This window comes from Patiria miniata, unplaced genomic scaffold (assembly GCF_015706575.1).
Source record: "Patiria miniata isolate m_02_andy unplaced genomic scaffold, ASM1570657v1 HiC_scaffold_22, whole genome shotgun sequence".
In the NCBI taxonomy this organism is placed as follows: Eukaryota; Metazoa; Echinodermata; class Asteroidea; order Valvatida; family Asterinidae; genus Patiria; species Patiria miniata.
The window spans coordinates 506,998-626,459 of NW_024037061.1; the positions used below are offsets into that span (position 1 = coordinate 506,998).

The following is a 119,462-nucleotide window of genomic DNA, read 5'->3' on the forward strand; positions in this document are numbered from 1 at the left end:
TATTTCCTTTAAAAGGCACAGCAGTCCAGTACAGGAGTGGAAACGTGCTCTACGGACCGCGAGGCAACATCTCAACAAGTTTCAAGATAATTCATATTTCAGCCAAAATTGGTAAAAAAACAAGGGGTTGCCTTACTTTTTTTTCGATTTTGGCCAAAAAATGAATTTTCTCCAAATTACTCATTATTGGGTAACATTTCATATACATGTATATGACCTATTTTACCTCAAATTGTGGACGCAATATTTCCTTTTAAAAGGCCTATCTGTCCGATGTAGAAGTGGAAACGTGTTCTAGGGACCCTGAGGTATCTTCCTAGCAAGTTTCAAGAAATTTCATTTTTTGGCCAAAATTGAAAAAAAATGTAAGGGGTTAGCCTTACTTTTTTTTCGATTTTGGCCAAAAAATGAATTTTCTCCAAATTACTCAGAAATGCTTAAGGATGCTTTGGGGGTATGATTTAATATTCAGACCAGCAAAATTCGCTAAATTTTGGCCAAATTGTGACATTATTGGGTAAAATTTCATATACATGTATTTGACCTATTTTACCTCAAATTGTGGACGCAATATTTCCTTTTTAAAGGCCTATCTGTCCGATGTAGGAGTGGAAACGTGTTCTAGGGACCCTGAGGTATCTTCCAAGCAAGTTTCAAGAAATTTCATTTTTTGGCCAAAATTGAAAAAAAATGTAAGGGGTTAGCCTTACTTTTTTTTCGATTTTGGCCAAAAAATGAATTTTCTCCAAATTACTCAGAAATGCTTAAGGATGCTTTGGGGGCATGATTTAATATTCAGACCGGCAAAATTCGCTAAATTTTGGCCAAAATTGTGACATTATTGGGTAAAATTTCATATACATGTATTTGACCTATTTTACCTCAAATTGTGGACGCAATATTTCCTTTTTAAAGGCCTATCTGTCCGATGTAGGAGTGGAAACGGGTTCTAGGGACCCTGAGGTATCTTCCTAGCAAGTTTCAGTAATTTCATTTTTTGGCCTAAATTGAAAAAAATGTAAGGGGTTAGCCTTACTTTTTTTTCGATTTTGGCCAAAAAATGAATTTTCTCCAAATTACACAGAAACGCTTAAGGATGCTTTGGGGGTATGATTTAATATTCAGACCGGCAAAATTCGCTAAATTTTGGCCAAAATTGTGACATTATTGGGTGACATTTCATATACATGTATATGACCTATTTTACCTCAAATTGTGGACGCAATATTTCCTTTTAAAAGGCCTATCTGTCTGATGTAGGAGTGGAAACGTGTTCTAGGGACCCTGAGGTATCTTCCTAGCAAGTTTCAAGAAATTTCATTTTTTGGCCTAAATTGAAACAAATGTAAGGGGTTAGCCTTACTTTTTTTTCGATTTTGGCCAAAAAATGAATTTTCTCCAAATTACTCAGAAATGCTTAAGGATGCTTTGGGGGCATGATTTAATATTCAGACCGGCAAAATTCGCTAAATTTTGGCCAAAATTGTGACATTATTGGGTAAAATTTCATATACATGTATTTGACCTATTTTACCTCAAATTGTGGACGCAATATTTCCTTTTTAAAGGCCTATCTGTCAGATGTAGGAGTGGAAACGTGTTCTAGGGACCCTGAGGTATCTTCCTAGCAAGTTTCAAGAAATTTCATTTTTTGGCCAAAATTGAAAAAAAATGTAAGGGGTTAGCCTTACTTTTTTTTCGATTTTGGCCAAAAAATGAATTTTCTCCAAATTACTCAGAAATGCTTAAGGATGCTTTGGGGGTATGATTTAATATTCAGACCGGCAAAATTCGCTAAATTTTGGCCAAAATTGTGACATTATTGGGTAAAATTTCATATACTTGTATTTGACCTATTTTACCTCAAATTGTGGACGCAATATTTCCTTTTAAAAGGCCTATCTGTCAGATGTAGGAGTGGAAACGTGTTCTAGGGACCCTGAGGTATCTTCCTAGCAAGTTTCAAGAAATTTCATTTTTTGGCCAAAGTTGAAAAAAAATGTAAGGGGTTAGCCTTACTTTTTTTTCGATTTTGCCCAAAAAATGAATTTTCTCCAAATTACTCAGAAATGCTAAAGGATGCTTTGGGGGCATGATTTAAAATTCAGACCAGCAAAATTCGCTAAATTTTGGCCAAATTGTGACATTATTGGGTAAAATTTCATATACATGTATTTGACCTATTTTACCTCAAATTGTGGACGCAATATTTCCTTTTTAAAGGCCTATCTGTCCGATGTAGGAGTGGAAACGTGTTCTAGGGACCCTGAGGTATCTTCCAAGCAAGTTTCAAGAAATTTCATTTTTTGGCCAAAATTGAAAAAAAATGTAAGGGGTTAGCCTTACTTTTTTTTCGATTTTGGCCAAAAAATGAATTTTCTCCAAATTACTCAGAAATGCTTAAGGATGCTTTGGGGGTATGATTTAATATTCAGACCGGCAAAATTCGCTAAATTTTGGCCAAAATTGTGACATTATTGGGTAAAATTTCATATACATGTATTTGACCTATTTTACCTCAAATTGTGGACGCAATATTTCCTTTTAAAAGGCCTATCTGTCAGATGTAGGAGTGGAAACGTGTTCTAGGGACCCTGAGGTATCTTCCTAGCAAGTTTCAAGAAATTTCATTTTTTGGCCAAAGTTGAAAAAAAATGTAAGGGGTTAGCCTTACTTTTTTTTTCGATTTTGGCCAAAAAATGAATTTTCTCCAAATTACTCAGAAATGCTTAAGGATGCTTTGGGGGCATGATTTAATATTCAGACCAGCAAAATTCGCTAAATTTTGGCCAAATTGTGACATTATTGGGTAAAATTTCATATACATGTATTTGACCTATTTTACCTCAAATTGTGGACGCAATATTTCCTTTTTAAAGGCCTATCTGTCCGATGTAGGAGTGGAAACGGGTTCTAGGGACCCTGAGGTATCTTCCTAGCAAGTTTCAGTAATTTCATTTTTTGGCCTAAATTGAAAAAAATGTAAGGGGTTAGCCTTACTTTTTTTTCGATTTTGGCCAAACAATGAATTTTCTCCAAATTACACAGAAACGCTTAAGGATGCTTTGGGGGTATGATTTAATATTCAGACCGGCAAAATTCGCTAAAATTTGACCAAAATTGTGACATTATTGGGTAAAATTTCATATACATGTATATGACCTATTTTACCTCAAATTGTGGACGCAATATTTCCTTTTAAAAGGCCTATCTGTCTGATGTAGGAGTGGAAACGTGTTCTAGGGACCCTGAGGTATCTTCCTAGCAAGTTTCAAGAAATTTCATTTTTTGGCCAAAATTGAAAAAAATGTAAGGGGTTAGCCTTACTTTTTTTTCGATTTTGGCCAAAAAATGAATTTTCTCCAAATTACTCAGAAATGCTTAAGGATGCTTTGGGGGTATGATTTAATATTCAGACCGGCAAAATTCGCTAAAATTTGACCAAAATTGTGACATTATTGGGTAAAATTTCATATACATGTATATGACCTATTTTACCTCAAATTGTGGACGCAATATTTCCTTTTAAAAGGCCTATCTGTCTGATGTAGGAGTGGAAACGTGTTCTAGGGACCCTGAGGTATCTTCCTAGCAAGTTTCAAGAAATTTCATTTTTTGGCCAAAATTGAAAAAAATGTAAGGGGTTAGCCTTACTTTTTTTTCGATTTTGGCCAAAAAATGAATTTTCTCCAAATTACTCAGAAATGCGTAAGGATGCTTTGGGGGCATGATTTAATATTCAGACCGGCAAAATTCGCTAAATTTTGGCCAAAATTGTGACATTATTGGGTAAAATTTCATATACATGTATTTGACCTATTTTACCTCAAATTGTGGACGCAATATTTCCTTTATAAAGGCCTATCTGTCCGATGTAGGAGTGGAAACGGGTTCTAGGGACCCTGAGGTATCTTCCTAGCAAGTTTCAAGAAATTTCATTTTTTGGCCTAAATTGAAAAAAATGTAAGGGGTTAGCCTTACTTTTTTTTCGATTTTGGCCAAAAAATGAATTTTCTCCAAATTACTCAGAAATGCTTAAGGATGCTTTGGGGGCATGATTTAATATTCAGACCGGCAAAATTCGCTAAATTTTGGCCAAAATTGTGACATTATTGGGTAAAATTTCATATACATGTATTTGACCTATTTTACCTCAAATTGTGGACGCAATATTTCCTTTTTAAAGGCCAATCTGTCAGATGTAGGAGTGGAAACGTGTTCTAGGGACCCTGAGGTATCTTCCTAGCAAGTTTCAAGAAATTTCATTTTTTGGCCAAAATTGAAAAAAAATGTAAGGGGTTAGCCTTACTTTTTTTTCGATTTTGGCCAAAAAATGAATTTTCTCCAAATTACTCAGAAATGCTTAAGGATGCTTTGGGGGTATGATTTAATATTCAGACCGGCAAAATTCGCTAAATTTTGGCCAAAATTGTGACATTATTGGGTAAAATTTCATATACATGTATTTGACCTATTTTACCTCAAATTGTGGACGCAATATTTCCTTTTAAAAGGCCTATCTGTCAGATGTAGGAGTGGAAACGTGTTCTAGGGACCCTGAGGTATCTTCCTAGCAAGTTTCAAGAAATTTCATTTTTTGGCCAAAGTTGAAAAAAAATGTAAGGGGTTAGCCTTACTTTTTTTTCGATTTTGCCCAAAAATGAATTTTCTCCAAATTACTCAGAAATGCTTAAGGATGCTTTGGGGGCATGATTTAAAATTCAGACCAGCAAAATTCGCTAAATTTTGGCCAAATTGTGACATTATTGGGTAAAATTTCATATACATGTATTTGACCTATTTTACCTCAAATTGTGGACGCAATATTTCCTTTTTAAAGGCCTATCTGTCCGATGTAGGAGTGGAAACGTGTTCTAGGGACCCTGAGGTATCTTCCAAGCAAGTTTCAAGAAATTTCATTTTTTGGCCAAAATTGAAAAAAAATGTAAGGGGTTAGCCTTACTTTTTTTTCGATTTTGGCCAAAAAATGAATTTTCTCCAAATTACTCAGGAATGCTTAAGGATGCTTTGGGGGTATGATTTAATATTCAGACCGGCAAAATTCGCTAAATTTTGGCCAAAATTGTGACATTATTGGGTAAAATTTCATATACATGTATTTGACCTATTTTACCTCAAATTGTGGACGCAATATTTCCTTTTAAAAGGCCTATCTGTCAGATGTAGGAGTGGAAACGTGTTCTAGGGACCCTGAGGTATCTTCCTAGCAAGTTTCAAGAAATTTCATTTTTTGGCCAAAATTGAAAAAAAATGTAAGGGGTTAGCCTTACTTTTTTTTCGATTTTGGCCAAAAAATGAATTTTCTCCAAATTACTCAGAAATGCTTAAGGATGCTTTGGGGGCATGATTTAATATTCAGACCGGCAAAATTCGCTAAATTTTGGCCAAATTGTGACATTATTGGGTAAAATTTCATATACATGTATTTGACCTATTTTACCTCAAATTGTGGACGCAATATTTCCTTTTTAAAGGCCTATCTGTCCGATGTAGGAGTGGAAACGGGTTCTAGGGACCCTGATGTATCTTCCTAGCAAGTTTCAGTAATTTCATTTTTTGGCCTAAATTGAAAAAAATGTAAGGGGTTAGCCTTACTTTTTTTTCGATTTTGGCCAAAAAATGAATTTTCTCCAAATTACTCAGAAATGCTTAAGGATGGTTTGGGAGCATGATTTAATATTCAGAGCGGCTAAATTCGCTAAATTTTGGCCAAATTGTGACATTATTGGGTAAAATTTCATATACATGTATTTGACCTATTTTACCTCAAATTGTGGACGCAATATTTCCTTTTTAAAGGCCTATCTGTCCGATGTAGGAGTGGAAACGGGTTCTAGGGACCCTGAGGTATCTTCCTAGCAAGTTTCAAGAAATTTCATTTTTTGGCCAAAATTGAAAAAAATGTAAGGGGTTAGCCTTACTTTTTTTTCGATTTTGGCCAAAAAATGAATTTTCTCCAAATTACTCAGAAATGCGTAAGGATGCTTTGGGGGCATGATTTAATATTCAGACCGGCAAAATTCGCTAAATTTTGGCCAAAATTGTGACATTATTGGGTAAAATTTCATATACATGTATATGACCTATTTTACCTCAAATTGTGGACGCAATATTTCCTTTTAAAAGGCCTATCTGTCAGATGTAGGAGTGGAAACGTGTTCTAGGGACCCTGAGGTATCTTCCTAGCAAGTTTCAAGAAATTTCATTTTTTGGCCAAAGTTGAAAAAAAATGTAAGGGGTTAGCCTTACTTTTTTTTCGATTTTGGCCAAAAAATGAATTTTCTCCAAATTACTCAGAAATGCTTAAGGATGCTTTGGGGGCATGATTTAATATTCAGACCGGCAAAATTCGCTAAATTTTGGCTAAATTGTGACATTATTGGGTACAATTTCATATACATGTATTTGACCTATTTTACCTCAAATTGTGGACGCAATATTTCCTTTTTAAAGGCCTATGTGTCCGATGTAGGAGTGGAAACGTGTTCTAGGGACCCTGAGGTATCTTCCAAGCAAGTTTCAAGAAATTTCATTTTTTGGCCAAAATTGAAAAAAAAGGCCTTACTTTTTTTTCGATTTTGGCCAAAAAATGAATTTTCTCCAAATTACTCAGAAATGCTTAAGGATGCTTTGGGGGCATGATTTAATATTCAGACCGGCAAAATTCGCTAAATTTTGGCCAAAATTGTGACATTATTGGGTAAAATTTCATATACATGTATTTGACCTATTTTACCTCAAATTGTGGACGCAATATTTCCTTTTAAAAGGCCTATCTGTCAGATGTAGGAGTGGAAACGTGTTCTAGGGACCCTGAGGTATCTTCCTAGCAAGTTTCAAGAAATTTCATTTTTTGGCCAAAATCGAAAAAAAATGTAAGGGGTTAGCCTTACTTTTTTTTCGATTTTGGCCAAAAAATGAATTTTCTCCAAATTACTCAGAAATGCTTAAGGATGCTTTGGGGGCATGACTTAATATTCAGACCAGCAAAATTCGCTAAATTTTGGCCAAAATTGTGACATTATTGGGTAAAATTTCATATACATGTATTTGACCTATTTTACCTCAAATTGTGGACGCAATATTTCCTTTTTAAAGGCCTATCTGTCAGATGTAGGAGTGGAAACGTGTTCTAGGGACCCTGATGTATCTTCCTAGCAAGTTTCAAGAAATTTCATTTTTTGGCCAAAATTGAAAAAAAATGTAAGGGGTTAGCCTTACTTTTTTTTCGATTTTGGCCAAAAAATGAATTTTCTCCAAATTACTCAGAAATGCTTAAGGATGCTTTGGGGGCATGATTTAATATTCAGACCAGCAAAATTCGCTAAATTTTGGCCAAAATTGTGACATTATTGGGTAAAATTTCATATACATGTATTTGACCTATTTTACCTCAAATTGTGGGCAATATTTCCTTTTTAAAGGCCTATCTGTCAGATGTAGGAGTGGAAACGTGTTCTAGGGACCCTGAGGTATCTTCCTAGCAAGTTTTAAGAAATTTCATTTTTTGGCCAAAATCGAAAAAAAATGTAAGGGGTTAGCCTTACTTTTTTTTCGATTTTGGCCAAAAAATGAATTTTCTCCAAATTACTCAGAAATGCTTAAGGATGCTTTGGGGGCATGATTTAATATTCAGACCGGCAAAATTCGCTAAGTTTTGGCCAAAATTGTGACATTATTGGGTAAAATTTCATATACATGTATTTGACCTATTTTACCTCAAATTGTGGACGCAATATTTCCTTTTTAAAGGCCTATCTGTCCGATGTAGGAGTGGAAACGTGTTCTAGGGACCCTGAGGTATCTTCCTAGCAAGTTTCAAGAAATTTAATTTTTTGGCCAAAATTGAAAAAAAGTGTAAGGAGTTTAATAGCCTTACATTTTTGATGATTTTCGGCCCAAAAATTCGGTCCAAAATGCTTTGAAATGCCTTTGGATGCATCAGAACCATAATTCAATACTCAAAGAAGCATATTTCGTAAGATTTGGGTCAAAAATTTGAAATTTTTGAGTGAAAAAAAAGAGAATATTTTGGACCAATTTTCCCCCAAATTTTCGATGAAATATTTCCCTTAAAAGGCACAGCAGTCCAGTGCAGGAGTGGAAACGTGCTCTACGGACCGCGAGGCAACATGTCAACAAGTTTCAAGAAAATTCATTTTTTAGCCAAAATTGGAAAAAGAAACAAGGGGTTTAATAACATTTTTGATGTCTTTTAGCCCAAAATTGAATTTTCTCCACATTGCTCATCAATGCCTTTGCTTCATTGTTTGACGGTTTCTTATGAAATTAAATCTCGTAATGTTTAACATAATGACAAATCACTAGACGAAAATTCAATTTAAAACATCTTGTATTTCTGGAGTTGTTGCCACCCAAACAAGTTTTGTGGTGGATAATTATCGAGACCACTATTTTGGCGCGCCCGCTATTTTTTATTGGTGCGGACGCTGCACTATTGAATAAAAATAACAACTCAGTTTCCGATCAATTACTCAAGAAATACAAGATGTATTAAACTGAAATTTTGAGCAATTAATTTCCACGATGTGTAACAGAGGCCTATTGAATATCATGAGAAACAGCCGACCGATAAAAATAATATGATCGTAACAATGTAGTGTTGTACACGCGAAAAATACACATTGATTTGCATTCGGATTGCATTTGTCGCGCTTAAAACACTGTATTGTTACGGTCATTATTGCTTCATTGTTTGACGGTTTCTTATGAAATTAAATCTCGTAATGTTTAACATCATGACAAATCACTAGACGAAAATTCAATTTAAAACATCTTGTATTTTTGGAGTTGTTGCCACCCAAACAAGTTTTGTGGTGGATCGAGACCACTATTTATGTGGCGCGCCCTCTATTTTGTATTGGTGCGGACGCTGCACTATTGAATAAAAATAACAACTCAGTTTCCGATCAATAATTCAAGAAATACAAGATGTATTAAACTGAAATTTTGAGCAATTAATTTCCACGATGTGTAACAGAGGCCTATTGAATATCATGAGAAACAGCCCAACTATAAAAATAATATGATCGTAACAATGTAGTGTTGTACACGCGAAAAATACACATTGATTTGCATTCGGATTGCATTTGTCGCGCTTAAAACACTGTATTGTTACGGTCATTATTGCTTCATTGTTTGACGGTGTCTTATGAAATTAAATCTCGTAATGTTTAACATCATGACAAATCACTAGACGAAAATTCAATTTAAAACATCTTGTATTTCTGGAGTTGTTGCCCCCCAAACGAGTTTGGTGGTGGATAATTATCGAGACCACTATTTATGTGGCGCGCCCTCTATTAAATAAAAGAATATTGGTGCGGATGCTGCACTATTAAACAAAAATAACAACTCGTTTACCGAAGAACAACTCAAGAAATACAAGATGTATTAAACTGGAATTTCGTGCAATTAATTGAGAAACAGTCCAACGATAAAAATAATATGATCGTAACAATGTAGTGTTTCACACGCGAAAAATACACATTGATTTTCATTCGGATTGCATTTGTCGCGCTTAAAACACTGTATTGTTACGGTCAATATTGCTTCATTGTTTGACGGTTTCTTATGAATCTGGCAATGTTAAACATGATGACAAATCACTAAACGAAAATTCAATTTAAAATATTTTTTATTGCTGGAGTTGTCCCCCCCCCCCCCCAAACGAGTTTGGTGGTGGATAATTATCGAGACCACTATTTATGTGGCGCTACATCTATTGAAAGAATATTGGTGCGGATGCTGCACTATTAAACAAAAATAACAACTCACTTCCCGAACAACAACTCAAGAAATACAAGATGTATTAAACTAAAATTTCGTGCACTTAATTTCCACGATGTGTAACAGAGGCGTATTGAATATCATGAGAAACAGTCCAACAATAAAAATACTATGATCGTAACAATGTAATGTTTCACACGCGTAAAATACACATTGATTTTCATTCGGATTGCACATTACACGTTGTCGTAAAAGTTGGTACATGTACCTTCATCCGGTCTTAACTTTTTCTTTCAAATGGGGCTTGCAGTCGCTGCCAAAGTTAATGGAACGTGATGGCCCAAATTCTCTTTTCTCCAAAATGCTCAGAAATGCCTTGGGATGCATCAGAACAATAATTTAATACTCAAAGAAGCATATTTCGTAAGATTGTGGCCAAAAGTCTGAAATTATTGGGTGAAAAATGAATATTTTTTGTCCAATCTTCCCCCAAATTATCGAAGAAATTTTTCCTTTAAAAGGTACAGCAGCCCAATACAGGAGTGTGAACGTGCTCTGCGGGGGAAAAAAAATAGTTCTGAGTATCATCACTTTTTTAAGGGAAAAAGACTTACACAAAAACAAATTCTCAGTGAACACAATTTCTATTTCAAAGTTAAAATAATTGTTTTATTTCATCTAAACTGAGGTGACAATATAAATAAATAGTACTATGCGAGAAATTATTCTGTGCATTAAAATAGTAATTTTGTTCATTTAGAAATATGAAATCAGTTTCAAATCACCGAGGCACCACTTAAAAGGCAAATATTTTTGGCACCAAATTTGCTAGTTAGTACAAACAATGGGCATAATAGCTATGCAGGAACAGCCAGTAACAGACAGTGAAGAGTTTATTTTGACAGCTTCTTAAACACAAACTTCAGAATACAATAAAGCGATCGCGATGAAGTTTAGAAACAGTTTTTGTACTGTTTTCTTATCCATTAACCCTGCTGAATCCAACAGAATCCAACTATATCATATACCGGTTGGAGCCTGTTGGATTGAGCAGTAAACCCCTTGTACTAATGTTTCATGAACATATTCAGAGTCGGATTCTGTTGGGCACTGATAAATAACGCCAAGTTGGACTCTGTTGGATCCAGCAGGAATTAACCAGCGGACTTTGTATGATTTAGCAAGGTATTCCTGAGGAACCCCTAGGGGTCAGGGATAAAGTTTCAGAACTGTGCACAATGTTCACCTTTTTATCAAATGGATATGGCGCGTTTTGAAAATGAACTCTTCAATTGTTGAGCAGAAAAAAATACTGTGAATTGTAAAATATATGTAAAAGGCATTGTATACCATTTGCCACTATTCAAAAACGAAACCGAAAAAATATTAAAAAATAGTCTTCTTGATTGTAAGTAAATAGTAGCATCAAGTACCGTATCCTGTAAAATTGTTGCGCTTGTTATGCCATCAATTTAAAGTGGAATGGACCGATCCAGTAAGCACCGCCCCATGGTATTCTGACCAATCACAGCCGTGATTTATGTCCGACGTGCGTGCACAAAAGTCTGACATGCGTGCATGCGCGTATGATGCGCGCGGCAGGAAAGTGCAGTGTGGCATTGGAGAGGAGCACGTGTTAATTTGCCCAGTGCGCAGTGGGAGGGGCTTACTGGATCGGTCCAATCCATCATGAAGAAAAATGGATTGAAAAATACTGCAATTCCATTTTACCTCTCATAAATTTCTTCACAAAAGCTTTTTGGATCTAAAATGTATATACATTGAAGCGTGAACTAGCTTTCACAGTGCAGCTTATCATTGGGACGTAATACTGAAATGTTCAAGGATTTGTGACAAAACTGTCGGGTCTTTGAGACTTAGATTCATTTTGCCGCAGTCACCGATAGAAAGAGTATTTGCACGTGCATTAGTGCCAAAAGATCACATCATTTTTCAAAGTTTATGCACAATCAGAATTCACAATTATTCATAAAACAACGAAATCAATATTTCAAAATTGATCAGGACAATTTTTCTAGCTGTGGGATTTATGCTTCAAGTTTCTGAGTTCAGAGTAGAAAATAATACAATTGCTGCAACAGAAATGCCACAATCTCCAACTCAATTTAAACCAAAATTGATGAATTATTAAAACAAAAGTTCATTAAAGCCATTTTAGCTACCTCTTAACTCCCTAGGCATTTGTGCTAGGATGCAACCTCAATTCTGCAAAATCCTCCAACTACCTCCATGTAAAAGTTGCATACAGCCTCAATCCTGCAAAATCCTCCATTATTTCTTGAGTGTGGTCCTTAAAGGGGTGACCGCTGCCTCAATCTGGCAAAATCCCCCAGCAATCACTGTCAATATGTTGAGGCGGAGCCAGTGACATCCTGGAGCAGTGTGGAGGATTTCAAGTTCAATCTAGGCCTAAATTTATACACAGCTGAGCATTAACAACACAAGGTCCAGCCTAAAACCTTGAGACAGTGCACACATTTTTTGCCCAATAGCCTGAATCCTGCAAAAATCCTCCGTTTTGCAAAGAGGATTTTGGAAGACTTGCCAAGGTTAGGGTTTTAATGCTGAACATAACTTACCCAGCATTAACAAAAACCGTTTAACTTTTCTGCAAATTCTATGTACAATAAACCATGGATTTCTGTACATATTGCAACTAGCAACATCAGAATGACAGTCAATTGAAAAAAAAAAATCTAATAACAACTATCTTCAGTGATAAGATCCCAAATAGGCAATTCCGTACATTCGGAGGTACCGTACACTTCATTGTCAGCCACTATAATGAGGTGCTGTTAAATATAGTGAATGCGAGACTACATCACTATATCTTTTGAGTAGAAAACAATTCCAGACAAAACTAAGGTAACCCATCACAACCGTGTACAGTCGAGTCTCATTATCACAAACCCCACCAGATCTAGCCAAAATGTTTGTTATATCAGAATTTTGTATTCAGAGAAGTGTCGGTCCCTTTCATTGTGCACATCGAACACAGTCGGGACCAAGGCTTTATGTTTGCTATAACCAGCATTTGTATTAACAGTGTTTGTATTGACGAGAGTCAACTTTACATATGTACATGAACATCATGTGGTTGGATGTCCGTTGGATTTTACGGAATAGCCCGTGTGCGAGTTTGATTAAAGTTAAGAACACAGCCATAATGAAAATGAAACGTCATCAAAGTTTTGTACCGACCTTTTCAAGAATTCAAATCAAGGCTTAATCTCCAACACCTGCTTGACAGAACACTATCCTACGACTTTTTCAACATGCATCTGGGTCAATTTAGGGTCCAAGGAGAGACACTGTTCCTGTCCCTGTTACCCTTTCACTACCCCTGCACCCCAAGGGCGGATCCAGAACACAATTTTAGGGGGGCCCAAAAAAATTTGGTCCCCCAAAAAGTGGGTCAAAAAATTACGGCGTGGGGTTCGGGGCCCGCTTAAGGGCCCCGAAATTTTTTTGGATTCTAGATGCTCTGTGGTGCGATCTGAGGCAATTTCTGACCACTTTATCCAATGTTTTTTTGAGGAAAAGATGGTGGTGTACTCATTGCCTGCCTTTATTGCGATGTCACATAAAAATAAAAAAAAATTGGTTTCGTTTTGGGGGGGGGGGGCCATGGCCCCCTTTGGCCCCCCCCCCCCCCCCCCTGGATCCGCCCTTGCTGCACCCCCTTTATAGCTAACCCCCCTGGAGTATGGTCCTAATGTAAGGCATTATGGTCTCTATTCCAACCTCCAATGACCAATTTAGCAATTGAGGCACCCCTGGAAGCATTTTGTGACAGCGTCCCGTGCGTAGGGGATATACGACAGCGAGTACCTGCAATAAAAGCAAACAAATGCTAATACATTGCTGAATAAATAAAAATGAGACGTGTCAAGCCTGATAAGGCTTATCCCTGAGAACACAAAATGTTTCAAACGTGTCAAAGGATTAGATTTAGCCCATTCGTTAGCCTTATATGGGGTAATCCTATACAATAGTACTGCCCGACTCACTTCTTCTAAATCACAAAATACTCATTCTAAATCACAAATAACTTTCGGTCAGTCAGATTGGTACAAACAGGACACTGGGCCGGCTACTTGGGACCAGCGAAATCTACGGGAGTGGGATTCGAATGTGGATCAGAATATGAGCACTCTGCAGACTGAGCTATCTAACCTCATACAACGGCCTCCTAATCTGATATCTTTGCTATGGGGAAGCTAGGCAGAAATTATAACTTGTAAAGAAGGGTAGACTGTGATATGGATTGGATAATATATCTAGCTGCCTGAATCTATCAAACTCCACCAATGTCCAGTAACAAAATGGAATACTCTTCTTATTTCAAATTGAGACACTAAGCCCCTTGTTATGTAACAGTGATTGGGTTCTGAAGTACTGAGTCTCCGACATAATCAAAGCCTGCAGCAAATTCTGTGAAGGACTACAGTTAACCATAGGTCGACTAACTTCACTCGCATGCTGGATGGTTGGCTTAAGCTACATACAAACATGTACGTCACAAATTAACCAGTAGTCGACTAATGGTCCCCGCCTAATCTTGCCCCTGGATGTCGATCTTCATGGATTTCAAACCGTTAGGGTTTAGAAGTAAAAATATAGAACTATAGAATATAGAAATATAGAACTCACCAAATCAGAGCAAGGAACTGACAGATACAGAAGATGATGGCAAGTATTGCAATGTTCCACTGTAAAGGACAACAATTATGACATTATGATTGATTTGTCCAACCCATGAGGACTGGGTGTGAAAAGGGTGCTGGATGGCAAGCCAAGTAACACTGGCTCCAGACCAGTCAGAGTGCAGACAATTATATTCAATTGATTCAAAATATCTATTCACTGGGTCCCATTTTATTGAAAGACTCTGGGTAATCCTATATGACAGCACTGCCCAGCTCTTTTAACCAGCCCAAGTCACAACTGACAGTCAGTCAGTGAGATAAGTACAAAGAAAACACAGTGCATGCCCTTTGAGACCAGCAAAACATGTATAGATATTTATTTACTTCAAGAAACCTTACATTGATGCTGTTTTGTACTCCCAAAATTGCATTGTTACTAGTGGTGTGCATTTACGGGTAGAACGGAAACCAGATACCCTATTGAAGTAGAAGACGGGTATCCGGATAACCGCAAAAGAAACCCAACCCCAAAATTCAAATCCAAGAAGTTGTCTGAAGAACTTTATAGCTTTGCAGGGTTAACTGCAACTTTCGGGAGTGTCATCTATTGCACATTAAAATGCAAACGAACGTGAAATCTGTTTTGGTTTCTCATGTAGTCAGGTTTTCATTTTGAAAATTCCCAACAAATGATATTCAAAACCTTTCTTTTTCATTGTCTGAGAAATTAGTACGCAATTTGTCAAGTTGGTCAAAGGAACCTGATCCCATAATCCAGAACCGGTTCTTGGCATCACGTTCAGGTTCTCGGTACCCAGTTCCGATGAACACCCCTAATGTTCCAGCAACAGCGCCCTCAAGCGTAGTGAACTTACCCAGAGTGCAGCACAGAGAGTTAATGCAAGGAACAAGAAAACAAGGCCGGTTGCAATCAGACGCTTCTCCTTAAACATGTTCTTGAGTTGTTTGACTGGGCCCATCAGGAACATGGTGCTGTAAGATTCAATGGGATCCCATGGAGATATTGTCATTTCACTGGCTCAAGGCAGCTAGGGGGTATGCAAAATCGTATTGAAATTGGAGGATTCAGGACAGTTAGGGATGGAACCTCACCCTGCTGTACAGACATTAAGCGTAGCAGCCATTTTAGAGGGCAGTGCCTTTGTTTTACTGGGATATGCACACGTGAACCTTCTGTGCATTCACCGTTACTGAATTCGAATAACAAAAGATGCTCACTAAAATGGCCGCTATGTATAAGATCTACAGATCTAAGGCATAATGAGATGGTGCTTTGTTTACATATTCAGTTGACTACCTCCAGGGCAATTCTGTAAAATAGAATGTACATGTACGTCCGATCAAATGATGCACATGTACACATTCGTTTAAGGTGGTGGTACCTTACTTTTGTCTGTATATGTGTAATTTTTTTCCACTCACTAGATGTCACATATTAGTGGTGTATCACAACTAACAAAAGCTCATTCAAGTGTCTGACATGTATAACCGCATTTATGGAATCGCCCTTCAGCAGAGCATTGAGACAAATCTGAAAGGTGTTAGCCTGTTAGAATAGGTGCAGATTTTAGCAAGCTATTTTTTTTTGCTGGTGGGCAATCAAATTATATTGGGGTAATTTGGGGTGGACAGTCAATATTATTAGCTCCCGAGGTATTGGAAGTTGATAAACTAGTTCCAAGGCTGCTCTAAGTGAACTAGTTTCTCAACTTCCAATACAAGGAGAGTAAGTGTGGTAGTGGTAAAGTTGTAGGCTGCGCCCGGCATTTTTGTTTGTTCAGCCATGCGTACCTGAGGCCTATATTATGCTCAGTATCATCCACACTGCTTCTGGACATCATCCACAATGCCTCAATGTTTTTGAAGGAAGATTTTGAAGGATTGAGGCATTGGTCAACCCTCCACTGAATGAATTTAAGAATGATTTTGGAAGATTTGAGGCTAAATAATTTTTTTTTTTACAAGGTGACAATTGGAGGACTTAGAATGGTCGTAGTTTAACCCTAAGCCTCCTGGGTATGTTTGCTAGAACCCTGCCAAACATAGCAACATGCAACACTTGACTTAGTGACAAGCCTGCCAAACGTAGCAAGATCCATCAGGGGAAAAGTCTCAAGGCCACACTGCCTCAGAGTCCGTGGTCAATGCACGCAGCAGGATACAACTGTGGCATTGTTCAATGGGACTTAGCTCTCATTGTTTCAGAGCTGGCCATTCATGCACTGGTGTTGGTAGCTGAATGCATCAAAGTGTACCAGTTCTTTTCCACCCGATGGACTGTGTTACGTCTGGCAGGGTTAGGGGTAAAGGGCCCAGGCAGTTGGGGTTATTGTACCTCATCAAGCCACAGATAGAACCCAACGTGTAGAAGATAGCGAATAGACTGAGGGCGGTGCCAAACGTGAAGAATAAAAAGAAGCTTCCCTGCATGCATGCAAAGGGTTAAGAGAAGAACACAACACAACAGCATTGGGTTAACACAAACTAGATATCGCTACTACAATACTCCAATGCAAGATTTATTTTTAAAAAAGAGAGAGATATTAAAGGGTACAGTCCATCATTTGTAATTTGTGCATTTTGTTCGTTTGAAGCAACAGCGAGCTCAAAATTTAAAGAAGGGTTCTGAACAACTAACCTGATGAAGTTTCAGCTCAGCTTCAGCTGTATGTTTCGAGAAAAACAACTTTCTATGATCTCGATTTCAAAACAAAAGGGCCTGAATTCATGTCTGAGCCGATTGCAGCAACGCGATGTCGCTCACCGATCCGAGGAATTATAGCAACCACACGCGTGTGTGCGTTGTGCCAACGCTTGCGGGCACTTCACCGAAAAAAAAAAATGAAATACTAACGGAAATTTCTTAAGGCCTTCTATGGTTGATTTCTTCAAAATGACAGCTTGCCAGAAAGAATAATTTCACAGGGAGTTTAGCCCCCTTAATCTTTCAACCAAGTATGTTTTTCAACAATAATTACGTCAGTTACTTTTCGGATAGTTGCAAATGATGGACTGTAGCTTTAAAGGATTGAAAATTGTAACTTAAAAAAATGTGTATGGCTTTATTGTCAAACCAAAAAAAGGGTGTCACTTCAAAGTTAAGCACCTTGAAATCACTATGTATTTTATCCATTAGAAATATCAGATCCTACTGTTTTCAAAGTTACTCTTATTTTTGTTTTAAGCTGAATTTTGTGACAAATTGTGAGCAAAAAAAACAACAGAAAAACTATTCCGTACATTTGTGTACGTGACTTTTGTGCAATGTGAAGAATTTCCCAGATAGCGTCAGAAAATGTCGAAAACATAAGTAGAGAGTTAAAACAGAAATGTCAGTGATTAGGAAATGCGACAAGTAGTTTGGTAGCAGTGCTGCTTTAATTCTTTCGCTCTGCAAAGAAATAAACATTGTTAAAATAAACATAGAACATGCTTCGTATTAATTTAACCCTCACCCTTTTATGTACAAAAAAAATGTAAATGCAACAAAATTTAAATGTAGTAAAATTTTGCAGTCAAAGCAAGTGTCAAAGAAGTTTTGTTACAACATGGGACAAGCTGGTGTTCACCCAATCACTAAATGTAGTTTTTGCACAATGCAACAAAATCCACCTATATATTTTGTTGCACTTTGTTACATTTTGTTGCATTTTGTTGCACTTCGTTGCATTTTGTTACATTTTGTTGCATTATGTTGCACTTGTGTGGCATTTCGTAACATTTCGTTGCATTTTGATGCATATTGTTGCAAGGGTTATCATTCAACAAGCAGATGATGAATTTATCATCTTTGCATTTTTTGTTGTTGCACATTGTTGCACTTTGTTACACTTCACTGCATTTTGTAATTTTTTTCTTTACATGTTGTTGCATTTTGTTGCACATTGCATATATTGCTGCAAGGGTTACCCTTCAACAAGCAGACATTGAATTTGTCAGTAGCTAGATGTTAATTGCAACAAACCAGTAACTCATAAAATGTGAGCCTCCGTGATTGATGAGGGCTCTTACGTACCTTGCCATGGCCGTGATGTTACCAAGAGTGTAGAGAACAGCAAAAAGCTTGAGGTTTGCGGCCGTGGGGAATATCAGGGCAAACGTGGACTAAAGAAAGATTCAATTTACGTCTTCTTTACATCCTCCCATCAACACGAAGATAAGTCATTTAAAAATGGATTCGTTTTCTTAAGTACAGCGTATTTCCAAGCTGAAAACTGTATCATCTTTGATCAACATGACACAATTAACAAATTACAAATTGATATCAATCTTCAAGAAAAATTGAATCCTCGAGCCTGATTGGTCGATCCCAGGCAACAACAGTATGATTTTATCCCATGACACCGGTCCAAATCTATTTTAAAGATGCGCATGCGATTCTGTAATACATGTAGGATAACTGTTGAAAATGTTGTGTATACAAATGTAGCCTGCGTACTCCATCTTGAATTTGCGCCAAGTTTGCTTGAAGATTAATTTGTTATCCCACTCGAACTCGTGGAACATTCAGCCTTCAGCTCGTGGCATATGGCATACTGGGACACAGACGAACATTATTCCTTGTTCCACACGTGCTCGTTGGATATCTAAAAATATTGTGATCTTTATTAAGTACATGAAATACATGTACATGAATGAATACATGTACATGAGTGTAGCTACAAGCATGTCAAACTATCATACATACCAATACTGAGAGGAGACAACCAATCACAAAGCAGGCAATGAATCCCTTGAGTCTTGTGGACCAGCTCAATGTTGACCCATCGTAAATCTGCCAGGAGAAATGTTTATATCAATTCTAAGGTTTTACTTCTGAACTAATGTTCACGTTGTCTCGTGATTGGCCAGTCTGACGCCGCCCGCGATATGAACTACAACAAAGTCAGTGTCTGTGGTCGGTTCCCAGACCAAAAGGCTCTGACGTCACGCCAACAATGCTTCGCATGCACGTTAAAATGTTAAAACTCAAGCTGTAGCTTCGGTACGGAAAGGGGACAGCATGTGTCAACATGTTCTGGACCAGTTGAAACCAGTTGAAGAAACCAGTTGCAGAAACCAGTTATCAATGGCAATGTCAACACCATGCACAATTGAAACCAGTTGATGGAACCATATAAATGGAAAAAGTTATTACCAGCTGTTAATTATTTCTTTTGTGGTCAACAGGAAGCACTATTTGCCAATTGCTCATGTTATATATATTGTTTTGCTTTGTAGATGGTCGATCATTATAATTGTTTTTCAGTTTTTGCATGGAGCTTATAATTGAGAACTGAAGAGAAGAATTTCAATGGGAAATTGACTTAAGATTTTAAGTAGAAAACCAGCCAACATGATTCAAGACTGCAAATCATGTTTGTCGCGGTTGCGGTTCAATAATATGATGGACTCCCCCCCCCCCCCCCCCCCCCGGAAAGGGACAGTTTCATCATTTTTTTGCACCATCGGGATCGATTCAACCCTTATACTTATTGAACATGAGTATGTAAGAACGTGATGAGTATGTCAAGAAGTACTGGGCATAGTCTTGGGGTACATATATATAGCGGCCGCTCCAAACTCACTTCCATATTATTCGTGGAGTATACAGCATGTTCGCGTTGATATGCCATGGGTATTACGTGCCATAGTTCTAGGGGTAACTCAAGCTAACAACTAACATGAATTGATATGAAGAAACAAGACTGCTTTAGCCTGCAAAAGTCACTTTGGTACTGGTTAGTCATCTGCAAAAGTAAGTTTTGAACAGAACTAAAAATAGGGCGATCGTGAAGTGTAGGGCCCCTGTTTTGTTTTGATCAAATAAGAGTCAAAAATATTTTTTTATTGCTCAAAAATCACCTTTACAATCAAAAGCAGACTTTTCTCAATTCTAATGACACCCAGTTTGCAATTTTGAACAGATTCTTGGGGCAGAAATCACAATTTTCCTGCGCGGTTTGTGCCTTGCGATTCAGCGCGCCGTGCGTGCTCACGGCACATCGCGCGGTGATCGCCATCTTTATTTTCGGGTCGCATGTTGTCGCCGCGCTGTCATCGTCATTTTACCCCCAAATTTCCCTCAAAAATTCCAAACCCTGACCTCTATCTATGAGTATGACATACCTGTTTATTGAGAATGTCGCCAACTAGTTTGGTAGGTCCAATAATTTTGAAGTGGATTTTGTTCCCTTATAGGAACCGGGCCCTACACTTCACGATCGCCAAAAATAGAGGTGTCCTAAAGATTATTGATAAGGACATGAAGGATTAGGCGGCACAATTGCGAAATACCACACCACTCAATCTATTCACCTCGTAGCCGGCTACGGAGTCACGGTTGATTGCCCTCAATAAACCTTCTCAGCGCTACTTCTATGTACTAAGCGTCATGCTCCACTGCACTCCCACTCCGTATCCGCGTAGCCGCCAACAGGGTAGTTGGTTTGGACTTACAATTTTTTCAGCAACTCTCATTCCTTTTGTGTTGCTTCGTTCTCAAATAATGGACCCCCACTCAGTATCCGCGTAGCTGGCATGGACTTGAATTGTTTCTTTTCCAGTGATTCCAACCTCGTAGCCAGATAATTTAGGGGTGTATTTCTGAGTGGCGGGGTATTCTGCAATTACGCTGCCATGCTGTTCGTGAGCGAGACGACGTGGTTGGTGGATTTACAAATGCGATAACCCAACCCTGATAACTGATAACGAAATCGACATGATCGAGATTCCTCCTAGTTTCGGCGCATCAAGTAGCTGAGCATGCTGAGGCCCCGTCAGGACCGCCGTAAAGTACGCCAATTGAAATACCATCGCCAAAAAAAGAGAAAAACAAGTTTAAACCTGAGTGACGATTCCTTGCTGGTCATCTTCTTCCTCTTTTCCATTCAACACCCTCTTCAATTTATCCATTTTTGTTACCTTCGGCTTCAAATGATTGTAATTTATTATTTTGGGTAGCCTACGATTGTTTTGCACGTCGCATTGGAATACACGTACACTAATTCCATAGTCAGGTTGCTAACACTACATCGTGTGTATGTCATTATAAGAGTGTGGGTACCTGACATAGATTGTCTCTTCCGTAATGACGTACAGTTGAGTGCTAAAAATTTGAACTAGTTTATTGTATTTACATTATTCTCCGTCTTTTTTACGTTTCCCAGTGGAATTTCACATCACTGCTGTTACTATTTTGGCTTGAACAAACGCTTTTGATGGTCACAATTTATAGCAGTCGCTGTAATGAATTTACCAGGAACTGCACGTTTATTAATATAAAATATGCAAAGTATGGCCCCTTGAGGGCGCCAGACTTACATGAAGTGTTTATTTTTGGAAGGGTAGAGTCACTGCAACCTCGTCCCCAGTGCTTACTTTATTTCCAACCGCTTTTCCAAGAGCAGGTAGTGATGGGCGCGTACTGTTCGACACCCTGGGTACGAGGTTGGAGTCACTGCGTCACCGTCACAAGAACGTGACTCATTGAATCAACGAAAACCTCATTGTTGGACGTCTTTTTCAAACACAAATCACTGACGTACAACAAGAAGAGGTCTTAAGGTAGCAGACCAGTAAATAAACTTCCATAGACCCCAATGGTAAATGCTCCTATACTTCAAATATTCGGGAAAAATACTCACAACTCTCCAAGGTGTTCGAGACACACATCAAATTAAAGCTTATTTCATCATCTTTCATTTTCTTTTCAATTTTTGGGGGGTCAACTAATGACTTTTAGGAGAAATTTCCATCTGAGGATGATCACCCCTGAAAAAAGTCCTGAAGCGAATCACCATTTTGAAAAACGATGCCTACACTCCATTGCAAAATAGAGCACTTTTAGCCACTGACTAGGGTCCAAATTACATCCAAATTACACGGAACTGCAAGCTCCCAGTCCTGTGCACGGCTTCCACCCATATTTTTTACAAACCCTCAAGTTCATGGCCCACAGCATGCTCAAATACTGAAGATTTTGAGGGCATGCAAATCGTGATTTGGCCGGCGTAGGCAATTTCGGACCGATTTACTGGTCTGCACCCTTAAACATGACTCATAAATTCTCACTTTTTTGCAGAAACCAAAATGAGTTTCCATTCTGGCCTATACTGTCACTTCCGTTAGATTTTGTAAAGTTTTACTTCACCGTTTTTACCAAGATATTGGGTAAATTTACATAGTTATTTTCAAAGTAAAAGTTTACCAAACAGTTGTGATAAACCTTACCCAACACCTGTTATGTAAAATTTTACCTAACTATAGCATATTCGTATAGCACATTGCAAATATGTAAAATTTTACACAACTTGTGTATTTTTTTTCTGTGTGTGATGCACGTGATTGCAATTTCTCGTCAAGTACGCCTGATAAGCGAGGCTCAGGAGAAAGTGCACCGACCGGGCCTAATTCCTCTATGATGCAACTATATATAGTTGCAACTTATCAGGCGTACTTGACCGTGAGAAATTGCAATCACGTGCATCGACTTAATTCTTCCTTTAGAAAAAAAGACAGATGCTGTCTAGGGCTAAGCAATCGATAGTAATTTACCAGATAGACACCGCATACAAAAACAAAGTAACACCGATTTAAAGCACAACCGGGCACCAGACTATTCCGCACCTAACCCAATTTGCACACGTGTGCCAGATTCGTGAACATGCAAAATGATCCAATACCACTGAATGTGACTAATTTAGATGCTAATTCGTCTGTGCTTTCATGGGGAATTTTTGTTAATGTGTAGATGAATGTAAGAGCGGTAAAATATTCCAGGCATTTTGGAATGAATAAAACAAAAAGAATTTAGGCTTAAATTAAAACGTTGCATGATTTTTTGGGCATCCGTCCTCTTTTGGGGCAGTGTCACATTTCATCGTGGCGTTTTATGAGCAAAAAAGAATGAAAACCTACTAGGCCAGATTCACTGTCATCTTATATTCCCTTTAAATCCCACAAACGCCCCTCGTCAGAAAATCAGAGCCTGCCGAATACCAGGCACCGTGTCTCTTTGGTTCGTCCAGTTGCATCATGTGAGGAAGCTATATGTCAGTCCGAAGCAATGATTTTCACCGGAGCCGGAGCCCAGTCTAATAATGTGGCTTTCTCAGATGCCAGCATTAGACAAAATCAGGCGTACTGATTTCAAAACAACTCCTGCTCGTAATTTGCAATCAAAAACTAATTTACCCGTTTGGTACGCGTTGCTAGGCCAACTATACAGAGGAAGGTTAGTCGAAGCAATAATAGTCACCGGCCGGGCCTCGCATATTACGTGTATTGTGAACAGAAATTGCAACACGTGTATCCTACTTCTTCAGGAAAAACACTGCAGTTATTGTCTGGGGCGGAGCAACCGATAATATGAGAAAAGTCATCTTCGCCAGTACAGACTGATTTCAAAACAACGCCTGCTCCAACCTCGTCCCCATGAGTTACTTTGTTGCAGCATCGTTTCCAATGGTAACCCCTGGGTGAAAAACTTGCTTCCTGCATCCTGATTCGATATAGCAATAGCAAGTAATGAATTTATATAATGTACCCTGTACTTGGGTATTTTGTATTTCCAACGTGTAGTTACACAATTTTTAACGTTCACTGTTATTTAAGCCAACTCCACCCAAAAAACAACCACCCTCCCTTCTCCATATGTAATGTGACACTGCATATTGGATGGATATAAAAGACTGTAACGTTTAAATATGAAAAGAAAATAGTGTTTTCGGATCGACATCACAACGAATACCCATCAGACACCGCATACAAAAACAAAATAATACCGATGTAAAGCACAGCCGGGCACCAGACTATTCCGCACCTAACCCAATTTGCACACGTGTGCCAGATTCGTGAACAGTCAAAATGATCCAATACCACTGAATGTGAAAGCAGGTAGTGGTGGGAGTGCACTGCTCGACACCATGGGAACGAGGTTGCTCCTGCTCGTGATTTGTAATAAATATGCATCATAGAGGATCGGAAGGCCGGTCGGTGCAATTATATTCTCCTGAGCCTGGCTTATCAGGCGTACTTGACGAGAAATTGCAATCACGTGCATCAAGTTTATTCTTCCTTTAGGAAAAAGACTGATGCTGTCTAGGGCTAAGCAATCGATAGTAATTTACCAGATATAATGCTTGTGGACAAAAACAAAATGAGTTTTCATTCTGGCATACTGTCACTTCAGTGGAGCTCCAGCGATAGCGAGCAGGCGATTGTTCCACTGTTTTACGATTTGATCAGTATCACCACTTTGGTTGACGTTTGGCTGAGACTGTCACAGTTTTCACACAAGACAGAAATTTGAAGAAAGCATCTTACTAGCAAAAATGGCTACGTTTGCTCCACAACTGCAAGTCCCTTGCTTTCTTCAGTGTGTGATTCTTGCCTTTGCTGCTGTAGCGGTCACTACCATATCTGCAATTGGGACATTGTCTTCAAGTTGTAGTCATCAGGTGAAAAGAGAATTCCTACCAGCGGTTAGCAGACGCCTGCAGGTAGCTCCATACCGACAAACTCTTGCAAAATCTCACGTGTTGTGTGTGAGAGATTGCCATGCTGATTCTGGCTGCTTGTCTGTCAATTATCTCCCTATCCGTCACATCTGTCACCTCAATAACAGCTCTAGAGAGGAGCATCCAGGAAGCTTTGGCATCTCGTGCGACAGCGTGTACTTCGATGCGGATGCACTTACACCTTCCTTCTCTGTGTGGAGGTGTTACTGTAGCTGCAAGGAGTTTCTGCAAGCGGGCCATGATGCGAGCGGTATCTACACCATATTCCCGGCTAGTGTCCGCAATGATGGCTTACAGGTCTACTGTGACATGGAGACTGACGCTGGAGGATGGATCGTCATCCAGAGGCGTCAAGATGGCAGCGTTAACTTCTACCGCGGCTGGGCTGACTACCAGGTAGGCTTTGGCAACTTCTCTGGTGAGTTCTGGATCGGAAACGACATCTTACGCAATTTGACGGCCTTGGGAACATGGCAGCTTCGGGTTGATCTGGTGGACTGGGACAATGTAATGGTGTACGCGGAATATGGAGAGTTTGGAGTTTCTGGAACCAACTATCAGCTCACGGTCGGCTCTTATAATGACATCAGCACGGCAGGAGACGCACTGACAAGCAAGCACAATGGCATGTTGTTCTCAACCTGGGATAAGGACAATGACAATTATCAAGCCGGTAGCTGTGCCCAAGACAACAACGGGGCGTGGTGGTATAACTGGTGCTACGGGTCAAATCTTAGTGGTAAGTTTTATGTTGTGCGTGGTCCGTTCAATGGTCTCCCATGGAATGGCCAGGGGGAGCCAGACAAATATTTCAAAAAAGCGAGCATGAAAATTCGTCAATATCCATAAAGGCAAAACAAAATTGAAATCGAACCATACGCCATTTATTATAGTCTGCATCAGTTATTGAATCATTTCGAATTATGTAATTAATTCTTCAACTGGATCATTTTGATGCTCGAAAGTACTTGGCGAAGATAGTTCACATTGTTCGTACATAATCACGTTGCAGTCATAATGCGCACTGCACGAACAACTTATTTCATTCCTAAAAATTATCAAATTTGCATTTCAGTATTTTTGAAGTAAACAGGGTGTAGCGAAAAAAAAAGATTAATCCCGAAATATTTGGTTTGTATGCGAAATTTATGTAATGGAATCCTGTCGAGGTGATCTCATCTTAAATGGTGGTGTTTATTCAAATTTCATTTATATGTATTTCCCAGGCTATTAATTTCTAGTTTTGGTCCCCCAAAAGTGGGACCCAACATGACGGCATGGGGTTCGGGGCCCGCCTACGTTTTTTTTATTCTAGATGCTCTGTGGTGCGTTCTGAGGCAGAAAAAGATTTTTTGGAGAAAAAGATTGTGGTGAACACAATCATTGCAACGTCACACAAAAAATGGGTTCGTTTTTAAATAAATCGTTTTACAGATTTTGTTTATTCATTGAAACAGCAACCCCATGCCAAAATGCACTCAATGCACACCTTGGACGTCTGCTGCCCATAAATTGGCGACATTAGGCTGTTCTCATTCCAATGAATTAAACTATGCTCAGCATTTTTTTTTGGGGGGGGGGCGGAATGCCCCCGTTGCCCCTCCCCCTGGATCCGCCCTTGGTGCATGATATGGTTCATCATAGTAAATCATTAGTAAATCGATCTAACTATCAAACCATTCCAAAGATTTCTTGTTCATGAGTTACAAATTAGCTATCCCATGTCAAAATTTATGAACATAGTTTAATTCATTGGAATGAGGACAGCCTAATGTCGCCGCCAATTTATGGGCAGCAGACGTCCAAGGTGTGCTTTGAGTGCATTTTGGCATGGGATTGCTGTTTTGATGAATAAACAAAATCTTTAAAACGACTTATTTAAGTCATGAAACATACTATTCCATTTTATTAAGAGTAGTTACATGGTTTGTCCGACCAAAAACGAAATGCTGGCGGTGGTGACACCCCACACGCCCTCTAGCGGCACCCAGATTTTTTTTGATAATAAGTTATTTCCACAATGTCTATATAATAGGACAATTTATCAATAACCTTTTACAAACGAATGCATAGAGTTGCCGTTCTGTCTTATATTTTGCACAATATTAAAGTTGTTTTTTAATAAAGAGTTTAAAAAGTCATGTGTTGTGTATAATTGATAATATCCACCATTGTAGTATATCTCAAATTCAATGATATCATAGACTGAAACACAATTGTTAGAAATAAACCTTATATGCCGTTACTTTTAAAGGCACGTAGGTACATTTGTATTACTCTGAAACGTACCTACCGAGTTAACGAGAAAAAGCACTTGCTCCAATTGAATATAGGGCTGGTACCAAATACCATGTGTAATTATTTAACTGGTTTAAGTAGATGTGCTCGCGGGCACCGTTTTTTTTTTACATGCATTTGCAACGGAATTTAGTTGCAATACCCCAATAATTGTGCATACTTTTTCTCTGATTTCTCAAATTGTTTAGTATATCCACTAACAAGTTAGTTGCAATGCACCCGTCTTAAGATTTTGAGAGATTTTGTTGCTTCAAATGAAACAAAAAATTCCACCAAAAGCAAATGTACTATATTTTTAAATCTTTAATTTTGTTGGAGTAATCGCTGATGGATGAATGTTATAGTTGAAATTGTATCGCGTACTGAAACGTACAAAAATGCTGAATTTCAGCACTAAGGGTTCGGACCAATGTGAGAATATTTAAGATTAATTTATACTATAATTAACTGTTAAATAAGAGATTTACTGGAGCGGGGTTTGAACCTGCGACCTCCGGATTGCCGTTCCGGTGCTCTACCAACTGAGCTATCCATGCTATCCATGCGGCTCCTAATTATGTCATATGTCTTTGTTCAATATTTATTAGGTTGAACAAATAAACTTAGCGCGGAGTTGGATTTGAACCTCTACCAGTTAATCGACCGGTCGAAAGTTCTAATTCCGCTACAGTCAATGTATTTGGTCAGCTTTATAATTACTCTATGATGGCTTCTTACGCACCTAGTTAGTGTCCCTTTTTTCTTTTTTCTTTTTAAATTTTAACTAACCTAATTGTTTGATTTTGGTACACTTTTTTGAGACCGCAAAATTAGCGTTGATTTTGCCGGTGTGAAATTGTGTCAGTTGTTTTTTTAAATTTCATAATCTTATTATTATTTAAACACTTTATGCACTTTGTGTGAAATAATTAAGCTCACCATTTGTCGAGATCAGTGATAGATTAATGCCATACAATTGTTGAAATTATAACGCGCACTGAAAGTTAGAAAAATAATGCTAAATATCTTTTACCAACAGAGTTTATGGAACGATAGCAACAAAGACACTAACTTAGTTAATATTATAGCTATTATTGAACGATTAGGGCGACACACCTTTTGCTCTAATAGGGCGACACACCTTATTAGGGCAACACATAATGTGTCGCCCTATAAACCGCAAAACTTATTTGTGACCGCAAAACTAGCGTTGATTTGACCGGTGTGAAATGTGTGAGCTGTAATTTTTCATAATCTTTATTATTATTAAAACACTTTATGCACTTTGTGTGAAATCATTAAGCTCACCTTTTGTCGAAATCAGTGATATATTAATGTCATATATAGTTAAAGTTGTAACGCGCACTAAAAGTCAAGAAAATAATGCTAAAAATCTTTTATCAACAGAGTGTAGAGAACGATATCAACAAGGACACTATAAATCTAGTTATTATTATAGTTATTATTGAACGAAGAAACTGATAGGAGCGTGAATCGAACCTGTAACCGCCGGAATAGTGCTCCGAATTACCGGTAAGGTAATGTGTAGGTTGCGGATTCAACTCCCTCTCATGTCAATCTTTTCGCCCCACTTTATAGCTATATTATGCATGCACCTAGTCGGACGCCCTTTATGGCATATCTGATTATCACTTTGAAACTTTCTATTAGCGTTTATATGTTCGGTGTAAAGAGCTTGCATGTCAGCTTTAATTCAATTTTGCAGTCATTTTCAATATTTACGTTATGCACCTATGTGCTACCAAAAGAGGCACTTATCTATTTAAGCGTTAATTTGTTGATGCGACAGCTCTAATTTTATTCTCATTATCGTATTAATGAAACCCTTCGTGTGTTGTTTTGTAAACAATTCAGCTTACCTTTCAGTTACAGAGAAAACCAAGTGTGATGTAGCCTTCACCAAGGCTGTCAAGCTTGTTCTCCAAGTAAGCTTGTTCCCAATACTGTTCAGCTTAGGCTGATTAATTTTGTCCGGTATCCCTGTACATGTAGTTGTACTATTGGCACACCGCCACGCACACTACCGGTACTAGCGCCAGCCTTAACGATCCCCTTGGTTGTGCTTCTGCACGTACATGTACTTGTGCAGGCAAAGCACAAGCAGAAGAATTTCAGGGGACCGTTGTGGCTAGTGTGCGCTGCGTTGAGCTTTGGACTAAAGCTGTACAGGTACGGTGTGCGGTAGCGGGAACAAGCTCGTCCGGGGAACAAGCTTGACAGCCTTGGTCAAGGCTACGTGTGGTGTCACGATTATTCGGTTTTTGTTAGATTTACAAAAGGGCGTGTCCGAACTACCGGGCTGCGGCTTGAAATTACACCTGTCCATGGTTGTGATTTGCGGCCGCAGCCACGTATAATTCGGCACGACCTATTTATCATATCATGCACATTATCTGTCTACATTTATCTTTTTTTTTAATATATATGATAAGCCTATTGCTTCATCTGGAAAGATGAAGTGAACGATGAAAATGTCATTTGGTGTGTTGACGAAAATGATACATACTTGCTCGCTGCTTGACGTAATGCGCCTGTCAAATGTCCCCCCCCCCCCACACACACACACACACACTGCCCCACGGTCCTATGTTGGGACTTGGTCACGTTTTTCAAGACCCAGGGTGAGGATTTTGGTCACTCAAAATACATTGTTACCATTGGCGTACAACATGGTAAGGCAGTCACTACTGCTCCCCACGTATGTATGTCGGAGCACGGTCGGAGATTGTCACATACATTTTGCCCGAGGCCGGTGTTGATTTTGTAACTTCAAAAGTGACAGTCCCCACGTCTTGGGTGTGGCAGTCCCTGGTGGGGGAGCAGTGGGGTAAACAACGTCACCGTCACCACGAAGCGACTTTAATCCCCGCAAAGTGGAAAATATGTGTTTTTCGAGATACTAGTGATTTCAGTTGACGATGTTTTGAAACGGTGGTCTGAATATCGTTTTAGCCGCAAAAGTCATATTTTGTTGCATTGTCTGAAAGCTGGGATCTTGAATGGCACGTTTATATATGATTTTTATTGAACAAAATAGTTATTAATGAGTAATCAAACTAATTCACCATAAGTACACTTCGTGAAAACTCAAAAATCAGATAAGAACGCTATGTTCGAGTTTTCGCGAAGTGACGTTTAGCATATGTGTATTATCTATGGGCTTAGCGTTACTTAGCGAAAACGCCAAAAATGGGTTGGGCATATCACGTGGCATTTGTGTTACTTCGTGAAAACGCAAAACCCGTTTTTGACACGTAGTGTGCAGGCAGTTTGCACGCGAAAGAATGGTACTATAGTACACTTCGTAAAAACGCATTTTCTGGTTTTTACCCATTAAGTTACAAACGTTAATTAATGTCAATTAATATTTTGACAAAACTAATTAACTCTGTGTAGGCCTATAGTAACTTCTTAAAAGGTGATAGATTATGTGTCAGTAATCACAAATTAGGAAAAATATCAAAATCGCAAAATATCGATTTTTCGATGTGAAGCGCGGTTCATACTTCATGCAAAAGCGAATGCGAAGCGAAGTTGACGTCATGAAACATTCGCTGCGAAATTCGTCCGAGTTGAAATGTGTTCAACTTTTGCGAATTCGCAACGCGAATACTTGCCATGTCGTCACAAATTCGCGTTCGCTTTCGCTTTCGCGCCGAGTATGAACCGTGCTTTAGTGTCACTTCGTGGTGACGGTGACCAATTGACAGGCGCATAATTGTATGGTTTTTTTTTTTCGGAAACAGATTTACGAAAAATTAAAGGAACTGGATGGAAACACTATTCGCTTTTAATTGCTAATAAAACAGTTTAGTTGATGTCACATAGTGAAGCAGTCTCAGTAATTAACTTTGAATCCCCTTTAAAAGGTGTAGCCCCACTGATCTTCATATGTAAAAACGTGGATAGCTCATCGACCATTGCGCGCTGTACATGCATTTGAAGCTACGCGCTGGTTTCAAATCTCTCCATTTGGATATGCTACGGGAACCAGTATGAACCACTCCCATCGAACATTGATGAAAAAATAAATGTATAGTCAAACATTAGTTTTAACTTTTTAAAATATGACTGCATTACCCGACTTAAAAAAAAAACATTTTCATTCATATTCAATAAAATTTACATTCAATTTCGTCCGAGAAAAATTCCACACGCTTTTAACAAACCCAATTTATTCATTTACCATTCAATTTCAAAATGTGGTCACCCTCTTTAAAATAAGTCACAGGGTCGCGAATATTCGTCATTACAGATCTAATTCAGTAAGCTGTTGACAAATGGCAGCATTCCGGGATTGAACTCGTCTTATATAAATCAATTAGACGAATTTGATTTCTGAATAACAAGTTTTGGCATAGACGAGACGAAATCGAATACCCAAGTATAGGAAAACGTGTATTCATTGTTTGAATTTGCTTGAAATGAATTTGAAATTGTCTGACAAAAGATGAAATTAAACATCTGAAGTGGACTAAATCAATGTTCATGGACGAATTTGAATAAAAGAAACGGTGAATTCGAATGATAAACGTTTTAAAATAGCCGGGAAAGCCTAACAAAAAAAGATGAAGAGTTTAAGATGTTAAATTATAATAGATTTCTTTGCACGTTTATTGTTATGAGAGTTGTAATATGGTGGCCTGTGACTGCCCTTCTAGCAGCTAATAGATTATCCAGAGTTATAGGTTGGCGCGGACATCAAGGAACTTCTAAGACCTCCTGATCGCGTTCCTAGACCCATTTTCGTAAAACTGAATGGTTCTTGAGTCGAGTCTGGTCTGGAGTGCTGAATGGTAACACATTAGCTACCGACGAAAACTCACGTGCTAATGCAACGATGTTTTCATTGGCTCGACTGAATGCCGCACCGCCCTGTGGGCGTGGGAGGTATTACGTCATGGTCAGCTGAACTGAGGCTAAAACCTCTTTTCATTAGCACGTGCTTTTTCGTCGGTTTCTGTGTGTTACAATCAGTACTGGTTACAATCCAGCACTCCTGACTTAAGAATCATTCAGTTTTAAGTAAATACGTCTGGGAACTAGACTAAGGCAATGTAAAAAATTCTCCCGACGACGGGCAGAGCATACTGTTCGAAACGTTGAGTCCCTCCAGTTCTTTTCAGAACCAAACATACTCACAAAAGAGATTTATTCACATGGTGTCACCGCAAACTTATCTTGTCTTAGTATTTTTCCACCATGCAAACCTTCAAATCTTAAAAAATATCCCCCATTAATGTCTGGTCTCTCACAGCATGTACGGTTTGATTGATAATTTCCAAAAATAGCCTTTACAAAAAGCTAGTCTTCGAATTCTACCTATATATTTCCAATATTTAAGTATAACGCATCAGTCACGTAGCTGATTTCAAACGTGAATAAAACGGTGCCGTGCTTGCGATTGGCATTTGTGCTTCAAAACACTCCAAATCAATAGGACTTGGAGATTGGCACGAAGCGATATAACAGAAAGAGCCTCTCTTTTATGAATCCCAAGCGTACAATTAACAACTGATATGAAGAAGCTTCAATAGAGCCCATTCATCGAATCAAACGGCATTTGGCTTCAAAATTCACCACTACAGGTCGCTATTTCCAGCTTTTTAGGAATAAATCTTCAGTGTTTGTCTCGGAATCCCTCTTAAAATGTAGGCCGGTCCATGACGTCTGCTCAAGTAACAGGTTGCGTAAAGTACATTGTATACGTTCTTTAAAGGGGAATACAGAGGTGACGTGGATGTTCATGGCATAATTTTATGGTTAATCTGTTGTCCCAACGTTGTCCTGACAACAGCGTTGTAATCAGCTGGCCTCGGCAATTGACACGACGCGATGTAATTAACAAAACGAGTCACTCTTTTGTGATAGTACTCCCAAGCGTACAATCGTTACTGAAGAAGCTTCCTTTGTATTTTAAAGCTTTGAGGGAGCTTGGTAGTCAGCGGCATCCTGCAAAACTGTGTTCACACTTCCTTTGCGATATTTTGACATTTGTGAAAACTGAAACAGCGCAAGCTATAAACTACAGACAATTTAATTTTTCATGTTTCAAATAACTGCATAAGTGTACAATAAATTATGTTATATGTTAATAAGTTATGCTATCTAGTCGAATAAAAATATGATTAACTTTATTTATTGGTCGACAGTGGTGATAGTTATGATGATTCCAGATGCTTCATATGGTACACACCTTATGTAGATTGTTACACAAATAAATACTGACGTAGCAGCGATATAAACACACAATTACTTGTATATTAAAGAAATCGTGATTAGACAAAAGTACTGCACAGGCCCTTTAAAAAGCGATTGCGTGGTTTTCATTGTGAACAAAGTACTGTGCAAAGCAAGTTTCAAATCACAAGTGCATGTTAATGATGTGTCGACTTTAAATATAAAAATAAAAACACTTCAGTTTTTCCAATGTGGTCTTTTGCGCTAGCTCTGCTTCTTTATGGTGTATCATACAGGCGAACCAAGCTCCATGTGGTTTGTCAACCACAAATGATTATTAATTGTTTCACCTGGGCCTGATGTAGTCCTTCGGCCGTTGGTCTTCCGGACAGCCTCTTATCTCTGCGGTACCACCAAACCTGGTCATGCTACATAACATATTTGCGCGAGCCCCGACTTTGTTTCTACAGCCAAGTGCCTTCTTGAGCGTTCCACGATATTGCTTGCTCTTAAATCCATAAATGATCGGGTTCATGCACGAGTTACAGAACGCAAGCAGTACGCTGGCGTGGTAATACCAGGCAGAGAAGTCTAGGTTCCAGCCGCACATGTAGGCGAAGAACATGAACTGGTTTGGGGCCCAGCAGACGGCGAAAGTCACCACGACCGTGAGCAGCATCTTGACGACTTTCTTGCGCGCGGTGAGGAGATCCCTCGACAGCTGGTTCTCTGTACCATTTGACGACGTTGATTGGCGCATATTCATGGCGCTCTTATGCAAATTATGCATGATCCGCCAGTAGGAGAAGCCCATCAGGCTCAGCGGGAAGATGTAAATGACCGAGAAGTTGGCCACGCCCACAAACGTCCGCCAGGCCGTGCTCTGCCACTGGATGATGCATCGGCCGCTGTCGCTGTAAAATATGTAGAAGAAATAACTATTCATGAGCACGGCCATGGCCCATATGCAAATGATCATGCCGATGGCTTTCCGGGGGGTGAAGAGCGCCTCGTAGCGGAAGGGGTGCACGATGCTTGAGTACCTCTCTAAGGTGACGCAAGTCAGAGTGAGCACTGAGGCGATGAAGCTGGTCCAGAGGGGGAACTTGGACAGCAGTAGACGGCACAGCAGGTCGCCTGCAACACCTGGTGGCACGGAAATTGCGAATCCTATGGGGGATAAAAAGAAAAGCAAGTTATGAATCTGATATTAATTTTTAGAATAATCGAATCGCAAAAAAAACCAAGGAGGTTAATACATTGAGCTCAAATAGAACAGAATTCCTGACTACACTGCAAAAACTGTAGTGTTAATTTAACACCATTCGGTATCTATATAGGACGTCCAACTCCAGTAAAATTTAACACCAGATGGTCCTATATAGGTACTAATGGTTTAAATTTAACACTCCAGTTCTTGCAGTGTAAGTTTCAGGGAGAAGTGGTCAGTCTGCACATTGAACGTGAATCGGTGTCTGAACGTGAATCGGTGATTCCCACGCCGCTTGGTGGCAGCAAAGTCACCGGCATTCGTTTTACATGTCACCGAAGAGGGCGCTATTACTCAAACATAAAACGTAGGGATAGCCAGAAGTGAAGAATAATAAAACAAAGAAGCCCGTTCGGCCAAGACTAGTCGCTTTAACAAAATAAAGGTGAACATGTTGCAGTAAGGTGCTTTCATTTTTGGTGCTAGGCCTGTGACAATCCTTCAGCCTTGTATTTTTTTTATTATCATAACAAATACATTACCATATAATGCGACCCCCCCCCCCCCGCTCTGACACCAAAACAATTCTACTGGTATGTCTGCCTGTGCAGAAAATACGGACCGAGTCTGCTTTTGAAGAGGGTATTTGTTCAATACTCTGTAATACATGTTTAGTGTTAATTATCCTCTGATTTGAACAGCGCCCCATTAAAAGTGCGCAGTTTTGGGGTTCGCAATTTGAACAGAAACCCCTTAAGTTAACAATGTCTTCCTATAATGGTATCACAGGAACAGCGCCCTCAGGAACAGCGCCCTCAGGTAAAGCATTGAAATTTGTAAAAATCAAAAAAAAGTGCACTTTTCGGTACAATTAACCAAAAACGGATGTCAAGTAGATTTCGTATATTTAACTAGGGGCCGGGTTATTTTGACCGTCTCACAGCCGGGGGAGGCAGATTACGCCCCCCCCCCTTAGATCTCGGCCATCGAGTGACGAAAAATTATGAAACTCGGTGTATGCACAGAACACCTTAGTTTAAACGTACCCAAGATATTTCATGTCTATATAGGTTTAAGGGTTTTGGAATTATGGCTAATTAATTATTCATATGCACCAATGGTAAATCTGCTTTGTGTACACTACATATATAGGAAATTTAGTTTTATGGTTTGGTATCAAAAGATGCGCAAGACTCAAGGCTAAAAAGTCAGGAAAGCTCGGGTCGGGAAAAAACATTTTTGCAAAGGTAACGCGGAAAACAAATTGAAAGGGGCCCCTTTCAAATGATGTAATGGGCTAACGGGACGTGTATTGAAACGAAAGACACGGCTTCACCTTTTTCTATATTCAAAGTGGCTGCACTGTTAGGGCCTATACTAAAAAAGAGTGAACGATTTCGTTTAAGGGCACGAAAACAAGAAGCGCCTTTTAGCTCGTCCTATCTATACGATCAATTGTGTAAACGTGCACACTGCCTTGTAAAATTCATCGACCCTATAATTTGGTGCAATTTCCCTGTAGACGTAAAGAGAAACTCGCCAGTTTCGCACCGATTACAAAATAGCGATCCTTATTTTTTCTCTCTCTCAGGCAAGAGAAGGAGGTTTGAACTGTGGATGATATTTCATAAATTAATCAAATTTTCCATTCTCTTTTTAGATATGAAATATAATTGCCTTGCGCTGAGTGTTTTCGCTCCATTACTTTTGTTTTTCTTTTCCCAATCCATATAAACGCTAAAAGAGCAGGGTTATTTTGACCATTTCACAGCCAGGGAGGGGGACGGATTCCACCCCCCCCCCCTAAGATGTCGCCGGTCGGGTGACGAAAAATGATAAAACTCGGTACATACATAGTACAACTTAACATAAACATATCCTCAAAATTTCACGATTATAGTTAAAAGGGATCTGAAATTATGGCCAATTAATTATTCATATTAATTGATTATTCATATAAATTATTCAATTAATTATTCATATTCATATGAATGGTAGTTCTGCTTCGTGTACACCACGTAGGCCTAAGTTTTCACGGCGTGCAGCGCCGGATAATTTTTCGCTGCGCGGCAACCCGTTTTCCGAATTTTATGTTTTTGGTATCAAAAGATGCGCAAGACTCGAGACTAAAAAGTCACAACAGATCGGGGCGCAAAAAAACCCAAACATTTAGCCAGTGTTGTAGTCGAGACCGGATAGTCCGAGACCGAGACCAAGACCGAGACCTGAAGTTGCGAGACCGAGACCGAGACCGAGACCAGCCCCTTCAAGGCGGACCGAGACCGAGACCGAAATGGTCCGAGACCGAGACCGAGACCGCGGATAATAAATAACAATAATCTAAATAAACAACAAGACACTAATTACAGCTGAACAGTCTGTCCTAAAGATGTTGATGTTCATGGGGATGTAAAGGAAGTGATTGAAAGTTAGGAATCACTTGTACCTGCTTAAATTATTGTGTCATGCGAGTGCTCTTCGTGTTTGCATCATGCCATAAATTACAACATGGCAACAGAATTTGTTATTGTCACAATCAATTTAAAAAATTGGAAACAACCTAATTTAAAGAAGGGGAAAACCTTATTTGATGAACTCCATATATTTTTGCCACTTTTTTAAAGATATTGTTTTTTTTTATATTGTTTAACTACTATAAAGTGTAAATCTGACGAAGAAACTCTAACTTAGGAGTACGACAATTTGTACTGGTTTTTGCAAAACTTGAATATTTTGAAACTTGACAAAAGTAAAAAGTTAAAGGTGGATGTTTCATCTGTTATAGGAACTCGGACCCTAAACTCCACAGCCAGCCCTTGGTTTCAGCAATGACCACCAACGGATATTTAAATGCAACTTAAAACCTGATTCGACTAAAATTTGGAGCAAGAAAATATTGATTTATTTTTTTAAATTTCAGTCATGTACATGTAGTCCAAAAAAATTGAGAGATGGTAGCCATATATGGATTGGTCTGCCCCCCCATCCCTCTTTGTGATTCTCCTTCCAACCCTGCATGTTTGTGTGTCCCCTACATGTTTGTTTCTTGTTCCTCTGTCATTTACCTCTGAAGAAGGCCTGGCTAAGGCTGAAATGTAATGCCATTTTATTTTTGTTTAATGTCAATAACGTTACATATACTATAGAAGATTGATGAACCATATTTGCCTGATCCATCTTCTGTTAATCTGCCCGCCGTCATCATCGCCATTAGCCTATTGGAGAATATGGCCGACACAATAGAAGGGCGCTGTCACAAACTGAATGTGGTGGGCGAGATGTACTTTAGGATTCATGGCTCAGTGCGCAGGCCTCTGTGTTTTGTACCTAGCCATCGTACGACATATTGCCAATATATTAATAGTTTATTGTGATGGCCGTAAACAGCATATAGCGATTAATGGAACACAATTCTTCTCGACTCATGCAAATGCAAGTGACATTTAGGAAGGAGACGAGGCAGGCAATTAGACTCTATTTTTGTGTGACCATGGCAGTAGCTCAATTTGTGTTTATCACAGATGAAAAAATGAATACATGGCGGGTCAAAAAGAAAGTGACCGTATGAAAAAAAATAAAATGGCACGCTCCATTTTGTAAAAATATAATTGGGATAAAGAACATGTTAATGAGTAGTAACTGTGAACATTTCACGTAATTTGCATACTCTATTCCCAAGTCGTGTCTATTTTAATAATGAGATCACAAAATTCAGCTGTCCACCACTAATACCAATTTAACGGTCTACGAGTTGATGAATATCCATTAAAAAATATAATTAAAAAAAACACGTTTTCCCGCCTCCACGAATAAAGGAAAAATTGAAAATGAAAATAGAAAAAAACCACAAATTTTTCTAGGGAAAAAGAGTTGAATTGTTCCCCATATTCAAAATACAAAATCTGACGGTAAAAATAATGTTTCAGTCTTAATTCATAAGATTTAAATCTCAGTTGTATTTGGAATCAATGAGGATGGCTATAAAGTGCTTGTTTCAACAGATCATCCCACAATAAAAACAAGAAATAAGAAGAGGAGCAATGGTTATTGGACTATGCCTCACTCACTAGAAAGTGAAGAGAGACATGTCCATTAGCATCACACTGCAGTCACATTTGCCCTAAACTGATTCTTTACTTAAATCAAGGTTTCTTCGTTTGATTGTAAATGGCTGAATTCACCGCAGCAGCTCAGCTGCCGACCCTTCACTTGTCAAGACTCCCTGCTTTCATCCCAACACAGAGTTATCGTGATGTCCATATTTTTTAATTGTTGAGGGACTGGACTGAGTAGATTCGACCCGTTCGACCTCTCCGAACGCCTCACCAATTTCCACCATCAGTCGAAGAGGATATTTCTTATCCATCTGTACCCATTATTTCTATAAATTATCGGGCTCAAATGAAGCACCTCCTATGTACTTGATTGTTGATAACTCGCAGGTTGGGCACTTCAATTTCGCGACGGTTAATATCTGCGCTTCATTGAGGGGTCAGCTGTCGTTGTCCGACCTTTGTTTATGGCCAAATTGTTTCGACCTGACTTTCAGCAGACATTGTTAACAAGTCTGGAGCATGTGTGTCCTTGTTTCATCCATTCACTTTGAAGTTTCTCCCCACGAGTGTCTTAATTGTTACCTGATTTTATTCATGTTGATTGACTTTTCGAGGTTTATTGAAAACAAGCCACTCTGGCGATGGTTTCTTAACTCGATTTCCAAATCTTGGATGGGGCTATCGAGCAGTCTACAAAATGCAAAGAAAACAATCTCGCAGTGTTCCGTTCACTGTATTTTTTTTAAAACAGTATCAAATAGATTGGGGTCGGCTGACAATTTTCACGAAGTATAACTTAAACTGAAATGTAAATCCATAAAAATATGAAAAATTTGAATTATAAAGTTGTTAACGAAAATGAAAAACAGCGAAAGTAAAACGAATGTTGACAATACTTAATTTCGTTAATTATCAGAAATTATGTGCTTGAATTATCAGATCTAGGTCAGGCGTCTTGCTTCATCGCGATATGCGAACGCATGTAAAAAAAAAAAACCCAAAGTACTCGCAGGCACATTTTCTCAAACGACCGTCAAGATTGTTTTCTTGCAAATGACACCATTTCATGCGGAATAATTTCAAAGGGTAGGTCTATTTATCAGTCCCATCTTAAGTTTGAGCAAGACTTTTTTTTCGTTAAATCAGAAGATATTGAGGTACATTTGCAGGTATATGTAAATGTCCCTATACGCGTTCTTAATTACTGTCATCGAACGTCCACACCACATTATTCGGATGCTTCATATTTGTGCACGTTTATTTCCCGTTCAGTAGGAAGGCAATGCCTTATTCCGAACATTTCGTCTCATTTCTGTTCTGAAAAGCTTGATTTTAGTGATAATTGTTTAATAAAAAAAACAAGTGCAAGTTTTTGGACCTTACACTGTAACATAATGCTACACTCAAACGGTTATTCTAAATAGCACCTATACAAAATCACTGGCGTATCAACAAGGGTATAATGGAAAACTGAAGCAATTAGGGCCCCATTTTCAGGTTTCAACACAGTAAAAGCTCGTTGTGTAATCTTGAATTTCTGAGCGATTTTAGGGCCAAGACCACAAACGGAACGTGGTGTGCCCACCCCTCACCGCTAGCTTGCTCCTAATTCCACGCTAACAGACAAAGAGAAAATGTGAAAAATAAATTAGGTTTGAAACTGACTCACCGAGATGAAGCGGGATAAGAAACACCGAGGTGATGAGATCGCAGACGGCCAAGCTCACGATGAACATGTTGGTCAAGGAGCGTAGCGAGGGCACCCTGGCCACCGTGAACATGACCAAGGCGTTGCCGGTGATGCCAAGCACGGCTATGACACCGTAGACGGCCCTCAGCCATACCTGGTCCTCGAAGGATCCCTCGGCAGACCAGTCTCGGTCCCGTTCCGGGCTACTATCCCCGTACCCCTTCGTGATCATCCTGCTTGCCGTTGCAAACTGTTGCTGTTGATGACTGAAGATGTTACTCTCGATGTCTCACAGACCGATCGGCAATTGTTGCCTTGTCTGCCCACGCCACTCTTAAATCTCACCACTTCGATTAAAGGTGTCCCCGCGAGACACACGTCTCAGGTTTCCCTGATTCGAAAGTACAACTGATTGATTTTTTTCACAAATGTGAGTGCTACAAAGGTCTTTACACTTTCATGTATAAAGCTCTGCCTGGAGCTTCCACGTGTCACTTGGCGGTAGGTCGATCGCTCGCTCGCTCGGTCGGTCGGTCTGTCTGTCTGTCTGCTGTTCCTCAAAAATTGTCCAAAATACATTTCACCAAAAATAATTGACTTATTGAAAAAATACGGTATCGAAAAGGAGGAAATGTTCCTAGAAAGGATTTTGGGGGTCAAGACCTCCCCAGCTCTGTCCCAATTTTTTTTGTTCATAGAAATTCCTTAAAAATAATGCTCCCGAATGTCCGCGCTCGCCTATAGACATTTATATTTCACGCGACACTGTGTTTGTTAAAAAAACACACATTTTATTCGAAGCGACTTTACCGCAGGGCTGAAAGGGAGTGCAGTGAGTGGGAAACGTGCATTTTATTTGCGTCAAATTGATATTGATCTTATGATGTCAGTGTTTGTTTTTTCCGCACGAGAGGACAGCAGGCAACCACCCCGAGACCGTTTAAAGTGCAATCAGTAACGTATGCACCAGGGTGACCGTACGGTCATGGCCATATTCTGCTAAATGCGCTTCAAAAATCTATCAGATTTATTAAAAATATGCCAAATTCCCCAAAATTACTCGGAATACACTATAAACACTGCAGATGTGTAGTACTGCCGTAATAAAGGTTAAAATTACATTATAAACAATCTATAGTCACATAAAGATTTCAGGCAAAACGCGGTTGCGTCAAGACGAAGTCCTGTTCCAAGGCAACTAGACCAACCAACCTGCCCCATTAGGCCTATGCAAGGGTTTGTTTGGAAAGATTGGAGCTTTTTTAACATTTAGTTTTTTTTTCAATTTGGCTATGTTTTCTGTCAAATAAACATTTTTGCAAAATTCTGCCAAAAAAACTGCCAAAAAAAATCTATTCTGTCAAATTTTCTGTCAAACTCGTTTTGTAACAAAAAATCCATCAAAGTTAGCCGAAAATCGGCTACAACGGTCACCACTGGCAGTGGACGTAATGGCGTGCGGAGTGATCAAAACATATTTGCCTTCTCCCGGGAAAATGTCAATTTCTGGGGGGGGGGGGGGGGGTTGGCGGAGGCATTCGTGACGTTCGGACCGTGGACACACAGTGCTTGTGCTCTTGAGCTCACCATTATTGGCTCGTCCTTCGGATGGGACGTGAAGCCGTAGAACTCAGTAGCACTTATCGCTAAGAGAAGGAGTTTGCCCAGCTGTTTCTGGCAGTGGCTACAATATGCGCCGCTGCAAACCATTTTGAGTTGCTACATTATAATGGGTGTCATATTTCTCATAAATTTTATTTACTTTTCTTTAATAAATAATAGACATAATATCCAGCGCCTTGAGTACATAATTGTTGGTATAGATACGTGCGCTATATAAGACTCCGGTATTATAATAATAATAATAATTATCATTATTATTAATTTGATATTGCAAAACTCTCATTGTTTTTAAGAAAAAGACACAAATTCAATACTGATTTTGTTGGTTTGAATTAAAGGTATTTTTGGAAGTTTAGATATTTGGTTTTCATTGCAGGAATTTGATGAAAGTTGTTAAGAAGAATTGGAACATGTTTATTCATTTAAAGTAAAAGTTGGAGGAATAGGTGAAGTACTACGTAAACGAGAGACGTTGAAACTCAAAGACCGTTTGGGTGGATAGAGTCAGAAATTGCCACTGAAATCACCAAATATTTCGTAAAATCTTTAATTGTCCACACGTTCTTGATTGGAAATGTGAAACTAACAATATGTTTATGTATATATATTGACGACCAATCATTATTCCCGTCCGCATTATGGCATTGTACAATGTACGCCACGCAAATACTTTATGTGTTTATTTCGTTTTTAAGAAAGATCCGGGCACCGTTAGGTAAATTTGTCCCCTTTGCGTTCGTGTTGATTTAATATCAACTGTAAAGCCTCAGAGGCGCCCCACATCATGTCTACGTGATGTGTATACGTGATGTACCTATGACGTTTAGTGATGACGTACAATTCATGAAAAGAAAAACACCCGTGCAAAATGGCTAGGCTTTCTTTACTTCGTTTTAAACTCACGTTAATATTAATTTGCGTTCACCGGTTTTGTTTAATGTTTTCAAATGCAATGATTCATTCCTCAAGACAAAATAGGATCATTTGCTTAACATGCCATGCCATTTTGTTCACTTCCAGTAATAGCATCACTCAAAACCAAAGGAGGAATGTTCAAAAGCTGATCTTGGATTGTCAGCTCAGATATACACTTTTCGAGAAAACAGTGAAAAACCATACACAACCTTTTGATCACGAAACACGATTTCGTCCACTGTATTTCCAAAAAACAATCTACTGATCGCGGAAATTTCCAATATTTCTTGATTTCATGTAAGTGACTGCAAGCCAGATGGAATAATTTCACGGGGTGTCAGTTTGTACCTGTACGACCTATATCCAGGTACGTTTTTATAATAGTAATTCGGTAGTGATGTATTCAACAGCTGAGTAGAGGTCAAGCTGTGGCCTGTGATGTCATCATATACACATGTATGGAGTGCATATGATACAATGTTACACAGTGTTTTACATCACCGTGAAAAACAACAGTTTGATGGTACTATTAATAATGAAAACTAGAGCTTGGAATCTAATGGGAAAACTGGACAATAAAAACTCAAGATGTTACAGTTGTATTGCAATCTGAACGGCCCTCCTTCATACAAGCGTAGAACAAGCAGTAGATGTGAGAAATATCCATTCCTGAAAATATCGACAATTAATTTTTGTTTGGGTTTGTGAACTTCAAAAAGACTTTTCAGTCCTCTCCAGCAAAAAGGCTGCAAATATTTTGAGGATTGAAGGATTGCATCCTTAAGATGTTTAGAGGAAACTCCTACCGAGTATACCATGTAATCGGGGGTATGATAAGAAGATTTCTGTCGGCTGAGTAGGTTTATAGACGTCTGATGGGTCACATTTTATTCCTCAATATCAATGCCGATTGCATTGAATTCGCGGCAGTTGATCATTCACGCCTCAGCTTTATGTTACATTATCAGGGGCTCCTCTCTTCTGTGTGAAACAACAATGTTTTTTGTCATAATGTAGTTCCGGAACCTGTTGCTGAGAGAGAAGTCTCGAAGAGGGACGAAATTTAATCTTTCATGAAATATGACTTAAGACTCGTCGATCCTTCGGACAATCTTGTCAGCAATGCCATTATAGTCAGTGCATCGAACCTCTGTACAGTACGAGTCTATTGTTTGTTTCCCATTTCCAAAAGTATTCCTTCTATATATGTGTCCCTTGCGGTTCACACAGTTCCGGCATTGGACGGCAGTCAGCCTTAAGAGTAATCCGTCTATGGTATAGCAACGCCATGATGAGGTACTCTACAAATGCTATGATTAAAGGGTTCAACGCCCGCAGCCCGGAAGCCACTTCGTCATTGAGACTTACCATCCAGAGACGACTGCAAAACAAAGAAGTATCATTTCCCAAGGCTATAGTAGGCCCTCTGTTGATTAGGGAAATAACGATTGTCAGCAAATAACGGGAAATTCAATGCAGTTTTGACAATATCCTCAGCATTTCGGCAGTCAGCTAGCAATTGGGAAGGGTTTTTATCGTTCATGGCCGAGGGCGGAGATTTCAGGAAGAGATGAAAGGAGATTGTCAAGATTTTTGATGCTGGTTCGTGGAGTCATTGAAGATCGAGTCCTCAGGTCATCACGCCCTCTAAGGTCGGAATTTGGTCGGAAGATGGTGGCGGCGACAATCCTTAGATTTTTCAGAAGTCGGAAATTCGAAAAAAAAGTCTCACTCCATGCGGCGCGTTTCCGAACAGAAATCGTTTTGTTCCCGATCCAGTCATGTTGCCAAGTGGATATGCTAGAGTCAACTACGACATCGTTTTTTTTTCATGAGCAGCACAAATATATGTGCAAGAAAATTAACCTTATCTGATTTAATCAGATGCAGTTGTCTACTTTTTGCAGATAAAGCGCATCAATCTCAAGCAATAGTTGTCATTCCATGTGGTCGAGGCGTATTTTTCGGCGCAGTCTTCTTGGGGTCTATCATTATTGGGTTCACCCGGAGTCCAACTTGTGTAGGATGCGTTGGACCCGTCCGTCCACGTAAAATCACCCTCACTCACGTGGTCGTTGAAACCGATCCAGTGTCGATTAGTTTGAGAGTACTCGCCGATGAATTCATCTTCCTCTTTGCTGTGGATGGACACAAGGTGGGCCATCTTCCCTGGGTGGGATAGCATCTGGCAGTGGCGCTCAGCATCCATCCAAGACATTAGTTTGTCCACCCATAGGTAGCAGTGCCCCTGGAAAGCACGCCAGGGTGGCGGGCAGTAAGGTGAGCTGCAGAGAGCAGCTACACCACCGTCAGACGACAAACTGACAGATGCCAGTATCAGTACCAGAAGACTGATGATCGCCATTTCTTTATGTTTCCGACTTAGTTAAGTTTTGCTTTTTCAATGAAACATTAATCGTTTCCTTTTGCACAACAGCTCGCCGATGATCAGTATGGACAAATATTACAACACGACGCCGTTATACAGCGCTTTACTTGTCATCTACTTGCGTTTAATTGGATGGCAACAATATACGACCGTGCCCAAATTAAAACAGCTTGCTTATAATACGTGCCTTTTATGTATTTCATAATAATTCAGTGCGTGACAAGTACATGTTTGACGTTGGAGAAACCATCAGTTCAATCGCTTTAGAGTACACACAGCTTATTTATCAAATGTAAAAGGAAATTGCAATATTGCTCGCCTTCGACTAAATCCGTATGAAACAAATATGTAATGTGTACACAGATAAAGTCAACATGTGTTGAACTGTAATATTCGGTCTTGCCTTTCACAGAGGGTTTTTTTCAGGGTATTCCCAAACATTTTCAAACTGGTTTCCATTAGGGCCCTGCATGCATCTTATATTTTAAATTCCGTTAAGCAATGTAAAATTCTCAAGGAAAAGTGCTGTGGTGAAATAGACTATGAACATTAATACTTTTACAACTACACGTATTTTTTTTTTTTACAGAAAGAGAGCTATATAGACACGTTAATTTTTAACAAACAATATACGATGACCCAACGGGTACACGAATATTTTTTATATATTTAGTCTATATTTAGTCGAGGTTTGGCAAATCTCTCTTTGATAACGTTGACCATGTTGATAATTGTATTGGCGACTAAAACAGGTCACTTTTTTTCTGAATGTCATTTTTAAATAAATTAAATGAACTGTTCTTGTTAACGTTATAACAAGAAATCAAAATGTGTCAAAATGCCAAACAGCCTAAAATGTTATCAAGGTAGTCCAACGAAAGCTTTCGCTCGATTATAAGTTGTATAAGCATAGAGCAAGGACCCAAGGAGTCAGAACACTTGGGTGATTTACATTTTGACCATTAACATACCAATCCCTCGGGAATGTCTATAGCTACAGCACTGTGACCACAAGCCTCGACCATTCAAAGCGTGAACGCCAGCGGCGTTTGAACACGATGATCGTCGCCGCCTTTTTAGTTGGTAACCAACAACCTCCCTATATGCTGCATAATAAGTCATGTCACGTCGCTGCTCTTTTTTGAAAAATATATTTTACGACAAGATAGGTTTTTACAATTGCGCAGTTGTTAGATGTGAGTTATGAACTCAAGTTAGCAATGTGCAGTTGTTGGTGCTTAAAAGCGTTATCTGTCCCTGTAATTTGGAGATAAATTGGATTTCTTTCAGATAAGTTTTTATGTATTTTCAGACATTTTAATTGGCAATATATCATTGATGAAATGTGTTTTTTTGGAAAATTTAACAAGTTTTCACACTAAAGGTACAGAGCATTTTGTTCTTCATGAAATGATTGTTTCAGTGATGTTGACCACATTGTTAGCCAGTATTAGCCAACTCCGAACAAACACTTCAAAATCATTCATTTTTAGCGATGTATGACAACTGCGCATGCGTATTTACCATGGTACTGTCTACGAAGCCATGCAAACTCCTTTTTTGGCATTAGTGAGCGCGGACCTCTATTGTGTCGAGATTAGTGTAGTGAGCAACTGAGCAAGCTGGCGCCATGTGCTTTCTATTGTAGCTTTCGAGCGCGGCGACGATCATTTTACTTTTGAAGTCTTGGAGTACGAACTCCTTGGGTCCTTGCTCTATGGTATAAGTGTAATTAAGTGCGCCAATATGCGATGTATGTTTGCATTCTGTGTCCAGTATGTTACACATGTTCTCCAGTCACTTTATCTTTCAGTTGTGGTAACAAAGCAAAAGACAACTCATTAAATCTAGAGTTTACAAACACAAGGATTGTTTTTAGTGCACCGCACGTCATTCCACAGACCGGCATACTCGGACCGACATTCTACGCAGTCTTCGCCTCCAATGTCGCGTGGTTCTCTTGGATCCCACCCATCGTAAGATGCATAAGATCCGTCACTGCACTGGAAACGATCCTCCTGCTCGATGTCATTGTAGCCAATCCAGTAGCCAGAAACGGGCGGATCGACAGAGGATTTTTCAACATACGTTTTGATGAATTCATCCTCTTCTTTGCTGTGGATGGACGCAAGGTGGGCCATCTTCCCCGGGTGGGATAGCTTCCGGCAGTAGTGTTCAGCATCCATCCAAGACATTGGTTGGTCCACCCACAGATAGCAGCGCCCCTCGAAAGCAAGCCAGGGTGGCGGGCAGTAGGCTGGGCTGCAGAGAGCAGCTAGGCCGCCATCAGATGACAAACTGACGGATGTCAAAATCAGTACCAGAAGACAGATGAAGCCCATTTCCTTTGCACTATACAGACTCAAATTATCAGTAAGAGATGTCAACAACAAATTGGTTTCTGCAACTCATCAACAACATTTATCTTTTGAATGCCGATTGTACGAAAATATACAATTTTCAGAGGATTGGTAATGTCATTGACAAGTACACCTGCAGTGCACAGTTTCGTACGGCCACTTCGTTGATAATTCAAAGCTGAAACTAAAGCCGTCTTTCAAGGAACGCTGTTTCACTCCGTTTTTATTTTGTCATACAGATAGATTTAGGCTGACAAAATACAAAAGAACAGGAAAAAAAAAGTAAGTACTCATATTTTGAGAGGCGGTCAAGTTGCAGTTGCTAAAGCAACGTACGGACAATATTGATTGAATCTACGTTAGTAAACCACAAACAATAACTGCGGATTTTGTTTTGTAATTTTTAAGCCGTAACCTTGTATTTCGGACGGTGCGATTCGAGGCCAGCACGCTTCTAAATTACTGAACTAAATCTGTCGGCAAGCACGAACAAAAACCGCGGCAGCTTCTTCGCCGATGTCTTTGTATTTTGATCCATCAATTATAAGAAATACTGCTACAAAACGACGTCTATTATTTGCAATGCTTTTCTTAACGGCCAATTCGTAATATTCTTATTAATAGCTTTGAAGAAACTGCTCACAAATGAATGTCGAAAGTGAAAAAAGTAGCTTCATTAGCATGGAATCAAACGAAGTGTTACATTTTACGCGTCAGTTACGTTTGTCATAATAACTGAATGCTACACAAGTATATGCTTGACATGCTAAATACCATTTTATTCACTCAGACACCAAACAAAATAATAGAATGACTTTCTTGGTCAAGAAACAAAAACGAAGTGTACGCTTTCAAGCGTTAAACGTGGAACAAAATTAAAACCGTGAGTTGTGTGAAATCATGATTATATACCATAGTCGTCTATGATCGCGCACCGGGCTTCACATTTCAGGTTTTTTTTTTTTTTAAATATCACATCACTTTAATGCACTATTTAATGGACCACTATGGTGATTGTAGCTTGATTCTTTAAATGGAAAATTGGTGCTCATCCTCCTCTATTGCAGTTCAATTATTCATATTAAACGAAACAGTTATGTCATTTGTGGGCCAATTGTGTTAGTTTTTTTGTGTTTGTTTGTTCACAATTGAATACATTGTAAAAAAAATTTTTACAATGAATATCTTAAAAACAAACTGATACCACCAATAACTCAATTATAAGTTCACAATTTTTCAATAGAATCACCGAACTACAACGCGAGTGCCAAAAAGGTGCATCACTGCAACAAACTATTTCTTGCTTATTGTTCTTTAAACTATCTACTTGAGCATCGGTGTGTAGCCACCACAACAAGAGCCACTGAGTACAATGTTTAACATTTTAAAGTATCTTCATGGTCTACTCTCAATTGGTGATTTAGGTCATTTCCCCTCATTTCAGGTTACCTGTACGAGATCACGATAGAACAAACAAGCTGACGTACCTCAGAGTAGACGCAATTTCCAGTTTAATCTCAGATATTGAATTCACAAGAGCTTCGTCCTTTTTTTATCCGAGTTTTGTTATTTGTTCATGATCAGAATGTAGCCATTAATTTAAGTTAAGAAGCATTTAGGCTGACTGAAATGTCGCATGAATGGGATCTACAGTTTGCAGACAGAATGTCTTTCACGAATGCAACATATGTCATTCCATCCGCTGGCGTGGCGGCATTCGGCACAGCTTTCGTGTGTCCCGCCATGGGAGTTTGGCTCTCTTGGCTCCCATCCCTTATAAGACACATCAGATCCATCACTCCACTGGAACTGATCCTCCCGTTCGATGTCACTGTAGCCAATCCAGTAGCTAGAAGAATCCGCGTGGCCAGAGGCGCTCCTCGCGTAATCTTTGATGAATTCATCCTCCTCTTGGCTGTGGATGGACGCAAGGTGGGCCATCTTCCCCGGGTGGGATAACATCTGGCAGTGGCGCTCAGCATCCATCCAGGACATTCGCTTGTGCACCCACAGGTAGCAGTGCCCCTGGAAAGCACGCCAGGGTGGCAGGCAGTAAGGTGAGCTACAGAGTGTAGCTACACCGCCGTCAGACGACAAACTGACGGATACAAACATCAGTACCAGAAAACAGGTCAACGCCATTACTGTGTACTGTCCTCACACTCAATTTATCATTGTCAGCTTCTTTACTGAGCCGTTTTTGAAGCAAAGGGAATCTTCAACTTTAGGTGATGTGTTTAAGCGGACAGTTTGCTCAAACTCCAAACAGCCTCAGACAACGCCGTAGTTACATATACTGGCAGAATTGTCATGCTCCCGACATAGCCTTCTCCCGGCTAAGGTACAGTAAAGGAGTGACAGGCTCGTAAAATTATTTATCATCCATCCACTTAATATTTAATATTCATTAAATAATCTCAATACGACCCTCTTCGAGCAGACCCTTTCAAGAGTAATAAATATTACATTGCGCATGGTATTTTACCCGCATACGACCCTTTCCGAACAGATCCTTTTAAGAGTAATAAATATTACATTGCGAATGGTATTTTACCCGCATACGACCCTTTCCGAACAGATCCTTTCAAGAGCAATAAATATTACATTGCGGATGGTATTTTACCCGCATACGACCCTCTCTGAACAGATCCTTTTAAGAGTAATAAATATTACATTGCGAATGGTATTTTACCCGCATACGACCCTTTCCGAACAGATCCTTTTAAGAGTAATAAATATTACATTGCGGATGGTATTTTACCCGCATACGACCCTCTCTGAACAGATCCTTTTAAGAGTAATAAATATTACATTGCGAATGGTATTTTACCCGCATACGACCCTTTCCGAACAGATCCTTTCAAGAGCAATAAATATTACATTGCGGATGGTATTTTACCCGCATACGACCCTTTCCGAACAGATCATTTTAAGAGTAATAAATATTACATTGCGGATGGTATCTTACCCGCATACGATCCTTTCCGAACAGATCCTTTCAAGAGCAATAAATATTACATTGCGGATGGTATTTTACCCGCATACGACCCTTTCCGAACAGATCCTTTTAAGAGTAATAAATATTACATTGCGGATGTATATTACCCGCAATTACCATTATCATTAGCCCGGTTCTCAACAACCACGTCATCTGCGTGCCTTGTAATACAAAATGCATCATTCTTAGAAATTGCGAAGAAAACAACAAGATGTACCCTCAAGGGCATGATGTATACACAATAAAGAGTTCAATTTGTTTTGTCTATTTCAAGAGGCGTTTTAGTGTTCGTTAATTCCATAACTATTAACAATTACAGACGTTTAGATAGTGTTATCAAACCGGTGTTTTAACTTGAGCGATAAATCATAATCCACTCGCTTTGTCTAGAATGAAAAGACTGATTAAATCGTCACCGTTTTCACGAAGAGTCACATATGTGGATTTTGAAGAAAAGGCGTTTTCGAGATAATCGCAAAAGAAGTTTCTCATTTTTTAAAACGGCAAAAATACCATTTTGCAACAACTTTGTGCAGCAAGAAAACCATCACATGATTCTACGAGAGCTGAAGTTTTGTAACAAAGTAATGTAATGAAATGTAACAAAGATAATGGCTCTTCGTGAAAACGCAAATCTCATTTTCCCTACTTTTACGTATTTCAATGCAATGAGTTTTGTACGCGTTCAAAGGGCCAAAATGTATGTGGCTCTTCGTGAAAACGCAAAATGCATTAATCGAGATTTTTGTCCCTTGCAACATTAATGTAACTTAGAAATTAATGATGTTTTGCTTTTAGAAACATGTCAAAATGGTTAAGTACATTGTTTCAATGCCAAACAGTGAGAAAAAAAATCAAAATCGAAAAAAATGTAATTTTTGACATATGTGGCTCCTCGTGAAAACGGTGACAAAATGAATGGACTTTCGAAGGGACAATAGAATAGCACAGAAAACGTGTGAAAATCACCTCTAGTTTTCTTGTTCTCTTCTTGTTGTACTAAGTGGCTCGATTTCTACATAAGCTGGCTCCTGCTGTGGTTCGCTTCGCAGTCTCCTGAGATGCTAATAACAGCCGAAGGACTGCCAGAATTCACACCCAACAAATAACACAATAAAAACTGTGAACCGAATCGCTCATATAACAACCCTTGTAAAGTTGAGTAGCGTTTAACTGACATATCGCATGAATGGAATCTAGAGTATGCAGACAAAAGGCGGTTAAAATGCACGACTTGTCATTCCATTTGCTGTCAAAAGCTGATGATTGGCATTCCATACAATCTTCGTTTACTTCGTTTATTTGGGGGATCTCCTGGCTGCCAACCCTTGTAAGACACATCAGATGCATCACTCCACTGGAAATAAAACTCCCGTTTGATGTCAATGTAGCCAATCCGGAACCCATGACTAGCCGCAAGATTTCATCTTCCTCTTTGCTATGGATGGACGCCAATATGCAATCTACGTTCGCATTCTGTGTCCAGTATGTTACACATGCTCTCCAATCACTTTATTTTTCAGTTGTGGTAACAAAACAAAAGACAACTCATTAGATCTAGAGTTTGCAAACAAAAGGATTGTTTATTGTGCACCATACGTCATTCCACAAACCGGCATACTCGGACCGACATTCTACGCAGTTTTCGCCTCCAATGTCGCGTGGTTCTCTTGGATCCCACCCATCGTAAGATGCATCAGATCCGTCAATCCACTGGAAACGATCCTCCTGCTCGATGTCATTGTAGCCAATCCAGTAGCCAGAAACGGGCGGGTCGACAGATGATTTCCCAGCATACGTTTTGATGAATTCATCCTCTTCTTTGCTATGGATGGACGCAAGGTGGGCCATCTTCCCCGGCTGGGATAGCATCTGGCAGTGGCGCTCAGCATCCATCCAAGACATTGGTTGGTCCACCCACAGGTAGCAGTGCCCCTGGAAAGCAAGCCAGGGTGGCGGGCAGTAAGCTGGGCTGCAGAGAGCAGCTACACCGCTGTCAGACGACAAACTGACGGATGTTAACATGAGTACAAGAAAATCGATGAAGCCCATTTCCTTTGCGCTATATTGACTCAAATTATCGGTAAGATGTCAGCCACTCTTGCAACAATAAATTAGTTTCTGCAACTCATCAACAACATTTATTATTTGAATGCCGATTGTACGAAAACATACAATTTTCAGAGGTAATGTCATTTACTGTCATTTTGGTAATGTCATTGACATATGCACCTGCAGTGGACAGTTTGCACAGGTGGAACTAACTAAAATGACTTCGTTCACGTCAACAGGCAAGGCTGCATCTAGTGCTATCTAATTTACGCTACAAAACACTGACAAAGACAGCCTCGTGATAACCACTTCGTTGATAATTCAAAGCTGAAACTAAAGCCGTCTTTCAAGGAACGCTGTTTCAGTCCGTTTTTATTTTGTCATGCAGATAGATTTAGGCTTACAAAATACGAACAGAACGGGAAAAAGGAGTAAGTGCGCATATTTTGAAAGGCGGTCAAGTTGCAGTTGCTAAAGCAACGTAGGGACAATATTGATTGAATGTGCGTCAGTCTACCACAAACAATAACCGCGGATTTTGTTTTGTAATTTTTAAGCCGTAAGCCTGTATTCAGACAGCGCGATGTGAGGCCAGCACGCTTAAATTACAAAACTAAAATCTTTCGGCAAGCACGAACAAAAACCGCGGCAGCTTCTTCGCCGATATGTCTTTGTATTTTGATCCATCAATTATAGGAAATACTGTTATAAAACGACGTCTTTTATTTGAAATGCTTTTCTTAACCGCCAATTCGTGATTGTTAACCAAAATTATCTAATCAGACAGCGCGATATGTGACACCAAACTCTTCCCAAGTGTAAAACACAATCTGTTGGCAAGCAAAAAAAAAAAGGATTCTGCAAAAGAATATTTCAAAATAATTGTTTTTCCGCTAGCGGAAAAGCATTGTTTCTGTTCTGATTTTTCCTCACCATATCTCTCAAACCCAAAATGCTAAATTCATAAAAATTCTTTTTATATTACGTTTGTTAGGTAATAGGTATATGGACACAATTTCTGAAAAATGTGTGACGTCACGATGACGTCATCAAAATGCTAACTTCTAAAACAAAACCCACATATTAGGGTCATTCTGATCGTCTTCAAAATTGGTGGGAAGGTAGATACTGTTAATAGTAAATCTGAAGAAGTGTCATGATGACGTCATCACCTTTTAAAAAATTATTTAAAAACTTTTACATTTTCTTCTAATACCAACATTTTACATAGTATTTTTCTAATGTGGAAAAGCCTGTGTCCTGTTCATCGAACAGGCATAGCTCCAGTTAATCAATGTTATAAGTGGAGATGTTTCACCATCAAAGAACCTCACTACGTCAACTCAAAACCAAACAAAAGGAGGAGAGAACTATTTTCAAAATAAACTTCCATGTCTGCTTACTGATTGGCCAAGCAATTTGGCGGCAACCATTAGCAATGATTGGTTGCCTTGTATCCGAACGCTGATTGGCTGCCTAAAATGACTTCGTTCACGTCAACAGTTAACAGGCAAGGCTGCATCTAGTGCTATCTGATTTACGCTACAAAACACTGACAAAAACAGCCTCGTGATAACCACTTCGTTGATAATTCAAAGCTGAAACTAAAGCCGTCTTTCAGGGAACGTACGCTGTTTCAGTCCGTTTTTATGTTGTCATGCAGATAGATTTAGGCTTATAAAATACGAACAGAACAGGAAAAAGGAGTAAGTGCGCATATTTTGAAAGGCGGTCAAGTTGCAGTTGCTAAAGCAACATAGGGACAATATTGATTGAATCTACGTCAGTCTACCACAAACAATAACCGCGGATTTTGCTTTGTAATTTTTAAGCCGTAAGCCTGTATTCAGACAGCGCGATGTGAGGCAAGCACGCTTAAATTACAAAAAAGCACCGTAGGGACAATATTGATTTAATCTACGTCAGTCTACCACAAACAATAACCGTGGATTTTGTTTTGTAATTTTTAAGCCGTAAGCCTGTATTCAGACAGCGCGAGGCCAGCACGCTTAAATTACAAAACTAAAATCTTTTGGCAAGCACGAACAAAAACCGCGGCAGCTTCTTCGCCGATGTCTTTGTATTTTGATCCACCAATTATAAGAAGTACTGTTATAAAACAACGTCTTTTATTTGCAATGTTTTTCTTAACCGCCAATTCGTAATTGTTAAGCAAAATTATCTAATCAGACAGCGCGATGTGTGGCACCAAAACTCTTCCCAAGTGTAAAACAAAATCTGTTGGCAAGCAAAAAAAAAAAGAATTTTGCAAAAGAATATTTCAAAATAATTGCTTTTCCGCTAGCGGCAAAGCATTGTTTCTGTTCTGATTTTTTCTCTCACCATATCTATCAAACCCAAAATGTTAAATTCATAAAATTCTTTTTGTATTACGTTTGTTAGGTAATAGGTATATGAACACAATTTCTGAAAAATGTGTGACGTCACGATGACGTCATCAAACTGCTAAATTCTAAAAAAAAAAAATCAAAAATATTAGGGTCATTCTGATCGTCTTCAAAGTTGGTGGGAAGGTAGATACTGTTAATAGTATGCAAATCTGAAGTAGAGTCATGATGACGTCATCACCTTTTAAAAAAATGTATATAATAAACTTTTACATTTTCTTTTAATACCAACATTTTAGATGGTATTTTTTTAATGTGGAAAAGCCTGTGTCCTGTTCATCAAACAGGCAAAGCTCCAATTAATTAATGTTATAAGTGGAGATATTTCACCTTCAAAGAACCTCACTACATTAACTGCCCTGTATCCGAACGCTGATTTGCTGCCTTGTATCCGAACGCTGATTTGCTGCCTATATTCCCGAGTGGTTCTTTGTAAACAGAAGATATTAATATTACGTCCGCAAGTGAGTGACAAGATGGCAAGCATAAAAAATTGCACACGGCACCAGAACCATGTTTTCGTTGACTATAATGGATTCTATCATTTACGTGAAAAAAATGTCTTATGAACATGATACTGACAAAACAAACAACAAAGTTTTGTTGTTTGTCTTTGAACATTTTTCATGTCCATCCAATTGCTCTCCCGCTCCGCTCAAACTCTGGGTTTTAAACCGAATGAGTATCTCCCCTGTTACTGATGCACCAAACTTCGATTTTAGTGACACCACCGTATAAATATTCTTACCTTAGCGCCAGTCCATAACCTCTTCACAACGAAGACCTTCTTGGTTACTCCGGCTGCAGCCAAGGGTTGCTAGGTAGGTTCCCCAAGCTCCCAGGCGCAACCGCAGCTGATCCTGAACTGCAAGCTCAATGACAATAGCTCATCCATGGGTAAATGGAAAACCTCGCCTCGATTATGGACTATTAACCACTCCAGTCCCGTTCGTGGTTCAGTCAACTAATGGGCCTTCCAAGGTACGAAAACCATAATTCTGTGGATCTGATGAAGCAGTTGTAGCCACGATAGCTCATGCAATTTTCAGTTTGGTTCTTGTTAGTAAATTAAGTGCTACATTATGTTCTATTCAATGTGTTTTGCCTGATCAACACGGCTGCCCACCACTTATTCTGTGTAGGTATAAGTTATAAGAACTCGTCTTACGCAGCAATAACTCAGGCCACTCTACATTCCTCACAGTGCTCATGTAGGGACGGAGTCTTGGGTCGTCGTTGTTCATGACGTCCACCCTGGTCAAAATGAATTCGTTCTATCACAAGCAGCTGCTATTGACAGCTGAACGACCGCCAGAATTTACGCCCAGAAAAAGTGGCAGAATGAAAATTGAACAATGAACAGAATGTACCTTCCAAACAACCCTTTATTCGCCACGTCTTTGTTTCATTAAAATAGAACTCGTCTTTCATGCGTTGGGAAATTTGTGTTGCTTTCTGCAATACTTTCTGCGCGGCATTACAGCAGCCGATGAAAGCATCTGTACATAACCACGTGCATTTACATCGGTTGCTATGTGTCACCATTCAGCACTCCAGATTCAAGAACCATTCACTTTTACGACAATGGGTCTGGGAACGAGATCAGGGGATTTCAGAAGTTCCTGGATGTCCGCACCAACCTGGGGATGCACCTTTCCAACTCGACGTCTAATTAATAGCGTCGAAGAAACTGCTTACAAATGAATGACGAAAGTGTAAAGAGAAGCTTCATTAACATGGAATCAAACGAAGTGTTACATTTTACGCGTCAGTTACGTTTGTCATAATAACTGAATGTTACACAGGTATATGCTTGACATGCTAAATACCATCGTTTTATTCACTCAAAGACCAAAGAGAATGTCTTTCTTGGTCGAGAAACAAAAACGAAATGTACGCTTACAAGCGTTAAACGTGGAACAAAATTAAAAACGTGAGTTGTGTGAAATCATGATTATATACCAACATTATAATAGTCGTCTACGATCGCGCGCTGGGCGTGATGTTTCAGTAGCTCTTTTTTATAATTAAATATCATATCACTTTAATGCGCTATTCAATGGACCAAAGATTTGGCGATTGAAGCTAAATTCTTTAAATGTAAATTGGTACTCATCCTCCTCTATTGCAGTTTAATTATTCATATTAAACGAAACAGTTGTGTCATTTTTCGGGCCAATTGTGTAAGATATTTTTGTGTTTGTTTGTTCACAATTGAATACATAGTAAAAAAAATACAATGAGTATCTTAAAAACAATCTGATACAATAACTCAATTGTAAGTTCATAATTTTTCAATAAAATCACCAAACTTAAACGCGAGTGCCAAAAAGTTACATTACCACAACAAACTATTTCTTGCTTAGTGTTCTTTAAACTATTAAGCATCTACTTGAGCATCGGTGTGCAGCCAATACAACAAGAGCCACTGAGTACATACTTTTTAACCTGTCTTTACGGTCTAGTCTTCATTGGTGTTTTGGGTTATTTACCTTCATTTCAGGTTACTTGTACGTGATCATGATAGAACAATCAAGCTGACGTACCTCACGTGAATTCAATGTACATACATTTTAACGTATCTTCATGGTCTACTCTTCATTGGTGATTTAGGTCATTTCCCTTCATTTCAGGTTACCTGTACGAGATCACGATAGAACAATCAAGCTGACGTACCTCAGAGTAGACGCTATTTCCAGTTTAATCTCAGATATTGAATTCACAAGAGATTTATCCTTTTTTATCAGAGTTTTGTTATTTGTTCATGATCAGAATGTAGCCATTAATTTAAGTTGAGAATTATTTAGGCTGACTGAAATGTCGCATGAATGGGATCTATAGTTTGCAGACAGAATGTCTTTCACGCATGCAAGATATGTCATTCCATTCGCTGGCGTAACTTGATCGGCATTCGACACAATGTTCGTGTGTCCAAACATGGACGTTTGGTTGTCCTGGCTGCCAACCCTCGTAAGACGCATCAGATACATCACTCCACTGGAAATGACCCTCCCGTTCGATGTCTTTGTAGCCAATCCAGTAGCTAGGAATAGCCGCGTGGCCAGAAGCGCTCATTGCGTAATCTGTGATGACTTTATCCTCCTCTTTGCTATGGATGGACGCAAGGTGGGCCATCTTCCTCTGGTGGGATAGTATTTGGCAGTGGCAATCAGCATCCATCCATGAAATTCGCTTGTGCACCTACAGATAGCAGTGCCCCTGGTAAGCAAGCCAGGGCGCCGGGCACTTAGCTTTATAAGGTAAAAAAATCGGTCTTGCCTTTCACAGAGGTAATTTTCTTCAGGGTATACCCGAGCATTTCAAAACTGGTTTTCATTGGGGCCCTGTATGCATCTAATATTTTGAATAACGTTAAGCAACGTAAAATTCTCAAGGAAAAGTTCTGTGGTGAAATAGAATATAAACATTAATTACACGTATTGTTTTACAGAAAGAGAGCTATATAGACACGTTAATTTTTAACAAACAAGACACGATGATCCGTAGGGTACACGAAGTCTATATTTAGTCGACGTTTGACAAATCTCTCTTTGATAATGTTGATAATTGTAATGGCGACTGAAGTAGATCACTTTATTTTCTGAAGGTCGTTTTGAAATTAATTAAATGAACTGTTCTTGTTAATGTTATAAAAAGAAAACAAAATGTGTCAAAATGCCAAGCAGCGTAAAGTTTATCAAGGTAGTCCAACGAAAGTTTCACTCGATTATAAGTTGTTTAAGTGTCATTAAGTGCGCTAATATGCGGTCTATGTTTGCATTCTGTGTCCAGCATGTTACACATGTTCTCCAGTCACTTTATCTTTCAGTTGCGGTAACAAAGCAAAAGACAACTCATTAGATCTAGAGTTTGCAAACAAAAGGATTGTTTATAGTGCACCATACGTCATTCCACATACCGGCATACTCGGACCGACATTCTACGCAGTCTTCGCCTCCAATGTCGCGTGGTTCTCTTGGATCCCACCCCTCGTAAGATGCATCAGATCCGTCACTCCACTGGAAACGATCCTCCTGCTCGATGTCATTGTAGCCAATCCAGTAGCCAGAAACGGGCGGGTCGACAGAGGATTTTCCAGCATACGTTTTAATGAATTCATCCTCTTCTTTGCTGTGGATGGACGCAAGGTGGGCCATCTTCCCCGGGTGGGATAGCTTCCGGCAGTAGCGCTCGGAATCCATCCAAGACATTGGTTTGTCCACCCACAGGTAGCAGTGCCCCTGGAAAGCAAGCCAGGGCGGCGGGCAGTAAGCTTCATAAGGTGAGCTACAGAGAGCAGCTACACCGCCGTGAGATGACAAAGTGACGGATGCAAATATCAGTACCAGAAGACTGATCAACCCCATTTCTTTCTTGCTGTCTTCTGACTTACTACACCAACATTAGGAAGTAGTTCTGCGAGGCAACAGCAGACACTAAGGTTTATTTCAATGACAGTTTCATCTATTTAAGAAATTAATGGCGTGGTGATCATAACGTTTGCCTCCAGCACGTATTTCGTTGCCAGTATTCTGAAACGTCAAGTGCTTCAAATGAAGTGGTGCACCACTATATACAGCATGTTACGTTTGTTATCAAGCTCCATCGAACCTTAACAAAAATAGCTTTTCCTCAAAAGGCTCGTTTACGGCATAAACAACACGGACAAAGGACTGGTTCTACCCGATCAATTACATCACTCATTCTACTTTCCAACCAAGGTTGATAGCGACGCAATTCCCAGCGCAGTAGCTATGCCGAGAACTACATCACCTGTCTCTAATAATGGACATAATTTCCAGCGCCTTGATGAGTACCTAATTGTTGGTAGATACGTGCGCTATAAGACTTCGGTATTATTATTATTATTACATTTGTACCCAAGAGAGAGATACAAACGAGACAGGCTCCGTTAATAACACTATCGACCGGTTCCAACTGCCAAGACATATCAATAAATGAACAGTCTTACTCGTACTCGTCCAATCAAATTGTTGCTGGGAGCAAGGCAGTACCCCAAATGAAATTGAACAATGGTCACTTCTGTTTACAAAATTTGCCAAGCTCTAATTGCACCCTTACGTGTGTTGATTCGCTGGAGCCGGCTGTTAATTAACGGTTGGAAAAAATAACAATACGCAGTCTCGTTCCATTTTTATATTGCGCCGTTGCAATGGCCAAGGCCGGCGATAGGGATGCTATATGTTGTCAGTGGAACGTAGGGCCTACGGACAAGCTTGATACTGGAAACTGCGCTGTTGTACCCTTCACAATAATAACGGTGCTTGGAATCACAAACTCCATTGCATAATATGAAGTGAGATCAGTCCATCATTTGTCTTGCGAAATGTTGGGAAAATAAGACTCAAATTGAAGTCTGTTTTCTAATGGCAACACTCTGATTATCAGTAAAAGATGACATTAATCATAAGCCCAATTATTTACATGTGTGTCATCGTGAGTGTAATATAATTGGTATGTCTAGGTAATGACCTTCCCAATAATGTTGTGAATTACTGAGATTGCAGCACTCTATCTAACATATAAGACCTTTTTCCAAATAGTGAAACAATTAACCCTAACAACTTAAGGATCAAACAATACTACACAATGTTGACAAACTTTTTGCAATCTCCAGCTGAATCGTGGGTAAAAGCTTATGTCTGTGTCCATATGAAAAATTACACAAAATGATCACACTTACAGTGAGCAAAATCAGATCTAAAATTTGCAGACTATAACGGATTTACGACTGCACGACTCATCATTCCATTTGCTGTGAAGAACTGATCGGCACTCGACACAGTCTTCGTCTCCACTGCTATTTGGTTCCCCTAGCGCCCAACCCTCGTAAGACACATCAGATCCATCACTCCACTGGAAACGACCCTCCCGTTCGATGTCACTGTAGCCAATCCAGTAGCTAGGAGTAGCCGCGAGGCCAGAAGCGCCCCTTACGTAATCTTTGATGAATTCATCCTCCTCTTTGCTATGGATGGACGCAAGGTGGACCATCTTCCCCGGGTGGGATAACATCTGGCAGTGGCGCTCAGCATCCATCCAGGACATTGGTTGGTTCACGCACAGGTAGCAGCGCCCTTGGAAAGCAAGCCAGGGTGGCGGGCAGATGCAGATAGCAGCTACACCGTCGTCAACCGACAAACTGACGGATGTCAGTATCAGTACTAGAAGACAGATGAAACCCATCTCCGTCTTGCTATACTGACCAAAGTGTTAGTACAAAGGTCTCAAAAACTCTTGCCACAAACTATCCTCCACTAGTTATCAACGACACATTACTTGAATGCTGATTGTGCGCAATACCATTGCCGAGGATGGTAAATTTTTGTGACATGTGCAACTGTGGACCAGTTTGCTTATGGGCTAATACCTGTCATGAATTGGTTCACGTCCACAGTCAGGGGTATATCTAGAGCTTAAGAGTTAATGAATTAACATCACGAAACCCTGACAATAGATCGACTCGTGTTAATCATAACTTGCATAGCTCAAGGTTAATGCAAAGGCCGCCTTTCAACGTGCGCGGTTTCAGTTCGTTTTGGTTATAATGTTGATCAAGGTCTAATTGTTTTCGATAAGAACACAAAAAGGACTGAGTGCGAATTATAGAGAGGTGATTAAGTTGAGTTGCTAACCCATTGCTGACCCGCACGATATTAATCGAGTCGTTGTCATTCTTGCAACAAAAAATAACCAATGAGTTTCCTTGCTTACATCCACGTTATCGCGACGGTTATTATGATGTCCTTTTGAGTTTTGTAAAGCCTCGAAGCCTCCACCTGAAGTCATTATTACATTTCGCAGATAAGGCCTCGATCTCGAACAGCCCCGGTCATTCCAACGGCCCTGGATGTACTTTTCAGAGCAGTCTTTCCCAAATCTGCCTTATAGGTTCGTTTGCATCCCAGTTTAGTGTATGGAATATCAGATTCATCCGTCCAGTCAAAGTCTCCCTCTTTCCCTCGGTTATTGAAACCGATCCAGTACTAAGGTGCAGGGTTATGTTGAGAGACGTCAACGTATTAACCGATGAATTCATACTTTTTTTTTTTTTTTGCTGTGGATAGACGCTAGGTAGGCTGGTGGGCTATCTTCCAAGGGTAGGATAGCTTCTGGCAGTAGATCTCAGCATCCGTCCAAGACATTGTTTCACTTACCCGCATGTACCAGTGCCCCTGGAATGCAAGCCAGGGCGAGGACAAGGATCTGCACTGATGGAGCCACATCTTGTACTTGGTGACCAACAGTGAGTCGTGAAACTGTCGAGCATGCATGAAGTGGATAGAATGAGTTAAAGTGGATACCAAGAATAAAATTGTCAAGTTCATCATGACGAGTTTAGCTTTTGCAGATCTGATAAAGGTGCATTACCGCAACAGAGTGTTTCTTTTTTTTCTATTCTTTAAACATCTTCTTGAAACTCGCTGCATGTGGAGCCACTACAACAGGAATCACAAAATACACAACCTTTAACGATTCGTTACGGTTTAGTCCACATTGGCGTTTCAGGTCATGTAGCTTCTATTCAGGTTACGTTATCCTTGTAAAACAATAAGCTGACGTACATCGCTTTATTCTGCATAGACGACAATCCAAGTTTAGTTTGAGTCATTGAATTTGCCAGAGCTTCGACTTTTTTACCAGAGTTTCGTCCTTTGTACATGCATAGACTGCAGCCATTAAAGTTGAGTAGCGATCAACTGACATATTGTACGAATGGGAACTAGAGTTGGCAGACAAAAGTGTGGTCATGCATGCAAACGCCGTCATTCCATTTGCTGGCATACCGTATTCGAAATTTGACACAGTCTTCTGGTTCCCCATTGTTGCTGTTGTTTGGTTCCCCTGGCGCCCATCCCTCGTAAGACACATCAGATCCATCACTCCATTGAAAATGACTCTCCCGTTCGATGTCATTGTAGCCAATCCAGTAGTTAGGAGCGACCGAGAGGCTAGAGGCGCTACTTAGGTAATCTTTGATGAATTCATTCTCCTCTTCACTGTGGATGGACGCAAGGTGTGCCATCTTCCCCTGGTATGATAGCTTCCGGCAGTAACTCTCAGCATCCCTCCAAGACATTGGTTTGTCCACCCACAGGTAACAGTGCCCCTGGAAAGCAAGCCAGGGTGGCGGGCAGTAAGCTTTATAAGGTGAGCTGCAGAGAGCAGCTACTCCACCGTCAGACGACAAACTGACGGATACCAATATTAGTACCAGGAAACATATGAAGCCCATTTCTGTCTTAATGTCGTCTGACTTACTTCACCAACATTATGGAGTCTTTACACGAGGGCAATATGAGACACGTAGGGTAATATGAATGACAACTATATTTAGGAAACGAAATTCGCGGTGATAATATAACTTTGCCTCCACCACGTATTTTTGATGCCAGTATTCTGACATTGCTCGAATGAAGTGGTACAGCACTATATACAGCCTGTTATATTCGGCATCTAGCCCCATCGAACCTTTACAAGAGCAGCGTTTCCGAAAATTCTGGTTTGCGGCAGAAAAAAAGATGAACAAAGGACTGCTCTACCCGATCAATTACACGATTCTTATTTCCAACCAAGGTTGATTGCGACGTTATTGGCAGCGCAGTAGCTATGCCGAGGACTACACTAGTACCCCAAGAGAGAGATGGAAACGAGGCAGGCTCCGTTAATTGCATTATCAACTGGTTCCAATTTCCCTGACATATCGTGAAAGGAATAGTCTTGCTCGTCAAATCAGATTGTCACTGAGTGGAAGCCAGTACCCAAAATGAAACTGTATAATTGATTGATTGCGACGTTATTGGCAGCGCAGTAGCTATGCCGAGGACTACACTAGTACCCCAAGAGAGAGATGGAAACGAGGCAGGCTCCGTTAATTGCATTATCGACCGGTTTCAATTTCCCTGACATATCGTGAAAGGAATAGTCTTGCTCGTCAAATCAGATTGTCACTGAGTGACTGACTGATTGTCACTGAGTGGAAGCCAGTACCCAAAATGAAACTGTATAATTGATACTTAACAGTGACAAAAGACCGGCTCGTGCTTCTCATTACTTTGATAGCTCAAGGTTGATGCTAAAGCCGACTTTCAACGGGCGCAGTTTCAGCTCGTTTCGATAATAATTTTGATCGAAGGTTTGTTTTTTTTTCGAAATGAACACAAGACGAACCGAGTGCGTGCTTATAGAGAGGCGTTAAGTTACAGTTGCTTAGGCAACGGGGGCGATATTGATTAGGTCTACGTCATTCTTACCACGAATAACTGTGGAGCTTCTTTGCTTACATCCACTTTGAATACGTACAGAAAAAAGCTAAACAATTCGGAACGATGATGTGATTCAATTTGGAGCCATTTTAAAAGAGATACAGTTACAAAACGTTATCTATTATTTGCACTTTACCTGTCCTCAGCACCAAATTGTTATTTTTTAGCCTAATTCTATATTCATCGCGACGCCAACCCTTTCCGAATTACTACACTGCCATCTGTCGGCAGATCAACAAAGCCTTTATACGTTATTAATTTGGATTCTCGGTCACAATCAAAGATTCAACGAAATTTTTAATCTATCTTAAGTGCTAAAAGGTGCATTACCGAAACAGAGTGCTTCTACTTTTTCATTTTTATTTTGTTCTTTAGATACTTAAGCATCTACTTGATCATCGTGGAGAGCCACTACAACACGAATCACTGGATACACAAATTGTAACAGGACATAATTACGGTCTAGTCTACATTGCTGTTTAAGGTTTTATATAACTTCATTTTAGGTTACTCTTTACCTTCATTGCAGGTTACTCGTACGTGATCATGGACAAACAAACGAAATGCGATTCCTAGTTGAATTTCTGTAAGTCCATTACCAGAGTCTTTACCAGAGTCTTTACCAGAGTATCGTACTTGAACATCACAGACTGTATCACATGAATGGGATCTAGAGTTTGCAGACAAAAGAATAGTTATACAAGCAGGCGTTGTCATTCCATTAACTGTCAACATCTGATCGGATTTCGACACAGTCTCCGTTTGTCCCCTGGTAGCTATTTGGTTACCCTGACCTCCAACCCTCGTAAGACACATCTGATCCATCACTCCACTGGAAATGATTCTCCCGTTCGATGTCATTGTAGCCAATCCAGTACGGAGCCGCGAGGCCAGAAGCGCCCTTACGTAATCTTTGATGAATTCATCAAAAGATGAAAGCGCGGCAATAGTAGGCTGCTACACCCAAGACAGAGATGAAGCGAGGCAGGCTCCGCTTGCTCCGTTTATTAATTATCGACCAGTTCCCACTTTCGAGACACATCGTTACATGAATAGTCTTGCCCGTCAAGCAATATATGCTGGGGAGCAAGGCAATGTCGCAAATGAAATTGTGCGATGTACGCTCCTGTTTTCATGATTTCGCATTGCCAAGTTCTATCGAACCCTTACATGTGCAACGTCGCTGGAGCCGAGTGTTAAACGTCTGGAAATAGATAAACAAAAGACAGCCTAGTTCTATTATTATACTACGTCGTTCCAATGGCCAAGGCCGGCGATAGGGATGTTGTATGTTGACAGTGGCACGTAGGGCCTACGGACAAGCTTGATATGGCAAACTGCGCCATAATTGCCCTTCACAATGAAGGATGCTTGAAATCAGAAGCCCATTTGCATAATTTGAAGTGAGATCAGTCCATTCGACTTAAGAAACGTTGGAAATAGAAACAACTTGAAGTCTGCTTTCCAAAGGCAATATTTGATTATCAGTAAAAGATGTCATTAATCATAATCATTTACATGAGTGTCATCGTGAGTGTAATATAATGGGTATGTTTATTCCTTTGAAATAAGATTGTTAATAACTGTCCGTTACCGAGACTGCATCACTCTATCTTTCGTTAGGCCTATTTCCAAACAGTGAGGCTGGAACCCAGATGATTTATATCACACTTATGTTGGTTTGACATTTTTGCGACTTTAAGATTCACTGAACAATTCGATCGTCTTGCCTGGATGAATTAATCTCGTCTTCTCCTTATTTTACTGATGTGGAGTGAGTTTTTACTCAAATTTAATTCATTTTCACTCAGTTTGAAATAAGAGACACAAGGTAATTTTGAACGATTTGGTGTAACAATTTATTACATTACTAACGTCTTTCTCAGTTATCCAATTATTTAAACAAATATTCAGAGCGTAAATGCAATAATGATAAAAGAATTAGTTAAACGGCGCATGTGTAATCGAACAATTCAATGAAATCCTTAAAAAGGTACTGGTCATGTCGTGCCAATTAACTTTATTTTAACCTTTAATTGCCATTTTCAAGGTGTTTTGGATGTTTTCTTATGTGTCAACTCCAATTTTTAGGAGCAAAACTGCTCGGGTTTGTAGAATCTTAAAAGAAAGTTACAAAAGGAGGAAAATGGCGCCCCCATGAGTCAAAATGAACCCCACCTTATCACCAGCTTTCCGATTCTGCAACGGCCGGCCGGCAACTTCGGTTCTTGTTCCGCACTTGTTTTCAGTACACGTTAGAATTTCTCTCAAATACATTAATTGATACGTCATGACTGAGTAATGAAAAATATGAAAAAGTGTTACAACAGTAGCCCCTAAGGTTACATAAGTGCATTATATAAAGAACCAAAATGTCAGAATCGTGGGAAAAGGAAATATTTAAACCAACTACAAGATGTTGCAAAAACAGAAACTATTTAATTGAAAAAGAATCTATCTAAATCAACATGGTTTACAATATTTTACCACAATCAACCACATATTTCTAAAAAAAAATTAAACTGGATGGATGGGTGTGTGTGTGTGTGTGTCAAGTTTAACGTAAGAAAAGCCATCACGAACTGGATAGGCTGAGGTGAAATGAAATCATTTAAGCAAACGCGTTTTATCCTTGGGGAGGTTTGTTAAGTTCATATGCGAGTTCCTCATGTGAAAAAAACCCGCACAATTTATGTTAAGTGAAATCTGCAGCTCTAACTAAATCGACATTTTCCCAAAATAATTTCTGAACGGAAACAGATAATACATATTGTATATACAATTTGTACATTATTTGTTCTCAGACATTATCTCGTGCATCTTTGGAAGAAATGTATTCGGATCAGCTATGATACGGATGATTAAAGACAAAAAAATAAAAGATTCAAGAGTGTTTAGATGTTTCACTTTCAAAAGAATATCACACAGTAGAGTTTATCAATAGGTAAAACGGCCATTTAAACTTACTTTGAGTAACTGCAAATGTTAATGTACCGGCAGCTCATTTAGGTGTAGGCCTGCATTGGACTGTTAAAGCCTTTGTAGTTAGTGGCACAAAATGACGGTAACATTGTTTTCAATATCAACACGATAGGGATCTATTGTTTGCAGATAGAAATATATTGAATACTGCAAGGCATGTCATACCAATCGCTGTCAAGCTGTGATTGCAATCGGGTACATTCTTTTACAACTTTGAAATGTGTCACTCGGTGCACCAAAATGCGTTCTACATTGGTAAAATATAAGAAACAATCGGAAACAAAGCAAAGACAATATACATGTACTTATTATATCTAAAGTTTGCAGACAAAAGGAAATTTTTTATTGCACGAATTGTCATTCCATTTACCAGCATATTGGGACCGACTTTCGACACAGTCTTCGTCTCCCCGGATGTTTGGTTCTCCTGGCTGCCAACCCTCGTAAGACGCATCAGATCCATCACTCCACTGGAAATGATTCTTCCGTGCGATGTTATTGTAGCCAATCCAGTAGCTAGGAGTAGCTGCGAGGCCAGAGGCGCTCCTTGCGTAATCTTTGATGAATTCATCCTCCTCTTGGCTGTGGATGGACACAAGGTGGACCATCTTCCCCGGATGGGACAGCATCTGGCAGTGGCGCTCAGCATCCATCCAAGACATTGGTTTGTCCACCCACAGGTAGCAGTGCCCCTGGAAAGCACGCCAGGGTGGCGGGCAGTAAGGTGAGCTGCAGAGATCAGCTACACCGCCGTCAGGCGACAAACTGACGGATGCCAAACTCAGTACCAGAAAACAGGTGAACATAATAGCCATTACTGTTTACTGTCTTCTGACTCAATTCATCATCATGAGCAGCCTGACTGAGCTGTTTTTTGAAACAAAGAGAATCTTTATCTTCAAGTGGTGTACGAGTTTTAGCGGACAGTTTCCACAAACTCCAAACAGCCTCAAACAATACAGTAGACCTACTAATATAAAATTGTCATGCTCCAATCGATAAAAGCCTTCTGCCTACTTTAAAATTAAAAATTATTAATCCTCCATCCACTTAGTTTCCATTATTAACTGCTCCTGTATCTAACGGGTCACGAGTATGCAAAAAAAATTACCAATACACATATCTAGGTGATTTTAAAATATATAAATTTTAATAAACAGGTGCTTTTCTCTGTCATGCACCGTTGAAAAAAATACGACCCTCTCCAACCAGATCCTTTCAAGAACAATAAATATTACATTGCGGTTTCTGTATTACCTTCAATTACCATTATCAAAAACCTGCGGCTCCATCACTAACAGCCACTTTATGAATACACTGCAGAGGAAACTGCGACGTCTTGGCTAACAAACCTTCTTTATTTGTTATTAAGGTTATCAATACGCAGTGGCAGCGCCAGACTCTAAAATTGGGGGTGGGGGAGATTGGGGGGAAAGGAAATAATGGAAGGGGGTGGGGGCAATGTGGGGGGGGGGGCAAAGAAATAATTGGGGGAGGGGGCAGTCAAGAAAAATCTCAAGCGCGTGTACGCGCGTGCGTACCACTGTCAATGGTTCAGAAATAAGCCACTAGAGCAACTTAGAGGTGAAGGCAGGTTTTTTTGAATGAGAAATGTATCAAACCGCAGTATGGTGTATAACACTTTTTAAAACAGCCACTGGCTTCACAGTATCTATGGCTGTATGAATGCAGGTGTGGCGTGTTTTGTCTTAAGTACAAATGTTTTAATGCTTTCATTTACCCCAAATTGTATGAATCGGTACAGCGAGGAAAACAAACATAATTAATCTACTTGTAGATAACTTGTTCGGGGAAAACTAGGGGGGAGTGGGGGGCAAGGACAAAACTTGGGAGGCAAATGCCACCCCCACCTCCCCGTATCGCCGCTACTGTCAAAACGGCAGCACCTTTTGAAGAATGAGACTGTAGTTTCGGCAATCACTTTCCCTTTCTCGAAAGAAGGAACGAGCCTCTGAGAGTGTTGCTATGCATGGTTAGGGTTTTTCGTCCCCAACCAATTTGGTGGATTGTCTAAAACCGCTTACGCTGTTACAGTGGCTACACAGGTGGTATCTAAAATATGCAGTCTACAGTATAAAAGATTCACGAATGCACGGAGAACGAGTTCCATAACAATTAACGTCTGAAGATGTCCACATAGTGTCAACAAATCGGTGTTAATTTAACAGTCAAACATAAAAAAAACAATGTTATATACTATATTTCAAATTGTGATTATTTGATCAACATTTACAGATGAATCGAGGGTAAAACGCATGTCTGTGTCCACATGAATAAGTTACATAAAATTAGCAAGTTACGATGAGCAAAACGGGATCTAAAATTTACAGACTATAACGGATGCACGACTGCACGGCTCATCATTCCATTTGATGTAAATATCTGAGCGGCACTCGACACAGTCTTCGTATTTTTTGTTATTTGGTTCCCCTGGCCCCCAACTCTCGTAAGACACATCAGATCCATCACTCCACTGGAACTGACCCTCCCGTTCGATGTCATTGAAGCCAATCCAGAACCTAGGATAATCCGCAAGGCCAGAGGCGCTCCTAACGTAATCTTTGATGAATTCATCCTCTTCTTGGCTATGGATGGACGCAAGGTGAACCATCTTCCCAGGGAGGGACAGCATCTGGCAGTAGCGCTCAGCATCCATCCAGGACATTGTTATGTTCACCCACAGGTAGCAGTGCCCCTGAAAAGCAAGCCAGGGTGGCGGGCATAGCTGTTTGGCTGCGATGCACGTTAATTTACCATCCGCCTTGTATCGTAAACCTTTTGACCAACAGTGAAGAGACGAGCTCTTTTGCATGAAAACGGTTGACGTGAAAATCACGGCAATCATGGTTACCTTCATCATGACGTCTTGATTCTGAAGACCTGACTGGTAATTGTTTTAACAATCGAAACTACGTTCTTTCTTCGGTTTTCGAAAAGACTTGCAGCCTACAAGTGCAAATCTGTGTCCAACAGCTATATAGGTCAGCTATGTAGCGTCTGGAGTTTGGTGTACAGCCTTTGATCGAAAACTTCTGCGAAGCACCTCAGAACGCAGACATTGACGACGATACGGACAACTAGGTCATGCAGGATGCACTCGTCGGCAGTGTTGAATATTGAATGCGTCAGGCATGTATCTCAAGAAAATTCAGCTAGATTTTAGGACGCATCATAGACACAAGACCTCAGACCAATATGCGAGGGAGGTAGAATGACGCTTACTCCTTGGGCAAAGCAGAAGCACAGCGTAGCTGGCTTTGAAACCCCAACGTTGGCATCAATTATTAACGTGTCTATGATACCTGACCTACGTAAACAACAATTAAATGTAGTCAATATACGTGTGTACATTTAACAGGTACGCAATGTATAAGATTTGTTACAGACATGATGTTTCAAATGACTTCAACAAAATTCACTAAATATCTATTTTCCCATTCCACACATTGTACCCTATTGGCAAATGATGAATAAAAGATGATGTGAAGAGTAACGGACGCTCACCATCTGTGGCTAAACAAAATTCATCGCGGGCGCCCGTTATATTTATAGATCATTTTTGATCGATTCACCTGTCCACGAAGATGAAAGAAAATCGATAATCTCCTAGCTCTTTATTCTTTATGGCGCAGACACTCGACTGAATGCATGTACAGTCAAGTTCGTTCTCAAACCGGGTTGTTTTTTTTTTGTGCGAATACCTTCGCTCACCTCGTATAAATGTTCGATGTTTTTATTACCTCCGCCAGGGAGGTTATGTTTTCATTGGATAATATTGGTTGGTTTGTTGGTTTGTCTGTTAACAAGATAACTCAAAAGTTAGGGACGGATTTGCATGAAAACAATTTTTGTTGTGCTCCTTGGTACAAGTTCAACTCGATTACATTTTGGAAGTGATCCGGATCTGGGTCCGGATCCAGGATTTGTTTTAAAGATTCTTCACCATTTATGCGAGTATTTATTTTAGGTGTACTGACAATATGGCGGGGAATTGTTTAGCCTTGGCGGAGGTCTGCACTCTCTGAGTGCTTTCTATAGCATTGCCCGATTAGATGTGGATAAGGTGTAGTCTTTAAACACGCTGAATTAACTCCAAAAAAACTGACAAAGATACAGGTATTATTTTGACTCTTTATTCATGATGTAGTGATTAATCAAACTACAATGTAAGCTTCCCTCTCTAACAAGGATATGAGGATTTTTTTACCTAAGTCACCAATAAGTTACAAAAGTTGTATAAACAAATCTTCAGGGCAATTGTGCAAGAAATAAATATACATGTAAACAACTTTGCATAATTACACTTCACAAAATATAACCAGTACACTATTTGATTAGACAAATTTGTTTCAATAACCTTCCTTTGCAAACATGCATTTTGTCCCAAGTTGTCCTTGCAGCTAAAATCAATCAAGTGACTGTGTTTAACAGCCAAGAGCTGGAGCATTTACGTTCGTGGTCTGCGGGAAATTCTGCAGGTTGTGGGTTCCAGTCCAGCCTGTGGCTATTGTGTGTGTGCCCATTGGGCAAGGCAATTTGTCACTCATTGCGTCTCCCCACCCAGGAGTAAATGGGTACCTGTGAGGTCAGAGATGGTTATTGTGATTGATTGTAGCTGCTTTGCGCCAAAATGGCAGCTGAGATTGCTTTGGAATGTTTTTTATTTGCCCAATGAGCAGGGTAAGAGTGAAGTAGCGCCTTAAGCACCAATATTGGTGAATATATACAAGGGCTACATAAATACTCATTATTATTATTAATACATAGAGTATTGGGATTTTATAAGCTGTATGAACTTATAAGCTGTAATGTACAGCATTTCATAGTTGTAACACACACCAGGATAATAACGTTGTTTTCCATCACGTATCTTGCTTTCAAATTTCAGACACAACTGTTACTTCTTCAATTTTTCTTGGGCAACTGTAAATAGAAAAGTAAACAACAATGCCAAATTTACTAAAGATAACACAATCAACAAAAACGTCTTATTTTTTAAAAGTTTGGGTAATTTGTAATCTGCTGGCCCAGGTTTTTTGCACTTGCTTATGATTCCCCATAAGCCTCTTTTTTCTAATTCATATAACATTGTAAAGCTAAAGGACAAACGTTGAGTAAATATGTATAAAAGTGACTTGCCTCAATTTATTTTCTTATTTCAATCTCACTCCTCCAGGTGACGTCTAAACACGCTAATCCCTCCTGCCTTTTGTACACACACACACACACACAAAGTTTGTGTGTCGAAAAATGATGCCTAGTGGAGACCCGGGTATATGACGGAACGAAAGATTGTGAAGGTCTCCACAAGGATATTTCTAAAGATGAATATGTCTCCACAAGGATTTCACGAAATAGATATGGAGTTTACTCAAAAACTAGGAATTTCCAAGGTATACTTATCTTTTGCAAATTAAAGTATTTTCTTAAGGGATAATTGGTGGGAATTTCAACCCAGGAAAGTAATTCTGGTCAAAATAGGAGCATTTCGAAAATAGCTTTCGACCCTCTCACGATTCTGTACACGAGAACAAAGCGATTTCTCCACAAGGATACACATTTGAGTATGGGTGTAGTCTGTGGAGGCAGACCGTGTGCTGACCGTTGTTTGGGCTGTTGTGCCCAGCCTTTTGCTGTACAATTAACGCTCCAGTGCACGCGCCAGAGTATTGAAAGTTACAAGGTTCCGGCAACATATATCGTACAAATACTGTTGAAATCACTCTTGCGAAGCAGTATTTGTGGCATTTGGCTTTATATCAGAAGTTGGCTGGGAAATTTTGCCTTTTTGAAAATTTTGAAATTTTCGGCGATAATAACACCAGTGCGAAGTGGTTAATTAATAACTCTATAACAGGATTTTTTACGTATCTTTATACTGACAATTGAAGACACATCATAGACAAAGGAGTAATTTTAAGAGGAACTTTAAAAACTCACTTTGGTTGAGAAGAACTTGTTCCCGTCAATAACCCTCCGCTTGGTAAGGTCAGATGTCGGAGGTCATTCATGCTTTCAAGGTCACATCTCTCATCCACACATGGTGTTGCTGAAAAACAAACAAAGAATGTTTTGAAATAGGCAACAAAAGAGGGAAATGTAACAACGCCTTATGTCTTCCACATCCAGAGAAATTTCAAAATCACTTGGAATCAATTATGGCACGTACATAGTATGTTTTACTTTATATTAAACTGAGAAATTCTTCTTTAACCCCAACTTCTTAGCAAGATTTACTAGGAACCATACCCATCCTGGCAAATTCCAACACCATATTGGAAACTGCACACATATATTTCTGACTTTGATTCTGGAGGTGTGCCAACCCAAAAGAATAGGGGTATTATACCCATCCTAACGGGTTCCAACAAAACATGCCGTTGAGGATTCATGGGTTGAGTTCTGTTAAAGGGTCAATAAAAACATTATCATTATCCTATAATTAACATGATAAATTAGACAAAGTTGAAAGAATGCTAAAGAAAACTCTAGCCATCAGGAAATATCCTTTCTATTTACAGACAGAACATCATGTTGGAGCAAGAACTTACTGTAATTCAGTTTAAGAGTTCGTAGCTTCAGTTGAAACTCTGAAAAACTTGACGAGGGTAGAAAGGTGACGTCTTGGCCTTGCGAGGAATCGCCAGTGAGGAGGAGGATATCGTTGCAGAATGGTAACGTGCACAACCCAAGACATCTCTCATTCTTAGAGATTTTCAAGTCCTAGAATGCAACCAAAAAACCCCAATAATTGCATGTATTCAAATAAAGCACAGTCGATATCAAAATAAAATATCCAGAATATTCGATACATCGATTATCCCGTGCAAAAGTTAAAAACCGTAAAGTTGACACTTTGATTAAAAAGAAATCTTAATTCCCAACATTCCATGGCTTTTTTTCTGGAGCATTATTACTCAAACTTTTTAAAACAAATCTCCGCACTGAGAGTTTGTCCAGAATGGATGGTTTCTTTTGAGGCTCATATTGGGGGAGACCACACAAAAAATTCCGCGATTCCCTAGCACAAAAAAAATTTCCTGACCCGAGCTTTCCTGACTTTTTCCAACCATGGGTTACTGCGGAGGGCAAATTTTTTCGTCGCTGCTCGCCATGTAAACTTACTTTCCCCATATGTAGTGTACACAAAGCAGAATTACCATTGGTGCAGATGAATAATTAATTAGCCGGTAATTCCACAACCCTTTAACCTAGAGTCTTTAAATTTCTTGGATATGTTCCTATTAAGTAGTTCTATGCATGCACCAAGTTTCACAATTTTTCGTCACTCAATGGCTGAGCTTCAACAACCTCAACAAAACTAGAAATAACCACTTACGACTAATCTTTGTCCTCCCAACGATTTTCCGTTGAGTATGGAGACTTGATAGCATTTCGTCTGTGTATTACTGCCGATTACAAGAATCTGGTTCTTTCTCTGTTTCAAACAAAACAAAAAGATTTATTCAGGCTAACATATTTCTGCAAAAAAAATCCTTCTACCAGGGACCTCAAGTACAATGAAGACTGAACATGGACCGTTATTTTTGGATACCCGTCTAGAAATGCGCAGTGGGTATATGTTGGGTCTCAGGACAGTTTGTGCAGCACAAAATTGTAGCGCAAACCTTCTCATGATAAAACACTGTCTCTGCTGCATCTATCCCTGAAAGTATTTTATAGCTCCATGATTTGACAGACTGTGGCAAGCTTGCCCTGAGCTGAACCACACAAAAGAATAGTGCAGGGATTGGAAGTGTTATCCATACTCCACACAGAAGATTACCTCAAAGGAATTTGAAGTGTGGGTGTTAACTCTATGGGTAAAAGTGGTTTAAAGTTGCCAAACTTGAAGGGTTGTTATTATTAGTGCAGAAGACTAGGAGGGTTAATAAATTTGCCCCAGGTTGAGGATTTCGAATATCTTACTTGATATATCAGAAGATCAGGATTGAGAACACATGGCAGATCCACAGCAGATAGGACGCAATCCTTGGCGTTATCTTGGACGTTGGGAAGGTTGCTTCGGATGCTGACCAATACCAGCTGAGACGATTCTGTTGTAGGTTCCTGGAAAATATAACCACAACAAAATTTGTTGCACTTTGTTAGATCTATGTTTATATCCCTTTGTTAGGCCAAAAAAAAAATATTCGGTCTCTGGTCAGACCGAAGTTCCGGAATTGACGCAGCCACGCGGCTTTTTTTTTTTTTTTCCTTTTTTTTTTTTTTCTTCAGCTTGGATTGTACAGACAAGGTGGGTACTAATTTGCTTTTTTGGTGTCCTCATGTACATTGGTGGCCTCCATAATTTGCCTTGGTGCTTTCGATCATTTGCCTTGGTGCAATTTCCCATTCCTTGGTGCTATTTGGTAAAAAAAATTGAGGAGGTGCGGAAATAGAGGGCGCTGTTGGAGCTACCGCGGAACATTTTGGGAAAAAAAAAGATTGACGCGCATGCTTAAAATCGACGCGCGCGCTGACCAGAGACTGACTAATTTTTTTTTTGGGCCTTATCAATGAATCAATAGAAACTCTCATTTTTTCCTCACATATCTTCCAACCTATATTTAAACAGTTTGGAGTTTGGAATACACTTTCTAATTGCATATGGAAAAATACAAAAAACCTTTCAACAGAGTTATTTCATAGCATTTCGTCACAAACATCGTTCGCAAGTACAAGCAAGTGAAACAAGGGTCGATTTAGGGCGAGTGTTCTCTCTGCCATAAAAAACTCTATACCTTAGTGGCTATGTGTTGCTAGCTAAAAAAAATCCCTGCACAACCTTGAAAGACCGACTTGTACTTCGAAGGACAAAAACGTGTATTAACACATGTAGTAGTAAAAATCACCTGTAGTGTTCGTTTAAATACAACCTTGTTGCTTTCCCATCCTGTTGGTCGATGTTTAAAACCAGACAGATCAACAATCTCATGTGATCTCTCTTGAAATTGCAGCCCCGTCTCACATGCAGGGTTGAGATTATTCCCATTCAAGGCACTGTCACGTTCTGACCCTCCTTTGGATTCTTCACCAAGACAAAGCTCTTCCGTTGGTAAGCCATCTCCAACATCATTCCTATTTTTCTTGTTTTCATCCTCTGACTCGAGAATAACCTTGTGTTTCGGAGGTTGGTTTGATTGGTCGAGAGTCTGGTGGTAAGTGTTGGACTCAGAGGTCTGGTTCACGTCTCTCCTTCTAATCAAGGCGTTGATATCGACAGGTCCCGTCCTGTGCAATATTTCAGTTTTGATGTTTCTGTCCCCTTCATCATCTGGAGTGGAATGTCGCATTACTGCGTGACCCTTGACCTCCGATTCATTACATGTGGCAGCTTGTATCCTCGGACTATCTCCAGATCCACTCTCCGTGCGTAGCTCAGCCAATGGCATGGCCTCAAACATGTCCATCTGGGATTGGCTAACCAGCTGCTCCAATGGCAGATCTAGCGCCATGACAATGAGGTCAGGGGTCACTGAGACCAGTGTCCTGATTGGTCCGGAGAAACTGGTATGGGAAATAGATTTGAAAAACAACTCAATTTTAAACCTTGTACGCTTAAATTACATAAATGATTAACCACTTGGCTTCCTTTGATCCTAACCCTGCCAGATGCAACTCGGTGCATCAAGTGGAAAAGTCTGGTGCACTTTTAGCTACCAACACCAGTGCATAAATGGCCAGCTCTGAAACAATGAGTGCTAATTCCATTGAGCAAAGCCACAGTTGTCTTTGTGACATTCTCACCCATTGTGAACAATGTATTGATGCTGAGCGTCTCTTATGTAACTATGCAAGAGCTTGCCCTGAATCATGTGATGTAGCAACAGTGTCTTTGGTCTGGAGAATTCAAAGTTAAAAAGTTGCAAGCATTATGAGCAAGTCAGTGTACCAGATGTTATTCAAATTTGACTCGCAAAGGGTATAGGTTATTTGCAAATGGCTTATTGCCTGTACATGCATTCTTTGAATAAGAGCAGAGTACGGAGTAGAAAAAGCAGAGGCACTTACTTCTGTATTGTTCTTGACAACACCAATTCCTTTTCATCATTCAATTCATAAACCTGCAAATAAATATAAGATATTTAACATGTGTTTTTCCTTTGTTTTTCCAACTTTATTTAGTTTTGGTCAAAGAGGCCTTCTATAAAGTGTCACTTTAGTATCAATCTCCCTCGTTGGGAAAAACCTGACTTTTTCAAATACTGTCCCCAATTTACCAAATTACTTCTATAAATTCATTAAATTGCTCCGTTTGGTCTGAAGTAGGGTCAGGAATCAGACTGCAAGAACAGCATTTTTTCTTGTTTTTTTTTCCAGCATCTATGAACACAAAACTTTAAACCATTCAGTGTAACAATATTTGCTGTAAAATACCAACCCCAAAATCCATCCATTTCTGAAAATTACAGCAAAAGCAAATGTTGGACATTACCTATAGCACATAAAATCAATAATTAATATGATGGTCTCTCACTCACATGAAGGTGCAATCCTACAGCAATGATGACCTTTGACCCATCCAGGGACCATGTTCCTGCAGTGACCCGGTGACATGAGCTTATCACAGGAACCGCATGGGTGGATGCTTTCGATGGGTCAACTAATAGAAGCCGATCCCTGCACAGAATGACAAGCAGCGGTTTGCTTGGATGCCAAAAGCAACCTAGGACCAAAGTCAGAAATACATTTTTTCAACACAAATTTCTTTCATGTTATGAACAAGACAAGGAAAGTCTAGTTAAGCTGCATCCAATTTCTCGATGCGCTGCGATTCGTCGCAACCCGAGTTACGACGCGTTGAAAAACACCCGAGTTACGACGCGTAACACTATGAAATCAGCTGCTGGTCCCAGAGAGCACATTATTCTATTTACTTGATTCAGAATTTCAAGCCTCATGTAGGGTTGTGAAGACTGTTCTAAGGATGTGAATTTGATACATGCAGAAAATATGTACTAACCTTGAGAAATGGCTCGTTTCTCGACTTCGTTGGTCTTTTCGAACTTGAGTTTCTCTGAGCTGGGATAAAAATCATATTTTTATTCACGAAGATTACAGACTCAATTTTGACCAGTGGTAGTCTTGACAAATTGACATACATGACACCTCACTTGAGCAGGAAGCTTAAGTAACACACTGTAAGAGTGTGTGAATTCATCATTGCTAGAAAATCAGGTGGGAACATTTACTAGTTCTCCTAAATACTGTTCAAATTAAGATTGTGTGGGGTTGAAAATGTCACTTATTTGGAGCACCTCAACGAGTTGTAAATGCTATTTATTGACGGTCTCGACTCGAGACCAGCCAAAATATCCAGAACAAAGGGGACTGAGACCAAGACAAAGACTGAGTTCACTGCTCCTGAGACCAAGACCGAGACCAGCAAAAAAGTGGTCTCGAGACCGTTCTCGAGACCGAGATCGGTCTCAAGACCTACAACACTGCTACGTACCACTTATCGATTTTCCACACCGTGATGCTGTCGGTTTGCTGAACGCATAGATAACATGGCGTTGTGTCTGAACTCCAGGCTGTATGCTCCACTGAACTGAAAGACAGAAAAGTACATGTTCATGTAGCTTAATATCAAATAACATAAACAACAAAATAGAAATATTGTCTGCCAAAAAAACAAGCAATTTCTATCCGTTGGATACCAGGACTCTGGTTACCCAAAAACAGACAATGTTGACTGAGGACGACACTTGTTTATTTATGAATTTTCTATGAAAGGAGAGGGAGTGCTTTCAATGAATAAAATTCGCAAGTTTGATGGGTTGACCAAGTACAAACTTTGCCAGCGTCAAGTTGATTGTACATGGCGTCGCGTCATTGCAACAAGGTCATAACTCGATTCTGCAACAAAGTCGTATCTCGTGGGAATACGCTCCGTGCAACAAGGTTGTATCTCGCATATTGTGACGTCCACTGACTATATACATGTATGTGTGTACATCCGGGTTATTTTAAGTGAGATATGACCTGTTGACATTGTAAACTCGCGTTTCACGACCTTGTTGCATGGAGACAACGATGTGTCAACATGGAAAGTATTTATGTGATGCGAATCATGCGATCTATAAAAACCTTAACAAGATACAAATGTTACAGCGTAGATCTTTGGAGAACAAAATGGTCTTTTAATCTAGTGGTCACATGTTTCAGCCAATTTTTAAGTAAAATTGGAAGCATTAAGCAACACGTGCACGTGTGAGACTTTCAGCATTGAACAGACTCACATTCAGCACTCACTCAAACTGGCCCAAGACCGTGGGCGGGGCTGCGGTGACATCATCATGATTGACAGATAAGACCGACAGGTTGACGTGTTGGCCATCGGTCCACACCAAGCCATGCTCCGGATGGAAGGCTTACGGGTGCAAACAAAAAAAATCACCGTCAAATGTGGTCGCCAGTTTGATGAGAAACAGAAGCATGATAAAATAGCAAATTCAGCCTTCAAACTTATTTAAACTTGAAAAAAATCGATAGATGTTTTTTAAATATTGTAAAATTTTCTTAGAATATTTTTACAACTCGGTGCCCCCTTGACAAATGGTGCCACCCCCCCCCCTAGCAGCTTCCCCCGGAGCTAGATAAAACATAGATAGCAAAAAACAGAGATGCCAACAAATTCCCGTTCTGCGTTGAAAAACGCGGCGGTGCGGATTGTGTAATGTCGTTTAAAATTAGGCAGTGTATATTTTGCCGGAGACGGCAAACTTTTAGTAAATGTTAGTTTGCCAAATATGCACTGAACATGCGCAGTTACTGGTTTTTTGTACTTAAACATTTTCCGGTGACAAATTTTAGTCTGGCTCCATGCCAAAATTATCATTGCAAAATAATAAAAGAAGAATATTCTTATTTATTTGGGGATGAGAAAAAAAAAACTTAAAAATGTGCTGCGGTCGGAATCGAACCCGAGTCATCCCGCTTACTAGAGCCTTTGCTTAACCACACCACCAAACGTGCTGAACAACTTTTAGTGGGAATTTGGTAATCCTTACTTTTAGGACCCCTTTCCTATATAAGGTTGAAAGACTCACCAAAACAGATGACTAAATGACACTCAAAAGTGACATTCTGATATTTATTGACATATTTGAACATTTGGCAATGACACCTCTTGAATATCAGCAGGTTTGATTTTGTAGAACAGGGCAGGGTTTTGATTTATGAGGGGTTAAAGACGACGATGAAAAACATAAAATAAATTTAAAAAGCAAGATGGTGAACTGCAAAAAAAGGTAGGAAAGTCACATTTTCTTCGAAAGTGCAAGAAAAAAGACTTCTTTAGCCTGCAAAAGTCACTTTGGTACTGAACAGTCATCTGCAATAGTCAGTTTTGAACAGAACTCATAGTCATACAAAATAGATTGTACAATACAAATTGTCCTAAAAGTAAGGATTACCAATTTAATACATCTTATAATTCAGCCCTATCTTAAAGAGTACAGCGCCCTCTGTTGATATGGATTGCCGCCGGCAAACCTTTAGTAAACGTTAGTTTGCCGTCATTACCTCCGGCAAAATATCCACTATCTTATTCTTAAAATTATACTCGCTTATTTTTGTTTAGCGTTAGCGTATGGCATGTATGGGAAAGAAGAAAGTTTACCTCCATTTAAATGATTAACGTTTATCCGTCTGGACCTGCCACTGGCGAGAAACATTTCTTATCGATTTGTTTCCCAAATTCCAGTTGATATCTGCGTTCAAAGAAAAGTTCCTCCCTCTACAGAATCAAAACTGTCATGTGTCAACAACATTTTGAGTAACACACATGTGCGCCGCCATTTTGCAATCAGACGAGTGAGGGCGCCATATCGTTTTTATGGTTAGATATCGGTCCAACTTCTAATTTTTTTCAACTGGTCCTCACACTAAATAATAGTTGAGGGGAAAAATAATGAAAAGCACTCAAGTGAAATTGACACAGAAGTTAAATTGAAACTTAAACACTAAAAAAAACCTAGGAAATAATACCCGGGAGGTATAAACCCTAATTACGAGACATGGCTGTCCTTGGCCTGTACACTGAGATGAAGACTATATAATACGTGATTTCTCACTCACAGAAATTCTTATGTCCAACGTTTCCAACTACAATAATTATACATGTGCTTAGGCCTACATTTTAAATGTATTCACATGCAATATCAAACAAATAGGTTTAAATAATCTTAGAAACAAATTACACGAAAACAAAAACATTAAGAGTATAACTGAAATTAAGGAGTCTGCATACCTTAATAAGTCATCCGTCTGACGTTGGTCATCCTTTATTTGTGTTATACCCTAGTTGATGTAGGCTAGGCTGCACCCTCGCATCGCATCGCATCGCATAGTTGAAGTACATGACTGTAGGCCTACAGGTTGCAAGCCTTACCCAAGCCACACGTAAACTGGCAACCACATACCAGCAAGCCAACTCGGAAAAATCCCAACTTGCGAAGTAAAAAGTTGTTAAACTATTTTGATGATTTACACTTTAAACTTTTCTAAATAAACTGGTAACAATTAACGCTCAGTGATGTGCACGGGAATGCGCATTTTGCGTCGGATGTGCGCGATTGTGCCGCGAGTTCGAAATAAAAAAGTGTCATCCTTCAACAACGGCGGCGACCTTTGGTGAAAAATATTAATTGTGTGCAGATTTACCGCTGTTTTTATTTTAAATGTAGAATTCAATTTAAGGAAACTGCGCTTGTGGGTGGGGGATGGCGGATAAAGTGAAACTTGAATAAGCCTACAGTTCACATAGAGAAGATATTATGCCTCCAAATTGTTTATGAAACAAAGATAATGACTCTGATATCAGATCTCAGGCAAGTTAGGTAATTTAAAGGAAAAAATCAAGCCTGTTATTTAGTGGGCCTATTTAATGTAGGGCATAATGAACAATGCATCTGTGTGACATTTGCATTTCATGAAAAAAAATCATGCAAGAATCTTGTAGTTCAGACTGTCACAGTCTGTTTGTCAGTCTGCAATTAGGGGCCAGTCTGCTAGACATGACCGCCGCTCCACGGGCAGCTGTGAAACACATTCTGTATTTTCGTTGCACGCAGCAGCCAATTAAGGGGAGCTTATATTTACATCCAGATCATATCACTGTTGCTGATCTAAACAGCAGCTGCCGTATTGACGTCGGTTTCTTTCCCGAGCAGTGGCTGGCATCATCCCATGTTTTCATCTTAATTCCTCTCATTTCCCAACCTGATGGCCGGATAGTTGAGTCAATGTCTGTGGTCAAGGCCTACAACGGGAAGACTATAGACTCAAACTTCAAGATTCCAAAGCTGGAAAACTAGACACAATTCATGTCTGGACTTGCTATTGAACCGAGGCTCCGTCCTCCATCCCATGCAGGCTTGAGTAGACCTAGCCTATGATCCTTAAACTTTATGTTCGCTGAGTCTGCAAACTAAGGCGGGTCCAAGGGGCGTGTTCGGGGTGCGGCCACAAATAACCACCCCACTCCTACCCCCCCCCCCCCCACGCCCGGCTGACCAATGTTAATTTTTACTTGAGAAAGATCACATTTCTGCAGATTCCCTGCATAGCGCATTGCAAATCTTTATTAGTTTCTTCAGGCCTTTGGTCTTGACTGCGACGCCCAAGGGCGGATCCACAACACAATTTTTTTTGGGGGGGGGCGGGGCGAAAATCAAATTGGCCCCCAAAAAGTGGGTAAAAAAAAATTGCGGCGTGGGGTTCGAGGCCCCCGAATTTTCTTGGATTCTAAATGCTCTGTGGTGCGATTTGAGGCAATTTTTTTTACCACTTTGACCAATTATTTTGGAGGAAAAGATGGTGGTGTACGCAGTGCCTCCGTTTATAGCGACGTCACTAAAAAAAAAAATGGATTCGTTTTTGGGGGCCATGGCCCCCTTTACCCCCCCCCCCCTCCCCGTATCCGCCCTTGGCGAAGCCTCATCCATCCCATCCCCTTTGGAAGCTCTTACTTATTCGTTTATTAAGGGTGAGCTTTAATAACGTCCTCCACTGCTCCTTTTTAATTTAACCACACCTGTGATTTTCCAGAAAATAAAAATTCACTCAAAAAAAATGTCAGTGTTTTCCTTAACTTAATATATTGTCATAATATTTTTAATATTTGATTATTCTATCGATGTCACAGTCCATGGTCATTTGGTTCATTCTTAGACGATCGCTTACCTTGCGCTTTCGCTAAAAAGGTGACTTGGATCACAATGACTTTTAGTCAGAATCCCCTCAGGAAATTCCAACATCATTGTATAGAAAGGGGTCTAGGACAAAGACCCCATCATTCAGGCACCGTCCTTTCTGTCAAACTCAATACTTGACCTGCACAAAATGTGTCATGTAGAAAGTCTTTAAATTCAGCGAATTGTATATAGTTCAAAAGCCAGCAAAGCGCTGCTTTGGGTTTTGGGTTTTCAATGCCTGGCAAAATCGGGTTAGCGGAGGGATTATCTCGCCACAATGGGCCATGAATGAGTTTTACTTCGGACCATTAAAATGTCACATTGAATCAGACGGGATACGATCTCGGCAAATCTCATTACCAATTTGAAGCTACGATGGCGTCGAGCATATCGCTAAAATTATCAACTTAGTCTAGACGTCCAAGTCCAATTGGTTGTTATATTAGGGCGGTCATTGTCGAATTCTCACCTTGCTTGAACAATTAGCTGTCAAAGCCTCATGTCTCCAAAATGTATGGTTCCCGAATTCTAAAGATTAAGAAAATCAATTGTTCATCAGTTGAGCCAGATATCTTAAAACATCCGCGTTAAATTAAAACCATCTGCGCCTCCTTTTGATTTCTGGATCCGCATATTATTTGTGGTGATAATAATATTTTGGGCGTTGCTTATGTTGATGGGGGACAACGATGGTGATACTGGTGATGAAGTGATCGTGATTGTGATTACGGTGATTAGACTAGAGATAGATATTACAGTGATGATAGTCAAGGTGGTGATGGTTGTGGGGGTGGCTGCGCACAGTATTCTTCCCTTCACCCATGTAACAAATAGAAATTCAAAGCAATTTGATAAGAAACTGATCGATACCACACCATCAATATGTGAACCTGGCAACTTTCACCCAGCACAAAAATTAAGCTCGGCTCGTGTTCATAGTCTTTTGAAAGAAACTGAAAAGGTTCGAGTCATCGATAACGGGGTGACGTGAATGGGTTTGCGGCTGCGACAATACCTTCGGCAGTAGTTACCCTTTGTCGTGTTCACTTTGTACTTGCCCTCGAAATACTTATGATCTGAAGACTTTACTGTCGTATGTCCAGATTATGTTTGAGTTTCACTCTGAATTGTACCTCACATTGTCAACATTTTCTAAAATGTGAGAAAACAGTTCTTTTGCGTTCCCGAGTTGCAAAATAATGCGAGCAACATTTTCCCAGCGGCCAAAATTTCGCAACTGTTTGTTGATTTACAGCGAGATTTGGGTTCCAGTGTGCGCCAGTCGTAAACTATCACAGGCACCATGGAAACATTTTTGTCATCGTCGTAAACCATTTCGCTAATCCTGTCGCTGACGGTCGCATTTTTTGGAGGGTCATAAAACATGGAACATCAACAAAACCTCCATTCTGTTGACGTTCGGTGAGGCGAGTCGTAAATAACATAAAGCCCGCAGCGGCTCGTGGCAAAAACTGCCATACTTTCCGGGGCTTCAGTTCATGCATTTACTCTAGCATGACGCCTATAATGTCTTCATTAGCTACAATGAAAACATTAACTGCACGGTCATAGTTCCCAATGGACACATTTATATTCCAAGCACAACAGCACATGCACATTGGCCTCATCCATGTTCATAGGCCTAGTTTAAGTCAATCTGGGTCATCAAGTGATTTTAAAAGTCACTGTGGTATCATCTGTGGGCAAGTTTAAGGGTGCAGACCAGTAAATCAATTCCCATAGACACCAAAAATAAATACGCCCACTTCAACATAAAATCAGGGAAATACTCAGAATTAACTCACACAGGTGATCAAGACATACATGAAATTAAAGCCAGATTGGCCTCTTTCGTTTTCTTGCCATTTTTTTTTGGGGGGGGGTTGGGGTTGGGGAGGATTTAACCAATTGGTGATTTTTACTTCCCAAGATGACAATCTTTTAAAGCAGGTCTGAAGCCCATGTCGCCGTTTTGAAATATGATCCCTCCACTCCATTGCAAACTAGAGCAACTTTCGGTCCGATTCCATCTTAAAAATCTTAGAAATATAACTTCAAATGTGGAATCGGCCTAGTACAATCCTTCATTGCTACAATTAAACCCTCAAGGTCAGGGACCAGAAACTCTCTATAATAAAATAGGTAAAGAAAACTGATGGCGTACGAGTACGAATGGTGATTTGGTCCCATTTACTGGTTTGCAGTCACAAAAGAACCAGTGAACTTATTTCTCACTAGTTGCATGCATGCAGCGCCCTCAAGAGGTGTTCCCCAAACCCACCGCCCTCACCTGACAAAAAAATATAAAGTCAATGACCCAGGGTTAGCTCTTCCGTGTGCGCAAGACCCATGTGCAAGAAATGCAAGTACATCGTTTAAGAAAAGTGACTCTACCCACAATGCTTTGCGACGACAGCGTTTCATTTTAAAAAAATTGTGAAAGAGATTAGCAGCAACCTCTTCCCCTGAGGGTACTTTATTTTGAACCTCGTTTTCAATACAAACGAGGGAGCAGGTAGTGGTGGGAGTGTACTGCTCGACACAATAGGAACGATGTGGATCAGTGGCGAAAGGGAATAGGGTAATATGGTGGGGCGAGCGAAGATATACCTCCATAACGCAACCTTCTAATTATCTACCCACATAAGCGTATTATTCAGCAAAGCTTAGTGTTTCCATGTACCACCTTTTTACGATCTTCTCCATACCCATCAAAACCGACCTTCGACCACCCTCCGGCGGTACTAAAAACGGGGATAATGGATGAAAGGAGGTAATTTCCCAAGATCGTAAAAACTTTATCGGTCGTTCTGGCTAACACGATTCGTGTGATAACGAAACTGAGTGTACAGTAGGCCTATTCGGTTTCACCACTAAGGTTTTATTCTGTTGAACTCCATCCATCTCAAAATGGGTAATGTGCCCATGTGTGCTCTGTAGCATGTTCCAAGCTACACGTCAAACATAAATAAGTAGGCCTATAACATTGGCTATGTTATTCAGGGTTTCAAAGTGAAAGCTCGGACTACTAGATTCCACACGTTGCCGTGCTGCTTGGATACCGTATTTAGACTAGGCATCGCTTTCCTCAAAAAGGTAATCGACTCAATGATGTGAAAAGTGGTAAAAGGTAACACATCATGACAGCAAGTAAATCCATGCAGTACTTGTCACAGATGGTATAAATAACAACGTCTATGTCAAGCCATGGCTGTATACATGTAGATAGATAACACACATTTTTAGAATCATCAACAAACGAACGAAGGGATATTTTGGTGTCTCTTTCGAGTCTGCTTTCTGTTGAGGAATAATCTTTACTGCAGAATTGTAGTCAGATGAACATGTAATATACAAAGCGAAAGAATTAATAACATTTCATCAATTCAATGATCTGGATATGATTCTTCAAAGGCAACGCATACCACCGTCAAAAAACGGGGAAACAATGTGGCTAATCAATAATCTTTGTTATGCCCCTTACACCAGCTATATAAATTCGACTGTTTCCACTTTCGACTTATAGCTCGTCATTAATCATTAAGCTCTGTGCTATGTTTTGTGATTGGCTTAGCTGATACTGAACCGTTTATATTTGTCTTTCACATTATGCAGTTGTTGGTAAATGAGTCGTTTTAATTTCCAGCTGTTGAAATTAAAATCTAGATATGTTTTGGCTTAAAAACTAGAACATCATGTCCTCTTCGTTTCATCAACAAATCCTGGTGACCCTTCCACTCGGCCTGCCAACCCCAAACCCCTCCATTAATTCAGGAAATGTGTTTACCGCTCACTGATCGATAAAACAACAAAATACTTGATTAAGACTTTTATGAATGGATAAATTGTTGCAGTCGTATCCACCACACGGGGCCATCACAAGGATAGTCTTAAGTCATAAGCTTCTCCAATGAAATGTGTCAAAGCCATGCCTTTGTTATTGATTATCCCCTGTTACTTGTGACTGGACTTGTGAAAGGACTTGTGATTTACTTGTGACTGAATGGACTTGCGATGGAATTCCACTGAATGGAGCTGATCAGGGTTATCTGTACACGACACCAAGCGATACAGAATAAAGTCGAGCTCCATGTCGAGGTTGTATTGGAGGCAAATTTACACGGCACAGAGCAAGCTGAAAGCAATTTACCAAGGTCGAATTTGAACGCAGTGAGAACTTGTGGCGAACCTTGGGGTTAAGCACGAAATCACAACAATCTGGACCGGGTACGGCCGAGCTGGCCATGGGGAAATCGGCTCCGGCCTACGGGCAAGAAATCCTGCCGTGGTACGGTTTTAATTCAGTTGGAGATATTTCTTACGGTCAGAATAGTTGGACAAAATATGTGGCTGTTTCACTCCAAAAGTGAGAATAATGCAAGTCTAATAAACAGGTGACAGTCAGTGACTCAGTGAGTTATTCAGTGAGAAAGCCTTTTGCAAAAGAAAACACTGGGCATGTCCCTCTGGGATGGGCACAAAAAGGGGGAACCAAAAACTAACTTAAAAATCTTCTTTAGCGTGAATATAGAAAAACAGACCCAGACTTTTAGCGGGAAATTCCGTCTAGATTTCGCGCCGTAGTTGAATTGAAATGCCGCCTGCGCTTCACTGGTGCCCATTGTGTGAAATTACGCACGGTAGGGTGCACAGGGGCATTTACCTGTCAACACAAATTCATTTCATATCGCAGGCACGCATTTAATTATCGCGCTGGGTAGTCGCCGACGCTTGGGTGAATGACATCCCCCTCCGGAAACTAGATTAAAATCATTGGTATAATGCAGATATTGTTGGGTGCCGTGTTTTAAATTCATTCTTGAAACGAATGCTTGTCTCACAGGAACATGGAGGTTTGCGTTTAGTGCACGTTTGTGTTGCTGAAGATGGCCAAAAAGTTGTAATCGAAACGTCGAAATGAGTCTCTTGTCCAGGAAAACCTGAAGGCTGCGTCTCCAAATCTACCTCCCACTTTGAAGTAAGAAACCCCGCCCTTTAGCGTATAACATTCTATATAAGGTTTTAAAAGGTTCATGCGATGAATTTTTCTTAGGAACATATTTTGTGCAACTTTTTACACCTCTTAAACGTATGAAAATTATTTGACATGCCTTAATGGTTAATGTTATTGAAAAGTGCACTTCTTTAAACATTTTTTAATGAAAATCCATGCTTTGTGTTGATAACTGAGGGCGCTGTTGCTGTGATGTCATTTCAGGAAGACACTGTTAAGTTTTGGAGTTTTCTGTTCAATTTTGTGAACCCATAATTTGCTCATTGAAAACATTTGTGAGAAATGGTTGCTCGTTGGCTTTCGCTGCCATGTACTGACACAACAAAGAATCACCAAAGAAAAGACAATTTACGACAGCAAAATGTCCAAAATTCTAGCCACTTTTTGTGCTGAAATAGCTGTAAAATGGAGCTTTCTGTCCGGCATGATAACGCAGTTTTACTCATGAATATGGAAAGTCGCTTTAGCATTAAAAAAAAAAAAGGTTTCAAAATACCCTTCAAAATGGCAAAACAAACATTTAAAATACGATTAAATGGGACACAGATGTGCATTTTCAAGGATATCATTAAAAAACATACATTGTATGTGCCCTTTAACCTTTTCTTTTTTTATCATTCCGTAGAAAATAATCAGGTGGAATGCTAATAACGTAACATTAAACATGTATCTCGGACCGTTTCCTGAATGTACTTCGTAAAAAACATGAGGAGCATGACACATAGCAATAATGCAATGGCCATATGGCCTAATTTATGTTCACCGATGTTTTCCACAGACATTTTTGATCCCTTAATCCCATGTTTATCGTTTGATGTACGAGTTCAACTGTTGGCTCTGACTACTTAGCTTGTTGTTGAATACTGATACACCATTCTATTAATTTATGAGCAAGATGACTCTCGAAAACATTTCCGTATTTTGCATTCCATATTTAATCGCATCTACAGTCGACTCTCGTTATTACGAGCTCAGATAGGACGAGATTCCGCTTAAGACAGGTATCGTTTTGTCAGTCCCGACCTATTAAAGTGTGCACATTCCTATGAGGAACAAAATGGCTTAATACGAACTTTGGTGAAATGAGAATTCGGTTAAGACGAGCGCTTTTCAACCCCTTGCGTGCAAATGCATTATCTATTTATTTCAACGATTATTTGGGGAAAACGGCTAGTCAATCAGTTGACACATTCAATTTGGAGAGTGGCTACGTACTGCGGTGATGATGCGATGATTGCGGTATAGCTTTGAATTTGAACAACAAAATATCGATGTTCAACAAAATAGACTCTTTGCATCTGACGTCACAGCTTGGGGCAGGTCTTTGTTTCTCTGTGCTGAGCATGAGGAGACACCTTGTACTTTCATTGTCACTGAATTTAAATGACAAAAACTACCGTCATTGGGGGCGCATTGTGCAAGGCGTCCAAAGTTTGTATCGAGACAGTCTGCTGGACAGTACAATTTATGGAAGGATTTTTTGTTGTTGAAAATTTAGGGTACAGCTTCCTTCTCACAGGTGCTGCTAAATTAACCCCCCTCTTTTTGAGTGATTCATGAGTACTCAAATTACGCACCATCGTATATCATTATCGTGGTTGTAGTTTTATGTATCGGGGCAGATAAACTTCCTAGATATGAAAATTGACTCTTAGCTTTTACTTTGGGTGGTATATTTTTGTTTGAGAGAATTTTACACGCCACATCTGGATCTACTGTCAAATTAGACAGAAATTCTGTTGATTTCACACCGGATAGATAAGGATCTAAAATTTAATGTTGATTTTCGGTGTCGAACTGAGATAAATACATCGTAAATAATACAATGTCAGTCACTTCTTTGTTTATTTCCCCTGTAGGACAACGCTGTCACACAATCCCATCCGACAATTAATTTTCATTTTCATTTTCAAAAAGTAATAACATTGAATTTATTTACGATCGTGCTGTCATGAAACACAATGGTTGATGAGAGAATCAAGCAGGAGTTTGCTAGCGCCCTCTATCGTTTGAATCAGTGAGTACGCTTACAATACAACTTTGAGGAGTAAAATTAGATATTGGGCTTCAGAAACTGAACTTATCTTCAAAATGCATGACCATATCAACACACATATCATATCAGTCGATAATTGTCCCATTTTAACAATTAACTAAAGAAATAAGTAACCAACATTTTTTCATAAATATACTTTAATGAAACATATGTGAGACAGAGTTGTAATGACTCGAGTCAATGACTCGACTCGAGTCCGACTGAGTCACAATTTTTGGTGACTCGACTCGACTCGAGTCCCTAATAAGGGCAAATGACTCGACTCGACTCGAGTCACTGCGAGCAAATGACTCGACTCGACTCGAGTCCCTCATCTGGAGACTCGACTCGATTCGAGCGAATGCTAATAAGACTCGAGTCCCAAAAATAAAAGCAGAACTTTGCGAAAACTTTTTAGTTGCAATGACTTACGCCGGTGCCGGTTTTTGTTCATGTCACGTTAGTATGATCGCGAATAATGTATACATATACATACGTGGTTTGATCAGTGTCCCCATTAGTTGAATGGCGATCAGCTGGCACCCCTTTTTTATTTTTATTAAGAGTCAAATGTGGTGTCACCACATGTAGTATAGCCCGAATGTAAAATTTAAAAAAAGCCCAAAAACGACTTTCTCGCTTATGTTTATTACTGTATAGTGTTTGTGACTCGAATTGACTCGAGCTAAATACTTGACTCGACTGGACGGACTACACACTGTGATTCGACTCGACTACACACTTAGACTCGACTCGACTCGACTCGACCTTCTTGACCTAATGACTCGACTCGACTTGAGTCCCTTCTTTAAAATGACTCGACTCGACTCGAGTCACAAAAATAAGTGACTCGTTACAACTCTGATGTGAGAACATAGTTGAATATTTCAACCATATTGTTGAACTGTCGCTTTCATTTCAATCAGAAATATAAGGCAATATCCATGGATTGTAATTTTTTTTTTCTCTACAAAATATTCATTAATATAGGTTGTTTTAGTTCGGTTCAAATACATTTTCCAAAGAAGTAGTGATCTCAACAACTTCACCAAGTGTTCTTTCGCGTTAGTCAAATTGACAACTGTACAATTAGGTATACGGTACACAAAAAGTACATGAGTTTCAAATACAAGGGGTCAACGTTTTCTGAAGGAATTCGATAACAACTTTGACCGCGTTTTTTAAGGCCGTCCCCGACTGAGTTACACAAGGTAATATTGTTACTGTCGTTTGGTCTTGCTGTGTATTCCTTACGGGGCGATTTGGTACGACCCACGAGATGTTATTACCGGCCACGCACCGGGCTCCTGGGCCGTCAACACAGGCGGTTTTATTGGCTGGGAACTCAACATAAAATTCTTTCTCAAAATGCTGGGGAGTTCTTAAAGTGCAAAACAGCAACCATAAAAAAGAGGGAACTGGTACACATGGTTACATCGTTTCTGAGTATTGTGACAAGCACTTAGATTGTGTAAAGTTTACAATTCCTACGATGTACCCGAATGGGTTCTGATGCATGCAAATTTATTCGGTATGCAAATATACATTTGACATAACATGAGGGTTGATAGGTTAGCCGAATCCAAGCCAAATCAAAATAAATTTACTTAGTAATTTGCCCAAAATGTCAAAAGAACGTCCATTATTACATGTGTATGTAAAAACCACGGCCATATCCATAACAGTATTTACATGACAATGACCAAGGTTTCGTAGTTAGTAAACAACTCAATAAATAAAACCCAAGTACATGGGAAGTGTTTGAATAAAAGAAAAGGTCCTTGCTCTAAAAGCAGTACTTGACCGAGACTGTATCAAGCACCGCGGGCGGGATTAGAGTTGAACCGGGCAAACAAGGCACTGGGCCCCGGGGCATCGTCTTTACGACCCCGCTACCCCCGGTTTATTGGTCGCGGCACCGGGCTCTGCGACTAGGCGGCGGCTGAGTCATATTCGATGCCGATGCAGCACATGAGCGGCATTTTTCTTCATCGTCGGAGGGTGGGGAGACCCCAACAACGTGCACGACACGACGGATGTTTTATGATTGATATTTTTGTCAAGTTACATTTTCTGGTTTTTCGAGACCAGTAACATAATGTGTAGACTTTTGGACAACATGTAGTAATGTTTGAACAATATTAACCCAATGAGGCTATTTTGAAACGATGTTTTTTTTATCGTGCACTACGGTTGCTCTTCACTTCTAAAACTCTGCTTTTTATTGACGAAATAGCAATTTTAAAATAGACGGGTAAGGAGAGGCAGTGGGGTACAAGGTTTTTTTTTCAAAATGCCGCGTTGAAATAGACAGATAACAATATATTTGCACTTACCAGACCGCAAAACGTGCTCGTCTTAACCGTCATCTCGTATCACCCAAGCTCATATTCAGCATTTTCCCCCCTTAACGCATGTAGTCATATGCACACTTTGGTCAGGACTGGCGAAATATGCTCGTCTAAACCGAAATCTCGTCTTAACCGTGCTCGTATTAACGAGTTTCGACTGTACTAGGATCTAACTTGCAGGGGGTACCTATCTGGAGGAGGCACTCAATGGGTTTGGTCATACATTGTACATTGTATTTTCAAACTAAATACAAAGTTTTCTTAATTAATGAATGAGCGTGAGCCACAAAGAGAACAAGACTCGAGCGGCCGGGGGCGTGGCATCCGTTTTAACGCCCACTAGTTACCAACTCTCCTTTTGGAATGTGTGTTGTGCATATCAGTGTCGGAAATGGCACTAAATTTTTTTTAAATAAAATGTTTCATCATTTCAGTGGATGATCCGTTGTAAGAGTATGGAGGTAGGAAAGTTGAAACACGGCAATAAACGTATAGACTGATTCACCAGAAGTGGACCGTGAAAATCAGACATTCTTCGCTCTCATTGCTCCTTTCAACCGACACCCTCTTTCACACGTTATCTTTCTAATCATGTTTCAGGGAAACAATTCAATTACATTATCTCTCCCCACTAACACTAATAAAGTCCCGACACTGCCAATGATGATACTTCCAAGTGGCAATTGCAAGGGTTTTTGTCAGCCTCCAATCCAACTCTTTGGACGGTTGCTAGGCGAGTCACGAGGGCCGCGTTGTACCGCGATCTCACCGACAAAGAAGGTCCTCGACAATCCCCTACTTTAATGGCGGTGCGGAATTGGCCCGATGAGTTCGGCTCGCCTCTCTCTTCTACCGCACACTAGCATAAATCAATGGGTCATAGAACAGAGAGTGTCATTTACTGATCATAATTTAACCCGTATCCACCTTCAAAGTACCGACATCTACACCACACCACGTCTACGCTTGCAACTTACCGTATCGGAGATTGTTGCAGTGCCCAGCAGAAGCACAAGCACAGTGGGCCGACTACTGAATTCGAAAGATTATTCTAATAACGGCGGAGCGGCCATCTTGGTCTGGTCTGGTGCCCTATACCGGGGAAATGTAGGCGTATATTATTAGTAATAATAAATGGGTACACATGTCGTGGGTACCAGCCTATGCTTTTAAATGACACATAGCCAATTTCAAATTAATGCAAAGAATTGCCAAAGATTACCAGCTAAAATATCCCGATGGTCTATATTCAATACAAAAACACCAACAGGTTTGGCAATTTCGCTGGTACTAAACTTCGACGACGAGTTTTACATTTTTTATTCACAGCAGGTGAACCCCTGTTATTGAAATTGACAACAAAGTTTACGCATGAAACAGTCGTCACGGTAACATGCCGAACGACCGGATGGTATAAAAATCGTGCGGCTTTTCCATGATTCCTTTTCCAGCGTAATGTACCGAGGGCCTCCTGTCGGAATCAACAATGAATTTTTCATATTAGCCCCGAGGCGAGACTGGTTGCGAGGGGGGGGGGGGGGGAGAAAGCACAGGCCAGTTGAAGGATGCTTGCTAACAACAAGGACTCGGCAAATAAACCGCATGCAGCCAGTGTCACTTGACAATCGGCAAATGAGAGAGGACAAGGGGTGAAACGAACCAAAAAGACTGTTTGATCGCCGTGTGAATAATTAATAATTCCCGGCAAAATGCCGCATTACGCGGGCAGACACAATTTCACGAGCCGTTGGGTTCTGAACTCCCGAGCAGTTGCGGAGCGCAGTGCTTCTTCATGTGGAAGGTAATATGCTGATATGCGGTAATGTAAAGAACCGACGACGCTTAAATGAATGAACTGATGGAGCTGTTGCTAACTCCCACGATATCTTCACCACAAGCCCCGCCCCTATGGAGAAATAAGACGTATTTCTCCATGTTTTTATTTTACTGAGATGGGGATTAGGGTTTGAACATTCTTCCTTGGGGTTTGAGGGGTGTATTGGTAACGAACAAAATGCACGACAACCAAATGATAATGTATGCCTTGAACAACAGTTGAAAGATACGTTGCACGTCCAGTGCCCAGACCAGAAAGTACATGTGCATCCAGCAGCATTTATAGGTAGAGTTAGTGTGGTTGCATCATCATAAACATTGATGTGTTCAAGGCGTACCACTACCAGCATACCAACACAGGATTTTCACTGGCATGCTGGTGAAAAAAAATAGAGCAGCTCGCACAAAAATGTATGCAAACAAACTTCTTTGGAGAGTATTGGTGTAACCAAAGCTGTATTATTACACGCATTTCATGTTATATTTATGGAGTACCACAGCAGCCAATGGGTCAGGGTTCAAGTACTGACAAAGGATCAGGCAATAGAACGGCTGTTTACAGAGAGATGTATCCACCTCGCCTTTACATGTTTGCAAAAGTGATCAGGCACTGTGGGTTCAAAGGTCACCCGTGCAGCTATCTGGCGTGCCGCAGACTCGGAGTCGATAAAACGGCTGAATGACTAAGTTGTAAGACTGATGTTTGTACATGCAATTCATAAATATTGGTACTTATTACGGGATCTATTAGATATGCGTTTGGTATACATGTACTGAGACTATTGTTGAAATTAAAAACGAGGAGGTATCGGCACTAGAGTTGACGCAATCCAAGTCTGGTCAGGTTTCGGTCCCATCGTTCTATCTAGTTTTCCATTAACTAATGCTTAAATTATACAGGATATCGGTGATCAGTTTACAACGGTTCCCTCGGTAGTATTCGAACCACGAACTTCATATTGCTACAATAAGATGCGTCCTCCATCTTCTAGAAAGTCTAGACTAACAGCTGCCGAAAGTGAAACAATACCCTTTGGCTTAAGGCTATACAGTCGATAGTTTGCGCACATGCATGCACATTGCAAGTTCAACACATTCAGTACGAAACCAAGGAAACAAAGTCTATATTCGGATCATGATAAGGTCCTCCTTCGATATAAATTAGTCAATTAATCAACCAAACAATGGACGAGTACACAATTTCGGCGTGTCGCACTACTAATGGGGCAGCAGTGAACTTTTAAGTAGACGCCATGTTTTTTCTTTCCTTTTACCTTTCAGTAAATACAAACTCCAACGTTGAGGCAACCCATAGAGGTGAACTGCACTTTAGTGTTTCATTCAAAGCATGCACAGGAAAGGCTTTATGATATCAGTGCCACGGTTCGCAGGTTCTTTTCATATTCAAAAAAAGGGAATTTTCATTCAGGGTTCTTTCAACAATTATAAGGTATCACTTTGTGAGGGTAAACAACACTATCAAACGCCGAGAACCCCATGGGGCCCTCCAGGCGGGTAGCAGCACGGAGTGCCGGTGTCGAGCGCAGCAGGGCGTTTTCACCCGGGGGAAACTGATACCGCGATCCCCATGGATCGTAGTCAAGGCCGCTCAGCAGACTTTACGGGATCATCGTTGCAGGCATGCCCACATGATGACATAAACAACATATGCCACTTTGTCTGAAAATGGCACATTATGCGTGTTTATAGTGCGTAACCTCCAGTTCGTATTACAAGCATGCAGTATTTGTCCTTGCGGCGCTCCATCATATTTCAAGGCCCAATAATTTTACCAATACATGTAGTACATGTACAGACATCTTTAGAGCGTTGTTATTCCTACACTTCAAGACAATTTAAATGGTATTTGAGAAAATGTTGATACCAAGGATGGATATTGAAGTATAAATCCTCAATAGCCATTTCAGTTTAAAGCACACATAAATATCTGTTATAGTTTTTAAGTGACGAGGAATTGTGCATATAGGCCTATTTTTATGGATTTTGTGAAGACGGCCAAAGTTTGTTGTCAAATACACTCTGGATGAAGCTGTGAAGGACAATCTATATTAAGAGGTTAATCTTCCAAAGGTAACGATTTTAGATCACATATCGACGGAATTCCAGATAAATATTACCATCATCTTAAAAGTCTTGTCTGATAAAAAAAAACGCCCCAAGAAATCACCCCTCTCCGTCCGGACATTCTCCTCTCAAAGAAAACAAAACTTTTACCGAACGTGTGATATGATGTGTACCACGAGCAAACAATTTAAGCGCCTTTATAAGCCTCCTCAACAATCGGTGTCGATTGTGCGGTGTGTTTTCATAACCCTGGAAGAGGTTTCGCTGAGCCGTATTCTCGACCGGACCCCCCTCCCTCGTACAACCTGCTAATCCGACCGTTCAAACATTCCGGCCGACCGATGGTGAATGCTTAATCGTTTCTCGTGCTTCGGTGAATTTGAATTCCCGACCCCGCTCTATTCCGTCTGAGGTTTTTTATTGAAAATGTGCAGCATCTGTGCCCACAACACGCACATCGACCATAATTTCTCCAGGGGTCTACCCGATGTTTCCCAAAACCTATGCTCCCCAATATCGATGTTCCCCGAAATCCTTAGGATAGGAGGGTCCGGGAACATAGGGGAACACAAAAGGTACAAAGGGAACATAGGTACCCATTTTCCCTGTACACAACCATGGAACAAGGAATACCATGATGTAACAAAACTTGTTGTGATTGAATCGCATAATCGCATAATTATGAGTACACAATGTAAAAAAATTTCAAATCTGCTTTCATTGAACTTCGGAGCATGAACGATTGAACACTGTTAGTTTCTGCACATGCATATGCTTACACCCATAATGAAAGTTTAAAAACTCTGATGTTTTGTAACTTACAGTGTTAGACCTACTCCAAGACAAAAACCATGAACATATAACTGTGAACAAAACAACACAATTTTAACAAAAGATGTTGATGATAACCTTTTAATACTGTATTTGTATAATATAATAAACCAACAGAAACGATTACATTTACATTAATTCGTGTGAATCTGAGGAAATTGACTTAGATTAAACCTCCAGTACACACACATGACATGTCATTACTAGCAGATGCCTTTCACCAGCTAACAAAATCGATGCGCACAATCGATCGATTGAACAAACTCATAATTTTTGAACGATTTGGAGAATGTTCCATCTACATTGTAGTGATTTATGAAAAGAACAAGAATATTGAATACGAGTTGCACTGTTGGCGTGAGCCTTTCAACAAATTTTCGAAAAGATTATAAATTTTACATGCTTGGAATACAGGATGAGTCAATAAAAAAACGATACCCAAATGTTGGGACTATTGTTTTATTGAAGTTCTGCATGTAGCATTTTCCAAACTCTAGGATATGAAAGCCCAATTCATAAGTTTTCTTTTAGTACAAGAATCATTCAAATCACTCATGTACTTTTCAAGTTACGGAATTTTAAACACAACCACCGTTTTAAGGTTCTGTTGATAGGTGTGCGTTCTTTCAATTCACACACATCCCTATGTGATTTGTTTTCGTTTTGCTGAAAGAACACTGAACTTTTTGGTGATCCGTGGACAGAACCTTAAAATTCCGTAACTTGAAAAGTACATGAGTGATTTGAATGATTCTTGTACTAAAAGAACGCTTATGAATTGCAGATTTTGAAAATGCTACATGCAGAACTTCAATAAAACAATAGTCCCAACATTTGGGCTTCGTTTTTTTTTACTCACCCTGTAGTAATCAAATTAATAACCACAGAGAAACGAAGTACAGCTGCAACATCATCTTGAAAAAATGTTTTGTTAGATAAATACATAGGGCCTACGTGTAGTTCGATTTAAACAGGACCTGCCCAAGGGCAGAACACCTTATATATTGTATATAGTTACAGACGAGCCCGTCACAAGTCCTACAATCTCAGTCAAGACTTAAGTAAAAAAAAAATATCCAAATGAATTGTGACAATACATTGTACAAATGCATTGCCTTTCATCCCATGTTATATAACTTATATGTTGTGACTGAACTTGTGATGGACTTGTTATAGTTCGACTACAACACTAGCTTGGTAACCAAATCTTACACGGTACACTATGCATGAGATTGAACTGAATGACCAATAGATCGATTGCAATCAGCAGACATCTTTGGGGTGTGTGTTGTTATGGTAGTCCATAAACAATGAATGCACAAGAGTTCTACTCATGCGCACAACCGCCCACACCTCAAAGATTGGCTGAAATGCAAACTGGGAACACGCAACTTGAATCGTTCTTTCATAAAATTGCATCAACCTGTAGCGATGTGGTCTGGGTGTTCTTGTTGCCTTAATACCCCGCTGTTACGTGCGGTGGAAGCATCAAATTGCGACCCAACCACGAGTTCATTCTGTAATCAGCTAGTCCCCTTATATATTTTTTGGTCGGTTCTAGTTGTTCGCCGACTAGGATCAATCTCCCCCCCCCCCCCCGTGAAATAAGCGGTGTGCATTTCATGGCCGTGAGCGGTGTTCCCGGTCAACCTTATCAGCGGCGAATTCCTCAACACTTGGGTAGTCCGCTCGCTTTTAAATTGGCTAAGGGACGGCCTCAAAAGCTAAGACAATATTTATCCAATAACAAAACGCCGGCGACGAGGCACATTGTGTTCGGCGTCTTGACCAATTAGCGACCATTTTAAGTAACTGACGAAAAAGTCGTTCAGATCAGCAAGCAGTGATATTGATACTGATTAGATTTTGTGTTTTTGTAACATTAATTCTTAGGGAGCACAATGATCATAAACAACAACATGGAATTTAATAACATGTAATGTGGACATTTCATGACAATGCAATATTAATTTTACAGAGGTTACAGTGAATGTCGCAATGAACGTTTTCTTTGCATAAGTGTAATGAAGCAATTCTACAAACAGCCAAGTGATAATGAAAGTTCCAAAAATGATTTTGTACTCTTCTGCCATGGATGAACATTTGGACAGACCTTAAAAAGCTGACATGGAGTAGGGAAAACATGAGCCAAACATATTAGTGCCACATGTTCGGCGGACTTCTTAACAAAATAAAGGGCACAAAAACAGTGCAGGATTTAGGTTACATAAGTCACTAACACACCCCAATCATGGTACTAAAGTAGGGTAAAGTACTGAGGCTTTTTCTAATTAAAGGAGGCATTATTTTGTTTCGATTAGCCGGCACGAAATTGGAGACTCCATCAACTTCATCTCGACACAACAAAAGGCATGACAAAGCCCAGGATGACAAATGACTGGGGACGTTCACTCCCAATAACCGATTTATCAGCTCCGACCAATAAAGCCCCCTTCACCAGGGCCTTACCGTGCCGCTGCGCCGTCTACTCGGTCCTTTGTCCCGGCCGAGAGGACCGCGATAATTGTGCTCTGAGAGGGGGATGCGGTAATTACAAGATCAAAAGGGCTTGGCAAAATTGAAATGGATACCCGCGTGGGGATCTCGATAATGACATGATCTCTCTTTTTTCCCCTGCCTCCTTTTTCTTTTCTCAGGGGAGGTTATGAAAACTGAACAATCGCTTATAAGAACTTAGAAGGCTGAGTCAATTTATATTCAGTCGTGTCATCACCAACTGTGGTTTGGTAACGGTAGCTTGTGTAAAAGAAAAACAGATTTGGTGTCTTTGAATATCTTCATGGAAAAATACGATCCCATTTACAAAACAGGTAAAATGTTGGATCACGCTACATGTACAAGTAGTTGGCTCTTAACAATTCACGAAATCTGATTGCAAATTGCATGTGTGTAGGGAAAAAATAATGACAATCACCGCTCAGAAAATAAATTACAATTTGGAATTCCTACATTTGAATCTGTTCCCCAATCAAGTGGCATTTTCAAGTTTACAAAAGCAAACAAGTTTCATCCCAATCAATACGAGTCTATTGATCACATTTGAGTCACGTGACTTCACTCCAGCGCCCGCACCCTTGGACCCATGTGTCATTGTCCACAGCGAACATAGCGCCTACTTTTCAATTACATGTACAAGTATCTGCCACAAAAAATTATCTTCCCAGAAATGAACTTTGAAATTAGGACCATCATTAATCTTTCGAGAAACTGGGACAAAACCCAGTTTCAATTTGATCAGGCGCAAACAAGAGATAAAAAAACATACAGCCTCATGTAAGCTGGGTATGAAATACATCTATAGACAAAGTTATGTTTCAGATATTGTTTGCAAGTCCGCTTTAAAGGGAAGATACAACCTTTGCAAACATCACAAAACGAAATGATCAAATTATCACCAAATACCTTACTGGATTGTTAGGGAATGACAGTCTAAAGCATCCTGTTAAATCGTGGCTCCTGACCAGCGTTGGAGAAACTTTTTTCAAAAACTGCTTGAAAACTCTTTGCTGCAAAAACTCTTTCCAATTGATTACACACCTGTGAAGGGGTACACGCCTGCTAGACTGATTCTATGACCTTACAAGTCTAGTCCCCAAAGTCTATACATTCTCCGTTTCATCTTAAGTGGGGTCAGGGAACCAGACTACAAGAACATGAATGGTTTTCTTGGTTTGTCCAGAATCAAGTCCAAAACGCGAAACATGTCATTTTGCTATATAAAGTATAACACACTAACCCTCCAAATCCATTTATTTCTGAAACTTGAAGCAAAAGCAAATGTTGTACGTTCCCTTTAAATACATCTATTAGTCTTACAATGAACCAGATGAATAGCATGTTTACATTTAATTAGAAACAATCGGCATTGCTTATGTCGGCATGATACCTCCTGGGATAACATTCTATACACAGAGATACGTAATGATATGCCCATGATAGTCGACACATTCCACGCAGCGACACATTCCACAGGCTTTAACAACCCAAGGTAAACGGCCGCCGTAAAGTAAACAAGACCGTTTATTTCCCCGACAATGTTTCAAAAAGTTAAACAGTGATACAGCAATTCTTAAACACGTTTGGGTTGGGATTAATTTTTACACCAGTTTGAGCGTCTTGAGTTACACATCTCTCGCAAGGAAAACTTGATGATCATATTCAGAATAAAAAAAAAATCATATTTGCGTAGTAATGTTTTTTTAACGATAATATACATAATGCAGTTACTAGTACTAGCATGGTTGGCCATACTTTGTAGTTTGTGCTAAACAATGGCCGTACCACCACCCTCAAAGTTAGTGTAGGCAATACTGTGAGCCTTGTTGGCTGGGTTTGGAGTTCTGGTATACTTGACCCCTAGACCAGGGGCGGGGTTCGCTTGTCCGGGGGCGGGGTTGGCAGCAGCCCCAGCAGTTTGGGCGTAAGACGGCAGGGAGGCGGCCTGCTTACGGTGTCCGTTGGTGCGGAAGATCCGGCCCAAGAAAGCTTCCCAGGACTGGACGGTCTTGGTGCTCCATATCCACATACCGCTGGTGATCCCGACCACGAGAAGCATGAATGTCTTGACAAGGAGTACAGGGACTGAGGGGATCGAGAATGCCATATTGCAGTCTCCATTAGGCAGGCAGGGGTTGGCATGAGTGGCTATGACTTCCCACACCTCCAAGTTAGCCCGCTGGTAAAAGTAACAAGCGATCACAGAGGTGGCTGGCACGGTGTACAGGACCGAGAACACCCCGATCCGCACCATCAGCTTCTCCAGCTTGTCGATGTTGGTGCCGCCGCTCTTCATGACCTTCCGGATGCGGAACATGTAGAAGAAGCCGGCGAGGATGAAGAGGGTGCCCACGGCGAAGTAGACGAAGAGCGGGGCCAGCACGAAGCCAGCCAGGGCCACGGGGTCCTGGTTGCCCACGAAGCACATCCCAGTCAGCTCGTCCCCGTCCATGCGGCGAAGCGTCAAGACAATGATGGTCTTGAGCGCTGGGAGGGCCCAGGCTGCGAGGTGGTAGTAACTGCTGTAAGCAGCAATAGCCTCGTAACCCCACTTCATCCCGGCCGCCAGGAACCAAGTCAAGGTGAGAATCACCCACCAGATGGAACTCGCCATGTAGAAGTAATACTGAATAAGGAACACCACTGTACAGCCAGTGCTCTCTAATCCTTCCTGTATCAGGTAATATTCATCCCCTGCAGTGTGGCCACACGCGATGGCACGAGGTCCTGCGAACAAACGGATGATGTAGGAGACGGAGTACATGTTGTAGCACATGGACAAAAAGATGATGGGTCTCTCAGGATACCTAAATCTCCCTCGATCAATCAAGAAGGTCAAGACAGTCACGGCCGTGCCGACGAAGCAAAGGATGGACCAGATCCCCATCCACAACTCGGCGAACTTTTTGTCCGATTGCTGGAAGTACACGTCCCGGTCGCACCGAGGAACGCACGACTTGGTCTGGGGTAACATGACGAATCGCTCGTGGTTTGGACACCGTCGGTTGTCGGTGCCGTTTGGCTTGCTGGACGGGGGAGTGGGTTTGGGTATCCCACCCCCTCCCCCAGGATGAAACCCTCCATCTGGGTCGACCGTCGCTCCTGCCTCTCCCTCGTTACCACCGGACATGTTGGGTGCCACCATGCACAGGTCGTCTCTCTCCACACCGCGGGGTAACGTATCACATTTCAGGGCGTCAGGCCACGATATTCCAAAGCTCTGCATAACGGGTTCGCACTTGTCCCGAACCGTCTCGCACATAGGCCGGCAGGCCGGTATGGGGATATCCACCTGAGGCGAGCACATAGGGGCGTACAGAGAGCACAAGAAGAACCGCAAATGCTCTGAACATCCGTAGGTAACCAAGGGAGAGAATTCATGGATGCGGGGCGCTGCCTCCGCTTGAGCATCATGCCCGAAGAAGTTAGGCATCCGTGTCATGTTATAACCAATATCCACGCACATTGGGATGGTGATCCGTTGGCACTGGTTCTGTCTCTGCTCAAGAGCGCTGGCCAAGCAAGCACTCGCAGTGACGACGATTAAAATCCGCACAAGTTGTGGAATCACTCCCGCCATGTTGTTAAAAGTTCGCTGATTCGATGCTACACTGTACTATAAAACTTGGCTACATCCGTACACCAAGTGGTGTGAACACGACGGCAAGTCCTCTTGTAAACACGGATCATCTATTCATGGCTCTTAGCTTAGCAGTCTCCCCAAACACCGGCAGTTCGCATGGGAACCTGGCCGTGTGTCCGCCGCCAGTCCCGTCTTTACTCGCCGAGCACCACACCGACACTGCGCCAGAGCCCTTGTGCCGCGTGCCGACTGCCTCTCCAACGGTGCTTCACCGATCGCTTGAGGGAGATCACAGCCACTCCAGCGGCTTTGTACCGCTGCCGACTCGCCACGGCTACAGTTAACGAGCTAGCGCATTAATAATGGTAATCCTCCATGCATGAAAAAATTATCGCGGCCACTCACGTACACAAACACACACAGAGTGCAGCGTGCAATAAGTCTACAGACTGAGGAAACACTGGATGCGCGCTTCTCCTTCGTGTGGATGGAATGAAGCAGAGAGAAACTGACTACAAATCTGCTGTCGCGAGAGAGAAAAAGTTGAAAGTGTATACACAAGTAGAACCACTGCTGTTTTTGTCCAGCACTTGGCCAAGACACATGCAACCCGCACGCAAACCGTTGGAACGCGATCCGCTCAGCGTAAACAGTGTCACAAAATCTCCCCTGCTGCTCGGCTCAGCCCGACTCGACAAGGCCGATAAAACGGCCCTGAGCATAGTATCAAACTGAACTTTGCCTAATGTGGTTCCCAGACCCGCACTCCACAGAGTCAAATCACACACTACTGTACAGTATCCAAGAGTATAGAGTCTGCTTACGATTGCGAGAGAGAAAAAAATCTGGCGGGCTAATAAAAACCAATTTCGGCCTGCTGCGGGGCTCGGATATAGGCCCCTCCCACAAAGAGTGCGGGTGATCTGCCGAGTTGTTCAGTGAACGAGCAATCACTTGAAAACGCAGATATTGCTGTGATATCTATACTCGCTATCTCCGTGGTATTTAGGGGGGATTATGGTTCGCAGGTATAAATGTTGATCGAATGGTATGACTAACAAATACCAAGGTTGTATCGCACATTACAGGCGTCGGCTTATTATTGACGGCGTTGTTTGGTGAAAACACAAACGCTGAGATTGGACCGAAACTTGTTTTTAGATAAGCATGATAAAGTGGAAATGTACTAATAAAATCGAACAATATTTTGGGATGCTTCGTTACCACTGCAAAAGCAGTAACAAAGCAATGTGTAAGAGCATGGCGAAAGGAAACAGAGCATTGACGTAGAATTTTAAAAACCCAAGAAACATTGAACAACACATGATTCAAACTTAGAAGTTAACGTAGGCCTATTCTACCAGTAAAGTTGCATCCTTCTTTCGAGAAAAAAGGTGCGTTTTCAATATGGCCCGCAAAACAGACAATTGTTATTAGAAACTACAAATTCTTAGAAAGAAAGAATTAGTGATGGGACGTTACAAGAATAGAAATGTAATGGAAACTAGCTTACTGGTGTCTTTGGGGAATTATAACCCCCTCCCCTGTTCATCAACATCCCGAGTTATCTTTCCGGCTAAGCCTGTTATCTCCTTACCCGTCGCTCGGCTTTGTTGTTCCAACTTCCAAGCAAGTCATTACTTATCTCAGGCTTTTAGAACGTGTAATCCCCCCACAACGCGTGTTTTAGTACCCCCTATTATGCTAATCAACAAAACCCACATCAAACAGCCGTAGCGGCCACACAGCCGCTGACAAAAACCCAAAAAAGCCATACACCAGTCAAGGCCCACAAAAGCAAGAGATGTTGATAGTTTCTGAGCCATTGAGCTGGTTAAACCGATACCCATTTTAACATGACAAAAGGCGCGATAAGTTGCGGGGGAAAAGTGACCGGTTTTTCTTCGGGGACTGCGAGGCTATTCACGCGGACTGTTAACAGCGGGAGTTCCATTAAAAATCGCCCGAAAGTTCCTGACAAAAATTCAAAGGGTTTCGTCAGTCCTTTTGGGGGATCGTGAATAATAAAGTCAACGCCATACAAATAACCCACTCCTGTGGGGCTTTTGTAAAGGGATTTTTTTCTGCTGAAAAAGCAGGGGCGAGGTAAAGAATCGCGAACGTCTGTCAAGTTGAAAACAGGCAATCAACAAACCCGCGTCTGGAGAATAGGTTGCGATGGCACGGTCTGCCATGCCGCCCTGCCAGAGACCATGCCGTGCCGCTACGGCGGTGCGTCCCACGGGCCCCAGCCCCGCTCCTGACTTAAGTACTGTATCGATTTAATTTGGTTCAAAAAGTCAGACGGCAATCATAACACCGCAGAAGAAGCAAAAAATAGTAAAAGAAGGGGTATGGGAATCCCACGTAATGATGGCTACGTGATCCGGGCCTTATACCAGGCCTAGAATTCCAAGGGGGAAGAACGTGCCCAGTCGGTGATTTCTAGGCAGTTTGGGGTTATATCGGCACGGGGATCCAAGCAGGTTTTCACGTAAATAAAACATGCCGTGCACCTGCCGCCAATATTAACCGATCGCTATCAGAAGCTGGAATCGTGCTGTAGAATAAAAACGAAACCACCGCACTTGCAACATTGTTTTTCTCTTTAACTCAAAGTTGCGATGTAGGCTATCCAATACATATATCTGTATGCCTGATCGCTCAACTTCACCTGTTTTCCTTTCGTAACAACAATCGTGTTTTTTTCTTGACAACGAAGTACATTAACTGAGTTAATATAAGTCCAACTGCTTCAATATTGCTATAGACAGAATGTAGTTGGAAACGTATGTGATGGTGTAAATGATGGGTGGTATACGTAATGTGTTTGGAATTGGACAGGCGTTGGAAGCAAAATAACAGCCTAGAGAGGGCGCGTCCTCTAAAGAAATGGAAACACTGCTATTAAGGTGGGCGTGGCGTTTTCTAAGCACCCTTTTTAATTATTTTGTCATTTTTATAGGTCCTTGTTTTGTTGAAACAAGGAGCAGGTTGCACGTTGATTAAACTGAGATCAACTGTAGCGATCACCTTATCAAAAAGTTTGGGTTTTGTCTGAAAAAAAAACCTGTTTAGGAGACTCCTTGTTAAAGTTTTCCCTTATAAGTTCTATAGTTTCTTATACAGCCGTCTTCACTCTTTTTTTCAATTTTTTTTCGGGGGGGGGGGGACCAACTTCCTCCTGAATTTATCTCAATCCTTGAGAGATTGGCGGAGGTCCGGACTTACGACACGTTTTCTCAAGGTACCCCTAAACTAGTCTATGGAATCCCTTGCACAGCCACAGTCTGTGATATGCGAGCTGATTCGGCGATTATTATGCAAAACAAGACTGTGGATCTTGATGTCAGGATTCATGGCTGACCATTCAGCGGGCGCCTTCTATCGGGTCTTCGGTGACCCGTTGTTGTATTACAAAACCATCATACCAATCAACAGCTTTCCACAGTTCTGATCGAAATGACGTCACAATTTCTGAAGATGACACTGATTGGCTGGTGCGCGGGTTCGCATACAATTTGCATGCTGGGATAATTATATCACACGTTTGTCGTGTGGCTCTGCACAGGTGAATGTCTGATACCCAGACTACAGTCGAATACCTTTATAACAAGGTCCTTGGGACTTTACAAATTACTTTGTTATAACAGGTACCTCGTATTAACAGCAACGGAAAACAAAGCAAAACAAAGAAAAACACAGACTTTGGACCAACAATTTTGCTTGTTTTAAGCAGGATGTTGTATTAACAGTGCTCTTCTTATCAGGGTTCGATTGTATACCCCTAAACAATCCCCAGTCTCGTTAATGGTGTCTCAAACTTTGCTAGATGTTTCTTTTGCCGTCGTGTGAACAGAACACCAGAACCGTGTCCAAAACTACTAGTTACCTCGTAAACTGATCTGCTCCGGCATCAAGCGATGTTTAGCTTTCCCGGCCCCGTCCTTCAGAGGGTATTAAGTCCAGCTCACCGGGCGGTGTCACTGCGGGCGAACAAGAGCCTCCCGTCCCTCCACATCCCGTCAACCTTCCCGTGTCCCCGGACCCCGAACAACGACGGAACATTCCCTGAATCCTCGACACAAATCCCGACTTTGAATTAAAAAAAAGAGGAATGTGGCATTCTCAATTGAGCTGATTTGATCTGATGAAACGTGTCGAGATTCATTGTATTCTGTCAGAGAGCAATTGAGCAAAGGAGACAATTCAAGTGTTTATAAATGAGATACAGTTTCTCTGGATTTTGAGATGGTGTGCTTTTGTTCATTTCTGTTCAATAAATTGATGCGAAAAGAGTCACTTGTTCAATGTAGTGGCGCTAGCGGGGGGGCGCACGGGGGAAGCTCCCCTCCCCCGGTTAAAATCTTGAATTGAGAATTTTTGCCCCCCCCCCCAAAAAAGTTGTGTTCTGGATCCGCCCTTGCATGCTTTAGCTTGAATGCAGCGCGCGTTGGGTATGCTCGGAATTCCCTGGGTAGCACTGCCAATATTGCCAAGACTGGAATTGAATCATCTTGTTGATAGCGACCGGCTGTACAAGGGGAATCAAATTAAAATTCAGTCTTGTGCCAAGACTATGTCCCCCATAGCCACGTGGGACCAACTCGAGAGTTTCATATCATTAATAATCCATATATCAGTTCGTGCATACGGGCCTCCTTTCCCTCTTAATTACGAAACATCTGTGTAAGGGTTTTTCATCAATAATTCATCCGGGTTTTTATTTTCAGGAATCCGAAAGCCAGCTGCAGCCGTGATTTCATCTCAATCAACTCCGACGTGCCCCGTCAAGGCCACCGTGGATTATCGGTGAAAAAAAGTGGTGCATGTTTACATATCGCCATTATTTTATTTTTCTAAATACTGAAAATCCAAAGACATGTAAGGAGACATTCTGGCGATTAATTTTGTTGAGAATTACTATTGAACGCTCTGAAATTTATGGAACAATAAAACTATTTGAGAAAAAAAATGTGTTGCTTTAAAAAAAGTGCCCGTCTGTCTGTTTTTAAAATAACTACAAAACCATGAGGCCAATTTTGAAAATGTTTGATTGTGCAGATACTCCTAAGCCTTGGCCTCAACCCCTATGAGTTTCATTTAATTTCAGTCACGCATCACTGCACAATGATCAGTTGATCACATCAACATTTTTTGGACACTGTGACCAAGTTCCAAGCCTGAATCAGTTTCAGTTCTGTGTTATGTAAGCTGTGCAAAATCCTGAATGTTGAGAAAATAGGCTGCTGTGGTTTGGGATTGGAATCATTTGCAAACTGATGTCTTGCCATGATGACTGATAGCCAGGCAAATGATTCCAATCCCAACTGCAGCCCTTTTCACATCATTAAGGGTTTTACACAGCTCACTTTACACAGTACTGAAATTGAATAAGGCAAGGAACTTGGTCACGTCGTCACAGTGTCCGAAAATGTTGTTGTTATCAATTGACAATTGTGTAGTGATGCGTGACTGAAATTAAATGAAACTCATGGGCCTTATTCACGAGTCGGCCATATTGAATTGAAAGTGAGGTCAAATCTTCATTTTTGGGAACTTCTGTATAGAACTGAACGCACTACGTTACAATAATACAAGTCTGCTCTGATGAATAATTTAAAATTTGTGATTAAACATACTCTTAATGTTTTAAGCCACGTTTAAAAGAAAACGAAAGTGAGGCTAGAGTGAATAAATAGTCTGACACCATCCCTTCAACAGTTCACAATTTATGAAACACATTCAGGGAACACGACAAAAATGGCTTCCTCTTGAATAAGGTCCATTGGGGGTTTATTTCACGTATTTTGGGACATACTGTACAGTACTGTCGAATGGGCATTAGAGATCCAAGTTTCCCGGACTGGTATATGGAAGTTCAAATTGGCACTAAGGTCCTCGGCAAATTTGCTGCAACACTCGCAGAATGAGAAACACGAAGACTGTGATGATCGCTCCCAATTTGCCAAGATTTGTACCGAAACAGGTGGTTGCAACGACCCTGGCTACACATTTTATTGTCGGTTCCCTACGAACGCCTCTTCACGTCCTTCCAGCGGCTTGATAATAAACATTCCTTGCAAGTTAACCGCGCTGCGCGACCATAAATTTCATCGACTGTGGACTTTTAATTTTTTGATTTACCGCGTGGCGTGTCGGGGGTCGACAGGTCGCGGTTGTTTCTTGTTCCTAAAACAAGGACAGATGATGACCCAAACTGTTGCCGATGATCTGAACCTCACATTGCAATGTGGGTATGAAATTTATTAGTTTGAATGATAGAATTGAGAAAAGTGTGCTAACATCAGCTAGCAATTTCTATTTTGAAAGAATAATCTAATTATGGATCCAATTTTGGGAAATCTTTTCCTGTTGATTCGAAAAACATTTCGGTTTTGCTGTGTTTTTTGTCCATCCAAAAGCATCCTTCTGCGTTTTCGATGTAATCTTTGAGATATTTTTGAACTCGATCAGAGATTTTGATCACGGGGCTCAGAACACGACACTGTGTAAAATGCCTGTCTTGGGCTGGTACATTGTGGTCAACAGAGGTCGCTATAGCAACCACGTGCCATATAGGTCATGATGAACACTTCACAAAAACATGAGTGTAAACTCGAATATGTTTCACTTAATCCACTTAGGTCCTATGGTAGCGCTTTAGATTACGAAGAAGGTCAATAACCCACCAATGGTTCCCCAACATTTTGGTGATATAATGAGCTTGTTTATAAGGCCAACTAATCGAACTGACCTTTCAAATGGTCGAGGTCAAGGTAACGAATTCAACTTCAGCCTGCCCTTGAACAATTAAGATGGTTGTACTGCTCCAAACTCCCTTGAAATCGAAATATAGAACTGATGACCTTGCAGTGACTGTTTTATACTAGCTCGACAATGACATAAATCTTGTTTCAAGCAGAGGCACAAAAAGGGGGTATAACGATATGGACCATTATCATGTTGCGGCTATCTTGATTTTTTCCCCATTAAAATCAAATGTAACCAAAGCGACGCTGGAAGGAAAAATAGTCTGGTACCATAATGATCGACAAAGACAATTTTTTTTTGTAGTTGGGGTCTAACAATCAGCCACGTAGAATTTTCCTTTTAAAACATAGATTCTTACATTTGGGTCGGACCCTTTCTTTATTGACTTTTTTTCCAAGATGGTAACGCCATCCCACAGAACCACCTAGGCTACTCAAAACAAGTGCGAATGCACCATAATCAGGCCGTCTTGCATGAAAGTCTTGCATGAAATTATACAATTACTTACTTGGTCGTGATTGTCAATTGAAATAACAATTTCCAATTTTGTTGAAAGTCACAATGCAAAATAATAGTGACCTTTATAATGCAACTGTATCCTCACTCGTACCGTACGCACTGAGACTCGTAAAAATGACACAGGGCCAGAGGCAGGGGTGATGTATAGTGACAGGTGTGTAGAAGCCCCCTAACTTCCTAAGTTCGTAGCGCACAAAAATTCATAAAATTTCATAAACAGTGTCACTTACACTTTTTTGTCAAGTATTTAATGTATTTTGTTTGCTTTTTTGGGGACAGTTACAATTTGGTACTTACAGTTTTATGGGTGAGTTAGGGGGTTCGTTTTTGGTCAATTTTTTGTGGGGACCGACCGACCGACCGACCGACACCAAAGTGACCTAGCTAGAAGAGCTCTGTTGCCAGAGCTTAAAAACGGGCTACAGGCCAAGTCTCAAATGACAGGATTTCACAACATATTCGTACCTAAAAAGTAAGCTACTTCATTTGTGACCTGATTTTTGAAGCTTTTTAACAAAACTTTCCGAGCCAGTCCCAACCTAATTTTCTCCAGCGCGACTGGGAGCAATTTTGTTCAGGCCAAAAGTGGAACGGATTTCTCAACAGCAACTGACAGTGCCGGGGGCTTTGCGTGAAAATGCTGAACCGCAAGATTTCGCCTGAGCGCTTGCTAACTCCGTATTGTGGTTGTTGAAAGAGTGGCCATCGTGCCTGCTGCACGAGACGAAGGAGCAAAGTAAAGGAACGAAGGAGGAGACCTGTTATCCGAGGACAACATCCCAAGGAAAATGAATGATGTGTGGATGACATTCTCTGTGCAAGGATGAAGCGCTGCTCAAAAGTTCTTCAATCACGGCCATTTGCTCTCTCGGGTGTTGACCTCGACGGGGATGGTGTAGCGGGTCGACGGCTGTTTCATGCATGTGTGGCTACATTTAATAGATCAACCTCGTCCCCAGGGTGTCGAGCAGTACGCGCCCATCACTCCCTGCTCTCTCATCCTGGTATTGGATCATTTGCATGTGCAAACTTTTTGAATACGTATGCAAATGAGGAATAGTCTGGTGCCTGCCTGTGCGTTTATTTATTTATTTATGATGAATGGATTGGTAAAGCAAGTCTAGATATGGTTCTGCGTTCCTCCAATGATTTCCATCCGAGGTTGGGAATCGTGGATGATACTACTTGTGCGTCTGAAGTCCTTACAAACGATCTGGCCGCTCTGCGTTGGACAGCTTCCAGTTTATTTTTGTGGTCCTGATGGTATGGATCCCATACGCTGGCGCAATATTCTTACTTGGGTCTTACCAAAGTCTTATATGCGGCTATTTCATCCCCACTATTCCGACCATCCTTCCCCTTTCTCGGTCAATTCCAATTCTCATCTCTCACGGGTCTCGTCCGAACTGTCTACTACCTCGCGGCACCGTCGGCCGGTACTACCCCCTGCAAATCCCCGGTCTCCTTCAGTGATTCTCTCCCCTATTAAACCCCCATTTCATCCCTTTCATCTTCCCCTATCAAAAAGAAAATGTTCCAGAGAAATCTTTGCAATAATCCGGAGTCATCATCCGTTGGACAATCAGTGTAATTGCGTCGGTGGCGGGTCTACTGTCTCGCGTTACGCCGCTGGCTGGGCGTGCGAGTTGACTGGCCGCTCTGATCTCCGACTCGTGGGATGGGCTCACTGAATTAATGTCATCAAGATCATCGCAAGTAATGGTCTCATTTATTGTCGAATGTAAGTGATTCAGTACTCCAATTTGATAATAGCTTTGTGCGCTTACGGGATGAATGCGTTGAACCTTCTTTGAAATCTTACGAATGCGGTCTGATTCATCATTACCATGGTAACCAACATTGTTCCGATTTCTTTATTAAAATGTCATGTTCACGATCATCATCCTCTGCAGGTTCAACACGATTTTTTTCCGTTTTATCTTCACCTGTTTCTGTCTTCTTCGCCATCACCTCGTCACCACATCAACGTTATCACCCAACTCACCATTTTTACCCTATGTCTGCGTTATATTGCCATCAGCGGCTTAAAATCATCACAGTCACGATGTTACGCCCAACTATGGCATTAGTCCCAACTGTAGTTGGGACAGTCCCAACAATAGTTGGGGAATTCGTAACTATGAGTTGGGATGATCCTATTTGAAATTGAGATCGTCCCAACTATTTTTGGGACGATGCCATAGTTGGGGCGTAACAACCACACTTCCAAAGCAAGTTCACTAACACAACCCTCACACTATGTCAAGTTGTCAACAACCTCCCCCGACTATACTCTCAATTTTGTTCAAATGACGTATCACAAAATTGTGTTTACAATGTATAGGCTTAAATTTCTTTCCAGTATTTCATTTCTCTTCAGTGTCAACTTTGATTATTTCATATGGAGATACCAAGTTGCTTCGCCCAAAATATCTAAAAAGCACATGCTCCATAAACTAGGCAACTTTGTAACGAATGAGGGCGCTGTAGAATGAAGCCATTTTCTAGGTATCAAACTAGAAAAAGTGTTGTTTATTGAAAGTGTAGTAAGTTTACTTCAATCTAACTATTACAAATGAAAACATTAAATGCTGAGTTGTAGTAATTTTACTTCAATAGCCTTGAATTCGGTCTCTTTATACCTCAAAATGGCGCCATTAAAGCGCCCGCTAGCGATTGCATATTGGGCCCCGTTGTCAACCGCAAACTCGTCAACAAGTCAGCTCGGGATCAGCGGCGACTGGGATCCGCTACAGTCTCCAGCAACCAGGGCCACCCCCCCCCCTACTCCCCGCCGCTTCCAGTTCCACGGAATTCAAATGAAAGGTCGGGACATGGTCTTTTAATTTTAATCTGATGCATGTGGCATACCGGACTGGGCAATAGCCTCACGTGACCCGCTGTCTTTTGATTGCTCGATATGATTGCCAGATCTCTATGGGGTCAAAGTGAAACATTTACAAGCTATGAGCGACTTAGCGGGAGCTTGCATCGTTGAACTTGTATTTGGTTGCGACTGAGAAAAAAAATGACACATCAATACTCATTATTGGTGAGAAGCTGGGCATATAGTTTGACCTTCCGTTAATGCCTCCACAGACGCAGGAAACGTTAAAAAGGGATATCTGTGAATAAAAAGGAGAAGAAAGTTGTGACCATTCCTGAATCGAAAGGGTTTGCGAGTTTTACGAATCTAGAGCCGCCTTTCGCTCTGAAAATTTGTAGAAATATTGGTCAAATTATCAGTTGACCAACGCTTCTCCCAAAAGTCAGCAATCTTCATGCGAATTAAGCAACAATATTGAAGTAGTTTAGGTATGGTAGTTCATACCGGGTGGAAAAACATATCGCTTATTAAACTTTTTCACCAACGTTAATTATGTCGTAAAATCTCCGAGGTCTTGAACATCTGTTCGTTTGAAAATGTGGTAGTTTGCCCTGAATTGCAATTAATTCGTTACCAGTGAGTGCTAGGGCGATTTAATAGACATCTTCATATGCCTTAAAAGGTGAAATAAGGTAGATGTGATGCAGCAAATGGTTCTTCCAATTAATACTTCTTCCGGCACCATGCATGATTACCAAGAGAAAAATACCCCTTTCTCTAATGAAACCCAGAGCACATGATTTGACGACAGTCGACCGGTGATAGGTATGAAGCCTGTGTTGGCATTAACACACTAATTGCATGCAGAAATTTGACCGAGTTGTGATGGAACCTTTCCAATATGTCTGGTGCCTTGATCGTGAGGTACATGAACACAATGTTGTTGGTTCGTGTTTCGGTAAGTAGAATGGCGTTTCTGGAAATGATATATCGCTTCATTACATTTGTATATCGGGCTCTGTGACCGTGGTGCCCCTCTCCGATGCTGAGTGGTACCTCTATGACTTATCAATAAAAAATATCGATATGACATCATCGCAGGCTAGGCACGGCTGATTCTGTACGAATCGGGGAAATTGAGATTGGAATCGATGAAGATGATCAGTGGATGGCAAAGTGACGTATTGAACCATGAAATTTGCTTTCCAGTAAATCTCGTCTTAATTTTTAAGCTCTGGCAGGAGCTTCTACAAGTCACTTTGGTGTTGGTCGGTCGGTCGCCGAAAAAAATGACGAAAAATATTTTACAAACATTGAGAAAAATGCCATGCCGTCGTCCGTAAATGCACTCTAAAAATTGTTAGTAACAAGTCGTAAAGTTGTTTATGAAAATTTTGTAAACGGCGAGGCAAGATATGTGCAGTTTTGTTATCAAGTGGTATTTTCTGTAGTGGTTGGACGGTTTCCAGAAGGAGGAAATGAACATTACGAAAAGTATGGTGTTCCATAATGTGCCATCGACGTCGCATTTTTTTCGCCAGCTTGTTGTGTACTTCCACTAATTAGTTAATGTTAATGTGAGTCCTGTAGGACGTGTCGGAAATAGGTGTTGTAAGGCTATGGCACGTACGGTAGCACAAGAAATGGCAAGAACTGATGAGCCGTAGCCGCAACAAAAATACCCGACTCAGACTGTCAGGCAGCCAAATAGCCAAAGCCATACCGCAATACCCGATTTGGATCATTCTCCACTAGTCTCAAGCTTGCGACTTACCTATCGGCACTTCCTGTTGTTATCGATATACCACTCAGGATATTATTCCCATTCTGTGGTTCAGGAATGTCATCCTAGATCTAGCATAATCGAATTATGATGGATTTATTGCGTGGCCTGCATTGGCCTATAGTGCACAGACATAGTACTTTCCAGTCTCATACAGTGCCAACTAGAGCCCATAAATACAGTCATCGCTCCCTTTGCCTAGCTATTTTTCTTTTCTTTAAAGGCAATTGTTGTATAACTTTAATATCCATACGATTTCGCAAATACTTGTGGTTAGAGATAAAGTACATGTTATGCACGTTACGTGGAAATTCGAATTATTGGCGCTGGATTTAGTGGCCTACTGCATGAATAGGGTGACCTGATAGACCTGGCATTTTTATGGTCTGGTGCCGTTTTATTAGAAATTGCAGTCTATAAACCGTGGCTTAGCGTATGGTAGAAAGGATCGTATAATAAGGCTGCAGTGCAGGGAAGAATAAAAGCGCCATTCATTCCGCCAAAGACTTCAGGATGAAAATATCAAAGCAATTATCCCCAATGCCACCCTCCGTTTTTCATTAAAATCTAAACTTAGTAATGCGCCAACTCTTAATGGGTTGAACACATTTTTTACAAGGAATTAAGTTCATCACCAGAACTCGAATACGTTTTATTATTGAAACTCGTGCGGCGGAAAATGATTTCACCAGACATTAGAATAATTATTTTGGACGAAAAACACACCGCATGCTACAGACCAGAGCAGAGTTTCGTCTATGGGGATTGGATCAGGGACCGCGTTTGATGTGACTCACATAATGCATGGGACGGAAAACACATTTCTTCAGTCTTGCAGAAATTGGTGACAACATTCGCGCAATGACGGCGCGCTCTGCGTAAAATATCGGTCGACTTTGCTGGGAAATTGTTAGGCTCGTTTTAACAACTCGCGAGGGACAACAAAAATCTGCCGCGTTTTGCCTGTGGCGATGGCGGGTTAGAACCATTCTTTTGCCAGCCTCTGATCTTAAGGGATAAGGGGATTCATATCGCCAATCGTACAACACGGGTTCGACTCGAAGACTGAGCAGAAAGGGAGAGCTACTAGAGAAAGATAACATCTACGACTTCAAGAATAAAATGGCGAATGTGGAATGAAGAATGTTGGGCCAGAGGCACAACTACAGATGAAAAAAGGTATCCTACGTGCACACATAGGATAAAGGATTCGCGGCTGAATTGAGAGTGGAAAATCGTGGGCGGGGTTTATATAAATTACTATCGAGGGGGATCGATTGTTATTTTTCAATTTAAGGCCGCGGGGCTATAACAGTGTGAGGAATATTCCTGAATTTTTTTTCAAATTTTTTTTGGAAGGCTCCACGGCACTGATCTCAGTTTCTGTCTAGTAACAATAATTGTCATCATATATATGGCTACAACATTAAGGTAATGTCTTCTGATAAAGGGTGGTAAAAAACACTAAAATTATTATTACGGGAAATGGTACCCTAGGGAAACATTCCCATAGGATTGTGCACAACATTAATGTTTTTCAACTTCAATGACCCCTAACCCCAATTTTCCCTTATCCCCCCCCCCCCCATTTTTGGTATGTTTATGTTTTGGACCACGATACGAGCAATCGATCTAGCCTATTTGCGACGGTATAAATAGGAGTTGTGACATTAGGGAGACATTGAAATGTCGCCTTAATCTACATTGTCTCCCTAAGATATAACTTATGAGGAAAAACGTCTCCTTAAGGGTAGAATGCAACCCTTTTTCAGAGTGTGATTGTAATAGTCAGCTAAAAACACAAGGAATCAACACTGGGTGACAAATAAAGTTATAGTTGCGCAGATAACAAAACCAGACCAAGGGATATAACACGAATATAAAGACATGCAACTACGAAGACAAGATACCATGCTTACGGTACGTTTATACCCATCCTGCAGCCTGCATTATTCCGAGGATGGTCTCAAAACCTCCATATGAAAGAAAAAAAATGCATTAAATCTAATTTTGCCTGATTGGATGAATGCAATTACAATCGGTTCAATACCTTTCTTATAAAGCACGGTAAAGAGGCAGTCCGGGCCTTGTATTAATTCCCCATGCATGCCCTAAATCCCCCGCCGTCTCTACCCCCGTCGGCTCGGGTAGCGATGATTATCGTAGACTTCACCGCGATGTCAAGTCGAGCAGAAAAAGGAATTTAATTTTGTAAATTTCTCCCTTTTCCCTCCTTTCCTCTTGTACTTGCCGACCCGGTTTTGCCCCCGGGCTTAATCTATGTTCGTGATTTTGTTGTGAATGAGAACTGATGTGTGAGCGTCTAAAGAGGAAAATGGTCCAGGAATTCGGTGATTTGGTTTAGTCACGAGTTTGATATGGTCTGAAGCATATTCAAACCAAACCTCATCATTTTGTCTTTTATTCCCCTCACTAGTTTGTCCTTTTTCGGCGTCAGTGAATATTTCGTGCTGTGATTATGGTTAAAGGCAATTAATAATGACAGCAAATAAGTTCTAAGATTAATGAAAAGTGTTTCCAGATTTTGTCATCAAAAGTAAAGAACTATTGATTTACTTCGGTCACGCAATGTTTGAAATTAATTAATTAAAATAGATTTGACCATTTGTTTATAGATTTTAATTATCAGCCGTTACCAATAGCAGTAAACATTAAAATAAGAAGAACAGAAGATCGCGTTAGACTAAAAACGCATTACCCCACCCAAACATGCGCCTTTCATACACCGGTGAACTTGAACAGCGCCCTCTTGCCGTTAAACAGCTCATTCCACCGACAGGTGGCGCTATTCCATCTGGGCAGCAACGATCAATTTTTCTGACTCCGCGTTGCTCTACGATTGATAAATGGTCCTCTACTTTCTGCGGTACGGCATCATAATTTATTTTTCACGTGACATTCCACCCTATGACATCTGGTAAACGGGTCTCGTTTGATTAAAACGCTGACAAACACAGAAAGCTAGCTAGGCGAACCAAAATGGAGGACAAAGGACTTTCCATAACGAGGCAGAATGAAAACCGCAGCTGTTTAATTTGAGTTTCTGTTCCCTTTGTTTGAAATAGATTACATTATAGGACTGAAGAAACTGTTTATTATATAAGGTATATTCAGCCAACGAAGAACCCCATAAATCAATTTGTCTCGTGGCGCGAGGCAGCTGCTTCTGTCACCATTATGTAGTTTCATTATTAAGTAGCCGATTCATTTTTTGTTTGTGTGATATATTTTGGTGTTTGTAATATTTTATGGCCTTGAATGGGGTCGAATCCAGGGTCACGGTAGATTCTTGTGTAAGCTATTTTTGCCAACAAACAGCAATGCTGGTGGATGAAATCAAGTTATAAGTCAACATTTAAAACAATTCCGTGTATCAAACATGCCATCAACAATTCTACAAATGAAATAGCGGGATGATTTAATGAGAAATATCTGGTGATTAGTATATTTCCGTATAAGTTTGTTTTACTATATATCCCAGGCCAAAATGTGTCATTTCTAGTTTTTAAAGAGCAATCAACATACCTATTTTACGAAACTGAGACGCGCCAGAAAGTAAGTTGGGATATGGTAAAAGTTCATTTTTTTGCGCTCCTGTACCACACCAGAGCTACTTGTGGGGTACTCGTACAAGGGAACGGTACCCCACAAATGA

At 40.4% G+C, this 119,462-nt stretch overlaps 11 protein-coding genes across 12 annotated transcripts; 1 reads left to right on the forward strand and 10 right to left on the reverse strand.

Annotated features, from left to right (window-relative positions):
* Positions 1-13,473: 13,473 nt before the first annotated feature.
* LOC119730703 (vesicle transport protein SFT2B-like) lies at positions 13,474-21,497 on the reverse strand. 2 transcript variants are annotated; one of them, XM_038203705.1, is made up of 6 exons: positions 21,288-21,497; positions 19,150-19,236; positions 16,798-16,886; positions 15,317-15,434; positions 14,446-14,504; positions 13,474-13,623 (listed from the first exon to the last, which is right to left on the reverse strand). In XM_038203705.1, the coding sequence occupies exons 1-6, from the start codon at positions 21,354-21,356 to the stop codon at positions 13,551-13,553; spliced, it is 495 nt and encodes a 164-aa protein (XP_038059633.1). In that variant the 5' UTR covers positions 21,357-21,497; the 3' UTR covers positions 13,474-13,550. The 2 variants fall into 2 exon arrangements, with proteins under 2 accessions (XP_038059633.1, XP_038059632.1); XM_038203704.1 differs by lacking the exon at positions 16,798-16,886 and adding an exon at positions 18,478-18,566 and having other exon boundaries at positions 21,288-21,491.
* Positions 21,498-24,153: 2,656 nt separating this feature from the next.
* On the forward strand, positions 24,154-26,101 carry LOC119730704 (ficolin-1-like). Its single transcript, XM_038203706.1, has one exon. It carries the CDS (start codon positions 24,776-24,778, stop codon positions 25,808-25,810), a length of 1,035 nt encoding a protein of 344 aa, XP_038059634.1. The 5' UTR covers positions 24,154-24,775; the 3' UTR covers positions 25,811-26,101.
* A 7,593-nt stretch (positions 26,102-33,694) lies between these two features.
* On the reverse strand, positions 33,695-40,779 carry LOC119729971 (galanin receptor type 1-like). Its single transcript, XM_038202761.1, has 2 exons — positions 40,374-40,779; positions 33,695-34,609 (listed from the first exon to the last, which is right to left on the reverse strand). The coding sequence occupies exons 1-2, from the start codon at positions 40,624-40,626 to the stop codon at positions 33,786-33,788; spliced, it is 1,077 nt and encodes a 358-aa protein (XP_038058689.1). The 5' UTR covers positions 40,627-40,779; the 3' UTR covers positions 33,695-33,785.
* A 4,047-nt stretch (positions 40,780-44,826) lies between these two features.
* Positions 44,827-45,297, reverse strand: LOC119730594 (echinoidin-like). The gene has a single exon (XM_038203576.1). It carries the CDS (start codon positions 45,295-45,297, stop codon positions 44,827-44,829), a length of 471 nt encoding a protein of 156 aa, XP_038059504.1.
* A 1,871-nt stretch (positions 45,298-47,168) lies between these two features.
* On the reverse strand, positions 47,169-47,663 carry LOC119730595 (lactose-binding lectin l-2-like). The gene has a single exon (XM_038203577.1). It carries the CDS (start codon positions 47,661-47,663, stop codon positions 47,169-47,171), a length of 495 nt encoding a protein of 164 aa, XP_038059505.1.
* An 846-nt stretch (positions 47,664-48,509) lies between these two features.
* Positions 48,510-50,091, reverse strand: LOC119729973 (echinoidin-like). Its single transcript, XM_038202763.1, has one exon. The coding sequence runs from the start codon at positions 49,821-49,823 to the stop codon at positions 49,329-49,331; it is 495 nt and encodes a 164-aa protein (XP_038058691.1). The 5' UTR covers positions 49,824-50,091; the 3' UTR covers positions 48,510-49,328.
* A 2,145-nt stretch (positions 50,092-52,236) lies between these two features.
* Positions 52,237-68,831, reverse strand: LOC119730596 (macrophage mannose receptor 1-like). The gene is made up of 7 exons (XM_038203578.1): positions 67,727-68,831; positions 62,965-63,352; positions 62,318-62,419; positions 60,890-61,361; positions 59,045-59,439; positions 58,077-58,280; positions 52,237-52,755 (listed from the first exon to the last, which is right to left on the reverse strand). The coding sequence occupies exons 1-7, from the start codon at positions 68,221-68,223 to the stop codon at positions 52,237-52,239; spliced, it is 2,577 nt and encodes an 858-aa protein (XP_038059506.1). The 5' UTR covers positions 68,224-68,831.
* LOC119729972 (lactose-binding lectin l-2-like) lies at positions 58,783-59,734 on the reverse strand. Its single transcript, XM_038202762.1, has one exon. It carries the CDS (start codon positions 59,504-59,506, stop codon positions 59,003-59,005), a length of 504 nt encoding a protein of 167 aa, XP_038058690.1. The 5' UTR covers positions 59,507-59,734; the 3' UTR covers positions 58,783-59,002.
* A 915-nt stretch (positions 68,832-69,746) lies between the features above and the next one.
* LOC119730597 (echinoidin-like) lies at positions 69,747-70,094 on the reverse strand. Its single transcript, XM_038203579.1, has one exon. The coding sequence runs from the start codon at positions 70,092-70,094 to the stop codon at positions 69,747-69,749; it is 348 nt and encodes a 115-aa protein (XP_038059507.1).
* A 1,449-nt stretch (positions 70,095-71,543) lies between these two features.
* On the reverse strand, positions 71,544-81,257 carry LOC119729974. The gene is made up of 12 exons (XM_038202764.1): positions 81,057-81,257; positions 79,688-79,805; positions 78,888-78,983; positions 78,396-78,454; positions 77,914-78,098; positions 77,444-77,496; positions 76,285-76,939; positions 75,359-75,499; positions 74,769-74,867; positions 73,981-74,152; positions 73,370-73,478; positions 71,544-72,352 (listed from the first exon to the last, which is right to left on the reverse strand). Exons 1-12 carry the CDS (start codon positions 81,109-81,111, stop codon positions 72,307-72,309), a joined length of 1,788 nt encoding a protein of 595 aa, XP_038058692.1. The 5' UTR covers positions 81,112-81,257; the 3' UTR covers positions 71,544-72,306.
* A 20,382-nt stretch (positions 81,258-101,639) lies between these two features.
* On the reverse strand, positions 101,640-104,963 carry LOC119729975 (frizzled-9-like). The gene has a single exon (XM_038202765.1). It carries the CDS (start codon positions 103,878-103,880, stop codon positions 102,069-102,071), a length of 1,812 nt encoding a protein of 603 aa, XP_038058693.1. The 5' UTR covers positions 103,881-104,963; the 3' UTR covers positions 101,640-102,068.
* Positions 104,964-119,462: the final 14,499 nt, after the last annotated feature.

Bases quoted from the DNA above. Each gene is read 5' to 3' on its own strand.
- LOC119730704 (XM_038203706.1), top strand. From the start codon at position 24,776: ATGGCTACGTTTGCTCCACAACTGCAAGTCCCTTGCTTTCTTCAGTGT.
- LOC119729973 (XM_038202763.1), bottom strand. From the start codon at position 49,823: ATGGCGTTGACCTGTTTTCTGGTACTGATGTTTGTATCCGTCAGTTTG.
- LOC119730594 (XM_038203576.1), bottom strand. From the start codon at position 45,297: ATGGCGATCATCAGTCTTCTGGTACTGATACTGGCATCTGTCAGTTTG.
- LOC119729972 (XM_038202762.1), bottom strand. From the start codon at position 59,506: ATGGGGTTGATCAGTCTTCTGGTACTGATATTTGCATCCGTCACTTTG.
- LOC119730597 (XM_038203579.1), bottom strand. From the start codon at position 70,094: ATGTCCTGGATGGATGCTGAGCGCTACTGCCAGATGCTGTCCCTCCCT.
- LOC119730596 (XM_038203578.1), bottom strand. From the start codon at position 68,223: ATGGCTATTATGTTCACCTGTTTTCTGGTACTGAGTTTGGCATCCGTC. The intron at 62,420-62,964 runs GTCAAATTTCGA...CATGCTCGACAG, and splicing joins ATGGGGAACCAGAAGACTGT to TTTCACGACTCACTGTTGGT. The intron at 58,281-59,044 runs GTATGGTGCACT...CTATCCCACCAG, and splicing joins ATGCCGGTATGTGGAATGAC to AGGAAGATGGCCCACCTTGC.
- LOC119729971 (XM_038202761.1), bottom strand. From the start codon at position 40,626: ATGATCACGAAGGGGTACGGGGATAGTAGCCCGGAACGGGACCGAGAC. The intron at 34,610-40,373 runs GTGAGTCAGTTT...TATCCCCCATAG, and splicing joins TCTTATCCCGCTTCATCTCG to GATTCGCAATTTCCGTGCCA.
- LOC119730703 (XM_038203705.1), bottom strand. From the start codon at position 21,356: ATGGATAAATTGAAGAGGGTGTTGAATGGAAAAGAGGAAGAAGATGAC. The intron at 15,435-16,797 runs GTACAATAACCC...TGAATCTTACAG, and splicing joins TCTATCTGTGGCTTGATGAG to CACCATGTTCCTGATGGGCC. The intron at 14,505-15,316 runs GTAAGTTCACTA...TGTCCTTTACAG, and splicing joins CTCTCTGTGCTGCACTCTGG to TGGAACATTGCAATACTTGC.
- LOC119729974 (XM_038202764.1), bottom strand. From the start codon at position 81,111: ATGTTTCTCGCCAGTGGCAGGTCCAGACGGATAAACGTTAATCATTTA. The intron at 78,984-79,687 runs GTGAGTGCTGAA...TCTGTCTTTCAG, and splicing joins ACGGTCTTGGGCCAGTTTGA to TTCAGTGGAGCATACAGCCT. The intron at 77,497-77,913 runs GTGAGTGAGAGA...ATTTATTTGCAG, and splicing joins CTGTAGGATTGCACCTTCAT to GTTTATGAATTGAATGATGA.
- LOC119730595 (XM_038203577.1), bottom strand. From the start codon at position 47,663: ATGGGCTTCATCTGTCTTCTGGTACTGATTTTGACATCCGTCAGTTTG.
- LOC119729975 (XM_038202765.1), bottom strand. From the start codon at position 103,880: ATGGCGGGAGTGATTCCACAACTTGTGCGGATTTTAATCGTCGTCACT.